The sequence below is a fragment of the Leucopleurus acutus genome (assembly GCF_964270905.1).
Source record: "Leucopleurus acutus genome assembly, chromosome: 4".
NCBI lineage: Eukaryota > Metazoa > Chordata > Mammalia > Artiodactyla > Delphinidae > Leucopleurus > Leucopleurus acutus.
The window spans coordinates 119,210,418-119,315,432 of record NC_139146.1 but is presented as its reverse complement, the minus strand read 5'-3'; the positions used below and the strand labels follow the sequence as shown (position 1 = coordinate 119,315,432).

The 105,015-nt window shown below is 38.9% G+C and overlaps 1 protein-coding gene across 1 annotated transcript; it reads right to left on the bottom strand.

Moving 5' to 3' along the window:
• Positions 1-7,607: 7,607 nt before the first annotated feature.
• On the bottom strand, positions 7,608-73,109 carry CDS1 (CDP-diacylglycerol synthase 1; the record flags this gene model as incomplete). The annotated part of the gene is made up of 13 exons (XM_082838981.1): positions 7,608-7,737; positions 13,223-13,326; positions 15,397-15,516; positions 17,095-17,247; positions 20,006-20,074; positions 22,687-22,774; positions 24,537-24,619; positions 26,307-26,365; positions 36,129-36,268; positions 38,688-38,785; positions 43,698-43,794; positions 49,581-49,708; positions 72,993-73,109. The coding sequence occupies 13 exons, from the start codon at positions 73,107-73,109 to the stop codon at positions 7,608-7,610; spliced, it is 1,386 nt and encodes a 461-aa protein (XP_082695107.1).
• Between the last annotated feature and the right edge of the window lie 31,906 nt (positions 73,110-105,015).

The window sequence follows — 105,015 nt, the reverse complement described above, 5'->3', positions numbered from 1 at the left end:
ACCTCAATCTGTAAAAAAAAAAAAAAAACACAAAATCTGCAAAGTGCAATAAAATGAGGTGTGTCTGTATATGAAATCAAAGAATAAATAAATGGAGAGAGATATTCCATGTTCATGGATAGGAAAACTCAATATTGTCAAGATATCACTTCTTCCCTACTTGATCTGTAGATTCAATGCAATCCCAATCAAAATCCCAAGTTATTTTGTGGCTATCAGTGAACTGATTCTAAAGTTCATATGGAGAGGCAAAAGACCTAGAATACCAGGACAATACTGTAGGAAAACTAACTTAGAGGACCGACACTACCTGACCTCAAGACTTACCATAAAGCTACAATCATCAAGACAGTGTGGTATTGGTGAAAGAACAGAGAAGTAGATCGATGGAACAGAATACAGAGCCCAGAAATGGAAGCACATAAATACAGTCAACAGATCTTTGACAAAGGAACAAAGCCTACACAATGGAGCAAAGATAGTCTTTTAACAAATGGTACTGGAACAACTGGTCATCCACATGCAAAAAAATGAATCTAGTCACAGACCTTACACCTTTTAGAAAAATTAACTCAAGATGGTTCATAAACCTAAATGTAAAATGCAAAATTATAAAACTAGAATTTAACAGAAAACCTAGATAACCTTGGGTATGGCAGTGATTTACAACATTAAAATTGTTGGTACATCATGGTTACAACATCAAAGGCACAATCCATGAAAGAAAGAATTGGTAAAGCAGACTTCATTAAAAGTAAAAACTTTTGTCCTGCAAAACATACTGTCAAGAGAAGGAGAAGACAAGCCACAGATTAGTAGAAAATATTTGCAAAAGACAAATGTGATGAAGGACTGTTATCTAAAATATACCATGAACACTTAAAACTCAACAGTAAGAAAATAACCTGATTTTAAAATGGGCTGAAGACATTAACAGACACCTCACCAAAGAAGATATACGGATAGCAAATAAGCATATGAAAAGATGCTCCACACCATATGTCATCAGGGAAATGCAAGTTAAAACATTACATTATGTATAAAATGACCAAAATCCAGAACACTGACAGAACCAAATGCTGACAAGGGTGTGGAACAATAGGAACCCTCATTCATTGATGGTGAGAATGCAAAATGGTACAGCCACTTTGGAAGACAGTTTGGTGGTTTCTGACAAAACTGAACATATTCTTACCATGTGATCAAGCAACCACAATTCTTGGTATTTACCCAAAGGAGTTGAAAAATTATGTCCGTCAAAAAACCTGCACACTGGTCTTCCCTGGTGGCGCAGTGGTCAAGAGTCTGCCTGCCGATGCAGGGGACACGGGTTCGTGCCCTGGTCCGGGAAGATCCCACATGCCGCGGAGCGGCTGGGCCGTGAGCCATGGCCGCTGAGCCTGCGCGTCCGGAGCCTGTGCTCCGCAACGGGAGAGGCCAAAACAGTGAGAAACACGCGTACCGCAAAAATAAATAAATAAATAAATAAAACCTGCACACTGATGTTGACAGCAGCGTTATTCATTTTTGCCAAAACTTGGAAGCAAGCAAGATTCCTTCAGTAGGTGAATGGGTAAATAACTATGGTACATCCAGACAATGGAATATCATTTAGCACTAAAAAGAAATGAGTTAAAGCCATGAAAAGACATGGAAGAATCTTAAATGCATATTACTAAGTGAAAGAAGCCAATCTGAAAAGGCTGCATACTGTATGATTCTAACTGTATGACATTCTGGAAAAGGCAAAACAATGGAGACGGTAAAAAGATCAGGGGTTGGGGGTGTGTAGGAGGAATGAATAGGGGAAGCACAGAGGATTTTTAGGGCAGTGAAAATCCTCTGTATGGAACGATAGTGATGGGTACATGTCATACATTTCTCCAAATCCAAAGAATGTACACTACGAAGAATGAGCCATAATGTGAACTATGCACTGTGGGTGACTTTGATGTGTCACTGTAGGTTTATCAGTTGTAACAAACGTACCATTCTGGTTGGGGATACTGACAGTGGGAGAGGCTCTGCATGTGGTAGGCAGGGCTGGAGGGTGGGGCAGAGCAGAGGGTATATGGACAATCTCTGTACCTTCCCCCCAGTTTCCCCATGAACCTTAAACTGCTCTAAATTGTCTTAAGAATGAAGGAAAAAAGAAAAAAGCCACAGCCTTGGAGAAAATATTTGTTGTCATATATCTGATAAAGGATTTATATCCAGGATATATAACAATGTCTTACAACTTAAGAAAAAACATCAAATGTAAAAATGTGCAAAGATAGGAACATTTTATCAAAGAAGGTATACAAGTGGCACATGAAAAGATGCTCAATACCAATAGCCATTGGGGAAATGCAAACTAAAACCACCTTGGACACCAGCTAGAAAGGCTATCTTTAAAAAGACAAAGCTGGGCTTCCCTGGTGGCGCAGTGGTTGAGAGTCCGCCTGCCGATGCAGGGGACACGGGTTCGTGCCCCGGTCCGGGAGGATCCCACATGCCGCGGAGCGGCTGGGCCCGTGAGCCATGGCTGCTGAGCCTGCGCGTCGGGAGCCTGTGCTCCGCCACGGGAGAGGCCACAACAGTGAGAGGCCCATGTACCGCAAAAAAAAAAAAAAAAAAAAAAAGACAAAGCTGAGTTTTGGTGAGGATGTAAGGAAACTGGAACCTTGTACACTGCAGTAGGAATGTAAGATTGTATAGCCACTTTGGACAGTTTGGCCATTTCTTTAAAAGTTAAACATAAACTTACTATACGACCCAGGAATTCCACCCTAGAAATCTGACAGAAATGCAGACATGCCCACACGACATGTCCACAAGTATTTACAGCAGCATTTCTCATAAGAACCAAAAATTGGAAATAACCCAAATAATCAACAGGAAAATGGGTCATCAAAATACGGTATTAATAAAAAAGAACAAAGTACTGATACATGCAAAAATATTATGCCAGACACAGAACACTACATAGTGTATGATTCTATTTACACGCAATGTCCAGAAAAGGCAAATTTATAGAGACAGAAAGCAAATCAGTGGTTGCCTAAAGCTGGGGGTTGGAGTGACGATTAACTGCAAATGGGCATCAGGGAATTTTTTGGAGTGATGGAAATATTCTCAAATCAGAGGTGGTAATAGTTGCACAGTGTTATGGTACATAAACTATATCTCAATAAAGCTATTGAAAAAAAACAGAATTGCTAATGATTCAAATGTGTCTATCTTACCTGTACTAGCTGAAGCTTCTGGTTCCTTCACAAAGTTTTGAGATTTATTAAAACTGATCAAAAATATACTTATTACTCAAGAATGTTCTCCAAACTTATCACTTTTCTAGGTCCTGTCTGAAGTTTGACAATGAACCTTCTTGAAAACCACCTGGATCCATTAAACTCAAGCTGGACACACAGTGGAAAAGGAGGGTCTAAGAGCTTAAACCCCAAATCCATAACCTGTCGTCCTGTAAGTTTGACAGAGCAGTTTGACATTTCATTCTCTCCCCAAGAGGACATCTTTGGGCAGGCTGTCCCTCAATGATTTTCTCTCTCTGGGAAACAAGGCTGCTTTACCGCCCATGTCCGTTGTACACATTAGAGGACCAGACTGTATTCTCTCAGCTCATTTTGGAAACTCAATTTGCCATCAACAGATAACATTCCGTTTATCGGCCCTTACTAAATGACTCTCCTTGTTATCTGATGATTCTAAAACCTTCTCCCCTTCTGTGCAGGAAGACAATGGAATTAAGGTAGGACAGGCTTTTGATTTTGGTTAAATTGTCTAGATCTGCTTTTATTTGCAGCCACTACACGCAGATTCCCAAATAGAGCCCCCCTCTGCCCAAGGAGTGAATTATAAGCTCTTAAGTTTCAGGAGCCAGTGGCAAGATCTGGCTGTGGACTTTCTGCAGGACAGACAGCTCCTCCATGGAGGTCAGAATGATGGTGTCCATTCAAGGAACACTTACATTAACACTACCTAAATCAGATGTGACCAGAGACGTGCTTACCTTTCTGTTCGGTCCTATCAAACTGTCTCTTCCCAGTGGAGACGGACAACAGGAAAGGAGCAGATAGGAAGAAGGAAGGAACTCAGGATCAACTCCTCTATGTTGAACACAAAGGCACATTCATATGAGTTTTCACTTAACCCTTAAAACAACCCTAGGAACTAAGAATAATGAAGCCTGTCTTAGAACCACACAAAATTGAAAACTGGGATGAGTGTGGAGGGGCTGTCCGAGAGACACAATGGGAATGTACACAGTTGGGTCTTCAGACCCCAAACCTTTCATTTGTTCAGAAGCTTGAGGGCCTAGGGAGTTGCCGGCATTGAGCCAGAACACAGTGGCCATCAAAACAGACGCCTCTCACTGTCCAAGTAGCTTAAAGCTCTAGTGGTGACTGGATCAAAGATTCACAAAAATAAATACGTAATTATAAACTAAAAAGTACCCTAGAAATTCGGTGCTCTTTCAATTAAGAGGACATCACCTCTAGACAAACACACATGTTCAGTGATCACCAGAACTTATTTATTCCCAGCCCTGAAGATGTCACTGTAGGTATCGGTGATGAAATATACACAGCATACAGTATTTCTGTATTTGTCATTTTGTAAACACTAGTTGAATGAATGTTTCCTCTCCAAAGAGAAAATGGCACAACAGAGTCAAAATGTGATTTGTTTCAGTTTTATTTTCCTATCTCAGTTTCAGTAAAAGGTTCAGCGAACTGATTGACACATATCAAAAGCTATCTCCCACCCATATACAGTATACACTGTTTCCACTTTTTCTTTTCCCCTGAACAAGGTGGTACTATCTTTGTTCAAACCAAATTACAAATGAAGAGATACTATAAAAGAGAATAAAACAGTGGTGTGTGCGTGTGTGGTCTTTTTATTCTCAGACAGTAAAATGTATACCCACCACCACAAGGGGAAAAGCACTGAGGAAACATTTGTACTAAGCAGTTAGTACCATTAGAGTACCTCTCCAAACAGCAAATTTGGAACAATTAGCCATTACTGTAAAGGAAGTTCCTAGTCTTTCATTTTTCTGCCATCACATTGCTACACTGGAATATAAACCCTCTTCAGAGTGCAAATATAAAAATGATCAAAGTCAGGGTTTTATGGCAATCTTAGCTAAAGTATATTTTTTTATTTCCTTTTTTTCTTTTTTTTTTTTTGCGGTACACGGGCCTCTCACTGTTGTGGCCTCTTCCATTGCGGAGCACAGGCTCCAGACGCGCAGGCTCAGCGGCCATGGCTCACGGGCCCAGCCGCTCCGCGGCATGTGGGATCTTCCCGGACCGGGGCACGAACCCGTGTCCCCTGCATCGGCAGGCGGACTCTCAACCACTGCGCCACCAGGGAAGCCCTAAAGTATATTCTTGATAAAATATATTCTATTTTAATATACATGCTATAAAAGTACACTGAAAACGTCAACCTTTAGAGTGTTGTTAAAATTAAGAATTTACTTTTTTACATATAGAATAATATACATCCAACTCTAAATGTATTTGAGGATAGCTATTACTGTGACCCCAAATATTTCTAGCTTCATATTTTGTTTACCATAATATTGATTTTATAATACGTATTCAGTAATGTGCTCATAATTCTGTTTTGCAGTGCCTCACTCATCACTTTAAAGAAAAATGCAGGGGGAACTGCATATCTCCAAGTTCTTACGGTGCAATTCACCATGTTTTCAACATAAGTTCCTATTACAAAATTTTAATTTTATTTTTTAAATTTTGGTAAGTAAATTCTTTTATGATCTACATTTGGAGCTTTTAATGCAGCAAGTAAAAATGAGCAATGTTGAAAATTGACTTAAAGGTAGCCTGATTTTAAAAATAATCACTTCCTTCTGTAATAATACCTCCAATGCCAATTCTAAATTTTTATGGAATAGTGTGAAATAATGCTGACTGCACACATCCAGTGGCGATGAATTGACTGAGTGCATGCCACGCCAAGAAATGAGACTCTTGGGACTGACTTTAACTATATCCACCATAATCCTGTAGTACACATGATGAGGCTGCTAGTTATAGATGACATCTGCGGAACCCAGGCATATCTGCAATTTTTTTTTTGAGTAATAGAACAGAAATATAAAAGAATTAAAATTTGTTTCTGATTTAAACAAAAATATTTACTCTTTTCATTAGCAAAACATTCTTTAAAATATATCTATTTTTCCTCTGAACATTTAGCCAAGGAGCACTAGGCAATTTTTGAAGGTTTCAGTGCTGACTGTACAATACAATAAATACAGCTGTAGAGAGCACACAGCAACAATAGCTTATTTACATCCACTGAGAAGAAATTTATTCTCATCTGGTTACAGTGTCCAGTCCCCCAAAGGAAAGGTTTGGCATTCGTGTGCTTTTTGTTCTTGGTGGGAATCACTTCTGCTTGATTTTCATTGTCGAAAGAAAAAAAAAAAAATCAGCTGATGGCCTCAGATTTTCTGACATGATGTGAAAGAAGAATGTGATAAAAATTAGCTGCTACCATGGAGTTAGTCTGGGAATGGGTTTCCAGGCAGATCTCACTTCTTCCCAGGTGAGGGTCCAGTGGGCTTCACGGGAACCAAGAGGTAGGTGCCTAGGACCCAGGTGTGCTGAGCCGCATCCAGGGACGGGTCACTCTGGCTCAGCTGAGCACCCCCTTCTCTGCCTCATTCACCACCCCTACTCACTACCCTATGTACTGATGCTCGTGGCTACAGAACTTATGGAAACCAGTTCACAGGGAAACAAAAGTGGAGAACTCAACCAAGAGGTGGGCTATGCATGTGTCATCATCCAGTGCTGCCTCCTGAGCTACTGTCTGTTGTGATCATGGGTGGAGGATGGGAACATATGTTCTTCATAGCAGAATTCTCCTGTGTTTCTCTTGAAAGTTTTTGAGAAGGTTATGTTTTTCCAGACAATTCGATCAAAGTAGAGTCTGATGTCTGCTCTTTCTGGCAAACCAATAATGGTAGAAATTTCAGCCTCTCTCTTGAATTTCAAACTCACCTAAAAGTGGAATGTTTTTCGCTGGCAAATGATTACTTACTTCTTTGAAAAGTGAACAGTCTTTCTTTTTTGGATCCAACTCAGCCCTTCAGAAAATACTTCAGACTGAAAGAGGAGGAAGTAGAGGAGAACTAACTTCCTATCGTGCCTTACATAAAACATTTTGCTGAAATGAAGAGCCACTCCGACTACAAAAGTAAATATTTGTGCAAAGGGCACTTTGCCAGGTGCAATCTCAAGACATCCTCAATTTACTCATAGTGTTGTGACTCTTTAAAACACAAGTCTTTTAAGTGATGAAACCTAGCAAGTAATGGGAAGGAAGTTAACATCAGAAAATACACTTAGAAAAAGTACAGGATATTTTGCCTGGCATTTGCTACTTATTTCATAACTTAGATCAAGTAAGTGTTAAATATTCACAGTAATTTCAGAGAAGAAACATTCATGTCTGTAAAACTTCAATCTATTGCATTTTCGACACTTTTCTGTACAATTACAAAATGTCATCTGTCGGTGCTTTCCTGTAGAATTCTTTACTGTCAGTCCTTCCCTCTCCAGATCCAGTTATACCTTCAAGGCGGGTTGTAGGATTCCCTTCTCAATGAGATGAGTCTTCAGCGTTTTGTATATATTTAACTGCTGTTCTGGTTGAAGCACCAACAACTGCTGTAGCACTTTGCTGGGATTTGGACCCCTGATAACAGAGCAGAAAAGACAATGTTCACACTATTATTTTAAGAGAGCTAAAGGAAGCATATACTTGTAATTTAAAATAAACCATGCATTTAAGTGCAGAGGATCAATCTTTACAGAATTGGAACAGCTCTTGATCAGAGCCCACTTTAATGCCCAACGTTAGTGTCAAAGGGAGAAAAAAAAAACCCTAGAACTATCTGCATTGAGAGGCATACAGTCTAGATGTGGGAAGAATGTGCAAACACAGAAGACAGGAACACGAGGCAATTTAGGGAGTGCAGATCTAAGTTCCACAAAAATCTGCAAAAAGGCAAATCCTGAGATTGGACAAGACACGGAAACCATTCTGTAAAAAAAAGGACCATTCCTGATGAGGATAAACCAAAAGAGAACATGAAGACATAATTTAAGTCTTTAGCTTCAAAGAAACGTCAGAGAGGGAAGGTACCCTGTTGAAGAAATACCATCGGGGAACACTTCCCGAGCCCAGCCCTGAAGCCCCCACCTGGGATCTACAATGGGAACAACAGCCTTTTTTCAAAGAAGGTCTTAGGTAAACCCCAATATAGGAAACAAAATAAAAGCGGATCTCCTTTAGCATGTGGAGAGCCCTGCCCGTCTTGCCCAGCATCCCCACTGGGGAGGAAATAAGCCCAGGCAGTGTTAAGTAAAGTATCCACTGGGCAGTGACACTGCTCTCCAACAGGTATCATACCAGCCTGTGCAGGGGCCTCTCCCTGGGCGGCTCCTTCTGGGGAAGCTCCTCCAACATCCCCATGCCAGCCCTTCTCTCTGCACCTTCTGATGGTGCACTCTGGGTCAGAAAAGACCCCAACCAGGATTCCCACCCTCCAGAGACACCATGACAGTAAGGGGATTGCAATTTCCTACCTTTGCACACTAGAACTCAACCCATTTATAAGCTGGAGATCACTTGTGTTTCTGCACTTACACTGCTAAAGTGCTATTTTGTTAAATTCAGAATGAACCTAATTCAGACTGTGATGTAGATGTATTGTTCTTTGCAATTTCTACAATCCACTTGAATAGGAAAAGCAGAGTGGGCTTACTTTTTGTGGAGAGGGATTAGGGAAATCCAATGAGAAAAAGCAAGATGGAGAATGGCACAGAACTCTGAGAAAGACATCTACATGGGTAATTAAATTTATGACTTATTGCACAATAGCACGGATTAGCTGTCCCATGGGTCACCTTTGTACACGTGGCTCAACTCATTTGCCAGAAACTGAAGCCATATGTCTCTCGCAGCTACAGTCTACTCAAGTCAGGACACAACTTGCCTTACGTTTCTTCAAAAGATTCAGCAACTTCCTAACATAAACCCAGAGTAGGGCCCACAGAGAAAAGGAAGGCTATTCTAGCAACTTCAGCTAAATGCAAAATTGTCAGCAGGGGCTTCCAGCTAGTTGCACACTGGCTCTAGCACTGTATTTCTAATCGTCTAAATGTGTACTTTCAAATGGAGAACAACATGGCTCAGCACAACTTTTCCCTACTGAGAGAACAGCAGATCAAAAAAAAAAAAGTATGAGTTAATGCTCTAAAAGCTGCCATCTTCTGCAGATAAAGAGTTCTAAGGATTTAAAGCCACTAATTACTAATACTCAAATATATCAGTAAATAAATCATATGCAAATGGATTAAATACTCCAATTAAAAAGACAAAGATAGTCAGCTGGGTTATAAAAAAAGAAAATCCTTGTGAGAAGAAAAGAGTGAAACACACTTTAAATATAAGGAAAAAGGCACACAAAAAATAAAAGGATAGACAAAGAAATATTATGCAAACACAATTAAGAAGAAGGCTGATGTAGCTATACTTATATTCAACAAAATAAGCTTTAAACAAATAGTATATAAAGATGGGCATTATAGAATGATACTAAGAGTGATTCAACAGTGAGACACGAGTTCTAAATGTGTGGACACCTAATACAACCTCAACGTATATAAAGCAAAAACTGGGAGATTCTGACAAAGCTCTCTTCGTAACTGATACAGAACAAGCAGATGGAAAAACAAACCAAAAAATTCAGTACAGAAGATTTAGCTAAACTTCACCCAGTTGACTTACAACACTAATCCTGAAACTGCACAATGCATATTTGATTCATGTGTACATACAATGTATATGAGTAGACAATGTGCCTGGGCACAAAGGAAGTCATGACAAATATTAATACTGAAGTAATAAAGAGTATGTTTTCTGACCACAGTGGAATTAAAGCAAAAATCAAAAAAGGAAGGAGAATGAGAAAATCTCCATTTCTTTGGAAGCAAATCAATATACTTCTAATATACTTCTAAATAATCCCATGTCAAAGAAGATATAGAACTGGAAATCAGAAAATATTTGTATCTGAAAAATGAAACTACACATATAACATGTGGGATGAGAATACTTGAAAGTACTTAAAAAGAGCACTCAAAAAGCAGTAGTTAAGAGGAAATATATAATGTTAGATAAATATATTACACAAGAAAGCTGAAAATCAGTAATCTAAGCTTTATCTCAAGAAGCTTGAGAAGGAACAGAAAATTGAACCTAAAGAAAGATAAAGGATGCAAAACCAGAAATATAGATCAATGGAACAGGATAGAAAGCCCAGAAGTAAACCCACACACCTATGGTCAATTAATCTGTGACAAAGGAGGCAAGAATATACAATGGAGAAAAGACAGTCTCTTCAATAAGTGGTGCTGGGAAAACTGGACAGCTACATGTAAAAGAATGAAATTAGAACATTCTCTAACACTATACATACACAAAAATAAACTCAAAATGGATCAAAGACCTAAATATAAGGCCGAACACTATAAAACTCTGAGCGGAAAACATAGGGAGAACACTCTTTGACATAAATTGCAGCAATATCTTTTGGGATCCACCTCCTAGTGTAATGAAAATAAAAACAAAAATAAATAAACAAATGAGACCTAATTAAACTTAAAAGCTTTTCCACAGAAAAAGGAAACCACAAACAAAAGGAAAAGACATCCCACAGAATGGGAGAAAATATTTGCAAATGAAGACACTAACAAGGGATTAATCTCCAAAATATACAAACAACTCATGCAGCTCTATGTCAAAAAAACACAACCCAGTCAAAAAATGGGCAGAAGATCTAAATAGACATTTCTCCAAAGAAGACATACAGATGGCCAAGAAGCACATGGAAAGATGCTCAACATCATTAATTATCAGAGAAATGCAAATCAAAACTACAGTGAGGTACAGCCAGAAAAAGGAACAAAACTGGGTCATTTGTAGAGACGTGGATGGATCTAGAGACTGTCATACAGAGTGAAGTAAGTCAGAAAGAGAAAAGCAAATACCGTATATTAATGCATATATGTGGAACCTAGAAAAATGGTACAGATGAACCGGCTTGCAGGGCAGAAACAGAGACACAGATGTAGAGAACAAACGTATGGACACCAAGGGGGGAAACTGGCGGGGTGGTGGTGGTGGTGGTGCGATGAATGGAGAGATTGGGATTGACATGTATACACTAATATGTATAAAATGGATAACTAATAAGAACCTACTGTATAAAAAAATAAAATTAAAAAATTAAAAAACTACAATGAAGTATCACCTCACACCAGTCAGAATGCCCATCATCAAGAAGTCCACAAACAATAAATGCTAAAGAGGGTGGGGAGAAAAGGGAACCCTCCTACACTGTTGGTGGGAATGTAAATTGGTAAACCCACTGTGGAGAACACTACAGAGGTTCCTTAAAAAATTAAAAATAGAACTACCATATGATCCAGCAATCCAACTCCTGGGCATATATTCAGAGAAAACCATAATTCAAAAAGATACATGCAACCCCAATATTCACTGCAGCACTATGGTACAATAGCCAAGACATGGAAGTAACCTACATGTTCATTGACAGAGGAGTAGATAAAGAAGATGTACATATATACAATGGAATATTACTCAGCCATAAAAAAGAACAAAATAATGCCATTTGCAGCAACACGGATGGACCTAGAGATTATCATACTAAGTAAAGTAAGTGAAGTAAGTCAGACAAGGACAAATACCATATGATATCACTCATATATGGAACCTAATTTTTACAAATGAACTTATTTACAAAACAGAAACAGACTCACAGATTTCGAAAACAAACTTATGGTTACCAAAGGCGAAACATGGCGGGGGGGGCCGATAAATTAGGAGCTTGTGATTAACATACACACACTACTATATATAAAATAGATAACCAACAAGGACCTACTGTATAGCACAGGGAACTCTACTCAATATTCTATAATAACCTATATGGGTAAATAGTCTGAAAAAGAATGAATATTTGTAAAACTGAATCACTTTGCTCTACACCTGAAACTAGCACAGCACTGTAAATCAGCTATACGGCAATACAGTTTTTAAAAAAGATAAAGGAATGAAAGATGAGAGTAGACATCAATGAAATAGAAAACAAATACACAACAGAGAAAGGTGAAGTCAGAATTTGATTCTTTGAAAAGATTAATGAAATAGATAAACTCCTAACAAGATGGCTCAAGGAAAATAAAAGTTAATACAAAAATGCTCACACTACTATGGGTATATATTTAAAATGCATATTTAGAGACCTATAAATATGAGTTTCAATCCACATAACTCTAAAGGAAATACAGGTTTTCTAGGCTCAGACACCAGTAGAGGCCATGGCATATAAAGTAAACATGTGGTTGATGTGGTTAGCTTTCACACCTCAAACTGGCATTTCAGGGCAGATCCAAAACATTAAAGTTTAGTAATGAGAATAAAGCACTCCATATAAAACAGCAACACCCTCCACCTACCCCTCCCCGCCTCTCCACCCCCCACCCCCACCACATACACACCCATAATCCTGCGGACTGCTCTGTTTTTCTCCATGGCTCTTATAACCACCAGACAAGCTACATTTGTTTGTTCTCCACTTCTGCCCCTTCTCCCTCCAACTCCCCAGGAAGAAAATAAGCCCTGAGGACAGGAACTTGGTTTGTTTTGTTCTCTGCTATATCCATGCCCAGAACATGCCCCCAACACATAACAGGCACTCAAGCAATAACTGGTGGACTGGATGAATCATTATGTCCTCCTCCTTTTTAAGTAACTCTTAGGGTTCACTGTCACCACAATGTCCACAGTTGAGAAATTAAATCTCCTGCTGTTCCAAATCTAGTACCATTCACCCACTCTAACTGAATCTTAACTCAGCCCTATTAGACTATGACATATACTATTTTTTTAACTTGTTCAAATGTAAGGGAAATAATTATAATTTAATCATACTGCCCAAGGCTACAGTGTGACACGGTTCCAGGAGCCACCGTTCCCTTCGCTATTATAGATTACCAATGACAAAAAAAGTAACGAATTCAAACTAATGCCTATCGAAATGAGAACTCCAAGAAATCATCTAATAAAACATTTTTTAAAAATCTAGAAGTACCTTATAAAACTTGTGATGTACACATGCACAAAAGTTGCCATCAAATACTGACAATCAAATCTGTCCATTATCCCTCCATGTCCAGGAATGGTGTTTGCAAAATCCTTCAGAAAAAAACAAACATATTAGTAACTTTTCAAAAAAATCACCTGCTGTAAAATTCCTACCTGTAAATGTCTCCTTGACATCATGGACTTGAAGGAAAATACTTTACTATTGGATTTTCCCACTAAATACAAACTTATTAGAACATGTCCAACAGATTAAAACTGCATGTTGGAATATGTGCCTATGTTAGAATGACTATTGAATTGACACACAGCTTTCAAATAACACTAATTAAATATTAATTAAATCTAGCACTAACTTTTTTTAGTTAATAAAACTTTTTCTAAATCAAAAATGCTATCAGCTATTACTAATCTAATCTTATAGCTGGCTCTTCTGTTTAATCAGAAACTATTTGGGGAGCTATTTTAGTGTTGTTGACAGATATACAACTGGTTCTAGCTCATGTTTATCCTAATGGTTCTTACTCTGAAATAAATATTTTACTACTGTGATAAATATTTCTTTTTTTTATGTGTTGGGGTAAAAAGGAAATCAAAATAGATAGTTCATTTGGGACATGTTAGTCCATTAAATGGCCAAATTAAGGTAATGGTTAGTAAGCCTCTGCAGATTGACCCTGTATAGATCCATCTACACGTGTCAGGGCCCAGGAAATGTAAATGACTAATTGTCCTTCTCGTTTACTCAAGCAGCCTAAAAACCTCTAAAATGCAACAGCGATTCTACCTTCCTTTCAGACATGAAAAGAAACCTCACCATTCACCAAGAAACCTTGGATTGGAGACCATTAAAGACCATTCTAAACATAACATTTCTCTGTTTAAAACAACTATTGAAAAACTCTTTGGTTAATTTTTGCCAACACATTTCCTTCCTTCTCTTCCCTACTAACCCAAGCACAATAGAGCCGTGGTAACTCCATCCCACTTTGCTGTTTGCAGCCTTTACAGGCTTCTCGTCTTGCATAGCTATTGCTATGATTCTTTGTGGATGTGTATTATCTCCCCTAGTCGGTGGTGAGCATCATGAGAACAGGGACAACATCTTGTACACTTTTGCATATTGCATTCCACCTAAGGTAGTATCTTCCCCATTGCAAGTGCTCGCTGAGTTCGCGTATTTATTTCCCTGGCCTCTGGGATCTGGCCACCACTCTCTGTAGTCTGACCACCTACTCCCTACCATGGCCACAGTGTTCCTCTTCCCCTTCCAGCAGCTGATCTCCTCTACTCCTTTGCACTTGCTGGAACTCCCTTCCTTCAATTTCTCTGCAGGACTCATTCTCTTCCTTTCCTGGTATCCCTTCTTAAACGCCACCTCCTCAGAGAAGCTTGCCCTGAGCACCCCACCTTCAGTAGACACTCTCTAACTCCCAATGGCACACATTCAGTCTTAACTTAGTGAAGCCATGTGAGGAGAGTTGAGATAATAGGCCAAATATATCTCACTTTACGAGAATTTAAGTTAAACAAAACATAGGGCTAATTTTAAGTATCTGGAACAGGGATCAGCAAACTATGTCCCACAGACCAATTCCAGCCCGCTGCCTGTTTCTTGTAAGTAAAGTTTTATTAGAACCCAGCCACACTCATTCATTGATGTATTGTCCATGGGGCTCTCACACTATGGTGGAAGACTTCAGAACTGAGTAGTTTGCGATATTGCTGCTATTAGCGTATGATTTGGCCCTTTACAGAAAGAGTTTGCTGACCCCTGGTCCAGCAGAATGGAGAGTTACATATCCAAAGGCACTCTTGCACTTCCCTTCACTTGAGACTGTGACAGGACACTAAACTTAGACAATTCATAGCTGGATTCTTGGATGAACACTTGAAGGACCAAGATTCTGTGTCTGTCCCAGCATCAAGTGACACATGCCATTTCTAGAAAAAAGGGTGATATACCACTTTAAAATGTATTAACACGGCATGACCAAAACCTAACAAGAAAGAATATATACTCTGTGAGGCTGACACAAATAGGGTGGAAAAGTTTTTGCCCAGGGGCTTAATGCGGGAGACCAAAAGAGAACCAAATTCCAACTATATTACATTCTCTAATTATATTCTGTAACACTGTAACAAAGAATCTAAAACACACACCTTGATTTTGAAAGCTCTTTTGAATCCGCTGGCAAAGAATCCTCCGAATGGGCCAATCAAAGATGCAAATGTGGAAAGAGCAATGCTGTGTATCTGGAAAGGATACAAGCTTATTGTTTCCTAAAGAGGGAAGAAAAAGGAGAGGGGTTGGGGCTAACTGCATGAAAAATGTATTCGAGCACGCCACCTAAACTCAGAGCCATTATATATAAACACTAAGTCAAAGCACATGCCATATTTTTGTTAATTTCACAAACTTTCAAGATCATAGGAAAAAATAAATGTGTAAGCTCTCGTTACCACTCTGCTTATTCAGCCAGCACTCCCTATTCCCTGTGTAAGCGTACTGAAAGCGCCTGGTGTGCTAAAATCTGATAGGCTACTCTTCTAATTTGTCTAGAAACTTCTACATCACTTGGGTCATAGGCTTACCAAGAATCAGTTAATTTCTGACATTGTTTTTTACCAGTAGCACTTTGTTTTTGTAATTATATAATGTATTTTGTACTTGTATTTTATTTCACTTTAATTTTATATGACAAATGATGGGAAAGTTGGTCTTTCTCTTAAAATTAAGTTAAATGCTGTGGAAACACCTGAAAATAAAATGCTTTATTTTCTACCAAAATTAACATCAGCAAGACAATTATGAAAAGTTGAGAAGAATTCTGCAGCCAAATTATTTTGTAAATTCTTAGTTCTTATTCCACTTTAAATAAACTGAAACTACAAATTGTAGAGAGTGCATAATGGGTGTGGTTTAAGAAAGATCACTAAGAACTCCAATCTTTGGACCTGTTCGCAAAGGAACGGCCTTGCCCCAATCAAAGATTAGCAGTATCAAAGAGTTTTACAGCAGATAATAGATGGCTTGGACACTGAAAAATTCTTGGAATCAATGTATTGAGCCCTCAAGTAGAGAAATAATTTGTTGGTTAACCTTCTTCTTAAAAAGTAACTTTAGTTAAAAGTTAAATATTTCAGGGAATTCCCTGGAGGTCCAGTGATTAGGACTTGGTGCTTTCACTGCCAGAGCCCAGGGTTCAATTCCTGGTCAGGGAACTAAGATCTCACAAGCTGTGTAGCACGGCCAAATAAATAAATAAATAATAAATGTTTCAGATGCATTCATGTGTACACACACACAATTATTTGATTCCCCACTTTAACCAACCACCCACTAGTCCTGGTAGCATAGATCAGCAGGGATCTACTGGACAGCATGTCAACATCCTTCAAGGTTACCTTTAAATGGCAGCAGTGTTTTTGGAAGGGAAAGTGATTTTTAGAAACAGCAGCTTTCTGTACTAGTAAAAGTCCCCTAAAAATCAAGTAATTTTTGAGCTGGTGAATTTTAATTAAGTTTTAAATTGAGTCAATTTATACCAGTTACACGTGAAACTCATTATAACTCGTTTGATTTGTAGAAATCTAAGAGACATTTAAAAATGTTTTCAAGATAAATTACCACCGGTATTCAAACCATTAGGCAAGTAAGTTTCTAACAGACAACTGGTTTGTGACAGTAATATTCACTTTATATACAAAAAAGGGAAATCACAAGGGGATAGAATATATGATTGATGTCAAGCAGACAGTGATCTGTATTACAGAGTTAAAAATTCTGCAGAAATCGATCTCTTGCAATAAATGAAGCTTAATTTTTGGGAGGGAGGATCCCCACCATGTTTATCTTACCCGTCTCAACAATGCCTTCAAAAAGGGAGGAAGTGAATAACTCTGAAGCTGGAAAAGTTCTGAGGGTTCACATTCTGTAACGAAGGAGTTTACATCACTTCGGTATTCCACTGGGCAGACAAAGTACTGGTATTTGGATAACACGTAAGCGGCCTAAATAACAAAGCAAGCGTTTGTAAAACATTGCATGAAAATATATGTATGTGTATGTGTGTGTGTGCGTGTGTGTATATATATAAAATTTTTTAAACGTATATATGTTATGTGTCAGAAAGGCCAGAAACAGAATGCCAAATTTTCCTCACATTCACATCCTGCCATGTATTTTCAAAGTTAACTGACCATAACTGATGGAATAAAAAACTTTAAAAAGCCATTAGAAAACAAAACTTTTTGGAAATCCGTATGATTATAATCTCAGTATAGGGAAAGAGGGAAGGGGAAAGTTAGAAAAAGAAGCCGATTTGAACATTTAGACAAGAATTATAGCAAGGTTTTACTTTTTTTAAGAACACATTTAATGTCAGCAGAAGCTAACAATTATAAAGGTATGGGAGAGTACAGGACTAAAGTTTCTTGCATAAAGGTTATATTAATTTCATCAATTAAAAAAATAAACAGTGATTCAAAATTACTAAGAAAACAGCACAGGTGAAAAACACCATTGTTCTTAACAACCCAGACAATGTTGACTAAATTATTCTTTCCCTGGACACATCACTGCAATTTTTAAAACTAGCTGTCCTCAGCCATGGAAGAAGATACATAAAAACAAAATATCTTATTACAAATTTAAATTGCTATACAATAGTTCATTTTCTTTCTTTTACAGACATTCACACCATTATACTGCTCAAAAATGGTTGATAGAAGTGCAAATATGACACTAGAAATGGATATAAGTTGATTTTGCTTCCAAACAACCAGTTTCCTCAAAATTACTTATTAAAAAATATATAAGCTCCCTCCTCCTTATTTCATCATGCATTACATTCTTATAGGATAGCTCTTTATTTTCTTCCAATGATATGGCTGTTCTTGTAGTATTTCTAAATTGTCTTTAATGATACTAGATTCTTGTAGTAGTATTTAACTTAATAATCCCTTCTTCGTAATGTATAATCATTGGACAGGACCAGATCCCTTTTCATTATTCTGTTCATCAGTTATTACCTCATTGATATTCTAACAAATAAACACTGGAATAATTTTTTTAATTCTATCGCAATTTTCATTGAGAATGAACTACACTGATAAACAGGAATTATGGTGGTTTTCCCCTCCAGCCTGGCCCATTTCCATTTATTCGTATATTTGCTCCCTCTCAAAGCTCCATGTTGTTATTAGTCACTCTATATTTGGCTATAGAATATATTCTAGAACTGTTAGGGACAAGACTCTTAAAAAATTAAACTTCCTGACAGTAATTTTTTTTGGTATATTTATCTTATATCCAGCCATTTTTCTGTACCTTTTTTGATTTCTCACAAGACACCTTTGAATAAAAACATAAATTCCATAACTGTACACTAATTTTTAAAACATTAACAATATCCATTATTCATAGCTAAAAGTAAACATCAATTATTTTTAACAAGCTTTTTCTGTAAACTGGACTCACAGCAGTAAGCACCCACTAGGCCAAGCAGCTGGCACGTGTTAAAGAGACAGAACTCTTCAATATCATTTGCATTCTCTGCTTTTATTCAAAGCCACCACCCGTCCCAGCACCTGTGCACCCACAAGGCAGAACAGCTGTTAGAAACTACCAAAACACAACGGCAGGTCTCAAGCCTAGCTTTATATGAGAATCAGCTGAGGGAGTTAATTGACCTGGAAGAGGGCTGGGACATAGGTGTTGTGTAAGCTCCCCAGGTGGTTCTGTTATGAGGCCAGGATGAGAGTTACTGGGCTATAGAATGCAGGCATACCTCATTTTATTGCACTCACTTTATTGTGCTTCACAGGTACTGTGTTTTTCACAAATTGAAGGTCTATGGCAACCCTGCCTCAAACAAGTCTAATGGCACCATTCTTCCAACTGCAAGACTTCAGTGGAGGAAGTAACTACAGATGTGGTAAAATAGCAAGAGAATTAGAAGTGGAGCCTGAAGAGGGGAATGAATTGCTGCAATCTCATTATAAAACGTTCACGGATGAGGAATTACTTATGAATGAGTAAACAAAGTGGTTTCTTGAGATGAACTCTATTCCTGGTGAAGATGCTGTGAAGACTGTTGAAATGACAACAAAGGATTTAGAATATTACATAAACATAGTTGGTAAAGCAGTTGCAGAGTTTGAGAGGGTTGACTCCAATTCTGAAAGAAGTTCTACTGAGCAGGGTAAAGTGCTATCAAACAGCCTTGCATGCTACAGAGAAATCCTTCATGAAAGAAGAGACGATCGATGTGGCAGACCTCCTTGCTGTCTTATTCAAGAGACTGCCTCAGCCACCCACCTTCAGCAACCACCACCCTGATCAGTCAGCAGCATCAACATCCGGGCAAGACCCCCCGCCAGCAAAAAGATTATGACTCAACGAAGGCACAGATGATGCTTAGCATTTTTTAGCCATAAAGTATTTAAAATTAAGGCATATACACTGTTTTTTTAGACTTAATCTAGTACACACTTAATAGACTACAGTATAATGTAACTGTAACTTTTATATGCATTGGGAAACCAAAACATTCACGTGACTTGCGTTATAGCAATACTCGCTTTATTGTGGTGGCCTGGAACTGAAGCTGCAATATCTCTGAGGTATGCCTGTGGATTCCGTCTAGTGGGCTTCAGTTAATACATTATTAGCATTTTCTGATTTAATTCTTTTAGGTTCAGAATAGACTAATAAACTTGCTACCACTTTTCAAAATATAAATAAAATAAAAATCCTAGTGAAACTCACAATGAATCCAAAGATGACTGTGGAAAAGAAACCGCCAATGAATCCTTCCCAAGTCTTTTTAGGAGACAACTGAAAAAGGCCAAATAGAATTAGAAAGAGTTACTGCACTCACAAAACACACAGATACATATGTTCAATAAATTCCCATAATACCTTGTACCTCTCTCCTTCTTTTTGTCATATTGGAAAGGCTTTGCAACCCTTTTTCCTTCAGTCCATGATGGTGATTTATTTGTGCAAATCTCTCTGGTAGAGTCGAACACATATTAGGCCTTCAGACATCCTACATACTGTGAATATGTTTGTTTCTGTAAATAGCCTCAATTTGCTTTTTTCACTCAAAGGACTATAAACTCTATGCTGAAATAATTGTCCCATAATGTTCATGCTTATATAAACCCCCAGAATAATGTAATAAGGATGAGACATATTCATTCATTCTAAGTATACACGGTCTGTGTTGACCTACTACTGATCAAAAATAGAATGAGTATAACAAAACATGGATTCTGCAGCACCCCAGATTTTCATATATTCCCAAATGCCAAGCTTACAACAGTCCTCTTTCTGAAATGGCAAAAAGCTCCATAGCCCTAGGTACAGTATTTGCCTCACAAGTATGCACATATCCTCCCTCCTTTAGTCACTATATATGTCTTTCTCCATGAAGAAACATATTGGGCTTCTGAGAATACTGTTTGTTTCAAATTCCGGCTATTGTTTATTAGTCCATGGAGCATTCAGGGAGAGAAATCTGGAGGAAAGTCTAGAACTTGGTGAAGCAGGGGCAGGAGAAAAAGATTTAGGAGTAGACAGTGCTAACTGGCTGAGGTGCTCTGTAAGATAAGGACTCAGTACGGGGCTATGATCGTCAGGAGATCACTGATGGCCTCTGTGATGTTCCTTTCAGTGGATCAATGGGAACAGAAGCCAAATAAATATCGGAGGGAAGTTTCTGAGATAGAAATGGGTGATATGCTAAACTACATGAGCGCTTGTCCTAAAGTTTATAAAGTACCAAGGCTTTCTTGACCAATCTGACAACAATTCCGCCATAGAGAAGTGACTGATATACAATGTCTCCTAGGATAATTCAATATTATTGTCATGAAGTAGGAGTTGACTCAAATTCAGAAGTGCCTGCTGATTATTTTAAAGATAGCTCATCGAATTAAATTGACCCATATCATATATATATATTTTTTTTTTATTTTAATTTTTTTCTTTTTGTGGTACGTGGGCCTCTCACTGTTGTGGCCTCTCCCATTGCGGAGCACAGGCTCTGGATGCACAGGCTCAGCGGCCATGGCTCATGGGCCTAGCCACTCCGCGGCATGTGGGATCTTCCCGGACCAGGGCACGAACCCGTGTCCCCTGCATCGGCAGGCGGACTCTCAACCACTGCGCCACTAGGGAAGCCCCCCATATCATACTGATTTAGGGGTTAACTTGCTTAATTACATCTGCGTATATTATACAACTAATCCAGCCTGGTAATTCACTAGAAATTGATGTTCAAAATCAGACAGTGAGATTCTTCTACAGCCTCTGAGGGCTCCTAAGCCAACAACTTCTCAGCTGGTATAAAATCCTTGACTACTTCACCACTTGCTCTTGTGCTGAAATAAGCTTTAGAGACTTTAAAAATGTATATAGCTTACTGGCCAGTATCCCCACAGCTCAGCTTAATGCTGTGTGCTGGACTCCTATGTGGGGAAGAATTTAAGGAAGGTGTTTTTGAAGGACAGGCCGTCCACGCACTCCTCTAGGAATGATAAACTATCCTTACATCGCTCTGAACAAAACAGGTTTTCTATCTCAACAATTGTCTCAGTCCCTCCATAAATGCCTTCATGTGATTACATCAAAATAGCCAATTAATGCATTTGTCAGAATGTTATAAAAGACTTTGCCCAATATCTGAACTGAGTGAATCCTCTATGTAGCCCCAGCGTGAAAAGCTTTTTTATTTTTATTTTTAAAAGAAATCAGTTCTAGAAAAAGGTCTGTTTTTCCATGAGGAGTTGGTTTCTTTCTTTCTTTCCCAAGATGGGAACTGTATAAATTACTTCATTTTCTTCTTTGCCTCCACTGACTGTAAACAGAACCAAATCTAAGGCAAAACTACATGGTCTCCTCATGTGTACTTTCCTGTCCCTTATCTTCACTTTTCCTTATCACTTGCATCATTCATCAGTGTTTTATTGTAGGACCTCAAATTTTTTCTTAAAACAAATTTGGGTATAAAAGTCTTTCAAATGGACATGAGTATGTGACAATGGTATAATATACACTTTCAAACAATCTGGTGAAGGAGGAGACAAATGAGATGGCTTGAGAGGAAAGCAGAGTCAAGGACAGGCCTGTTTAGAGGGTTGTTGGGAAGCAGAATAAAGAACCGCACAACAGCCAAGGGAAAGAAACCAGCAAAAAGATGACATGAGCCTTCACGAGAGAGGGGAAATGACCAAGGAGCCAAGAGAGTATCTGATGAAGAACCAGACGGAATCATTGGGAAATACAGATCACTGCCTCTGCACTGTGGCTGCTGAGGGCAACTAAGGAAAATCAAAGCACCTCAGAAATCAAAAATGTGCAACAGCACCAAATGGCTGGGAATTTCTCCAGTGGCTAATCTTTTAAGTTATGGTCAGGGTTTGCTTGTGGTATTTTTCCATTACCTTAATTAGTGGAGTTCTTCCAAAAAAAAATCCAAAAAGGTAAGCAGTTATGTCATTGCAAATAACACTTGATATTGGAACAAGGAACCTTAAAAAAAAAAAAAGTCCGTATGATTAAGTGGCAACTATTTCTACAGCTTATGACTCATAATGAACCAATGCAATAATCCTTTGGATTACATTGCAGCCTAGCCCAGAACACAGCATGTACTAAAAGATTAATTAACAGACACAATAAATACCAACCAAATTTGCCCATTTAGCAATTAAGCAGAGCAAAATCTATAAACATACGAGAAGAATATTGCTAATGAAAATATTAAATAATCAACTTAACTTTAAAATTAAACAATCAATTTCTATAGCTATGGACTTTCAAATTTCAGTTTTATGAGGAATGCCAACTAAAAACTGTCACTCGCCATCTGGCTCTACAAGGATTAGGTCACTAGCCACTGCAGTCGCTGACCTCCAACACACCCTGAAAGGAGTTCAGCACTGAGATCAGGAATGAGGCACTTGTGTGCTCTGGGAAACACTGGCAGAACAGTCCTTCAGAGAGTTAGATATTTTTTAGGAGAAGATTTTATGAGCCCCATTTCTTACATCTTCTCATATCTAGAAAAGCACTAAAATCATTAACGGAGGCATCTGCTCCCCATGACCAGCAGCAACCTTCTGCCAAAATGTGTGCTTGCTGGCACGTGCCCCCTTCACTAAAACCAAGTATTACTGACCTCCCCTCCGACCTCTTCGCAGCAGGTCCTCAGAGCTATCTGAGAGGCTGTTCTCCCAGGCTATAGTCCTCATTTGGCTCCAAATAAAACTTAACTCACAACGTTCACGTTGTGCATTTTTTTCAGCTGACAGGAACAAGTTACAATGGTATAATTTTTTAAAAACAGCCTTTCAAAAGAGAAATGAGTCAATTGTTCAGACAGTATAATCTGATAAACTTACACCAAGCTCTTAATACAAACTCCTTCAGGAAAAATTATTTTAATACTCTCTTAGCCTGTAGTTGCATTAAAACCCTACTAACTGTACAGAACCTACTAATTTCAGTAACTGCCTCCCATCAACTAAAAGTTTGTATATGGAAGACAATCTTAAAATGATTCCAATTGTTTACACACACATACATATCTTGGTTAAAAAAACACAAACCTGTCAAGGGAACAAATTTATCTTGAATAAACCCATCAATTATAGAAGATTTTAATTACTGTATTTTAAAAGAATGTGGAGAAAATATAGTCAGATTTCTTAATATCTTAAGTTTTTCTCCACTCTTATTTTTAATTTATAATAATTGTTATAATTTAAGTTAATTTTTAACTGATAAAAATGCTTTCTGAATCTGCAACCCACTGCTTATATAGCAAGTAACTCCAAATACCCGAAATCTGGACACCAACTCCTATTATAAAGGCAGAGTAGAACTTACCCAACTTTCACACTGTTTGCCGAAAAGCAAACTTTCCCTTTTTTCTTTTTTTTTTTTTGCATCCCACATAAACAATACACTCTTTTGAAACACAATTCTTTGTTTTTTTAAAAAAAGTCATATTAAGGTGTAGTAACACCTGAAAATGTAATTAATTGTTTGGTGCTTTTATGAGGACTTCCTGCATTTTATTTGAAACCTGAATAAGGAAGTTTTCCAGTTGTTAACAAAGCATTTGTCTTCAGTTGTCAAACAGTAAGCAAAACTCAGTAAGCTATTTTAATGGAATAGAGCAACAACAAATAGTACATTTTAGTAGAAATCTGTAAGACATTGTCGAATGTAAAAGAGCTTTAAAAGTGCTATGACTTAAATATAAAGCAGCATAATACTGTCCCCTTACCATATCATGCCTTCAAACAGATTTTGGATGACAAGATGTGACTGAGTAACTGTTATCAGTAAAGTGACATGAGTCCATGCGAACTGTTAATAGCACAACAATACAACAATTAGTGAACACAACGGATCAGTGCAGCCCACGAAGCAATTCTGAAACACAAATTTCTAGCATGACTGTTGGTCACATTTCATAAGATAAGGTCATACAAAATAAATGCCGTTAGTAAATTATATTAATTTTAGTGCCTACTGAGATCTGAAAACCATGAACACATTTAACAAAGTAACCTTAATTTATACACAAATCGAATGCTAATAATATTGAGATACACTACTAAGTTTAAAAAAGACATATTAAAAAAAACATAATCTTGAATCATGAGATTAAAATGATAATGAGAAGTTTATGCTGTTGCTATGGCATTTAGATAGGAGCTAAAACTCTACTCTGGCTGCATTCTCTAGTTATTAGAAGTGCTAAAAACGATTTTTCTCTGAGTTCACTATGGTACCATTTTCCAATAAAGAGTTATTTCTAACTTCAAATGATTCAAACCAGCAGGGATCAATTGCCCTTAAACTCAATCTTTTCATACTTGAAAGTTGATCTTCACAGCTCTGTGCAATGACAGTACTCCATTTCAAATTTCAAAGTCCTCTGTGTTTCATCAATGCCATCTAGCCTGAGAGATGGCCACTTTAACCACTTTTAGCATCATTAGTATGAGCAAATTGTGAACAAAAAGCGCTAAGATTTCTATGTACTAGTCTCATAATTTTTATTGGAAGTTATGACTTTTCAAAATTCTTAGGATTTTGATTTATTCAAAATAAACCTATTTTCCATTTCAGCAAAAAATATATTATATTGGTTGGGTTTTTTTTTTAATTTTCATCTGCTTATACAATCCAATTCTCTTCTACCCTGATTGCTTCCAAATGCATAAATGATTTTTTCCAGTAGGAACCATTTATATTTTCATAGCAGATTCTAGTATTTCTAATTGTCTTGATGGTTTCTAGATTTTCACTGAGAATTCTACTCTTTCCTCTCAAGACCCCCAGAAATTAGAAATGTAAGAAATACTACAATTTCCCAGCTATGGTGCTCAGCAGGATGTCTTAATGGGAAAAAGCACAGCATGAAAAATAGGAAATATACCCCAAATCCAAAACAAGCCTTACTAATACATGAATTCACAGATCTAAATACTACATTTTGCATTTTATAGTCTTATAATTAGCTACCTTTTAAGGAAATAAGAGAAGGTCATCATGTACAATGATAAACTTCATAAAACACTGAACACTGTTCAATGATACATTGAATGAAGTATCTTTGGCCACGAAGAATCATGTGACTGTATAACTAACTATAGCTGCCAAGAAAATGTAAGCTCTGTTCCCCTTATGCCCAGGCTAAGGGCAAGTAAACATAGCTACTTTCCATACAAAAAGATGGTAGATGTTTCCAAGACTTACTAACTGTCCAGGAGACTGTGGAAACACCTCAAATTTCTACAAATTTAGGGAACCCAAATACTTGAATTTAATTTTATAGCCTTTGAAAATATTCAAAGAAAAAGTTTTTAGGAAAACTTTGGAAACAGTTAAAATTTTTAAATCCTCAAAAAATTTTCAACTTCAACTTTTTATATATAATAGTAATCCAAAATTCAAATATCCCTCACATTTAGGCAACTAGAAGATTAGATTATATCTTCTCACCACAGAAAAAAATAAAGAATAAAGAATAATGGTTAATACACACCATATAAAACTGCAGACGATAATGTTTCTTCACCAAGCTCAGCACAAACATGCAGAAACCTGTTCAAGAACAAAAAACATGGCTTATTGTATAATTTGTTACAAAGTTTAAGATTCACTGAGCTCATATAAGCCAAATTTCTATACCACATCTAGCTATGCTTTAGCTACTCACTCATACGCTCTCCTGCTCTTCTATTAAGCATTTTAAGTAAAAGCTTCTAGAGGGAAATGACCCTGTATTCTTCAAAATGCCTAATATAGTCCATGGCATAAATTCAATAAACATCTTCTACATTAATTAAGTGAATTAGTCCCTTGCTAATGTGTGGACATGGAAAAACAGATCCTGAATTTCAGTTCACTAAAATTTATTTGCTAGTCAATCCATCAAATGTCTGTGTAGAATGTTTCAATCTCTATATAATATAAAAATTAATAATAATTATTATGGCAGCTGACATCTACTGAACACTTACTATGTTCCAGGCTCTTGTATAAGCATTTGATAAGCATTAACTCATTTAACCCTTCCAACCTTCCTATGATGTAAGTACCCATTATCATCTCCAATTTACAGATGAAGAAAAATACACAAAGGACTTCATTAATTTACTGGGGATCACAGCGCTAGAAAAGAGTTAAACCCTTAGATCCTAATGACTCTCAAGAGTCTTGTGGTTCCATAAACTATCATCAGCAAGATTCAGGTTAAGAGTGATTTGAAATTTCTCAGACCCATGTTATAATAATTACAGTAAAACATAATACTCTTAATAATTTCATGATGTACAAACAGTATTTGTGTTTCTGTTTATATCCTACAAATTTATCACCATAAAATTTTACTAAATAAAAATTCTACCTAATGAAATGAAATCTAATAGTTATATACTAAGTAATGGGAGGCAATATGAAGCACTTTTTGCCCAATATATCTGTGAAGTTTTAAAGATAATTATTTTTTTACAGAAGTAGATACTGGAAATGCATCAGCCAAGTTTAATTTCAGCTAAACAGCTACTCATGCATTCTATTCTGCAATATCTTTAGAGAGTTCTCTAAGATAGAAAACGAACTGTCACCTAATCTATCCCATATGAAATAAAGTACTAGACTTTGTATATCTAAGTTATACTTACCAAGGCAATTCTACCCACTAGAGTAAGCAAGGTTGATACTACTCTGACCAGAGCAAAGAATCAAACAGCAGCTGCCGGCAGCTATTTTTTGATGACCGATTTGTAATGTCAGTGTAAAGGATAATGATAAAGGAAGAGAATGCACACTGGCTCCCAGATCCTACCTCACCTCCTATTTGTCACCTATAGAATCTAACTGATTGAACTGCAAAAGAAATATGGAAACATTCTCTGAGTAGAGGCAAACTGACAGCCATATGTCACTTTCTTGAGAAAAAGAAAGAAAGCAAGGTGGGGCAGGGGGAGATTAAAACATGGAATTCATGGCACTGAAATCACCAGTAGCATAAAAGACCTCTTTAAAAATCATTGCTTTTAAATTTCTCTTCAATAGCAGGTAGATTTATTTTTTTGCTTAAGGAATAATGAAATTTCTATGCTGCTTTATGCCATTGGTCCATGGTTAAAGGTAGATTGGACTTGGTTCAGAGGCTAATAGGGTAAAAGCAAAGCAGAGGCAAGACAGATGCCTCTGGACCCTCCCCTTCTGTCCAAACGGACCTCTCTGGCTCTCCCTGCACAGCCTCGGGAACCTCTCAACATCATTAACTATGAATTACCTCTTCACAAATACTAGTACAACACGTTTGGTTGGTCTCTTTCTTGAAATTATATAATACCATTCACCCTTAAGCACTTCTTCAAATAAAATTACCAGCAGACTTATTCAGTACTTTCCTAATGATGATTTTTATCCAGGACAGTCTTGGCAACTCACTTTTACCTGATCCAATTTCACTGTTAAATCAACCAGTAGCAATGCAGCTGTTTAGGGTGCTCTAATAAAGGATATAATTATCTGACTCCTAGATACATTAAAATAATACAGTTCTCTGAATGTGGAAGAGGAGGATGTAAAGTGTTTTCCTAGCATATCTAAGGTTAAATATTATTTTCAAAGAAAAAGAATCCAAAAAAGAAACATAAGTTTACTTTTTCATTCACAACCATCTAGCTATGTGTATATTTTATGTTTAACCGTGTAAAAATACATACATGCTATATTTCAATAAATCTATGGAAAGCATAACTTTATACATTTAGATCCATAGTTTTACTTTTTCCCCAATTAACAAAGAACATTTGTACGGTTATATTTCCAATTAAAATCATAGGATTTGTTACAGTATTGTAAACAAAAGTATTCATTGAAAAAGTTTCCTAACATACAGTTCTTGATATATAATTATGTTTAGTTACACTTACTGATCACCATTTATATAAACAGCACTGTGCTGTTCATGCAAAGATGTGTATATCCTGTTGCCCAGTATCAAGGAGTTCCCAGGTGGTTAGGGAGAGCCAGTTACCCAACAGATTACAGACAATTATATTCAAAAAGAACAAAAAAGAATGAGATTTCTAAAGCAGTCAGGAGAAGTGAAGGGAAAAAAAAAGACACTGAAAAGTCCAAAAGATGGAATAGAGGAAATTTCCGAAAAAATGGACAATCAAAAAATATTTATGGAGCACTAGACACAAGATACAAAAAAATGGATAAGATAGTCATTCCACTCAAGGAGCTCATAATCTAGTTGAAGAGACAGGAAAATATAAAGAAATAATCAAGTTATTTTTAAAATTTCTTATTGGTGATTAACCAATTCAGTAAACACATGCAGTCCTTAACTCAAAAAACAAAGATGGACCCAGGATTAAATACTGGAGCTTACTGACTCATCCTTTACTTTCACATGGCTGTATTTTTCATTACACTTCCCTAACTAATCTAACTCCAAAACATTTCAAACATCATGTTCAACAAATTCAGAAGCACACTGCATTATGTGTGCCCATATTCAGCCACTAGAATACAACTGAGTTGTTTTAAAAAAGTTTGAACGTGCACTGTAGAAATTCACACAAACCAACCATTATATTGGCTAAGATAGAGAAAAGTTTTCTCTTAATCTGCACGGTGAGTTTAAGGTATAGAACAAGACTGATATGTGTATAGATTCTAATCATCTGAATTTAAAAACTGTAAGTGGTTTTGAAGATACAGTCCTTTATGAACAGTAGTTTGTGACATCTTTCAAAGATTTCATCACCATCCTTTGAGATAAAACATATTCAGGATATTTGGAAAAACATTCTTAATCATGCATTAATTTTAGCTATAATTTAATCTTATAAGTCCATTGATTTTTCTTGAATTCAAAGTATTATATTCAAGTTATAACTTACCCTTAAGGGTTTTTAAAAAGAAGTCAAAACAGTTAGCCATGCACAAATACAAGCAAAAACAAAACAAAACAAAACAACCAAACCACTAAACTTAATACACCTTTAATATGCCTATCACTGGTTGGATAAAGAGATCTTAAGGTGATGATATTAAGGGTCCAACATCTTAAGCTTATTCACCCATCATTACTAGACATGTAATCACATAGTTGCTCTGGTTTCTAAAGAGCCCCAAATCCAAGGCCCCAAGATCTTTTTAAAATATATCCAGACTCTAGAGAAAATGTTGTTCCTATAATTTTCTTTTTGCTATCACTCAAATTCATTTTACAACAAAATTATCTAAGTGTCAGGATGATTTCCAGGTCCTAGTCAGTGAGTCATCTGGTATAATATTAAACACGTCATTTAATGTGGTGGGCCTTGGTGAGTGGGTCAGACCTGGATATACATACATTTTATTTTAATAAAATTCAACGTCAATGAAAGAGCTTGTGTTGTCTCTGGTTTTTAAATCTGCTAAGACCTATAAAAGTCATTTGACCACTGCAGAACTAAAATTTGGGCAGGACCCTTGGAATGCTGTTTAACGAGAAGAATTCCAGAGATTTTTATCAGCATAATTTGAGAGAAAGGTACAAATCTCTCAACAGAGCACACTTTCTATTTCCTTACTCCTGTTTTAAAGTCTACCTTCATTTGCTAGACTAAGCTCATGAATGTTGCTAATCACTTCAAGAATCACCAGTAAGGCCTCAAGACCCAGCAACCAAAACACTGATGCTGAAAAAAAATCTCTCTAAAAAGCACTGTGTGTGGATGTGCATGTTCTCAGCCTCTGATCATTCATCTAGTAAATGTGTATTGGGAACCTAAATGCCAGACCCTGTGCTAGGCACTGGAAATTAAAAAAACAAGAGAAACACAAAGTGAGTGCTTATGGTCATTTAATAGGACCATATTTAGGACACGTGTAAAATGATAACAGATATAGAATACTATGAATAATTTATATTGGAAGTTTCATCTCTTATCCCAGTAGCTCCTAGCTTACTACAAAGTTGTGTTTTACAGAAACAGACTCACAGACGTAAAAAACAAACTTACAGTTTGTTTTACAGAGGAAAAGGGGTGGGGAAGGGATAAATTAGGATTTGGGGGTTAGCAGATGCAATCTATAAAATATATATAAAATAGATAAACAACAAGGGCCAACTGTATAACACAGGGAACTATATTCAATACCCTATAACAAACCAAAATGGAAAAGAACATGAAAAAGAATTTATATATGAATCACTTTGATGTACACCAGAAACTAACACAACATTGTAAATCAACTATACTTTAAAACAAAAAAAAGTTTTGCTTTAAAAATACTTCTGTAAGACTGTAATAATGTCAATATCCTGGTGTTATCTTACACTGTAATTTTTCAAAATATTACCATTAGTGGAAACTAGGCAAAGTGCATAAAGGACTCTCTATTATTTCTTAAAACTACATGGAAATACATAATTATCTCAACAAAAAGTACATTTCAAGCCAATAATTTGGGATACAAAAGCAATTTTTCATAGACTATCATAAATAGCAGGTGGTTTCTAAGATCAGCCCACAGTATTTTAGGTTTTTTTTTTTAAATTTTTTGGCTGTGCCACACAGCATGTGGGATCTTAGTTCCCCAACCAGGGATTGAACACCCGCGCCCTGCAGTGGGAGCTCGGAGTCTTAACCACTGGACCGCCAGGGAAGTCCCATAATTTTTTAAAATTTATAACCCTCTTACTATTAAATATAAACCTCAGGCCAAGCCTACATTATATTTAGTATGAATTAGAGCAACAGGTTCCTATCTTGTCACTCTATTAACGTTATCCAACTCATCCTTCATTTAATTACAGATCTGGTTATATCATCTCTTAGCTTAAAATCCTCCAGTAGTTTTCCTGGGATAAAGCCCAAACTCTTCCCAGAATACACAAAGCTTCTCAAGACGGGGCTCCTGCTTACCTCTGCAACCTGCACTGCCTCTCACTGGTCCTGAACACGCCACCCTCTCTCGTTCTCAAGACTGTACAGCTGTTCCCTCCTCCTGGAATGCCCTTTCCTTCTGTCCACCTGGCAAACACCTGATTGTTCTTTGCTTCTCACGACACCTGTCATCTCTTCTTCAAGGTGTCCTATGGGCTTCCCACCCCCGCAAAGCAAGGCCCTCCTTCCCCTTCTTTATGCTCTTAGAGGTCCTTGTTCACATTCCAGCAATGAACTAGGGGACATGTGTCTCGGCAGTTGCAATACCCTGGAAGGCATGCTACCAGCCTATTTCCCTTGGTATCCTCAACACCATGTACAGTACTGGCACTTGGAAGGCACTCAAATGTTTGTTGAAGGAACAACACTGATGATTTTCAATAAGCTTCCATAATTCTATAAAAGAGCAAGTGGTAAGCTATGTCCATGGTGGAAATCAGTTAGAAAAAAGAAGAAATACTGATTTTGTTTTATAAAAGTAGAGTCAGAAATTTTAGGGAATGAAGAAACAATGACTGAAAAGGGTTGGTTGGGAGGCTATCATGTATACAATGTTATAAAAAGAAACAAGAAAGAAAATAAATTATATTGTCTTTACCCTCTCAATTGAGAAGTTATTTTCAAGTATAAGTTAGAGCAAATGCAAAGCAAGGAAATAGTAGTTGCCTTATTTTCTGACATGCTACCCATCAAATTTTGCTGTATGCACATCAGATGTAACTGCAGATACGGAAAAAGTGAGATAAGTTTAGATGTGCCAATATAAAACCACAAATAAGCTACATTAAGTGGGAAAAAACAGGTACAGGATGGTCTGCTCTCATTTGTGTACAAAAATGAGGGAAGGAGGATATAAACATATAAGCTTGAATACTCAGATAATGTCTGAATAGTGGTAGGAAGCCCCTGGAAAGAGTAAGTAAGGCTCTGAGCGGGGAGGGAGATATCACGGAATACTCCTTTTCAGCCCGAATTTTTACTGTGGGAACGTATTATGTTTTCATTTTTAAAAACTAGTTTTAAAAAACCATCCTAGGGGGCTTCCCTGGTGGCGCAGTGGTTGAGAGTCCGCCTGCCGATGCAGGGGACACGGATTCGTGCCCCGGTCCGGGAAGATCCCACATGCCGTGGAGCGGCTGGGCCCATAAGCCATGGCCGCTGAGCCTGCGCGTCCGGAGCCTGTGCTCCGCAATGGGAGAGGCCACAACAGTGAGAGGCCCGAGTACCGCAAAAACAAAACAAAACAAAACAAAACATCCTAGGTAAGGACTCTTGAGATGCTTGGCTTTTGGTGCCCTCCCTATTCAGAACTCAGGCGTGGTGCTGAGAGAGCCAAGCCCCATGGAGAGCCCACACTCGGGTGCCCGGGTCACCAGCCAGCACTACGGGTCACCAGCCAGAACTAACCGTGCCCGTGAGAGTGAGCCACCTTGGACGTCTAGCCCACTTAGGACACACATGACCAGCACTACCGCCATCTGACTGCAACTGTAGGGGAGGCCTTAAGTTAGAACTGCCCAGTGAAGCCCAGTCAATCCACAGGACCAGGAGAAAAAAATTAGTTGTTGTTTTAAGCCAAGGGAAAAATAAAATACTAATCAAGGATTTCTGTTTTTAAATGGTCGATTGTTCATGTATTACATTTCTTTCTCTTCCGTCCTGGTAGCCCACTAAATCATGTTAAAAGAAATTAAGGCAAAAACCTACAGAGCAAAGAGAATTGAAGAAATGTCAAGGAAAAAAGAAGAAAAATGGCTACAAAGTTTGGAAGCTGGAAAACCAACTGGATGACTTTCAGCAGATCTGAGAAATCAGGAACAAGTTGAAGTATTTTCTAGAGAAAACTGAACAGGAAAGGCTCACTGGAAGGCAAGGTTAAGGCTTGGGCTTCTAAACTAGAGGACTAAGTACAAGTCTACTACTAGTAAGTGGAACCCTAGCGAAAGCAGTCAATTGTGAGAACAGAACAAAGATATTATTAGAAATGTATGAACATAAAATATTTACCTTCTAAGCACATTTCATAGGAAACTATTAGAGGCTATGCTGCAGCAGAATGAGGGTGTTATCCTAGAAATTGGAAGACACAGGAAAAGCCAAATCATGAGGGGACAGCTGACAGCAGGCCTACAAGCAGCCAGTCCAAACAGGAACAGGAGCCCAGACGTCCCTGGGATAAAGGTCACCAGGAAAAACGGGAACTAATGAACTCTCTGATTTCTGTGAACATCTGAAAAAATGACCAACAGACATGGGACAGACTCAAAAGGAAAATTAAGGATTCCTACACAGAAATTTATGAAGGTGGAAAAGAAAAGGTAAAGAGCAGCTATTAAGGGCAGGAAAAGCAAAAAATCGTAAAAGAATGGAAATGTAATCAAAGATACTATCTGGCTCTATAGAAAGTGATATTTTAGGTACCTATTTAATAATATAAATAATGAGAATAAAAAACTGAGTATGGAGAAGAGACAGAGGTTATTACAGGAAGTCAATAGATAATGCCTAAATAAATTAAGAAATAGGCATATTACTTAGAAAAATGAAAACAATCTGCAAGTGTTGGGGTGCAGGGTTATTGTTTACATTAACAATAACATTATCAGATTCTTCTGACATATCAGATTTTTTAACTAATGCACATATGTTAATGATTTATATTTTAATTAATCACAATTTTACTATTAAGTAATTATAAGAATTATATATGAAATAAAGTTATTGTTATTACAGACACTTTTCTTGCTAATAAGAAGTCTTGCCTGTAAAAATATAGACTAAGAAGGTACAGTATGCTTCTCTCCTGTAATAGTAAAGAATCCATCCCAGAATTTACCTTACATTTAACAAAATGAATCAAACGTGTTTGTTTGATAAGAGAAACTATGCAAAATTTCTTTCTACCATGAAAAAAAAGTCACAGATGATGTTTAATGAACGTAAAATCAGAGTCAAGCATATTATTCTCCAAAATTTTAGCTGTTAGCAGTCATAATTAATCTCTCTAATAATCATGATTCTTCTAAACTGATTAGAATTTAAAATGAAATAGCTACCTTAGAATGAATAACTTCTTTTGCCCTTGAAAGAACAAAAATACTTTTCAATATCTATTTCCAAGAATGAAGATACCTACATTCAATATCTATTTCCAAGAATGTATGTTAGACATATCATTTATAATTTTAAAAAATTAAGTAATGGACTGAGAAAACTGGACTTAACAAAAAACCTGAATATAAAACAGGCAATTTCTTTGGAAAATGTAGGTTCCCCTGCCCCAAAAATGATTCTCTGAAAATTATCATTATCATTTCAGATTGTATTTCATTCTCTGGCTTCCTAGAATCAGAAATAAAATAGAGACCAAGATCTGCAGGGATGTTTATTAAAATTGAACACCATGAAAAAGATCATAATTACTGAATATAAATGACATACTTTTAAAGGACTGGACATTCTTCCCCACATATTCTGTATATTTTTTGTTTAATGAGAAATGGAAGTCATCCATATTGTATTCAGTTTCCAGAATTGTATTAACTGGAGAAGAATTTATTTATGAGAAACTCCTAAGAGCTAAAACAGTAACTATTAAAAGCTAAAGTGAAAACTCACAAATAAATTTCATTTCCTCCTTTAAAAGTGGAAATAATGATAATGATAAATACTTAAATAGTACCAGGTACTGTTCTAAGTGCTTGACAAAGAAACTGAGGCACAGGTAAATTAATTAAATTTCCCAAGGTTTATTCAGCTAGTAAAGGGTAGAACCAGGATTCATACTGGCAATCTGATTTTTAAACGGTACATATCTAAATCAATTTCTTAGAAATTTCTTTTATGATTGGTAAACTTTAATGGAAAACAAATCTATTAATTCTAATGTTATCCTAACTACCTGATTCTTAATCTAAAAACATGTGGCATAGCCTACTATAAACAAATATGTATATTTTATATATATATATATATATATATATATATATAAATGAACATATAATAAACCATGTCAGGAAAACTAAGTACCCCGAATAATTCTATATGAAAACTCTATTTCCTAGGAACAAATAAAGCAATACATATGTGAAAGTTTCTTTGTAAATTATACTTGGTAAATAACCCATATATTTAAAAGTGCCTTTACTATAATTTGTGAAGAAAATTTTCAAATATATGGAGTGACTATTAAGCAAGTACTTTTTTTTTAAACCACCATTAGGGAGTGACTACTGCTTAAGACTGTGATGAAAGAAATAGCTTTATATATGAGACTTTTTACAAAGAGAAGCTGGATTAAAATGTAACAAATAAAGGATGTTATAAATTTAAATAACAAATAAAAAGAAGCATGTAACATATATTGGCTACATATCAATAAAGACTTTTCCTTAACTTACCTGCCAGATAGAGGGCAAATGATATAAATCTGTGGTAGCGAATGAGGAACTGAAGTTGCTCTTCTCTTTGAACAAATGTAGCAAAATAATCAGCTACAGTCTCTCCATAGAAAAAGTAGTTTACACACAGTAGAAAGTACCTATAATTTTAAAACAATTAGCTTCTTTAGATTTGAATTTTTTCCCCCTCACACTCAACAAAACTATTTTCTACAGTTTGATGATAACAAAAAGTTCAGAACCAAGTCGAGAAGACCAGTTCATGATATATTCCACCAAAATGCTTTTTTTCCTGTTTTAAACTTAATTTCAAACTTATCAGTCAATAAAAATTTACTGAATAGTTCATGCCTGTATTTAGCTCAATATCTAAATGCCAGAAACAGATAATTAGGAAACATTGTAGAAAATACTGGACATACACTCACTCTCATACACTCTCAGACACACACACACACAGCATTAAGTTTATAATGAAAATTCACTCCCAGCTACTCACAGGTCTAATGCTTTGTAAAGAGCCTAAGCCAAATTCCCACCTGCCCTAGGGAAGATCAACAGGAAAAGAAGGTAGAGGTAATTTGACCTCTAACCTCACCCTCCTGCCCTGCACATACTGGGGTCTTGCCCCCTCTTCTCAATGCTCCAGATGCACTCTAGTTGAGCAGTGACTCAAAAAGGGTAGCTGTGGGGAACGGAGCTAGCAGCGGGTAAAAATCTCTGGAAAAACTTTAAAAACTTGATAAATGGCCTATCCCTTCTCCCAGTTCTGGTATATCTTTGTACCCGGGGAGAAGTTGAACCCATGAGATTTTGCTGATGGGAGCATGTGTGAGCCAGAAAAAAAGGCTGAGAAACACTGCCTTAGGGTTCCTCCCGGAATCCTCCTTAGAAAGGCAGAGTCCTAGGCAGCCAGGAGGGCAGTAGAAGACGAAAGGGGTGGTTTCCCTCTGGTTCTCATGAATGGAATTATACCCCACTGTTCCCAAAGGGAAGTATTTTAATTTTTATCAGCTGTATTACCATTTTTCTCTCTCCTACAATGGAAACTGTCTGTGTCGCCTCTGTAAGGCTGTCAAAGCCTACTCCAGCCACCAATCCAACTTTCTGGCCACTACTTCCTAATAAATATACACCTTCTGCTCAGGAGGGCCAGGAAGATCTCACCATCTGTGGCACATGCCTCCTCTGTCCCGCATCTGAAACCTGATGGGTGCTGCTTCCCCACCCCAGAACACTCTTCTCTAGCCAAAGCCTGTCTTTATTTCAAGTAACAGTTTCTCTCTCACCTTCTCCAAGAAGCCTCTACAATCACTGGAGCCCATCTTGACCTACCTTTTTCTTCCCCCTACACTTAAAATCAATCCTGCACAGTTTAGCTTTTAATTACTCTCCGACTACTTAATCTACCTAACACTCCCTGTACACACTGCCACTCATGAAGAAACTTTCCAGAAGGAAAAATTAAGTGTTAACAAAACCAAGAAACTGTTTTTGACTACTGTAAACCCAAAAAGTGGTACGTTTGTTATAATAAGACACTGGCCCCTCTGGCTGATACTAATCAAACTATATTCAAAGACATGGCCTGTTAGGTTAATTATGAACTATCATATTATCATGTTTCATGGTCAAGGTCCTGATAACTAAGAAACCTAGAAAGTTTTAAAAATATATAAAGCTTTAAATATTAAAATTATTTGGTGATTTTTATTTACTAATTTTACATGCATCTGTACATATACAATATTTCAGAGGCTGGTAACTGCCCTGAAATATTTAGCAGGGTGCCTTACGCACTGACCCCAGAGTCTTCCTCATCCCTCTGACTACCCTCCTTGTTGCATGTCACAGGGCCCAGGGCCTGGAGGAGACCAAACCAGAAGCAGCAAAGGTGAGGTCATCCCTCCTCTCACTGCCCTGCCCCCCACCCCCCAACGGCATCCTGGGGCCTATGGGGGCTTTGGAGAAGGTGGGCCAGCCTGCAGGGGTGGATGGGAGGGGAGGAGGGAGACAGACATTCAGTTTGGGCTTTCCTGTTCTGAATAAACCACTGATCACTCAAAAAAAAAAAAAAAAAAAAGACAAAACAAAACAAAAAAACCCCAAACTATTTTCATATCTCATCTTCAAGTCTTTGTAGAAATATCAAATTTTGTGTGTGGTCTCATATCAACTGAGGGGAAATAAGGCAAAAGATTACACATATTCATAACATTTTACAAAATGAAACTTTCTGTTAAAATTGTAATTATAAAGGATATAAAAATGTGTTGAATATAATGCTGAGGTTTTTAAAAAGGGCACAAGAATAATGTTTATATTCAATTTAAATCAGGTATCACAAACAGTGAAATATGAGATATGAAAATAGTTGTGTTGAAATGGGAGAGTTAAAGGTAATTTCCTTCTTTCAAAATTCAATTTCATTCTTTTTTATATTTATTTAAAATCAATCTATAAGGTCAACCATGTAGATACTGATTGATCAGGATGCTTCCTTACAAACTTCAGAAAAGAATCAGATTTTCATATCTGAAACAGTTTTAAGTCACTTACCAGCTTAGTGTTCTAAACCAAGGTAGGTCATAAGAACGATAGACTCTGTAACCTATAGTGATAATTTCATGGAAGCATTTCACTTGGATGCCTAGAACCTGAAACCAAGAGAAAACATTAACATACATTTCTCAATATTTACATTTATGGTTAGTTATTTAATAAGTAGCTTGTTGTCACATGTATTTTAAAAATCCTCAGCCTACCCACTTTTAGTTAGTCTAAATATCAGCAGCAAAAATTCAATATTCAACTTCTCTATAATCAAGTGATATCCCAAAGAGGCAAGCAAAACAATGTTTTATTCAAAAAGTTTGAGAGATCCTTCCCGGGGTAGGAGGTGGCATTGTAGTTTAGAGTTTGAGGGGTGTAGTCTGATTGGGATCACAGCTGACTAGGCTTTATCCCTAATTACTGCTTCATTTCTTGTGGTTGTCCATCTCAAGATGGATGGTCTTTCCGTCCATTTGTTTCTTGAGTTATCCTAGGAAAATGATAAGTGAAAGTTTGCTTGTATATATTTTTAACCGTTCAACCTGGTATTCTTGCCAAGGATAAAGATACTATCAGGACAAATGGCTAAAATATCTTTACCCAGTCACCCAGGGGTTTGGGCATGAGCTTTTCATTCTTCCCTCCATGCCAACTCTCCCATAGCCAGCTACACACATCTCTGATCAACCCAAGCAGTGCTTCCTTGACAAATTATAAGCAGCCTTCTACATCTGCAGCCCCACTGGCCAGTCAAGTGAGTCCATGCGGTTCTCTCTGAATAGTGTCCAATACACATGCCTAGTAAATGGGTTTATATTCAAGAATCCCTTTTTGATGGTCTATGTAGCTGTCCTTCAAACTGCTAAATCCACCAATCTGGGTAAAGGTAATTTCTGAGACTGTAGCATCATATCCAGTGTTTGGCTTAAGACAATTCCAAGACTCAAAGAGCAAATGGCAAGCTGAACACTCATCACCGTAAACTAACAGCTTTGTGAATATAGCAGACTTTTTCAACCTCTAAAGAATATACCCAAGGGCTTGTTTTTGTACAACCCTGGAGTTAAGAATGGATTATATATATATATGTATATATATATATATATATATATATTTTTTTTTTTTTTTTTTTTTTTTTGCGGTACGCGGGCCTCTCACTGTTGTGACCTCTTCCGTTGCAGAGCACAGGCTCCGGACGCACAGGCTCAACGGCCATGGCTCATGGGCCCAGCCACTCTGCGGCATGTGGGATCTTCCCGGACCGGGGCACGAACCCGTGTCCCCTGCATCGGCAGGCGGACTCTCAACCACTGTGCCACCAGGGAAGACCCTGGATTTTATATTTTTCAAGAGTTAAAAATAAAAAACAAAGATTATATGACAGACACATATGTGGCTCCTTAAAGCCTAAAATACAACAATCTGGTCCTTTACAGAAAGAGCTAACCAAAGTCTGCCAAAGAATATACTTTGGGATTTCTTTTTGAGATCGCCACAAATCAGCTTTCCCAATCCTACTGCCCAGGATATTCTTAAGCTATTTTTTCCCACTATACCTAGTACATGTCCAATGACATACTTAAAAGAAGTAGTTGTGTCCCCTCAGCCATACAGTAAGAAAATATTATGCCTAACTATTACAAATAGTTCTTTTAAGAAAAACTCATATATGTGTTATATTATAAACACAAGAGGAAATTTAAATACTGTCCTTCAAATAGCCTTTGTGTATAACATCAAGTCATTTTTTTAACAATAATAATCCGAGAATGGGGACAATGCTAGATGTTAAGATAAAATGGCAAAGTCATGTTATTTATAGAACCAAGGGCTTTTAGAATATCAAATGAACTGATGCTACTTCTATGAATACATTTGTTCAAGAGCAACCATTAGCACTATATATGGTGTTTCACTGAAAGAAGAAAAAAAGAATTTTTAATATCACACACATCCATGTATATGGTTGTCACTTATAGCTTACCAGCTACATGGAAACAGCCACATGGATATAAGCACAGGCAGACAAAAAACCTGTGGTAAGGGTGGGCATGGGCCCAGTTGGGGTGAAGGAGAAGGATGTACAGAGTCATGTACATAGGAGAGGAGGAGGATGTTAAGGGAACTACAAGTAGTCCAGAGCTGCTGGAACACAAAGCTGGGGTGAGAAGTAGAGAGAGATGAGTCTGGTCACAGCACCACAGGAAACAGCATGAAAGGCTGCACAAAGGAGTTGGTGCCGATCATGAAAGGACGTGATCAGACGTGAATTTCTGGGGATAACAGAGGTAGAAAGAACTGACTGGAGAAGCAGCAAGAGAAGAGACAGTAAGGCAGGCAAGATACCACCATCCAGATGAGTATGGATAAGTGCCAGAAGAGGGTGGAGTATAAGGAATGAGAGACATCAAGGAGGTAGAACTGACTGGATTTGGTGCTTGAGGAAACTGGGGAGCTAAGGGAGAGAGGGAAACGCAGGACAACACCAGGGAAGGCTTGGAAAAGTAGATAGAGTTATGCAGAATGGCTGGCGATAGAACAGAAGTTCAGATTTAGATATGTTGAGCTGGAACTATGTGTTATCCAATAAAAGTGCCTATTTTCACTCTAGGAATCTATTTGAAGAAAATAATCCTGCATATGAAAAAGCTTTATATTCTAATATGTTTAGGATAATGTTATTCACAATAAATAAAAACCAGACTATAACCTGAATGTCTAAAAATAACACGCTGCTCTAAATAACTTATGATGTACTACATTTCATTGAGTAGATGAAGGTATTAAAGTTGATGGCTATAAAGACCGTGGAGCAACACAAAACATTCAATATTTAGTTTAAAAAGGATACAAAATTTTAGTCACACTATAATTACAATCATGGTTTTTAAAAGAAAAAAAAGATGAAAGGAAATACATCAAATGGCAGTATTAATTGAGTTGTGGTGGTTGATGATAGGGTTGGGGTGATTTTTTTTTTAATTATCTCTTTTCCAAAGTAATTTCAATATACTTTTATAACTCTCACAATGGGAAAAAAACTAATGCACTATTTAAAAATAAGTTAAATAATGTGAATTAAAACAGTTATTATAGGAGTTCCAGGAAGGGGTGGGGGAACCTCTTATATCTTTTATATGTTCACATCTACCTTTAAATCAAAATACGCTTTAGCAACTCCATCACTTAGAAAGCGTGATTCCAAGCTGTGACTGCAACAATTAAAGCACTATAAATAGAAGGTTGGAGGGAAAAAACTCCTTTTATTTTAAGGAATATGAGTATGAGTTCCATCTTAAAATAGTAACCATCATTTGCTAGAAGTAAGTTTTTAATAAAACTCTCTTGAATTCGTCATTTTTGAGTGCTGATATTATAAGGCAAATGCAAGCTAGGTACAAAATGTACTTCTCAAAATATAAATGACCTAGTCAGGGTTGTGAATGTAAATAATACCTTAAAACACATAAAGGTAGTATCAATTGAGCACCAAGTGTGTGTATATCCATTCATGTTCCCTTAACATAAACATCATAAATACAATTGCGATGGATGAAGACAAATAATAAAAAGGATGGACACTGTACATATCCCCGAGAGCAGGCCCTCGCTGTTCACTGCTAAACCATGTTCAGCACCCAGGAAATGCGTGATGTTTGTCATGAATGTATTTCTCCTTCTTACTTCTATCACTTTGGGCTTCAAGTGTTTCATACTTCTTTAGATATAAAGGCTTTTATACACAGGGAATCGTTTGCTGTGAAAATCCTTCCTCCAGGGGCTTCCCTGGTGGCGCAGTGGTTGAGAGTCCGCCTGCCAATGCAGGGGACATGGGTTCGTGCCCCGGTCCGGGAAGATCCCACATGCCACGGAGTGGCTGGGACTGTGAGCCATGGCCGCTGAGCCTGCGCATCCGGAGCCTGTGCTCCACAACGGGAGAGGCCACAACAGTGAGAGGCCCGCGTACCGCAAAAAAACAAAATCCTTCCTCCAAGGTCTCCCTTCACCCCAGTGAATCCTACTCAACTTTCAAGACCGCAGTGCAGATGCTGGGCACTGGATAAAGTCTGGAAAGTCTCCTGGCTCCCCCCCTTTGCTCTCATAGCATCCAATTCTTGTTTTCAAATGTTTACTGCAGTTTATGATTACATATCTGATCAGTTCTTTAATATGTAGACAGTAAGCTCCATGAGGGCAGACACAGGTGCATTTTTCTCAGCATGACTGCATCATTCCCCAGAACTGCCTGGCATGTAGCAGGCATCCTGAAGCATGTGTTAAATGAATGAATTACAAAGCTGAAAAAATGTGTCTGACTTCATAACTTGTTGGGCTTCCCATATACAACAAAATCCAACTCCCAGAATGGCTTTTGCTTGCCTCTCTAGTCTCATCCCTAGACACTCTCCACATGTATAACTCACAAACCCCCCAACGGACCACAATCTCTCCTTACTACACCCCTGCCCCTGATATCCCCAATTTGGAATGCCCTCCCCCATCCAGTGCTTCTTTATGACTCAGCTTTCACATCACCTCCTCTGGAAGTCTTCCCTCATCTCTCTCTCACACTGGATGAGGTCATTTTTTTGCTGTGCTCTTCCAACAAGATCTATCATGGGGTTTATTCCACTCATTTACTACACCATTTATTCATATGGTTACTTACATGTCTCTGCCATTAGAATGAGTCCCCTGAAGTCAGGGATCTAGCTAACAGTCATATACATTGTAGTCGTGTGTGGTGTGTGTGTTTCTGTTCTACCTAATGCTTGGTGCAATGTCTGACACAAAGTTGTGTATCTACTGAATATCAAGTATACTTGATACACACTGAATGGCCAATTTGCAAATGGAAAAGATTAGTCCAGATCATTTCATGAACCAGAAGATGCTTAAAGGAACTAAATTTGCTGCTGTCAAGTCTTGAACCACCTTCTTTTTCATGACATGCTCAAATTTACTTCAATATCAGTGCTGAAAAACAAAGCAAGAGACACTTGGGCAAACACTTACAAGAAGCATCAGCATAAAGGATCCCATATAGATGATCAGGAAAAACAATGAAATCATAGTTAGAGTAAGAATTCCACGAATCCACCAGTTTTTCCACCTAAAAAGGAAATATTTGTAGAGTTAGCATTAACGTGTTCTTAAATTTCTGTGTGTTGTTACAGTAATGAGTTGCCAGACTTACAGGTTTCCCTTAACTATATTTTAGGAATTCCCTATACTTTACCTTATACAATAACAACAATGCAAACCAACCAAACAAACCAATAGCATTCGCTCACTCACTGAGAGCTAAAGGAAATGTAAAAATCCTGTTAGCCGAAGAAAAGAACTAGTTTTTGCTCCATGTGAACAGGATGAATCGCGAGGCTGGGAGGTGAGGTGGCCAACGCAGGTGTGCGCACGTGTCCACCCGGGGGCACTCAGGTGGGAAGGAGGGGCCAGGTGCACAGCCCTCCCAAAGGGTGTCTGTCCTTCCGTGTGGTGGATAAGAAGAGTACGGATTTTAAGGTGGTGTAGAACAGAGAGCACGGCCTTGCAGTGAGAAAAAGTAAAGAAAGGAAAACGCGGAACTGAAACTGGAAAGCACCATGATTTCAAGGAAATGAGGAAGCTGTGGGGAGGTCTGTCATTGAGGGCAAGGCCAGACTGAAGGTCAGTTCTTTCTGTTGCTCAGTTCTTTCTGTTGCTCAGCGTGTGCTGCCTGCTTTCCTGCGAGGACAGAGCCTTTCGTAGAAAAGTATTCTCTTCTCCTTGGGCCTCTGCTGGTGCTTAGAGCACAGCTTCCCTGAGGCACACCTGGCTGGTCCCCGGTAGACTGAGAATTGACCTCCTCGACCCTCTGCTGTCAGTAAGAGCCTGGGGAGCCCATCTCCCTGCCCTCCATCACTGCAGGAGCCTCACACTTCACCCCCAGTGTACCTTACAAATATTTTCACTCTTTATGTGGCTACGTCATAAGAAATGTCAGCAGCCACTGTATGAAACACCTCAGATCGTTCTAACAACACCTATAGAAGCATGATGCTTTCTGAATCTAAAACTGCTGCCCTCTGAGTTTATTCATTCTACACTCATTTTACATTATACTCACAGTAAAGTTTTTAAATAATTTTCTGATTTCTATTAATTCAAATGCTAACATTTAAATTATATCACAAGAGATTTTGACCCAACGTATAGTAACATATATGCACTGTATTCTAAGCACAGGCCCTCGTTCTCCTCTCTGTAACAGAAGTATTAGCTGATTTCATCCATTTATCGAATACTGATTACACTCCCTGCTTTCAATCACTCTGCTATATAGCCTAGATACCCCTAACTACTCTTCCTCAAATATCCCTTTGATCATGTCCACACAAGACCTAAAATGCCAACAGTAAGTCCAAACTCTTTTATATAGTTTCCAAGGTTTTTCACAAGGTGGTCAAATTGTACTTACCCAACTTTATTTCCCTCTACTGTTATAAGTATGTAGACTCATACATTTTTCATGAAACTGTAAGCTTTGGGGCTGAACTGAAATGAATGCAGAATCAAAAATGCTACAGCTGAAAGGTTTTATTTGACTTAATAGAACGAACTCTTTGAGGATGAATGAATGGATTAGGAAACTGGGCTAGGTCGCACAGCTAGTCAGAGGTAAATAAAAGACCATAAGCCAGTCTCCTGATAATAATCCTGTCTTCCTTGCACGAACCTCAGAAATGTACTTAGCCCTCCTTCATAACTGATTCTCAGACTCAGAATTACTGAGAACCTCTTCTAGAGAAGAGGACACTACCCAAGTGTCAGAAATCAGACTTTGGTGGGAGTTGAAAGGGCCAAGTGTACCTCTAATGTTAAAGGGGTGGCTCTGACCAGCAGAGAACGGTAGCTTCTGAGAACCAGAGATTTAAACAAAGACCTACTCTCTTTTATTATACAGATGTTACTCCAGGCAGAAAAATTCCCCTCCCCAACAAGACTTAATTGCCTTATTTTAATTTAAATGACTCCCCAAATCTCCCAAGAATACCTAACACAAAGTTAAGCACATGAAAGCACACACTTAAACTTAATATATATATCCATTGATACAGTAACCCAAAGTTATCTCTCAGGGGAGAAGCACTGAGTTCAAAACAGAGCATTGATATGCAAAAGAATATGTACCATTGTAACTAAAATCCAGAGGAAAGTCTGGTTCCGAATTCAAAATTCTTGATTTCCTTTACCATGCCACCATGATCACATTAGAGTAAGCCTTAATTTTGAGTCCAAGTCATCACCTCACAGATTGTTTTAGGTAAAGGAACTCAGAATCAATAGAGAAATCCATTCAAGTCTCATGTTTCCAGGACCTATATGAGCTAGAAATGAAATTTCTAAAAAGTATATAATTAAGCAGCGTCCTTTAAAGTGATTATCTAAAATGGTTACACATTTATTGCTCAAATCAGTTATGTGATGCACAATGTCTTACTGTTACTACAACTCTTTAGGGGTTTTTATTTCAAAAGTAATAAAAATTTGGGCTTCCCTGGTGGCGCAGTGGTTGAGAGTCCGCCTGCCGATTCAGGGGACACGGGTTCGTGCCCTGGTCCGGGAAGATCCCACATGCCGCAGAGCGGCTGGGCCCTGGCCGCTGAGCCTGCGCGTCCGGAGCCTGTGCTCCGCAACAGGAGAGGCCACAACAGTGAGAGGCCCGCGTACCACAAAAACAAAAAAAGTAATAAAAATTTATTGGCTTTTTTTTGGGGGCCATGCCACACAGCATGTGGGATCCTAGTTCCTCGACGTGGGATCCTAGTTCCTCGACCAGGGATCGAACCCATGCCCCTTGCAGTGGAAATGCGGAGTTTTAACCACTGGACCACTGGGGAAGTCCCAAAAGTAATAAAATTTTTAAAAAAATTTTCCTAGTGGTACAAGCATAATGAGAAAGACCTAGGTTGGCAAGGCAGTTCACCTGAGCCAAGAATTAGGGCACAGAAGCACTCTTCAAGAACAAACAAGAACTTGGTGGGCCATCTAGCAAAGAGCAGGGGTTTTGAGAAAGTCTATCTACCAGCCTTAGAAGGAAGTTAACGGGATGTGTGCAGGTTCCCAGGGACAAAGAAGATGGCATTATAGAGTACAAGAGCACCAGCAAGACTATGCCTGGGTATTTCCACGGTTTCTCAACCTTCACTAGTAACATTTGAGCCAGATCATTCTTTGTTGTGAAGAGTTGTTCTGTGTACTGTAGGATCTTCCCTGGCCTCTACCTACTAAGTGCCAGCAGCACCATCTCTTTTTTTTTTTTTTTTTTGCAGTATGCGGGCCTCTCACTGCTGTGGCCTTTCCCGTTGTGGAGCACAGGCTCCGGACGCACAGGCTCAGCGGCCATGGCTCATGGGCCCAGCCGCTCCATGGCATGTGGGATCTTCCCGGACTGGGGCACGAACCCGTGGTCCCCTGCATCGGCAGGCGGACTCTCAACCACTGCGCTACCAGGGAAGCCCCAGCAGCACCATCTCTTATTGTGACAACCTAAAATGTCTCCAGACACTGCCAAATGTTCACTGGTTGGGGGAAGGTACAAAATTCAAGGCATTGCCCCTTCCAGAGAGAACTACTAAGTTAGACTCATTGCTGAAGAAGCTCTTTACTAAAGGAGACAGCCAGACTTCACTGGCTAATGAATATTCATTTCCACAGACCCATACACGGGTCAAGAAACAGACTGGGACAACTGCCAAGTGACTGAAGACCTTTCACGCTCTTTCCAATTTCAATGGCTTATGCTCTTTTTGGCATTATATATTAGAGCCTTAAAAAATGAACATAAATTTTGACCAAGGAATTTCACTTTTAAAGTTTTATACTAAGAAAATAATTATTGATTCTAAATAAAAGTTAGCTATAAAGAAATATATTTAAAGCAGAGTTGGTTTTGTGAAAATTTAGAAATTGGCTAAATGTCTACCAGTTGCTGTTTAAGTAAGTTGAACTATAGCTCTACAAAGAAATATATCATACAGTCATTAAAATATTTACACATATTTCAGGATGTTGTTCCTAATACCATGGAATGAAAATGAAAATAACAAGGCAGAAAACAGTACAGTGCTATTTTTACATTACACACACAGGCACACACATGCACACAATGTAAAAAACAAAAAAGTTTCAAAGATAAACATCACAGTATTTTAAATATTAATGTCTTGGTAGGAGGATTATAGGGTTTTCTTCGACAAACCATGTACATTCCTTATATAATTAGTATTTTTAATCCTATGCATCTACAATTTCTAAATCTTTGTAAGGCAGACTATTTGGGGTATTAAAAAGAGGCTAAAATGTGTAAAATGTAGATTTTAAAACATTTATTTAATCTTTACAGAGAAGTTTCTCGAAAAGATTGAAACTAGTCATATATTATCTGCTGTTAAAACCAATTCTTTCATAAATAGAGCACAATGCCTAGGTTCAGAATGTGGCTCTATCACTTGCTAGCTACACGACCCTTGATATAAAACATTTCTGTGCTTCAGTTTCTCTATTTATACAGTTACAGGGTTGTTGTGAGAATAAATTAGTCAACACATATAAAGTGCTTGGAGCAGCACCTAGCAAATATACATGCTCAATAAATACCAGCTACTACTACTTGCCATTGTTGCTTTATGCCAGGAAAAAAAAATTATTAAGGAAAATCTTGTTATGAGTGACACAAAGGAATCCAGCATTATTCTTATATAACATCAATATGAAAAAAAATCCAGATCTGAGAAAGACCAGGTGAGATTTTTAAAAAAAGGTACATCTGTGAACTAGGTCATGAAAACAACTGGGAACAAGAACTACTAAAATGATAACCATGCTTTTAATAATGGACAGCAAAAAACTATATATCTATTGGCTAAAAAATATGAAAACTTTGTTTTGAACCAATTTATTCTACTATGATCATCCTCTAGGAAATTAAAAATCAGAAAAGCTCACATTATATTCACTAGATATGACTAAATCAGTATTTTTCAAACTCCAATTTATGACCCATGGGTAGTAAAATCAATTTAGTAATCCAGCGTATTTTTGTTCAATAACATAGAACAGCTATCAAAAATAAAAGAAATCAGAGAGCATCACACATAGCAACGGCAAGAATTGCTTTATAACATTTTTAAAGCAGTTAAAATATACATTTGTGTGTCTCTTGGGGCATGGTGTAAAATGGACCTCTTACTGTGTGTAACAGTATTAAAAACTTGAAAAAAGAGTGTTCTGTACCAATATTTCAGGTTTCATATGTTAATCTGGATATTATATTTATTTTGCTTTTATAAATTTTATAATTCATATTACAAAGAATACAATGAAGGGCAATATAAAATTAGCTGAAATTGGGTGGTTATTAAACATTTAAAAGTATAGCACAAATATAAAGTGGTAAAGGGTTGTAGAGTTTTGGACAATGATTTTAAACTCTGTTAAAAGGAAAAAAAATACCTATTTCCATCTGGCATTTGAAAAACAGGGAAGAGAGAATATAGAATTTTCTTTTTTAGATGTTCCAATACCAGAAAAGGCAACCTGATTTGGTAAATGGGTCACCGGCTTCAGAAACCTGTCAGACAAGGGCAGAAATGCCAGGTCCACAACTTGCTAGCTCTGTAACCTTCACCAGTTAACCTCTCAGACTTGGTTTTCTCACACTTAACAAGATTTTAAGGATGAACGAAAGGATGTACATCAAGCCTCTAATACTGTGCTCATATATGGTGAAAAAGTGTAAAGCCTCCTCTCATAGCTCTAAAACTCACCAAAAGTGAAATTTATTACATTGGACATGGTCCAGGATAACCTCACAGTTTATCTTGTGTACCCATTAGATTCATCTTCAACCAACCATACCTTGAAGACAAACCAGATAGAGCTTTCTTGAGGATCTCAGGGGTTCTATCTGAGGATGGTGGAATTTCTGGAATATCAGAATCTGTTCTGGAATCCAAATCTCCATATCTGTCATCAATATCTGTTTCCTGAAATTAAAGAAAAAAGAAAATCACTTTGCAAAATAAAAGGAAGAAAAAGCACATGCTTGCCAATGCATTTATTTATTGCTCAGTGTGCCAACTCTCATTTACATAACTTAAAACAAAAAAATAACTATAAACTTACCTTGAATATCCAAGCACTGTTGTACATCCTAGTTAGGAAAGTTTGATTATCTTTGCTAAAGTCTATCAATATAAAGGATTAATTTAAACAAAAGACACAAAAAGAAACTCTTATATTATCTAAATCAGAAATTTTCCACAGAATCAAACATTTATTGTTTTTCTACTTAACAAATAATATGATGTTAATGCCACATAGATATTGATCAACTGTACATAGTCTCTTTTTTTATTTGATTACAATCAAAGCATCAACAACAAGAGAAATGTCTTACACTGGCATAGCATTTTAGATAGATAGATAGATAGATAGATAGATAGATAGATAGATAGATAGAGAAGCCGAATCCAGCCTCTGTACCCCGACCCTGAGTTAAATCTCAGACAGTTTTGGGTGAAGTAGAAAAGAATAGCTTTATTGCTTTGCCAGGCGAAGGGGGCCACAGTGGGCTAAGCCCTCAAAACCCATGTGTCCCAACTTGGAGAGGGTAGTGAGAAGTTTTATAGTAATGGAGTGTGATCAGCTTGTGGACATTCTTCTGACTGGTTGGTTGATGAGGTAAGTAGGAGTCAGCATCATCAACCTTAAGGTTCCAACTGGTCTGGGGTCTACGTGCTTGTGGGAAGCATACCATCATTAATTGTTAACTCTTCCCACCTGGAGGGGGTTTCAGTATCTGCAAAACAGCTCAAGATATTGTTGTGTGTATCCATTGATGGGGAACCAGGACCCTGCCCCAAGGCTGCACTATTGTTTCTCTTGACTGTTTCTCCCTTGTCTCACATCCCCTCCATTCCCTAATTAACAGATGCTTGAATCTGCCCATTGGAACTCAGAGAAGGTCATGGAGGCTGAATGAAGGTTATTTTCTGCAATCAGAGAAATGGGGGGACACAGAAAGTCTTTGTGCCCAAGAGCCCCACAGGGCCCTGCTCAGTATCAATCCCCCCTTTTCTTTGATATTCCTCAATCTTGAGAACAGATGTTGGACAAGGAAGGGAATAACTGTTTTGGATAGAGACATTAATCATAAACTCAGCAGAGGAACTTGGTTTCAGGGGACCTGGTTTTAATCTCCCTTTTTTAACTTTCCCTGAATCTTTTAGGGAATAGGGTGACAACCGCTCTGGCTACTTCCAGCTGAAATGGGGCATAGTCCTGCCTCAATTTGGGACACCGAGTTGGAAATATTACTGAGTTCCAAGTCCTGGATCTGAGTTTAATATGATTAAGGTCTCAATCCCCTGGGAATTTAAGCCTGAAACCCAGTCTGGACCTGGCTCTTTAAGGGAGACTTGTAGCCAGGTAGCCAGTTGTCTAATTTTATCTAACTAGGTTTTAACTTCTGATATGGTATTCAGATATATATAACAGGAGCCATTGGCCATTAAATATGTCTCCTCTTTTGTTGTTAATATCTGATCTAAAGCAATTTTATTGTCTAAAAAGTTTAATAGTTACAAGGGGATACCTTGAAACCATAAGGTTGCAGTTACCAGCGGACACTGTTTTGAGATTGGCTGGTGCCATCCCCTAGGTCTGACACAGCTCAGAAAATTCAAGCTCTCAGCAATACAGGAACATGTCTGAAATCACATTCATATGTCTGAACCAACAGCTCCTCCATTTTGACTTCCAATTGCATTTCTCTTCTTAATGGCCAAATCAGATGTCACCGTTAATGATTTCAGTGCTTTTCTAGATATGAGAAGATGCAAGAATTTGGGCTCATAAAATCTTCTGAAAATATCTAACTATCTAAAGCCCTGTTCTGCCAGTTTTTCTCAGAGCAGAGTGACTCATTCCTGATCTCCACCCTGAATTCCTTTCAGGGGGTGTTGAAGGTCAGTGGCCACAGTGGCCATTGGCCTAATCCTTGCAGAGGCAGATGGCAATTTGCAGTTGGCAGAGCCCCTTCAGGATCATAAACTTGACCATGGTTTGGGGGGCATTTCATGACCATTTTGTCCCACAGTGCTAGGAATGCTCATTCCCAGGTCTGGCAAAGATTTTGCTGATAGGCCACTCAATATGCTATTACTTACTGGACTAGGCCTTACTAGTAACCAAAAGTCTCTGGGCCACCTGTCTTACTAGTCTCTTATGGTCCAGGAAACTATTCTCTCTTGTTGCTTCTTCCCATATCTAGTTACACTATTACAATCATTGATCTTATATGGAACTATACATCATCATTTTATCAGAGGCTCAGTCACACATTTGGTTATGCAAGAAACAACAATTCTGCAAAACAGGCAATATAAAAAACAATATAGCTAGCAGATTAGTAAGGTCATAATTCAGAATATAAGTTAAGAACTTCCATTAGGTGCAGCCCAGTATATCCCAGGTCTTCTGACTTAGTCTGTTCTGTACCAATCCTTATCTTTAAGGGAAATTATATATTGGCATTATCCATAAGGCACCCAGCCCAGTTTCCTAGTGTTACTAGTCTGGTTATCCCTAGTATGGGTTTTATTGTCCCCAACATAAGTGACCCTTTAAATTTGAATGAACATAACCTGGTGTTAATCTCCTGGTGTTAATCTCCTAGATCATGGAGCATCTGATCTTTATCCAAAGACTGATTACAAAGTTAGGCTTCAGAAACAAACTTAGAGTGTTCTTCTGACAATTTAATTAAATTTTGGAACAATATAACATAACCACAAGGAACTATCTGGGAAGTAAGTCTTGGTAAGCACAGACATTAATTAACAAAACTAGAATTTAATATTCAGTGAAACATAATTTTTTTCTAAAATTGCCCCCATGTTCAAGTATAGCCAAGACTAATTTGTTTCTAAAATAAGATTGGTCCATTGACCACATAGGTTCTTCCACATTGACTCTGGTGTAATTCCTCAGAAGAAGTCTCAGACTAAATTTCCAAAAGGCCTCTCAAGGCCAAGAAAGCCATATCAAAGGCCTGCCATCAGATTTTGCCTAGGTTGATTTCTCTCTTTTAGAGGTCCCCAAAATATCAAGATTTCTGCACATGCCAGGAGACAGTTTTTCTCATTCGCCTGATAAGGCTGCTCAGAACCCAAGAGTCTCCAATTTTTGAAGGGAACAGGCAGAGGGAAAAGAAAAATATCTCAATTTTACTCACAGAGGTGTAATTTACCAAATTGTTGCAAATCATAACCAACTTGAGGGGAAGTTTTTTCCCTATATCTGGAAAACACAGATCAAAGCCAGTAACATTTCAGACAAAACCCATAAAAATTATAACCATATTCACCAGTTCATTTAGTAACCAATCCTCTTGTTAACTTTTTATGAAACCATCAAGCTTTCCCTTAGGATTTTTTTTTTAATTTCTTACCCAGTTTCCCAGTACACCCTGAGATTTATCAAAATACAAAATAATAACTGTCTACAAATCATAGACTTAAAAAGTCATGGTTAAACATTTGATCACAATGGGATTGACAAAAAGAAACTTAGTTATTGCTGTAACGTGCAACATTTTTAAATAACTAGAATTACGACTGATAACATTTTACAAGGACATACTAGATTTTTAGGAATGCCATGTAATTTAACATACTAATTAAATATTTCTCTCTGAGATGCCTCGGCCTTCTAAAGCATCTTAACGTTAGTTGGAGGTTGAAAGAACTTTTAGAATCTGTCACACAATACTTATTTCATTTAACCAAAGTGAAGAGACTTCAAAAGCAAATATAGATCGCTTAAAGGCAAAGAAACTCACGAGCTGTCCTCAAAAGCAGTATTCTAAGAAAACTTTGAAGGGAGAAACCGAATCTGAATCTGGTCTTACTCTAGCCCACTCCCAACAAAATCCATCTACCTAACTAGATTTAATAATCCAATCTTAGAAAATCCTGACCATGCACAATTCTCAAAACATGTGCTTTCTTATGGAGAATATCCCAGGGTGGCACCAAATACCTTTAGATTCCTAAATACCTTTAGTCTCCTCTCTGCCAAGGGAAGCCAACATTCACTAATTAATGTTTCAGTATCTTAATATTTTATTTGGAAATGACCTACCTATTCAATAAACTTCCATCATTTAACTTAACTCTAAATTATTAAGCTACCAAGCAGCTGAAAAGATTATTCTTAAGTACACATTCCTAAAACAATTATTCCTAAAGAGTTTTACCCAAAAGCTCTTATCTCACTTGCATTACTTAACACTGATAACTCTAAAGAAATGTCTATATTAATCAAACCAACAAGCTTAAGCCACCTTCAATAGCAAATATCAGTTCAGTACTGAATAATCCCCAGATCATGTGGTCCCAAAATTTATCTTGGCCATTTTCTACACATTTAGATTTAATTTGTAAGTGCTCAATTTTAAGTGAATTAAATAGAGCTCATTTACAAGTTAACTTTTACATAAAGACAACCAGAATCTCAGTTTTTCCGCTTGATTTTAAAAAGGCTTCCCCCCTCTGCCCCCCACCTTTTTTTTTTTTTTTCTAGAGATAGTCTAGATAAGATAAGTATTCCTGAGGGTCTGGGCACAGTGGTCTCTCGAAGTTTTGTAACAATACCCTGGGGGGCGGGGGGCGGTTACAAGATGGAACAGAACTCTGGTTACCCATAACAAGGCTTGTCCCAAAGGGAAAATCCCAACCAGCATTCTGCCACAGGCAAAGCCTGACACTACAGGGAAGGATTCCCTGGTATTGTCTCATGTGAGCCCTGTTATTTAGCAAAGACATCTCCGACCAGTCAATATAAGTACTGACACACATACATACAAACAACAAACACGGTCCCACAAACAAAAGATCAGACAAGGTGTAGCCCAAAGATTCCATTTCCACTCCCAGACTGAGAACTCAAAATGGCTTGCAATGATTGGGTAGAATTTTCCCATCCTGTGCAAGCCTGAGTGGCTTACCCCAAAACAATATCCACAAAAACACAAACAACAGATAAACTACGGCCACACAGACAGAATATCAGAGGAGGTATAGTTTAAAAATTCCACTTCCATTCCCAGGGAAAGGCTTGCAAATAGATTGGGTCAGTTCTTGAAAGAGAACAAGCCCAGAGTGGCTAGCCCAGATGGAGTGGAGAGAATTCCCAGCCTTTTCATTCCTGTGACAAAACAATTCTACCTGAAGAATAGTATAATAATTTAGGCCACCATGCAAAGGCCACCTCTCCTCACTTTTAAGAATATACTTTGGCCAAACAGAATTACAATAGAACCTTGTTCTTTTTAGTCATAGATTCATAGTTATAGGTCGACCAATCTGCCAACATTTTCCCGGGGGGCTATCAGATGGAATACAAGAAGAAGTGCTTCCCATGTTGAGTCAAATTAAACAGCCTCGCACACAAAATGGAAAGCAAAACCAGAATCCTCGCCAGCCAAACAGAAGACACACACACACACAAAGAAACAAACAGCCCAAGGCTCAAACTGGCTTCCAACTCCCACTAACCCGGTGGCCTTGGATCTTCCTAATGGAAAAATCCCCAAACGGGAACCAGAGGTTTGCCAAACAGACCAAACCAAGTGGCCTCAGCATGCAAGCTGAGGGGGCTTACCAAAACACTGGCAGAGGTGTCGTAACATCCCAAACGCTACTTTTCTGCTTCCCCAAAACAATTCCTTGGAGTAGGAAGTCCAGGGCAGTGAGGGGGGAGGAAGAGAGGAATGTCCTCAAGGCAGAGATGGCCTTGGCAGCTGCTAGGGTGGTCCCTCTTCTGCCCTACTCCTGCCTTGGAGTTCCAGCTGCCAGGATGGCGGACAGGATAAACTGGGGCTTGGCCTTTCCAGGCAAGAGTCCCAGGCGATCTGGCCTCGAAAGGAATTCTCCAACCTTCAGCTCTCTTGAAAGAGGTTGGCATGGAGAAAACCTCGGACCATCCGATCAAGCCAAGGGACCCCCCACCCCGACCTGGGACTGTCCCTAAGTCAGTCCCACGCTGCACACCAAAATTGAAGCCAAATCCGGCCTCTGTACCCCGACACCGAGTTAAATCTTGGAGACAGAGTTTTGGGTGAAGTAGAAAAGAATAGCTTTATTGCTTTGCCAGGCAAAGGGGGCCACAGCAGGCTAATGCCCTCAAAACCGTGTGTCCCAACTTGGAGAGGGTAGTGAGAAGTTTTACAGTAATGGGGTGTGATCAGCTTGTGGACATCCTTCTGATTGGTTGGTTGGCAGTGAGCTAAGTAGGAGTCAGCATCATCAACCTTCAGGTTCCAACTGGTCTGGGGTCTACATGCTTGTGGGAAGCATATCATCATTACTTGTTAGCACTTCCCACCTGGAGGGGATTTCAGTATCTGCAAAACAGCTCAAAGGTATGGTTGTGTGTATCCCTTGATGGGGAACCAGGACCTTGCCCCAAGCCTGCACTATTGTGTCTCTTGACTGTTTCTCTCTTGTCTCACATCCCCTCCCTTCCCTAATTAACAACTGCTTGAATCTGCTCACTGGAACTCAGGGAAAGTCATGGAGGCTGAATGAAGGCTATTTCCTGTAATCAAAGAAATGGGTGACTCAGAAAGGCTTTGTGCCCAAGAGCCCCACAGGGCCCTGCTCTGTATCAATCGATAGATAGGTATAGATATGTAGATATATAGATATACACACATATATATATGTATGAATATATATATATACACACACATATATAGTTTTTTTAAGTGTTTAAACTTCCATCATTTTATTAGACCCTCAAGAGACAATCACGGCCAAGATGGTGGAGTACAAAAACCTTGAGCTCACCTTTCATGGGCACACCAACTTTACAACTATTAACAGAACAACTACTGATGAGAGTGATAGAATCTACCAGAAAAGATCTTCTACAACTAAAGATCCAAAGAAGGAACCACAGGAGATGGGTAGGAGGGGCAGTGTTGTGGTATAGTCAAGAGCCATACCACTAGGTGGGCAACCCACAAACAGAAGAATAATTACAATTGCAGAGGTTCTCCCCTAGGAGTGAAGGGTCTGAGCCCCACACATTAGGCTCCCCAGCCTGGGGGTTTTACACGGGGAAAACGAGCCCTCAGAACACTTGGCTTTGAAGGCCGGTGGACTTACTTTTGGGAGACCCAGAGGCTGTGGGAAATAGAAACTCCATTCTTAAAGAGTGCACAGAAAACTTCTCACACTCTGGGACCCAGGACAGAGGCAGTAATTTGAAGGGAGCCTGGATCAGATCCATCTGCTAATGTTGGCAAGTCTCAAGTAGAGGCAGGAGACAACTGGATTTCGCCCCAGGGAAACAGACACTGGTGGCAGCCATCTTGGGGAGCTCCTTCTACCATGTAGAAGTGTCCATCTAGAATTCTGATGCTGTCGAGTGATGCTGGATGCTGGCAAATGTCCATCTGGAATTCTCCTTCTAGCTTACTAGCCTTGGGACCCCGTCTGCCACCCCACCCCACCCCCACCCACCAGACTACAGGCACCAGTACTGGGATACGTCAAGCCTAGTAAGTAGCTGAGCATGTTACTTACAGCCCCACCCATCAGAAGGCAGGTTACCTTAAGAACCTCTGAGCCCACAGCCACCCCTGGACACATCCCTGTCCACCAGAGGGCCCAGGACCTGGCGCCATACACCGGTGCCCAGGCACTAGACTCAGAACCCCCATGGCCCTACAGCCAGAGACCCTGGAACCCAGCTCCACACACCAGTGAGCAGGCACTGGCCCCCAAATGCTATGGGTTTAGGCCCTGCCCACCAGTGAGCCACCTCTAGCCTCAGGACAAGCCAGCCACACCCACCAGCAGGACAACACCAGCTCTGAGACACCCCTCAGCCAGTCACTCCTGGATCTGGCCCCACTAACCAGGGGGCTGACACAAGCTTCTGGACACCCTGGGTTCCACACCAGCTATGTCAGGAACCAGTCCCACCCAATAGCAGTCTGACACCAGTTCTGATGCCTAGGCCCCACAACCTCCTACCCCAGAATCTCGCTCTGCTCATCAGTGAGCCAGCACTAGCCCTGGGACCCCCTGGGGTTCTGCACCCAGTGACCTTGTGACCCAGCCCTGCCAAACAGCAGCTGGCAGCCTGTGCACATGGCAGGGTCCAGCAACCAACTGGACGAGGGGCCAGCCATGCCAACCAGACCACCCCCATTAGACAGCCCTCCATGAGAGAAGGTGCCATGCAGTCCACATAGGGGGCATGCTTATAGCATATAGCTCTGATGATCAGAGGGGAATGTGCTGATAGGACATCTCCTACAAAGAGCCACTTCTCCAAGGTCAAATGTAACCAGTCTACCAGATACATAGAAATAATAACAGCAAATTAGGCAAAATGAGGCAACAGAGGAACATGTTCCAAATGAAGAAACAAGATAAAACCCTGGTAGAAGGCTAAGTGAAGTGGAGATAGGCAATCTACCCAAGAAAGAGTTCAGGGTAATGATCATAAGACTATCAGAGAACTTGGAAGAAGAATGGATGAGTGAGAAGTTAGAAGTTCATAACAAAGAGTCAGAAGATATAAAGGAGAACCAAAAAGAGATGAAGAACAAAATAACTGTAATGAAAAATACACTAGAAGGAATCAACAGTAGATTAAATGATACAAGGGAACAGATCAGTGAACTGGAAGACAGAATAGTGGATATCACTGAAGCTGAACAGAAAAAAGAAAAACAAACAAAAAGAAATGAGAACAGTTTAAGAGAGCTCCACTTCAACATCAGGCATACTAATATTTGCATCACAGAGGTCCCAGAAGGAGAAGAGAAATAGAAAGGGGCAGAGAACATACTGGCAGACATAATAGCTGAAAAGTTCCCTAACCTGGAATAGGAAGCAAACATACAGGTCCAGGAAGCACAGGGCATCCCATACAGGATCAACCCAAAGAGGACCACACCAAGACACATCATAATTAAAATGGCAAAAATTAAAGATAAAGAGAGAATATTAAAAGCAGCAAGGTAAAAATCAACAAGTTATATAAAAAGGAACTCCCATAAGTTTATCAACTGACTTTTCAGCACAAACTCTGCAGGCCAGAAGGGAGTGGCACGATATACTTAAAGTGTTGAAAGGGGAAAACCTAGCACCAGGAATACTCTACCTGGGAAGGCTTTCATTCAGATTTGATGAAGAGATGAAAAGTTTTGCAGACAAGCAAAAGCTAGAAGAGTTCAACACCACCAAATCATCTTTACAAGAAAAGTCACAAGGACTTCTCTAAGAGAAAAAGAAAAGGCCACAACTAGAAACATGAAAACTACAAAGGAAAAAGCTCATTGGTAAAGGCAAATATACAGTAAAGGTAGTAAATCAACTACATACAAAGCTAGTAGGAAGGCTAAAAGACAAAACTAGTAAAATCATCTATGTCTGTAATAAGGAGTCAAGGAATACACAAAACAAAAAGATGTAAAATATAATGTTGAAAACAGTCATTGTAAGGGTTGGTGAGAACAAATGCACAGTTGTTAAAATGTATTTGAAATTAAGAAATCTGCAACTTAAGACAATCATGTATGTATACAGATTGCTATGTATAAACCTGATGATAACTAGAAACCAAAAATCAAAAATAGACACACACAAAAAAAGAGGAAATAATCCAAACATAACACTAAAGATAATCATCAAATCATAAGAGACAACAAAAGAAGAAAGGAACAAAAAAGAACTGCAAAAACAATTTAAAAAATGGCACCAAGAACATACATATCAATAACTACTTTCAATGTAAATGGACCAAATGCTCCAATCAAAAGTCACAAAGTGACAGAATGCGTATAAAAACAAGGCCTGTATATATGCTGCCTATAAGAGACTCACTTCAGATCTAAAGACACACACAGACTAAAAGTGAGGAGATGGAAAAAGCTATTCCATGCAAATGGAAATCAAAAGAAAGCCAGGGAAGTAATAATTATATCACACAAAAATAGACTTTAAGACAAAGACTGTTATAAGAGACAAAGAATATTACATAATGATATTATCAAGTGATCAATTCAAGAAGAAGATATAACAATTGCAAATACATATGCACCGAACATAGGAACACCTAAATAAATAAGGCAAATATTAACAGACATAAAGGGAGAAATTGACAGTAACACAAAAATAGTAGGGGACCTTAACACCCCACTTATATTAATGGACAGATCATTCAGACAGAAAGTCAATAAGGAAACACTGGCCTTAAATGACACATTAAGCCAAATGAATTTAATAGATATATATAGAACATACCATCCAAAAGCAGCAGAATACACATTCTTTTCAAGTGCATGTAGAATACATTCTCCAGGATAGATCACAAGCTGCACGTGTTAGGGCACAAAACAAGCCTTGATAAATTTAAGGAAACTGAAATCATATCAAGCATCATTTCTGACTACAACACTATTTCAATTACAAGAAAAAAATGCAAAAAACCACAAACATGTGGCTAAACACAAAAGGCTAAACAATATGCTACTAAACAACCAATGGCTCACTGAAGAAATCAATGCAGCCAAAAATAAATAAATAAATAAATAAATTTATTTTAAAAAAACTCCAACAAAAATGTCCAGGACCAGATGGCTTCACAAGTGAATTCTAACCAAACATTTAGGGAAGAGTTACCATCTATTTTTCTCAAACTATTCCGAAAATTTGCAGAGGAAGGAATGCTTCCAAACTCATTCTATGGTACCAGCATCACCCTGATACCAAATCCAGAGAAAGATATCACAAAAAATGAAAATTACAGGTCAATATCACTGATAAACATAGATGCAGAAATCCTCAACAAAATACTAGCAAACTGAATCCAACAATATATTTAAAAGATCATACACCATGATCAAGTGGGATCTGTCTCAGATGCAAGGATTTTTCAATATCCACAAATCAATCAACATGATACAACAACAAATTAATAGACTGAATAATAAAAATCATATGATTGTCTCAATAGATGCAGAAAAAGTTTTTGACAAAAATTTTTATGTAAAACACCCATTTATGACAAAAACTGTCAACAAAGTAACTATACAGGGAGCATACCTCAACATAATACAGGCCATATATGATAAGCCCACAGCTAACATCATACCTAACAGTGAAAAGCTGAAAGCGTTTCCTCTAAGATCAGGAACAGGGTGAGGATGCCCACTCTTGCCACTTTTATTCAACACAGTATTGGAAGTCCTAGCCATAGCAATCAAACAAGAAAAAGAAATAAAAGGAATCCAAACTGGAAAGGAAGAAGTAAAACTGTTACTGTTTGCAGTTGACATATTATACACAGAAAACCCTAAGGATGCCACTAAAAAACTACTAGGGCTCATCAATGATGATAAAGTTGGAGAATACAAAATTAATATACAAAAACCTATTGCATTTCTGTACACTAACAGTGAACTACCAGAAAGAGAAATTGAGGAAACTATCCCATTTACAATCACATCAAAAAGAATAAAATACCTAGAAATAAACCTTCCTAAGGAAATAAAAGACCTGTACTCAGGAAACCATAAGACACTGATGAAAGAAATTGAAGACGACACAAACAGATGGAAAGATATACCATGTTCATGAATTTGGAAGACTAATATTGTTAAAATGACCATACTACCCAAGGCAATCTACAGATTCAATGCAATCCCTAACAAAATACCAATGGCATTTTTCACAAAACTAGAACAAATAATTTTAAAATTTGTATGGAATCACAAAAGACTCCAAATAGTCAAAACAATCTTGAGAAAGAAGAATGGAGCTGGAAGCATCACATTCCCTGACTTCATACTATACTACAAAGCCACAGTCATCAAAACAGTATAGTACTGGCACAAGAACAGACACATAGATCAATGGAACAGAATAGAGAGCCTAGAAGTAAACCCAGGCACTTATGGTCAATTAATCTATGACAAAGGAGGCAAGAATATACAATGGAGAAAAAACAGTCTCTTCAATACTGGTGCTGGAAACTGGGCAGCTACATGTGAAAGAGTGCAATTATAACGTTTTCTCATACCATATACAAAAATAAACTCAAAATGGATTAAAGACCTAAATGTAAGACTGGAAATCATAAAAATCCTATAAGAAAACACTGGCAGAACACTCTTTGACATAAATTGTAGCAGTATTTTTTTGGATCAGTTTCCTAAAGCAAGGAAATAAAAGCAAAAATAAATAAATGAGACCTAATTAAACTTAAAGACTTTTGCACAGCAGTGAAAACCATCAACAAAACAAAAAGACAACCTACTGAATGAGAGAAAATATATGCAAATGTTGTGACTGATAAGGGATTAATATCCAAAATATATAAACAGCTCATACAACTCAATATCAAAAAATCTAAACAACTCAATCAAAAAATAGGCAGAAGACCTGTATAGACATTTTTCCAAAGAAGAGATAGGAATGGCCAAAAGGCACATGAAAAGGTGCTCAACATTACTAATTATCATAGAAATGCAAATCAAAACCACAATGATATATCATCTCACACCTGTCATAATGACTATCGTCAAAAAGACCACAAATAACAAATGTTGTCAAGGATATGGAGAAAAAGGAACTCTGTGCACTGTTGGTGGGATTGTAAATCGGTGTAGGCACTGTGGAAACAGTACAGAGGTTTCTGAAAAAACTAAAAATAGAACTACCATATGATCCAGCAATTCCACTTCTGGGTATATATCTGAAAAAATCAAAAACACTAATTAAAAAAGATACATGCATCCCAATGTTCAAAGCAGCATTATTTACAATAGCCAACATATGGAAGCAAGCTAGGTGTCATCAACAAATGAATGGATAAAGAAGATGTGGTGTATATATATATATATATATATATACAATGGAATGCTACTCAACCATAAAAAAGAATAAATTTTGCCATTTGTAACAACGTGGATGGACCTGGAGTGTATTATGCTTAGTGAAATAAGTCAAACAGAGAAAGACAAACAGTGCATCTTATCAATTACTTGCGGACTCTAAAACAAACAAACAAAAACAAAACAAAACAAAAAACACGAAGCTAACAAAACAGAAACAGACTCACAGATATAGAGAACAGACTACTGGTTACCAGGGGGGAGAGGGAAGGGGAGACAGGCGTGATAGGGGTAGCGGATAAAAGGACCAATTACTGTGTATAAAGTAAATAACTACAAGGATATAAGGTACAGAAAAAAAAATATGTTTTTTCAAAAAAGGAGACAATCCTAATGAAACAGGTCAAACAGACACTATCATTGCTGTTTTACTTATAGGTAAACTATGATCAAAAGCATTTGCTCTGGTGGTGTGATTTTTTATAAAGTTATTTAAAACCCAAACTGACTTCTAAGAGTGCATGGACAAGAACTATGTGTGTATGCTGGGGCCGTTACACACAGATGGTCACTGTAGAACCTCCAGGGATAGAGTGGCTAAGGAATTTTAAGAAAAGAGTTGCCTCATGCTCAGTTTTGAAGTTGTTCATTCTGCTGTAAGGAACAGCCTCCACTCCTATGTCCTCCCGTCTCCTATACCCACCCCTAGCAGCAACCTTCATTAAAGAGTGCTACACACACAAATGCTTTGGGAGAGTGGTTTACTGAGGGGGGAACTGGGGGAAGGGGACTGAACTGGGTCAGAGGGAAGAGAATATTCACAGGAGGTGAATACAGGCAGAAGGAACATTGAGCAGAATCTTGGGCCAGAAGTGATACTAGGAATGAAAGCGCCTAGGGATTCAAACCAAACTCAGTCTTTATTAGCACCAAAGTTTGGCAAATTTCATCACCCCTTCTAACTGATCCTTTATCCATAAAATGGAAACATTTAATATAATGCCAAGGACTCAGTTAAGTCAATGAAATAGTAAGCTATTATTACTATTGAATCCGATTCCTCATTAAGTGGCTTAACAAATAAAATGTTAGCCTTGAGGGAGTATTATCAGTTTTCATAAAGCAATAATAAACTTTTGTTTACTAACTACAACTTTCTTACTAAACAATTATAAAATTAAATGTGACATTATACCAAAAATGACAAATGAAACAAATGTCACATTTCCACTGTGACACTGAGTCAGTTGGCCCCACAGCAACTTAAACAGAGATGTTGACTAGTAAACCACCAGACAGGACATCTCCTGAAAACACCAGGGAACCTGCTGTTAGTCGGATGTGCCAGCAGGTTTTTGACATCTAGAATGATGGAACACATCACATTTTTTTCTTTGCTTTGCTCTCTTTTTTTTCACCTTCAGTAACCCAGAGCGTTGCAGACTTAGTGTGAGTGGTAGTCGAGACAGTGACTAATGGAAATGGCTCCATAAGGGCACATGACCAGGTTGCAGAAAGAGCACCAGACTAGGAGTCAGGAGTTGCAAGTACAGTGATCACTCAGTACCTGGTGGGAGTAGGGGAAGGGGGGTGGGGAATAGTTCATGGACACCCTCAGATACAAAAATCAGAGAATATAACCTACACAATCCTCTCATACAATTTAAATCATCTCTAGATTACTTATAAAACCCAATACAATGTAAATAGTTGTAAGTACAATGTAAACAGTTGTGAGTATGCAGAAAATTCAAGTTTTGCTTGTTGGAACCGTCTAGGATTTTTTTTTTTTCAAATATCTTGATCCACAGTTGGTTGAATCCACGGATTTGCAACCCACGGATATGAGGGCTGACAGTACTGATTCCACCTCTAACTAGCACTATGACAAAAGGCAAAACACTTAACCCTAAAGAAACTCAGCCCTTGGTTTCCTTAAAAAATAAAACCATTGGACTTTCAGCACACCACCTCAAAGTCCACTTGGCAATAATGGTGATGTGCCACAACCCTCCCCAGTAGTTCATAAGCTTTGTGAGAAGAAGAAATACTATTGGCCTCACTTTTGACTCACAAGAGGCTGGCAGACGACCTTGCACAGTGGCTGGCATTTATTAGGCACTATGTAAATATGTGTTGAATGAACTGAGTCTGTCAGCTCATGCTAACATTTAAGATTAAAATAGTTCTCAACTGTTCTTGCTAGGTAATTTTGGCCAAGTCACCTTGCTTGGGAGCTCAGTAGCACTTACATAAAATGAGGGCTTCTGACTATGAAAGACTACTCTTTTCCAAATGTAAAATGATAATGAAAGTATTTCTGGTAAATGGTGGATGAAAGTTGAAAAAATTAAATTTTCTTTATTACCCTGTAAATCTAATTCCTACAGTGAAATGTACTTAGAAAATAAGAGCAAAAGTACTTTACAAATATTGATTTATTTATACCTCACATTACCTTACAGATAAGTAATCACATCCTTTTTGTAACTGAAAAAATTTAGGCTCAGAAAGGTTAAGTAAAGTGCCCAAGTTTACACAGCTCTAAGCAATGTAGCCAGGATGCAGAAAGGAAATTAAAATGACAATTTTCCTCCAAAGTGATCTACAAATTCAATGCAATCGCAATCATCTCATTAGGCTTTTTTTTGTGTGTGGAAATGTACAGACTGATTCTAAAATTTATATGAAAATGCAAAGGACCTAGAAGAGCGAAAACCACCTGGGGAAAAGAACTAAAACTGAAGGACTTACACTACCTGTTTTCAAAAGTTATTATAAAGTTGTTACTGCGGTACTGGCATAAAAGAAAAAAAAATGTCAATGGAACAGAAGACAGAGTCCAGAAATAAATCCACACTTCTATGGCCAACTGATTTCAACAAAGTTGAAAGGTAAATTCAATACATGATGCTGGAATAATTAAATATCCATATGTGAAAGGAAGGAAGGAAGAAGAAAAAACTTTGATCTGTACTTCACACCATTTACAAAAATTAATTCAAAACAAATCATAGACATTTACATAAAGATATAAAAATTCCATAAAATCTTTGGGACCTAGGGTTAGGCAAAGATTTCTTAAATATGACAACAAGTATGATTTATATAAGAAAAACTGATAAATAAAAGTACTTCAAAATTTTCTGCTTTTCAAAAGAAAGTGTTGGGCTTCCCTGGTGGCACAGTGGTTAAGAATCCACCTGCCAACACGGGGGACACGGGTTCGAGCCCTGGTCCGGGAAGATCCCACATGCTGCAGACCAACTAGGCCCGTGTGCCACAACTACTGAGCCTGTGCTCTAGAGCCCGCAAGCCACAACTACTGAAGCCTGCACGCCTAGAGCCCGTGCTCCACAACAAGAGAAGCCACCGCAATGAGAAGCCCGTGCACTGCAACGAAGAGTAGCCCCCCGCTCTCCGCAACTAGAGAAAGCCCGCATGCAGCAATGAAGACCCAACACAGCCAAAAATAAGTAAATAAAATTTTAAAAATAAATAAATAGTAAATCCTAGAAGATTTCCAAAATCATTATTAAAAAAAAAAAAGACAGTGTTAAGAGAATGAAAAAACAGCTATAGACTGGGAAAAGATATTTGCAAATCACATGTCAAATAAAGGTCTTGTGTCCAGAACACATAAAGAATTCTCAAAATTCAATAAGGAAACAATCAACTCAATTAAAATACATGGGCAAAATATTTGAACAGACATCTCACCAAAGGCAATACACAGATGGCAAATTAGCATATGAAGAAATGTTCAACATCTTAGTTACTAGGGAAATGCAAATCAAAACCGCAGTAAGATACTATGACACATCTTCTAGCATAGCTAAAATTTAAAACTGAACATACCAAGTCTCAGAGAAGATGTGTTGAAACTGGACCTCTCACACACTGCTGGTGGAAGTGTGAAATGGTACAACCACTTTGGAAAGCAGTTTGGCAGTTTCTTAAAAAGTTAAGTAATACATCCACCCTATGACATAGTCATTTCATTCCTAGGTATCTGCACCAAATAAATGAAAGTATATATCCACACAAAGACTGTACACAATGTTCATGGCAGCTATATTTGTAATAGCTCCAAACTGGAAACAACTCAAATGTTGAAAAAAACGAATTGGGCTACATCCATACAGTGGAATACTACTCGGCAACAAAAATGAACTATTGAAGTATGCAACAATATGGATGAATTTCAAAATTATGCTCAGTGAAAAGAAGCCAGACATGGACTTACCTGGTGGGGCAGTGGTTAAGAATCCGCCTGCCAACGCGGGGGACACAGGTTCGAGCCCTGGTCCGGGAAGATCCCACATGCCACGGAGCAGCAAAGCCCGTGCACCACAACTACTGAGCCTGTGCTCTAGAGCTCACGAGTCACAACTACTGAGCCCACAAGCCACAACTACTGAAGCCCATGCGCCTAGAGCTCGTGCTCCACAACAAGAGAAGCCACCGCAATGAGAAGCCCCCGCACTGCAATGAAGAGTAGCCCCTGCTCACTGCAACTAGAGAAAGCCTGCGCACAGCAATGAAGACCCAATGCAGCCAAAAAATAAATTAAAAATAAACAAATAAAAGAAGCCAGACAAAATGTACATATAGTACGTATATGTATACATACATATGCATATGCGTATATGCATACACGTATGTTTAGAATTCCACTTATATAAAATTCTAGAAAATACATACTCATCTATAGTGCCAGAAAGCAGATCAGTGGTTATCAAGGTGTAGAAGGGGAATTACAGAAGGGCAGGAGCAGACTTTTAGCGGTGACAGGGTTTGTTCATCATCTTTACTGCAGTGATGAACTCATCAGTGTTGCACATGTCCAACTGCACAGTGTAAGTATGGTCACTTTAGTGTATGTCACTTGTAGCTATGGTGACTCCTGAAGAGTGCGCAGGAGCCAGCGGACAAGGAAAGAGGACTGAGGTGCTTCTCAATACTGGAGAATGGAAAGCAGGAAGAACAAGGGCATAGGATTCCAGACCATTCAAGATGATGGCTCCAAAGTCTCTAAACTAATGAAGGTAAGCAGCAGTTTAGAATGAAACAAAGGATAACGTACTAAATCAATCACAATTTCCACCCCTTTTACACCTGGTCCCATAAAAAGTGAGTCAATCAGGGTCAGCTTCTCCACTATAGGTCCCTTGAGGTTCACACTGATCCCATGCTGTACCTAGTACAGCATTAAAATTACAAACAAGCAAAAGGAAACCCTCAAATGACACAGAGCTCTGTGCCTAAAAGGAGGGGGCCTTTTAAAAATCTTGAAGCTAAACAGGTCTTACTTGAAAGAATAGTAGGTTATACTACTCATTTCAGCATTTTCTCTCAGTCTCTTCATTGTTTCCATGTATTTTAAAGATGTGAGAAAGAAACTACATGCCTTCACCCCACAAAGCTTACTGCCTCCATGAACATGACTTTAGAATCCAATCATCTTCATTACCATAGCTTTACTATTCCCAGATGCTTGCTCTGGAGCTAACTGTTCATCACAAGAACTTCTGAAAAACATCAATCCTTTAATAGGAAGCACCAACGAACAAGTTTCCTCCTAAAACTCTTTGATCCCTTGCCTCAAAATCCTTGCCTGGCAATTGCCACCAATCCCAAACTGTTACATTGTGATCCTTACCCAGTCCTGATCAAGACCCTGCATTGAAAGACCTGCCTTAAACCAAACTTCCAATTCTCAATAAAATCCAACCTTGCCTTTCCCCCTCCAAGCTCTGCCAAAGCTTAGTATTGAGGTGGTGTTTTTCCTCACCACAGGAAGCAATAAACTCAACTTTGTCTTATCAGCTGGGGGGTTGGCGATATCTGGGGAGCCAGCATTCAAAAACTGTTGTTAAATAAAATGAATATGCTGCAAATGACAACATGGAAACTTATTTGGGTGATAACAGTGACTAACAATTGATGAACAATTGGGGAATACCAAGTTACATTTTATTCTGGACATCTAGATCTACATATTCATATTTTATTAATGGCCTATATTTAGATGGAAAAAATATAGAAAATGTTTAGTACACCTTCAAGTGACACCAAGACAACTCACAGTGAAGTGTACCAAAGTGAAGAATTTATGGAAATACAAGTTCCAAAATTAAAAATTTATTTTTTAAATATTAGAATATTTTTGAAAGAAACTACACCCATCTCAAATGAGGAAGGACAGAAGTTAACTGACCTCCAGACTGTTTCACCCTCAACTTCGCAAACCCAAATCTGTATCAGAGTAGCAACCCCACATATGAGTACATGGGGTCCTCGTCTGACCAGTGCACTATTCCACCTGTGCTCCCTGTGCTGGCCACGGATTCCCTGTGCACCCCCTTCTCTCCCACTTCCGGTCCAGTCAGTTAGATCTTAGCTTCACTTCAATTGCTCAATCTCTCTCAATCCATCCAGGGCTTCAACAGCCCTCTTTGAGCTTCCGTCCACTTTCTTGCCTACCCTAACTGTGTTCAATCCTGGCCCCCCTGGCTCACTCACTCCTCTCTGGCATCCTTGTCCTGGCATTCCGGACCACAATCACTCCCAGTGCCTTTCTTATTCTCAGTTACTAAATGGGAAATATTCCTAACCCATATAGCTGAGGAACAAAAAAAGAAAGATGTGAAATTACTGTTTTCTCTAAATCACTCTACAAGCATCAACTATTATGACTACTACTGCTACTGAGTTAAGAACCATGCTAATTCAATACATAACAAATTTGTGTTATTTTAGTTCAACTGAAGCTTCACTGAGTTTGATAATTCTGCCAGTTGCCTCTTGGTCATCTTACATCACACTCTCTAAAATGACATTCCAAAGGTGTCCCAGTCAGAGATGAGCTCTAGTTCCAGCTCTGCTACCCACTTAAGGTCATTTCGGGCAATAACAAACACAGTCTAGGGCAAGTTTATTATTTAAAAATACACACACACACATATATATGTATATATGTATGGTTGAACTAAATTGTTTCTAAGATCTCTTGAAGCTCTGTGTTTCTCAGACCCTACTTTACTGGGAAAATTTAAAGCATCAAACACTGATCTTTCCTCTTCTGCTTTTCAAAATGTTTCTGTATCTAACCTCGATTCCTTCTTTCCTTTCCTTGAATACTCCAACCACCTGTACTCTCCACACCATGTCTACTTTCTTTTTCCTAGGGACTGCCCACCCTCATATCAGCATCTGCACTCCCACTTCTTTCCTCCTTCCTTCCTTCCTTCCTTCCTTCCTCCTTTCTTCCTCCCTCCCTCCCTCTCTCTCTTTCTTTCTTTCTTTATCTTTGGCTGCATTGGGTCTTCTTTGCTGCACACGGGCCTTCTCTAGTTGAGGTGCACGAGCTTCTCATTGCGGTGGCTTGCCTATGTTGTGGGGCACAGGCTCTAGACACGTGGGCTTCAGTAGTTGCAGCACGCAGGCTTCAGTAGTTGTGGCTTGCAGGCTCTAGAGCGCAGGCTCAGTAGTTGTGGCGCGCGGGCTTAGATGCTCTGGGGCATGTGGGTTCTTCCCGGACCAGGGCTTGAACCCGTATCCCCTGCATCGGCAGGCAGATTCTTAACCACTGCACCACCAGAAGTCCACTGACTTCTTTATAGGAATACCTATCTTCCCTTCTTTGAAAAAGGAAATCTTCACTTGATCCTCCAAGTCCTCTCTAGCTGCTATCCTGTACTCCCTTCCACCGGCACTTCCTACAATTACTACCAATATTTTACATCTCACATTCCTCGGCCTAAAACGTGGCTTCTCTTAAGATCTTTTGCTGGGACTTCACTGATGGCACAGTGGTTAAGAATCCGTCTGCCAATGCAGGGGACACGGGTTCGAGCCCTGGTCCGGGAAGACCCCACATGCCACAGAGCAACTAAGCCCGTGTACCACAACTACTGAGCCTGTGTGCTGCAACTACTGAAGCCCACGCACCTAGAGCCCATGCTCAGCAACAAAAGAAGCCACTGCAATGAGAACCTCGTGCACCACAACGAAGAGTAGCCCCCACTTGCCGCAACTAGAGAAAGCCTGTGCACAGCAACGGACCCAATGCAGCCATAAATAAAAATAAAGAAAGAAATTGAGAGGGAAATTAAATGAATGAGTATTATAAAAATATAAAAGATCTTTTGCTAAATTCCATGTTCTCTGCCCCTTCCTCATTTCTAAATACTAGTGAGAATATCCTCTAAGCAATTCTCTGGACCACAGAACTTTCTCTCAGTATGCCTCCAGGTCCTAAACAATGAGAAGGTCATGTTAATAATGCCGTTATAAGAAAAGACTACAAAATGGCACAGGAGTATACCATAACAGCAGAATATAACACACTTCCTGCGCTTCTTTCATTAATTCCATAAGAGTTTTGCCTTTACTGCAACTTGAATGGAGAAGGCACTTAAAAGAATTTCAATGGACCAAATATTAACCAGCCTCCGATGTGCAAACTGATTTTATAATGGTCCTTGACCTGGAAATACAGGTGCATTCAAATATACACCCTGATAAGAAAGGACATACAGAGGATAGAGTTCAGTGACACAAAGCTTGCCAAGTCAAAAGTTCCTTGCAATAAACTCTAAAAGTATGCAATATTTTAGATATGGTTTAGAAAATGCTCATCCTTGTCTAAGAAATCTTAACAGAACAGGTTACACATGGCAACACCTACTCTCAGGAAAAAAATCCCGCTGGGTATGTATTAATGAAAACCAATAGTGTGGCATTTATAAATAAATAAATAAATATGCAGTGAGGTAACCCACTCACAGATAGCTAGAGACAACAGTTCTAATGAGTCAAATCAAACCAGAGAAGTAGTTTCCATTTTAAATATATTAGGGTGTTAAGAAACTAACTAATTCAAAAGCTATTTTATGGATGGCTTCCTTGAACATGTTTTTTCTTATTAAAAGCTTGTTCCAGTTAAGGAAGTGAACATGGGGAAGCTGGTATTTCCTTGATTCTAAACTGTATCAGTGCTAAAACAAAACAAACCCCAACCTAATTAATTCTATTTTTGGTCTAGTTTCCAAGGCAGTTTTCACAAAAACTATTCTTTGCCCACTCTTTTTAGCTTTGTAACATCAACCTTCAGAAGCTAGAAACTGTTACACTTTGTATAATTCCTTGATACATATGTTCTATCACAGACTCATTGTATTCCACCTGCCTATCAAGGGTAGGGGGAAAAAAAGGATCTGTCTTCCCATTGATTCTAAAGTTTCATGCCTAAAATCACTGTTAAATTTATTATTTCATGATATTGTGGGATATGTTCCTGCCAGAGCTTTATAAGGGGTGACCTCAAGTTCATCAACAGCAAGTTCCAGGTGGAACCTCCCCCAAATCAGAACTTCTGAGTTCTGATGAGTGAGTGAGTCTCAGCAACAGTGCAAACCAGAAAAAAGGGAATCAGGAAACAGTTTCTAGTTCCAAAAGGCCACTGACTTGACCTTGAGCAATCTACTTGACTTCTGTAATTCAAACTGCAATACCTGCTTCCAAAAAAGAATGCTTCTAGGAATAGCTTAAGTGCTTTGAGTTTCTAAGATAAAACGGAATTTTATAAACAGAAGATTTCATAAAACAATCTATTGCCTGGCCCAATTTCCTAAACTTATTACCAGATAAGGTGCACTTTGACTTTCTTCTACCTTTAAAAAGAATAGTGGCATTACATCTACTTACAAAGGCAATCTACAGAAATGGGAATTTTAAAAGTCCTCATGAATTAACGTGTCAGGTAAAATGAAATCTACTGCTGCACTGTCGGCCGTGGAGGGTCACAACTGGGTCACGTGTAGGAGCCTCTCAAACGTCCAAAATCTATTATACTGAAAAAGGATAGAGGAAACGAAAGTGCTGATGGGGGAGCCCGAGAAGCCAAGCCTCCAGCGTCAGGATCCAATGACATGTTAGAAGCGAAAGGTGCATGACTTAAGTTTAGTTCTTACTGTGTTCCTCTCCCGAGAAGAGGTGTGAAGTGGCAGCTACTAGAAAGCTGCAGCTCTCAGGGTGGCAGGCTCCATCCCAATTCTAGCGTCGGCCCCAGATCCCGGGAAGGGGGACTGGAATGGGCAGAAACTAAATTAGAGTCAAGTTGAATCATCCAGCTACCCTGGCAGCGGTCGAGGTCATCCTGGGAAACGCACCATCGCTGGGGTCCGGGTCCCACTTGAGGGAGAAGGAAACAAAGCCAGGCCGGGAGGGCGGCGCAGCCCGCAACTTCACCTGACATTCAGTGGGGCCCCACCCTCCCTCCCAGGTGTCCCGGCCCCAGCCAGGACCCAGCCGGGGCGCGGGTGTGCGCCTCTCGCGGCTCTACTTACTTTGTCACTGGTGCTCTCGGTTTCGTGGTCGCCGCCGGCCGCCTCTCCCTCGCGGGGTGGCGGCGCCACCGCTCCCCCGGGGCCGGGGCAGCCTCCCCGGTGCCTGAGCTCCCACATGTCCCGCTCCCGCGCGGCCGTGGCGCTCTCCTCCAGCGTCCCGAAACCCGAGCTGCACGCGCGGTCTCGCCGGCTGGCCGCCCTGCCACCCCGCAGCTACACACCCGACGTCCCGCAAAGCCACGGCCACTAACACGCCCCCACCGTGGAGGCGCCGCCGCCGCCTCCCGCCGCGCCGGGTCACCCCCAAAACGGCATCAACGAGCGAGGGCTCGAGGCCGCCCCCTGCGAGCGCGGGGCCCGTAGAGAGAAGAGGGGCGGGAGCCGGGGGCGAGCTCGGAGTGCGGGGCAGGCTCGGGGCGCCCGGCCCGAGCGGAGAAGGTGGGGGCGCGGCGGAGCGCGGCCGCTGGTTGCCAGGTGCGCGTCCCCACGCAGAGGCCCAGGTGGGAGGAGAAGAAAGGACGGGGAGGGAAGGAGGAAGCGTGACCCGTTTTAGCGCTTCACCGGGCTCCGGCCGCCCGGACCCTGCCACTCCCCGCCCCGCCCCCAGACTCAGGAGTCGGCAGGTCCCGGCCCCCCTACACCTTTCTCCGGGTTGCTGCCTCCCGCAGCCAGGTCACGCGCCGCAAGCCCCGCCCCGCCCCGCCCCTCTGCGCTGCACTGCGGTTCCCACAACCCCGCCTCCATCGCGGAGGGGTGACGTCATGGGTCCGGACCGAGGCTCCGCCCGGGTCTCTGCGAGCACACAGGTGGCGGCGCCGAGAAAATGTGCGGGCTAGAACAAAGGTGAGGAGCAGGGAGGTGGAGGAGGGATGAGCAGCTTGCTTAGAAGTGAGGCGTGAGAACTTGTGGACTCGTCGCGGAGCAACTGGGCTGAAAGAACTACTCGAAGACGCCTGGTCAATACTGACAGCACTCAGCACTACCCCTTCGAACGGCTCCGCGGCCGCCGCAGCTTGATACACCGCGGAGTGTCGGAGGTTCAGAGGCGACCAGAAGCAGAAACTTGTCTGGCAGGAGGAACTCGATGACTTCGCGGCATTGTGACCCAGTGGCATCGCTTGCAAAATAGGAGATGCCTTTGCCTCACTGGGCGTCCCGGGTTGGCCAGTTTCAACCACATACCCAAACTCTGTCTCCAAGGAACTCGAGTTTTGAATCTCTCAAAATTCACTGCCTAGGGCCTGAAGAGAGAACCAAGACCCTGAGGTGCCAGGGGATGCAGTTGCCAACCAGCTAATCTCTAAGCAGTCATAGACCTTGGGCTGCTAAAGTTGGAACAGGAAGGGCACAAGATCCGCATTAATTCCGTTCCAAATCCTGTTAGAAGGTGATTAGTTTCCTTGACATGTATGTACCACCTGGTCATTACTGACAAGCTGACAAATGGGAGGCGGGGGGAGGAGACAGGCCGTCATACAAACAGGACAACGTTCAGGAAAGCACCCTTATAGAAATAAATCAACAATAGAAATTTCTTCAGGTCATTACTGACACCCTGAAAATAAGTAAGGTTGTTCCGAAAATTGAATAACAAGCAAAAACAGAAAGTCAAAGTAGGAGGCATTGAAAAGCAGAGCACAAAGACATTATTTTACTTCATCAAACAAATCTTTAAAGCTCTGAGCTCAGATTAGGTCACCATATTATCAAAGGGATAGAGAGAAGAATCAGTCAGTCTTATGGGAAGAGTAACAAAAATGACAAAAGATATGCAAATAAGTCCTTTGAGTCACAGTCATGGTGCGGTTTTCCTTAAGGAACAGAAGACTATGGGGTGACTAGTTTAATCAATTGTTCTTCATTTCTTTGGAGGACCAGAGATGAAACGCTGCCTGATGGTCAGGAACATAAGGTTGAAGAGACTGCTGAAGGCAGTGGTGGAGTTTCCCACCTGAGTCCTAGTTCCACCAATGCCACTAACTGGGTGTGGCCTTGGATAAGTCATTAAGCCTCAATGTCCCCAACTATGAAGTGGATAGTAAGGAGGATGGCCTCTGTGGTCCCTTCCAGCCCAGACCTTCCTTTCTCCCATGCCTCAAGAAAAGGGGACCTAGCATTGCACCTGAATGATTTCCTCCTTCCCCTTCCCCTAGTAAGCCCAATAGCTCCTTTGACTTTCTCCGCCCTTTGCTGCAGGAGAAAAAGTGGTAATGAGAAAAGTGGCAGTAGGGAACAACAGAGGACAGGAATGCACACCACGAGAAATAGTATTCCCTGACCCAGGAAATGTGGGACCAGGGCAGAGACTGCCAGACTAGAGTGGTTTACTACTTTATCTCACCCTTCTTTAAGCTCTGTATTTCAGCGGAAATGGTCATTTCTTTCTGCCTTCATTATAGTTATTGCCACTCGTTGAGTGATTACACTGAACCCAGAGAGAAGGAACCACTGTTTATTCATCTTCACAGCCCAATCCCTTGCCACAGGGCTGGCCCCCACTCTCATACAGTCAACACTTTCGTTGAAAAAATGAACGAAGGAATGAATGAATGGCAGAGGTATAGCATAACCAGGGAAAGATATATAGTATTTGTATTTTTTTTAACTAAAAAGGTCTATATTAGTCTTAGAAAGGTACTCACGTATCTTTGTTTTTCACTTTATGTGAAAAGGAGAAAGATTGATTTTAAGATGTATTAAACCGGGGTTACAGTAATGACTGGTGCAGTTTACTTAAGGTATATTATGATATAGTCAACCAGAACTGGCCTTACTGAGCCCTATAGTCTCAAACTTTTTTAACGTCTTCTTTTCTTTTTCATTTTTATCTTTCATTTTTCTTCATTCAGAGAGCTTACGTTCTCAAAGTTTATTACATTTATGTTCGATGACACAAAATCTGGCACATAATGGTTTCTAAGGCCTCACCTGTTAGGTTTATAAGAATTTAATCTGCTAAAGGGCACCATGTAAACTCAAAGCACATGCATAGACTAATCACAGGAGACACTCGGCCAACATTTCTTGGTTGATTTATAGATTTTCTACTTTAGTGATATTGAAATGATTTATAACTCTTAGCAAGGCATTTGCTAAAGAGGAAAGAGAAAGTCCTAACTATTTATATGATTTTTATTAGATTTTTTTTTTTTTACCTCCGCTTTTGCCCAAAGATGGAGGGACCTTGCCCGAAGTAGTAAGCTTATGAGTTGGAGAGACCCCTTATCACCCTCTTCCCTGAGTACCCTCAAAATGTTCCCAGAGTGATAAACATTCCCCTCTTGTGTGGGGATTTGAGCTGCTTTCCACATCAGAGGCTCAAAGGCGCTCAACTGGAATGTCCCCAGCCTGCCAGGGAAAGAAGAAATCTTCCTCAGCCAAGCATTTCTGGTTGCTTGGACACCCGCATTATAGTTTTTGTCGCTTGACCTATCTTCCTCTGTTACCCTCCGTCAGTTCCATCTGTAAGTCAGAGATAGAAATTTATGATTTAGGCCAACCAGAGAAACATTTTGTGGTAAATTATTGAAGGACAATTTATGTTTACATTCTTATTTTCAATGAAACTGCACAGGAAAACAACAGTGTACCATCAATTACATCTGACTATCAGAGAAGCAAGTACAGTGATATAGTAAGAAGCACGGTTTTATATACGGGCGACCCTGGTTTCAAGTCATAGCTCCGCCATCTTCTAGCTGTGACCCAATTAACTTTATAGAACATTTGATCACACACAGCTGAAGGTACATCCTAACTGACGTGCCCAAAGTTTAAGTAATAACTCTTTATGTAACACTTTAAAAAGCATTTTCACATGATTTTATTTATTCTAGTCAACAACCTATGAAGTAGGCAAGACAAATTTTTTTTTTTTTTTTTTTTTTTTTTTTTTGCGGTACGTGGGCCTCTCACTGCTGTGGCCTCTCCCATTGCAGAGCACAGGCTCCGGACGCACAGGCTCAGCGGCCATGGCTCACGGGCCCAGCCGCTCCGCGGCATGTGGGATCCTCCCGGACCGGGGCACGAACCCGTGTTCCCTGCATCGGCAGGCGGACTCTCAACCACTGCGCCACCAGGGAAGCCCTATTCTTATTTTACATGGAAAAAAATATGAGGTTCAGCCTGTAAACTACCCAGGTTTGCCAAGGAAATTTGGAATTGAAACCCAGGTTTTTTGTATTTTAAATTCTGTCAGGTTCACTATGTACTGCAAGTAAGTAGTAGCAAAAACAAGTAAATTCTAAGAGAAGGCAACTTGTTATAACAATTAAGCACAGGAATTCATCAGCAAACCTGCCTGAATTCAAGTCCCAGCTCTGCCACCTACTGGCCCGTGTCACCAGTCAGGTAATTTAACCCCTCTGTGCCTCAGTGTCCTCATGCATAAAAAGGCTTCCCTGGTGGCGCAGTGGTTGCGGGTCTGCCTGCCGATGCGGGGGAGGGATGTGGGTTCGTGCCCCGGTACGGGAGGGTCCCGCATGCCGCAGAGCGGCAGGAGGGGCCGTGGCAGTGGGAGGCCCGCGTACCGCAAAAAAAAAAAAAAAATGAGGATAAGGGAGATACTATTTTCCTCCCAGAATTCTTATGAAGATTGAATTGGTTAATATACGTAAAGTACTTAGAACAATGCTTGGGCCAAATGAAGCACTATACAGGTGTTACCTATTATTACCATTTATCAATATATTATTAAAAGCTGCATGTCTCAAGGAGAGCAATATTCAGCTTCTAAACTCACTAAAGCTGCAACACCCCAGAAGACTTTGAAGAAAAAGGGACATGCTGACATTGCTTTGGTAAAGTGCATAGAAATTATGAAATGAGGTAGGGAAACTTTGCAAATAATTGCAAAGAAATCATCAGCCTATCAAATTAATTAATTTTTGCTTTATCCTTCAGCAGTAGTAAGAACTAGAATCAGTTTACTACCATGTAGTTTGCATATTTATGATGACTGCAGAATTCCTTCCATTTCTAGCTTCTCCACTGAATCATAGTAAATCTGAGCAAATTATATTTTGGTGATTTAATTCCTTTGTAAAATAGGTAGTATATTCCTTATTTATTTATTTATTTATTTTTGGCTGCATTGGGTCTTTGTTGCTGCGTGCGGGCTTTCTCTAGTTGCGGTGAGCGGGGGCTACTCTTCGTTGCGGTGTGTGGGCTTCTCATTGCGGTGGCTTCTCTTGTTGCAGAGCACAGTCTCTAGGCATGCAGACTCAGTAGTTGTGGCTTCTGGGCTCTAGAGCACAGGCTCAGTAGTTGTGGACTTAGTTGGGCTTAGCTGCTCTGCGGCATGTGGGATCTTCCCAGACCAGGGCTTGAACCCGTGTCCCCTGCATTGGCAGGTGGTTTCTTAACCACTGCACCACCAGGGAAGTCCCTATTCCTTCTAGGACTTTGTAAGTTATATTCTAAAAGAATGGGTGTATGTGTGCTTTTGATACTGCATGGTTCAACTATTTTTTAAATGTTGAATATAGCTGGATTTATATCTTTTTTGGAGATGGTCATTTAGAGAAGTGGAAGAGATTGGTAACTGTCCTTAGAAGAGTAAATCACTGATTTGCTTCAAATTATATCAATTATCTCTGTTCAACAAATGGCTGAAATTCAGAAGTATCAGTCAAGGTCCTTAGATGCAAGTCTGGCTGACTTCGGCAAAGAATTTATTGAAAGGTTAATAAGAAGCTCACAGAACTCTTTGGAAAGCTGGAGGACCCAGCATAGAAAACTGGCAGAAACAAAGGATGCCCAGCAGCAGCAAGGACCATAGTCAAAGCCATACCCATACCAGCCAACTAGGGCCCACATTGCTAGACCCACTGGCACAGACCACCACAGCTTGCACCATCACTGTGAGGGCGCCAGCCACTGGGTGCCACCGTTGCCATAGCTCACCTTTCCCACTTATGTTTTATTTTACAAACTCTTGTATACTTATACTTTTACAATGGAATCATTTCCTTATAAGATGCAATAATAGCCATAAGATCTCTTTGTGAAAAAAGTCTTACTGATCAGAAAATAAAAGCTAAACGATTCATGTCTGTTGAAGCCATATCAAATACCATATCTCTTCTAAGACACCCTTTTTAATTTACATTTTAACCTCTCTGAAACCATAGTGTGTCTTACAGTTGATAAGAATAATAAGTAATAAGAAAACATTGTTTTATATTTTAATTGGCCATTTTATTTTTCTTAGCAGTACATAAAATAATGGTGAGTTTTTTGGATGATGGTTTAATTGAGTCAATGAAGTACAGCAGTTTAAAGATTGACTATTGTTGGTCAGGAAGATTACACATCTTGGATTTTTCCAGATCGTCCCAATTATATGTATTTTTTTCAGTAAGTGTATTTATTAAATATATAACCATGTATGACAATGGTTTTAAAAAATCTACAAAACTTTCCCATGTCTTTATATTCTCATAGCAAAAAACAAAAACAAAAGATACATTTTGCTAGACTTTATGAAGCCTAATTTTTGGTTTGGAAAATATCGTCAGCAAGCATGCTTAAAGGATTATTTCAGGGCTTCCCTGGTGGCACAGTGGTTGAGAGTCCGCCTGCTGATGCAGGGGACACAGGTTCGTGCCCCGGTCCGGGAAGATCCCACATGCCGCGGAGCGGCTAGGCCTGTGAGCCATGGCTGGTGAGCCTGCGCGTCCAGAGCCTGTGCTCTGCGACGGGAGAGGCCACAACAGTGAGAGGCCCGCGTACCCCACCCCAAAAAAAAGATTATTTCAGTAGTGAATCTATTTTATTCCTGCATATTACAAAAGGCTTTTAAAATTAGATGTATTTCTAGTAATGCCTATTGTCTGTTGCTCCTCTTTTCTCACAGTTTGATTTAGAAAAAATATATTTATCATATATTAAGAGATTTAATTGATTTGCTCCCCGAATTAATATTAATATCCTAAATTATTATGGACATAAATCAATCTCATCCATCTTCTTAACAACAATAATTTGTGCCTTGATCATTTAGTATCTGATGCATTTTCTGCATTTAACTGGTATGGGTTGATGTATGGGAGTGGGAAGGGGCTGTGGCCTTCACTGTGCCCCCCAGGAAGTTGGGAAGACCCTAAAGCAGGAAATCGATTAGAGTATCTTTGGGTGGACCAGAAGAGGTTGTTAACCTAATATGCTTAAGAAGGACCTAATACTGCAGTGTGTGTTTTTTTCTCAACAAACCTGGCTTCAGCAACATACCACTCAGACGGTAAATACTGTACTGCTGTGTTCAGGGAACAAATGCCAAAATGACTTACTAACTGGTTCTGCCAAGTTATTTCCAGTATGTTTGAGGAGGAATTAGTGGTGCAATGAAAACATTGATTTAAAAATCCAGTGCAAGGACACTGAGTTTTTTATAAGGCAAGACTTTCAATTAGCTTACTTGCGGAGCAAATTTAGACAACCTTGTCATTTGGCAATCCAGTCAAGAGAATGCATGAATAGTATCACTCTGCATAAATATAGATTAAAGAAATTACTCAAAACTATGCAATCATTGACATATACTAGAAAAGAGGTTTATAAGTGCTTCAAAACACCAAGAAAATTGTTAATATAGCAATGTCAGGAAAAATTGACAAAGCTTCAGTAATGAGCAAAAGGGTCCCTGGCTGTCCTTGCAGTAGGCGTTAGGCATTACCTAGCAGTCCTGCTGAGGATTATCTGATATTAAAGAGGGATGCACCTTTGTTGTCTTAGTCAGATCAGGCCACCATGACAAAAATACCATAGACCAGGTGACTTATAAACAACAGAAGTTTACTTCTTGTAGTTTTGGAGGCTGGACGTCCAAGATCAGGGTGCCAGCATGGTTGAGTTCTTGTGAGGGCCCTCTTTCATGTTGTAGACTGCTGACTTCTCCTTGTATTCTCACATAATAGAGAGCAGAGAGAGAAAACCAGCTCTCACATGACTCTTGTAATGTCACTAATCCAATTCATAAAGACTCCACCCTCATCTCATCCTAATTACCTCCCAAAGGCCCCACTGCCTAATACCATCACATGGGAGGTAGGGGTTCAGTATTTGAATTTGTTGGGTGGTGGGGGGGGGACACAAACATTCAGTCTATAGCAATTGCCTTTGATCTAATTAGGCTATTTTACAACTCTGTAAGGATGAAAGTTAATCTGTGGAAAACTGATAACCATGCATATGGTTCTTGTTCATGGCAATGTAAGTGAATTTTGTCTGATAGAGAAGTCCTACTGTCTATTTGCTGTCTGCAAGCTGGAAGCTTAGGGAAGCTGGGTGATGTAGTTCCAGTACAAACCCAAAGGCCTGAGAACCAGGGAAGCCAATGGTGTAAATCCCCATCTGAGTCTGAAGGCCCAAGAACCAGGAGTGTGGATGTCCAAGGGTAGGAGAAGATGGATGCCCTAGCTCAAGCAAGAGAACAAATTCACTCATCCTCCACTACTTCTTTCTATTAGGCCTTCAAAGGATTGAATGATGCTACCCACATTGGTGAGGGCAACCTTTACTCAGTCTACAGATTCAAATGCTAATCTCTTCTGGAAACACCCTCACAAACACACCAAGAAATAATGTTTTACCAGCTGTCTGGGCATTCCTTATCCCAGTCAAGCTGACACATAAAATTAACCATCACAGTGGTACAGCCGGGACCAAGCCAGGTCCCACGCTTAATGGAAGAGTTTGTCAGCACTACTTCTGTTTTCTCCTGCAGTTCATCTTCAGCTACGTGCTGCTGAAGTGGTCTCCTTAGCCTTCCCTTGCAGCGCCTCTACCTCCCCATCATCACCTTCTTGACCCCCTCATCTCTCCTCCTTTTCATACAGTACAACTTAGCTCTGTCCCAGCTGTCTCAGTTGTCCTTCCTACTCCTACTATTTCAAATATGCAAAAGCATTTATCCTGAAGATGACAAGCAAAAGATATTTCAATTACCAACCAATATTCATCCTCCTGGGAAGGGTGGTTGGAAGTGTGTGTATGGAGCAGGAGGGTAATTTTAAATAATAACTAATTTTGTTTTCCTATAAGATGTGTCTTTGTAAGTTAGTTTTGTTTTTGTTTTTCAAGGATTTTTACTTCTCTTTTCCTGGTATTTGGGAGGTTGCTTAGTGCTTTGGTGATTGACTGGATATGGAGGATGATAGGAATGGATGTGTCAAGGATGACTACAAGGTCTTGACATTGGGGACGACAAGAGAATGGTCATGTTCACCAAAAACAGGGAAATTGGAAAAAGCTGCTACTTCCTCCCTAATCCCAATGGAAATTAGCGGTGGGTGGGAACTGAGAATTTTATTTTGGACATGCACATTTTGAGATGATAGTAATACTCTGAAGTAAAACATTAGGGTAGTAGAAATTGTATATGAGTGTGGTATAAGTGGAGGGAAAAAGATTGAAGATAAAAGACTTAGGAATTGACAGCATATAGGTGTGGGCTGGAGCAGAGAGACTGGAAAGACTCCCTCAGAGAATACATGCAAAATGATTGAGTGAGGCAGGGCAAAGAGAAAGAATCCAAGACAACAACAAGCAAAGAAAGGACGGAGAGGTAAGAAGAGAATCAGAATGTTACAGCAATATGGAAGCCAAACAAGAAAAACATTCAACAAAAACAGTAGCTAACATTTATGAGCTTTTAATAATAGCATGCATTATTTCAGTTGAAATTCTCAATAACTATATGATTGAAGTACTGTTATTATACCTCTTCTCACTAATGAGGAAACTGACTTAGGAAGCTTACATAATTTTTCTGAAGTCATAGAGCTGGTAGTCAAATCAAGACTACTAGGACCCTAAAAATCCAAGTTCCTTCACACTACTCTACAGGATGCATTTGAGAATCCAGAGTTTCTGTGCAATTATTTAATCTTCATTGCATACCAGGCTCTGTTACGTGTCTTTTATATACTTACTGAATTTTCCACACTCTGAAGGTCTACTATCCCCAAATAAAATATAGAGAAGTGTTATGTAACTCACCCAAAACTACATGGTTAAGTAATGGAGCTGAGATTTGAACTCTGTCAGTCTGTTCCAGAGTTTATATAAAAAAAGGTTAAGGGGGTGGGGGGAAGCCATTATTCCATTTCAACAGTTAAGAAACATCAAGCCCTTTCTCACTCTGCAATATATTCCACGGGATGAAACTTTGAAAGCCAACGTCTTAACCTGTGTCAGCTGTCTCCTTACACTGTGTCCACCTTGCAGGCTCAGCCTCTCAGAAAATCCTAACATCTTATCCATTCCATGGTCTCCTGCTGCCTTTTCTCATTTTTGTTCTTCTCAACCATTGCAGGGAAGTTGAAGTTTCTGAAGGGCCCAATAGTCTTCGTTGAGCAGATTTTACTTAATATTAGAAAATAGCTGACTGTCCTAATGTGGCAAAACTGTCAGTCATGTAGGTATTCTTTACTTTTATCCTTCTCTATTTCTTTTCTCTTTGCTCAAAGCCAGGACAAATAGTAAATATTTTCCATCACCTCTTAAACTAGTATTCTCTCCTCCCCTCACCCATGAATGGATACGGGAGCAGTGGTTAAAGGGAAATTTTATGTTTTTATTATGAGCAGAAGGTAGGGTGGCCAGATTTAGCAAATAAAAATAAAGGATGCCCATTTGAATTTCAGTTAAAAAATAATTTTTTTTAGTATAAGTATGTCCCATGCAGTATTTGGAACATACTTATACTAAAAATAAATATTCACTGTTTATCTGAAATTGAAATTTAACTAGGCATCCTGTATTTTATCTGGCAACTATACCAGACTATGAATTCAGGTCATTTTTTTTGGAGTTGGCAATTCAAATTAATACAACCCAGTAATTCATGGTACAAAATGAGAAATGGTGCAAAATGGTGCATCTGAGAGGCTGTTCCATTTGAACTCACCTAGAGATATTTATAAACCACATTTCCTGAGTACTCTGATGCTGTGTGCAAGGACGCCCACATTCCCCAGGCAAAGGAGCATGGAGATGCAGCTAACATAGAATGAAATTTTATTTGTGCTGTAATTTGAATCTGGGTGACTTGCAGCTGTCTGGTTTCATAGTGAATTTGAGTATTCACTGGCTAAATCTATCTAATTGAAAATTAGGGTCATTTCTGACATTTTCAAATTTATTTAAATCAAGTAAATAACTATTTGAAGTCCCTCCAGAGCCTTTCGTTTTTAGTTTTAAGCATCCGGTTTAAGTCTTGAGGTAACCTAATTGTCTACTGGGTTACCCACTTTCTCACTCTCTATATACTATACTAATTTCAGACCCTTTTCCTTATCTATAAAACTATTTTAAAAATCTAATCAGAAAGAAATGTGATTGCAGAGGATCAGCCAAGATGGCAGCATAGAAAGACCCTAAGTGCACCTCTTCTCATGGGCACAGCAAAATTACAACTATTCACAGAACAATCATCAGTGAAGAAGATTGGAACCTGCCAGAAAAGACTGTCTACAACTAAAGATATAAAGAAGGAACCCCAGGGCTTCCCTGGTGGCACAGTGGTTGAGAGTCCGCCTGCCGATGCAGGGGACACGGGTTCGTGCCCCGGTCTGGGAAGATCCCACATGCCGTGGAGTGGCTGGGCCCGTGAGCCATGGCCGCTAAGCCTGCGCATCCGGAGCCTGTGCTCCACGACGGGAGAGACCACAGCAGTGAGAGGCCCGCGTACTGCAAAAAAAAAAAAAAAAAAGAAGGAACCCCAAGACAGGTGGGATGGGCAGAGTTGAGGTATAGTCAAGTCCCATACTGCCAGGTGGGTGACCCACAAACAGGAGAATGACTACAACTGCAGAGGTTCTCTCTAAGGAGTGATGGGTCTAACTCCACATCAGGTTACCGAGCCCAAGGGTCCTGCGCCAAGAAGATGAACCTCAGAACGCTTGGCTTTGAAGGCCAGCGGGGCTTACTTTTGAAAGACCCAGAGGGCTGTGGGACATAGAAACTCCACTCTTAAGGGCACGCACAAAATCTCATGCCCTGGGACCCAGGGCAGAAGCAGTAATTTGATAACAGCCTGGGTCAGACCTACGTGCTAATCTTGGTGAGTCTCTAAGAGCAGCAGGAGGCAACTGGATCTTAACCTGGGGACACAGACACTGGTAGAAGCCATTATTGGGAGTTTGTTCTACCACATGGACACTGGGGCTGGCAAGCACCATTCTGGAATCCTCCCTTTAGTGTACTGACCTTGGGACCCAGCCCCACTCCCCTGCCTACCACCTGTAGGCACCAGTACTGGGGCACCTCAGGCCAAGCAACTAACTGGGCAGGCACACAGCCCCATCCACCAGAAGAGAGCCTGCCTTAAAACTCCCTCAGCCCACAGCTTCCCCTGGGCACAGCCCTGCCCACCAGAGAGTCTAGGACCTGGTCCCACACACTAGTGTGCAGGCACTAGACTCCGGACCCCTACGGCCCTGCAACCAGAAACCCTATGACCCAGCTCCATCCACCAGTGGGCAGGTATCAACCCCAAAATACCAAGCCCCAACCACCATGAAGCATGCCTAGCCTTGGGACCAGCCTAACCCACCAGCAGGCAGACACCAGCTCCAGGACAACAACAGCCCCACAGCCCACAGACCCAGCCCACCAGTCAGCAGGCCAACACCTGCCCCGGGACTGGCTGGGCCCTGACCCCACCTACAAGAAGGCCAAAACAAGTTTCAGGATACCCTGGACCCTACAGCCAGCTGCATCAGGAGCTGACACCCCCCATCAGTGGTCCAACACCAGCTCTGGGACCCCTGGGCCCTGCAACCAGACCCCAGGACCTGGCTCTGCCAGTGGGCTGGCACTAGACGCAGGTCTGGTTTTACATTCTGGTGGGCAGACACCAGCCCTGGGATCTCCTGGACCCCAAATTGGCACATCAGCCAGCAGCTGGAAGGCTCCACATGAGGCATGCCCTGGCAACCAACCAGACCAGGGGCCAACCAAGCCTACCAAACCAAACACAATTGTCAGTCCACCACAACAGAAGGATCCACACAGCCCAAAGAGGGGGCACCTATAACATATAACTCTGATGACCAGAGGGCAGTGCACTGCTGAGATGCACAGGACATCTCCTACAAAAGGCCACTTCTCCAAGGCAGGACAATGTAACCAACCTACCACATATATAGAAAAGAAAATAACAGTAAGTTAGGCAAAATGAGTCAACAAAGGAATATTCCAAATGAAGGGAACTAATTGAAGTGGAGATAGACAATCTACCCAAGAAGGAGTTCAGGGTAATGATCAAAAAGATGATCAAAGAACTCCAGAGGATACACAGAGCAAGAAGTTAGAAGTTTTAAACAAATAGTTGGAAAATATAAAGAAGAACCAAACAGAGATGAAGAATACAGTAATTGAAATGAAAAATACACTAGAAGCAATCAACAGTAGATTAAATGATACAGAGGAATGGATCCGCAAGCTGGAAGACAGTGGAAATCACTGAAGGTGAACAGAAAAACGAAAAAAGAATAAAAACAAATGAGGACAGTTTAAGAGACCTCTGCGACAACATCAAGCGTACTAACATTCACATTATAAGAGTCCCAGAAGGAAGAGAGAAAGGGGCAGAGAACATATTAGACATAAGGGCTGAAAACTTCCCAAACCTGGGAAAGGAAACAGATTTCCAAGTTCAGAAAGTACAGAGTCCCATACAGGATCAACCCAAAGAGGAACATGCCAAGATACATTGCAACTAAAATGGCAAAAATTAAAGATGAAGAGAGACTATTAAAAACAACAAGGAGAAGCAGTAAGTTGTATAAAAAGGCTATTAGCTGACTTTTCGGCAGAAACTCTGAAGTCCAGAAGGGAGTGTCACAATATACATAAAGTGATGGAAGAGAAAAACCTACAACAAAGAATATTCTACACAGCAAGTCTCTTGTTCAGATTTCATGGAGAGAGCAACAAACAAATGAAATCTAAAAGAGTTTGGCACCACCAAATGAGTTTATGAGCAATGTTAAAGGGATTTCTCTAAGCAAAAAGTAAAGGCCATGAGAAACATGAAAATTACAAATGAAAAAGCTCATCAGTAAAGGCAAATATACAGTAAAGTTAGAAAATCAACCACATACAAAGGTAGTAGGAAGGTTAGCAGACAAAAGTAGTAAAATCATCTATATCCAGGATAAGCAGATAAGGGATACACAAAACAATTAGATGTAAAATATATTGTCAAAAACAGTAATTGTGAGGAGAGGAGAGTACAAACACAGTTTTCATAAAATGTGTTTGAAATTAAAAGTTTATCAACTTAAAAAAATTACAGAGCTGTATATAGATATGATTGTTATAACAATCATACATATGTAGATAGATAGCTAGATGGATAGATAGACAGATAGATATAAATATCTGTGATTTTTTATATCTGTGTATAAATCTCATGGTAAACACAAGCCAAAAATCAATAATAGATACACACACAAAAACAAGAAAAGAATCCAGGCATAACACTAAAGATAGTCATCAAATCATACAAGAACAGAAGAAAAAGGGAACAAAAACGAACTACAAAAACAACCCCCAAACAACTAACAAAATAGCAATAAGAACATATGTATCAATAGGTACTTTCAGTGTAAATAGACTAAATGTTCCAACCAAAAGACATAGAGTGACTGAATGGATACAAAAACAAGGCCTGTATATATGCTGCTTATAAGAGACTCACTTTAAATCTAAAGACACACACAGACTGAAAGTGAAGGGATGGAAAAGGTATTCAATGCAAATGGAAATCAAAAGAAAGCCAGGGTAGCAATACTTGAATCAGACAAAATAGACTTTAAGACCATTACAAGAGAAAAAGTGTGGCATTACATAATGATATAATCAAGGGATCAATCCAAGAAGAAGATATAACAATTGTAAATACATATGCACCCAACATAGAAACACCTAAATACACAAAGCAAATATTAACAGACATAAAGGGAGAAACTGACAGTAACACAATAATAGTAGTGTGTTAATAATAATAACCCAACTTACATCAATGGACAGATCACCCAGACAGAAAATCAATAAGAATACATTGGTCTTAAATGACACATTAGGCTAAATGGATTAATAGATATATATATATATATATATAGAACATTCCATCCAAAAGCAGCAGAATATACATTCTTCTCAAGTGCACATGGATCATTCACCAGGATAGATCACATGCTATACATGCTATGCCACAAAACAAACCTCAGTAAATGTAAGAAACTTGAAATCATATCAAGCATTTTTTCCAAACACAACACTATGAGACCAGAAATCAATTAGAAGAAAAAATTCAGAAAATACAAACACATGAAAGCTAAACAATATGCCACTAAACAACCAATGGATCACTGAAAAAATCAAAAAGGAAGTAAATAAATACCTGGAGACAAATGAAACTGAAAACACAATGATGCAAAAGCTACGTGACACAGAAAAAGCAATTCTAAGAGGGAAGTTTAGAGCAGTACAAGCTGACTTCAGGAAACAAGAAAAATCTCAAACAACCTAACTTTACACCTAAAGGAACTAGAAAAAGGAGAACAAAGCCCAAAGTTAGTAGAAGGAAAGAAATCATAAAGGTCAGAGCAGAAACAAATGAAATAGAGACTAAAAAATCAACAGAAAAGATCAATGAAACTAAGAGCTGGTTCTTTGAAAAGATAAACAAAATTGATAAACCTTTAGCCAGACTCATCAAGAAACAAAAGAGAGAGGATCCAAGTCAATAAAATCAGACATGAAAAAGAAGTTACACCGATACCACAGAAATACAAAAGATCATAAGAGACTACTATGAACTACTCTATGCCAATAAAGTGGACAACTTAGAAATGGACAAATTCCTAAAAGTGTACAAACTCCCAAGACTGAACCAGGAAGAAATATAAAATATGAACAGCCCAATTACCAGTAATGAAATTGAATCAGTAGTTTTAAAAAACTCCTGATGAACCAAAGTCCAGGACCAGGTGGTGTCACAGGTGATTTCTACCAAACAATTGGAGAAGAATTAACACTTATCCTTCCCAAACTATTCCAAAAAATTGCAGAGGAAGGAACACTTCCAAACTCATTTCACAAGGCCAGCATCACTGGGATACCAAAATCAGACAAAGGTATCACACAAAAAAGAAAATCATAGACCAATATCAGTGATGAACATAGATGCAAAAATCCTCAATAAAGTATCAGCAAACTGAATTCAACCATACATTAAAAGGATCATACACCATGATCAAGTGGGATTTATCCCAGGGATTCAAGGATGATTAAATATCCACAAATCAATCAATGTGATACATCACATTAACAAATTAAAGAATAACAATCATATGATCATCTCAATAGATGCAGAAAAAGCTTCTGACAACATTCAACATCCATTTATGATAAAAATTCTCCACAAAGTGAGTATAGAGAGAATATATCTCAACACAATACAGGCCATATATGATAAGCTGCAGCTAACAACATACTCAACAGTGAAAAGCTGAAAGCATTTCATCTAAGATCAGGAATAAGACAAGATGTCCTTCCTTGCCACTTTTATTCAACACAGTATTGGAAGTCCTAGCCATAGACATCAGAAAAGAAAAAAATAAATAAAAGGAATCCAAATTGGAAAGGCAGAAGTAAAATTGTCACTGTTTGCAGATGACCTGATATTTTACATAGACAATTCTGAAGATGCTAATAAAAGCTACTTGAGCTTATCAATGAATTCGGTAAAGTTGCAGGATACAAAATTAATAAAGAGGAATCCGTTGCATGTCTACACATTTGCAATGAACTACCAGAAAGAGAAATTAAGAAAATTATCCCATTTACAACTGCATCAAATAGAATAAAATACCTAGGAATAAACTTTCCTAAGGAGGTAAAAGACCTGTACCTGAGAAACTATAAGGCACTGATGAAAGAAATTGAAGATGACATAAGCAAATGGAAAAATATACCATGTTCATTGATTGGAAGAATTAATATTGATTAATATTGTTAAAGTGGTCATACTATCCAAGGCAATCTACAGTCAATGCAATCCCTATTAAAATACCAATAGCATTTTTCACAGAACTAGAACAAATAATTTAAAATTTTTTATGGAAACTGAAAAAAAAAAACAACCAAATAGCCAAAACAACCTTGAGAAAAAGAACAGAGCCGGAGGTGTAATGCTCCCAGACTTCAGACTATACTACAACACTACAGTCATCAAAACAGTATGGTACTAGCACAGAAACAGGCACATAGATTAATGGAACATAATAGAGGGCCCAGAAATACACCCATACACTCATGGTCAATTAATCTATGACAAAGGAGGCAAGAATATACAATGGAGAAAAGACAGCCTCTTCAATAAGTGGTGCTGGGAAAACTGGACAGCTACATGTAATGTTAGAACATTTTCTCACACTATACACAAAACTAAACTCAAGATGGATTAAAAATCTAAATGTGAGACTGGAAATCATAATCCTAGAAGAAAACATTGGCAGAGCACTCTTTGCCATAAACCATAGCGATATTTTTTCGATCTGTTTCCTAAGGCAAAAGAAACAAAAGCAAAAATAAACAAATGGGACCTAATTAAACTTAAAAGCTTTTGCACAGCAATGGAAACCACTGACAAAATGAAAAGACAACTTACTGAATGGGAGAAAATATTTGCAAATGTTATGACCAATAAGGGATTCATATCCAAAATATATAAACAGCTCATACAGCTCAATATATATAAAAGAAAACCTGATTAAAAAATGGGCAGAAGACCTGAGTAGACATTTTTCCAAAGAAGACATATTAATGGCCAGCAGACACATGAAAATGTGCTCAACATCAGTAATTATCACAGAAATGCAAATCAAAACCACAGTGATATATCACTTCACACCTGTCAGATGGCTATCATCAAAAAGACCTCAAATAACAAATGTTGACAAGGATGTGGAGAAGAGGGAACCCTTGTAACTGTTGGTAGGAATATAAATTGGTGTAGGCACTGTGGAAACAGTATGGAGTGTCCTCAAAAAACTAAAAATAGAACTACCATAAGATCCAGCAATTCCACTCCTGGGTATATATCTGAAGAAAATAAAAACATTAATGTAAAAAGATATATTCCCATGCTCTTGGATTGGAAGAATTAATATTGTTAGAATGGCCATACTACCAAAGCAATCTACAGATTTAATGTGATCCTTATCAAATTACCCATGGCATTTTTCACAGAACTAGAACAAATAATCCTAAAATTTATATGGAACCATAAAAGACTCAGAATTGCCAAAGCAATCCTTAGGAAAAAGAAGGAAGAAAGCAGGAGGAATAACCCTCCCAGACTTCAGATAATACTACAAAGCTACAGTAATCAAAACAGCATATATCAGCACAAAAACAGACATATGGATCAATGGAACAGAATAGAGAGCCCAGAATTAAACCCACACACCTATGGACAATTAATCTTCAACAAAGGAGGCAAGAATATACAAAAGGGAAAAGACAGTCTCTTCAACAAGTGGTGTTGGAAAAGTTGAACAGCCACATGTAAACCAATGAAGTTAGAGCACACCCTCACACCATACACAAAAATAAACTCAAAATGGCTTAAAGACTTAAATATAAGACATAACACCATAAAGCTCATAGAAGAGAACATAGGCAAAACATTCTCTGACATAAATTGAACGAATGTTTTATTAGGTCAGTCTCCCAAGGAAATACAAATAAAAGCAAAAATAAACAAAGGGGACCTAATCACACTTACAAGCTTCTGTATAGCAAAGGAAACCATAAACAAAATGAAAAGACAACCTACAGACTGGGAGAAAATATTTGCAAATGATGCAACTGACAGGGCTTAATTTCCAAAATACAGCTCATTCAACTCAATAGAAAAAAAAAACAAACAACCCAATCAAAAAATGGGCAGATGATCTAAATAGACATTTCTCCAAAGAAGACATACAGATGGCCGATAGGCACATGAAAAGATGCTCATCATCATAGGGGTGAATGAATGTTTTGAATTATAGTTTTGTCTGTGAAACAGACCTGCATTGATGTCTGCCCTGATGGAGCTGAAAATACTCTCAGATGCTATTTCCTTTAATATATAAAATATGTGCAAACCCCAACACTGATTAATAAAAGGCAAATGTAGTTGCTCCTTGAACAACGCAGGAGTTAGGGACGCCCACCCTCCACAGAGTCAAAATCCAAGCATAATTTATAGTTGGCCCTCCATATACGCAGTTGGGTTCCTCAGTATCTACTTACTCTTTTTAAATAAAATGACCTCTATTTCATAATAAATCCAATATGGTTCTTTAATCTTGTTTTCATTCTATGTTTCCTGACTGCTCAATTCTGAAATGTATTTTGTAGGTGTGTTCTACCTACACATCCGAACTGAATATCAAGAAATCCAAATTTGGGGTTTCCCTGGTGGCGCAGTGGTTGAGAGTCCACAGGGGACACGGGTTCGTGCCCCGGTCCGGGAGGATCCCACATGCCATGGAGCGGCTGGGCCCATGAGCCATGGCCGCTGAGCCTGCGCATCCGGAGCCTGTGCTCCGCAACGGGAGAGGCCACAACAGTGAGAGGCCTGCGTACAGCACAAAAAAAAAAAAAAAAAGAAATCCAAATTTGGGACTTCCCTGGTGGCGCAGTGGTTAAGAATCCACCTGCCAATGCAGGGGACATGGGTTTGATCCCTGGTCCACGAAGATCCCCCATACCACAGAGCAGCTAAGTCCAGGTGCCACAACTACTGAGCCTATGCTCTAGAGCCTGCGCACCTCAACAAAGAGTAGCCCCCACTTACTGCAACTAGACAAAGCCCACGGGCAGCAAAGAAGACCCAACACAGAGAAAAATAATTAATTTAAAAAAAAAGAAATCCAAATTTGCCCAAATAAACATGCATATGCATGCATGCACACACACAAAAAAACACACACAAACACAACTATTGCCTTGGAAATGATTTATTTATGGTATTACTTTAAAGAGCAAGTTCTTCCTGGCTTGTTTAAAATCTTGTTCTAAAATACACATTCTTTCTGACCTCAGTCCTTCTGACCTCAGGAGAGTCAAACTTTTCAATAGTTCTAGATTTGCCCTGGCAAATCAGTGTCAGTGTGTAGTAGGCAGTAGTGGAGACAGTGGAGGGAGGGGATTGGGAGACTGAGAGTTGGGAAGGAGAGGTGACCTGACACTTTAAGCCATTTTGGGTGGTTGGCTGTAGCAAGGCCATGTCATCCATTGGGTAAGAGCCTGGGCTTCCCAGGCAGGCTGCCCTAATTTGTCATTCTGGCTCTTTTACTTCCTGACATGTGAATAGCTTTAGGCAAGCTATTTAATCTCCATAAGCCTGTTTCCTCATCTGTAAAACTGAACAAATGATACTATAAACCTCATAGGGTTGACGTGAAATTTATAAAACAAGAAATACTTTCTACTTACATTAGTTTTTAAGACTTGTTATCATTCTAATTAGCAGTTTTATTCAGGCATTCCAGTTATTGAAAACCATTGGCTCAGCTGGGCAAGGAAAAAAGAGGTTGTTTTTGTTTTTGTTTGGCCATGCAGCATAACTTGTGGGATTTTAGTTCCCCTACCAGGGATTGAACCCGGAACCACAGCAGTGAAAGCACTGAGTCCTAACCACTGGACCACCAGGGAACTCCCACAAAAAGAGTGTCGTTTTATTTTATATTTTGCTCAAGAAGTGTTATTTTAATTATAGCTAGTAGGATGTTACCGCTTAAAGATGTTATTCCTGTTTCCACACGCTGCTTATAACACTGAAAATTATTTGCTGCTCTGAAATATCCTTAAGCACAAACAGTATCTCTTTCCAGGAGGAAGTTAAAAGCAGATAATGACAGCCTAACTTCTCCAAGTGTATTTCAATATGTTAATCAGGAAAAGATTTCTTTGTTTTCTTCTACTTGAGCCCTGCAACTCAAAGGAAAAGACTGAACCCAGAGTATCAGGTTTCTGTGCAAAGGAGAAACTAAAATAAGAATTGCAGGGCTGTGGAGTTCCAGCTTTCACTACCCTGCTGGCTTCTTCGGCCACACCCAGAAACAATCTTAAAGATCATTATCTAAACAAAGAACCAAAGCCCACAAATCAGCATGCCTCTAGAGCAAGGAGATGAAAAGAACACTAACAGCCTAAGGGTTATTTATTTCATGTTAATAGGATGATCACTTTGATTTTTTTTTTTTCTGGCCAAAACTGAAGTGAATTATATGAGGTTTGGGTTGGTTTGTTTATTAACTCTTACCCTTTAAAATGGTTATATTGTTTTTCCAGGATTTGGATTTCTCTGAAATCTTCCTTTAAACTGTAAATTATTGCTGACGTTTTGGTATAGTCCCTTCTAGTCTTCTTTAGTTACAGACACAAACACACACACACAGTCAGTTCTCCTTATCTGCAGGTTTTATATACACAGATTCCAACAACCGTCGATTGAAAATATTTTTTAAAATTCCAGAAAGTTCCAAAAAGCAAAACTTGAATTTGCTGCATGCCTGACAACTATTTATATAGCATTTACAACATACTACATATTATAAGAAATCTAGAGATGATTTAAAGTATACAGGAGGATGTGCATAGGTATAGCAAATACTACATCATCCTATAGAAGGAATTTGAGCTTCTGTGGACTTTGGTATCCACAGAGGGTCTTGGAATCCATCCCCCAGGGATACTGAGGGATGGCCATATACACACATACACACACACAAGCATCTCCACACGCTGCATTTTAGTCTTTTTTTTTTTTCCCCTTCGCTTAATAGTATAAAGCATTTTCCCAAGCACAACTTTTAAGGCCTGGATTTCCCAGGAATTTTTCCTCCTAATTCTACCTCTCTGTGAAGTAGAGCCTCAAACAGTTGGCTTGATGTGGCAGTGCTACACCTGTGACGGGGCTGGGAGGGGTTTGGTGGTGCCTACTTCTTGCTGGTTTCCCAGCGTATCCACTACATTGCCATCCTAAGTGGCACCTAGCCCTTCACAACCTCAAGCCTTGATGGCTTAGCTATTCAGTCCTCATTCTCCCAGTCACACATGCCTACCCACTCCACTGGTTAGGGTGTCCATTTCTAGAGCCAGACCTTGGGGATGAGGGAAATGGGAGAAAAGGGATGCCAGCCAAGTTTCTTTTCTTATAATGCTAAGATTCCTCAGCCCAAAGTGTAATTGCCAATGATCCACACTCTGCTTTAATGCAGGATAGACAACCAGTCCGTTGTCTGTTCCAGCCTTCCTCCACTTCCCTCGGACACCCCACGATGTGAACCAAAGCAGGGTTTAGGGTTTCCCATCCACGTGGTAAGCTGGGGGGAGCATCACTAAGTAAGTGGGTACCACTTATTAAGAGCCTGAAAGTGGCCAGGCACTATACTCAGAGCTTTACCACAATCTTTTTAAATTTTTACAATGATGGCACCAGATATTGCCATTATTTTACATGTTTCTAAACTGAGGTTCAGAGAAGGTAAGGATAGAGATTTGTCAAAGACCTAATGGTCATTCACTGCCAAAACTAGGGTTTGAACATAGGTCTGCTTTATATTAAGGTTTTGTTCGTTCCACAATGACGATCTGACTACCCATATATGGCGATATTTCAGCATTCTATCAAGTTAATATATTTCAGTGACCCTAAGGGCCCTTCTTATATTTATTTATTTTGAATACTGCACATTGTTCTGCATCTTTTCTTTTTTGTTGTTTAACAATATACCTTGGAACTCTTTGTATATGAGGACACATCAGTGAACTTCATAATTTTAATGTCTGGGTAGCATTCTATTTTTCATTGTATGGTAATTTTCATGATTCTTAGTCGTGCACACCAGAATTTCCTCTGGATGATTTAAACAGACGAGAGCAGTTTAAGAAATCTCAGGGACAATCAGAGAGCAATTGTCTGGAGCTCTGCAGCCAGCAACAGGACCCCTAAAAAGCTGCTAGGAATTCCTGTGTATTGTAAGCCTTGCCAACTGGTGGTCTTCATCACTTCATGATCAAGTGGAGGCCCCTGAATATCAATATTATTTTTCTCTTTTTTTCTTGATTTAGTCAGTTTCCTCAGAGAGAAATTCTCTGGTCTTCTGCCTATGGATTTATCACTCATGTTTTGGAAGCCGTATGGAGGTTAGTGGTGGACAGGTGTAGATTTAGAAGTCTCACTTTTGAGAATGTAGATTTCTATACTTGCCTTCAATTCAGTCCCGTACCACCACTTTCAGCTGTATGTAATGTTGTTACTGGATCCCAGCTCATACTGCTCGCTGCATGACAGGTCAATAAATTGAAACACAAATGTTGGGGCAAGGAAGAGCAACTTTATTTGAAAAGCGAGTAGACTGCGCAGATGGTTGACTAGTGTCCCAAAGAACAATCTTATCCATGTTAGAATTCAGCCTCCTTTTATACTAAAAGGTAAGGGGGTGTGGCTGGTTGTTGCACAGAGCAGATGTGATAATCCTTTATTCTTGCAGCTGCCCAGGTAGGTCTGGTCACCGTGTTCCTGTAAACCTCAAATTTTCTATTCTGCAACTTTTTAGCTTTAAAGTGTTATACTTTTAAGGGTCAAGCATGGGAGGCAGAGCCTTGAGAAAGGGCTATTATGTACATTTCAGGCTACAGGCAACACTCTTTTACAGAGGTGCAGAGTTAGCTGACTAAGCATAGGCAACAGAGCACAAAGGTTAGAGCTAAAGGAATAGATTCAATATGGAGTCAGGTTTGCTCTTCTCTGTTACAATGTCTCTAGCTCCATGGACTGCATGGTCCCAAGCGAATCAACTGTCTTCTGCCAGAGTGAGGAACTAGCCTGGCTACATAGGGTGTGCATGGGTATCTTGAACTCTTCATAATTAGTATATTTGTTCCTTATATCAAATTTCAGTCAATCCTCCAGTTTTTAGCCCTGCTCCTAACATCCACCTGCAGGTGGGCCTGGTGCTTCCACAACTTTTCAGTGGCAGCAGTAAGAGGAGGAGGTGCACTGTAGTGCTACATAGGGTGTGCATGGGTATCTTGAACTCTTCATAATTAGTATATTTGTTCCTTATATCAAATTTCAGTCAATCCTCCAGTTTTTAGCCCTGCTCCTAACATCCACCTGCAGGTGGGCCTGGTGCTTCCACAACTTTTCAGTGGCAGCAGTAAGAGGAGGAGGTGCACTGTAGTAGGAAATACCTTACTTTTTATTGGCTTTTCTCCTGGTAACAATTCAAGTTCAGCTTTATACATCAGTTATTATTCATCTGTCTACTTTCTAGTTTCCAAAATGTTGACATTTTACCTGCTTTTTTCTCATTTCCTCTTTCTTTTCTTTTTCTTATCTCCATTTTTCTTTATTCTTCTGGCTTCATATCTTTTAAATTTCCTTACTCTAGCTTTAGTGAGTCTTGGTAGATAGTAGAGATAAACATGGTATTAAATACACCATGTTTAAATGGAGATCCTTATTGCAATATGACCTACAGTAATACTTATCAAAGTATTATCAGCCCTGTCCTGATTTATCAAGTAATATTGTTGTTAGCGTTTCTAGGCATATCATATGAAGTTACTTAACTAGTCCCTCAGGAAGCTCGGGTCACTGACTTCAGCATTCTAGGACTTTTGACCAAGCTGTGCCTCATAATAGCTTACTTAAGTGATAAATGAGAACCCTGCCCATAAAGAGACATCCTGGTACCAAAGAAAATATGATAATAAAAGCATGGGTTTTACTTACTTCTTAAAACATATTTAAGGGTCATAAGAAGACACTATTTTATAGAGTTTTTTTCTTTTTTAGAATTTTTGTAAATTATTCACTTTGTCATTACTATGGTCATGACATTTCCCAATTTTTACAGAGAGATTTTGTTTTGAGAGTATAGAAAAAATTAAATTTGGAGGTTGGGAAAGATGGAGATACTGTCGATTTAGGGAAGAACTATCCAAAAATTTTAGACATAAAAGAAAGAAATCTAAAGTACTGAAACAAAAACAAACAAGTAGATAAATGAAATATAATAGAGAGCCCAGAAATAAACCCATGCACTTATGGTCAGTTAATCTATGACAAAGAAGGCAAGAATATACAATGGAGAAAAGAGTTTCTTCAACAAGTACTGCTGGGAAAACTGGATAGCTACATGTAAAAGAATGAAATTAGAACACTCCCTCACATCATATACAAAAATAAACTCAAAATGGATTAAAGACCTAAATGTAAGGCCAAACACTATAAAACTCTTAGAGGGAAACATAGGAAGAACACTCTTTGACATAAAACACAGAAAGATCCTTTTTTGACCCACCTCCTAGAGAAATGGAAATAAAAAAAATAAACAAATGATACCTAATGAAACTTAAAAGCTTTTGCACAGCAAAGGAAACCATAAACAAGATGAAAAGACAACCCTCAGAATGGGAGAAAAGACTTGCAAACAAAGCAACTGACAAAGACTAATCTCCAAAATATACAAGCAGCTCATGCAGCTCAATATCAACAAAATAAACAACCCAATCCAAAAATGGGCAGAAGACCCAAATACACATTTCTCCAAAGAAGATATATAGACTGCCAACAAACACATGAAAGGATGCTCAACATCACTAATCATTAGAGAAATGCAAATCAAAACTACAATGAGGTATCACCTCACACCGGTCAGAATGGCCATCATTAAAAAATCTATAAACAATAAATGCTGGAGAGGGTGTGGAGAAAAGGGAACCCTCTTGCACTGTTGGTGGGAATGTAAATTGATACAGCCACTATGGAGAACAGTATGGAGATTCCTTAAAAAACTAAAAATAGAACTACCATATGACCCAGAAATTCCACTACTGGGCATATACCCTGAGAAAGCCATAATTCAAAAAGAGTCATGTCCCACAATGTTCATTGAAGCACTATTTACAATAACCAGGACATGGAACCAACCTAGGTGTCCATCATTAGATGAATGTATAAAGAAGATGTGGCACATATATACAATGGAATATTACTCAGCCATAAAAAGAAATGAAATTGAGTTGTTTGTAGTGAGGTGGATGGACCCAGAATCTGTCATACAGAGTGAAGTAAGTCAGAAAGAGAAAAACAAATAAAAACAAATACCATATGCTAACACATATATATGGAATCTAAAAAAAAAAAAGAAAAAGAAAAAAATGGTTCTGATAAACCTACAGGCAGGACGGGAATAAAGACACAGACGTAGAGAATGGACTTGAGGACATAGGGAGAGGGAAGGGTAAGCTGGGACGAAGTGAGAGAGAGTAGCATTACATATATACACTACCAAATGTAAAACAGATAGCTAGTGGGAAGCAGCTGCATAGCACAGGGAGATCAGCTCAGTGCTTTGTGGCCACCTAGTGGGGTGGGATAGGGAGGGTTGGAGGGAGATGCAAGAGGGAGGGGATATGGGGATATATGTATACATATAGCTGATTCACTTTGTTATACAGCAGAAACTAACACAATATTGTAAAGCAGTTATACTCCAATAAAGGTGTTACATAAAAAAATAAATAAATAAAGCACTGGCAGAAAAACAGTCAAGTAGATAAATGAAACATAATAGAGAGACCAGAAGTAAACCCACGCACTTATGGTCAATTAATCCATGACAAAGAAGGCAAGAATATACAATGGAGAAAAGAGTTTCTTCAACAAGTACTGCTGGGAAAACTGGATAGCTACATGTAAAAGAATGAAATTAGAACACTCCCTCACATCATATACAAAAATAAACTCAAAATGGTTTAAAGACCTAAATGTAAGACCTGAAACCATAAAACTCCTAGAAGAGAATATAGGTAGAACACCTCTTGACATAAGTTGTATCAATATTTTTTTTTGGATCTGTCTCCTAAGGCAAAAGAAATAAATAAAGCAAAAATAAACAAAAAGGACTTAATGAAACTTAAAATATTTTGCACAGCGAAGGAAACGATTGACAAAAAAAAAAACCTACTGGATGAGAGAAAATATTTGCAAATGATATGACCAATATGGGATTAATATCCAAAATCTATAAATAAATAGCTCATACAACTCAATATAAAAAAAAACAACCAAAACCAAAAAAATCAAACTCAATCAAAAAATGGCAGAAGACCTGTACAGACATTTTTCTGAAGAAGACATATGGATGGCTAATAGGCACATGATGTTCAGTTCAACATCACTAATTATTAGAAAAATGCAAATCAAAAAAATGAGATATCACCTCACACCTGTCAGAATGGCTATTGTCAAAAAGCCTACAAAATAACAAATGTTGGTGATGGTGTGGAGAAAAGGGAACCCTTGTACACTGTTGGTGGGAATGTTAATTGGTACAGCCACTGTGGAAACAGTATGGAGGTTTCAAACTAAGAGTAGAATTACCATATGATTCAGCAATTCCACTCCTGGATATATACTGGAAGAAAACAAAAACACTAATTCAAAAAGATACATCACCCCAATGTTCATAGTGACACTATTTGTAATAGCCAAGACATGGAAGCAACCCAAGTGCCCATCAACAGGTGAATGGATAAAGAAGATGTGGTGTGTATATATATATATATATATATATATATATATATATATATATATATAAAATGGAATAGTACTCAGCTGTAAAAAAAAAAAAAAAGAGTAAAATTCTGCCGTTTGCAGTGATGTCGATAGACCTAAGGAATATTATGCTTAGTGAAATAAGTCAAATACTGTATGGTAACACTTATATGTGGAATCTAAAAAATAATAATAAAATATAATAATAAATAATAATACAAATGAATGTATATGCAAAACAGAAGAACACTCACAGATACAGAAAACAAACTTGTGGTTCCCAAAGCAGAAAGGGAAGAAGGGAGGGACAAATTCAGACTTTGGGATTAACATATACAAATTACTATCTAACATAGATAAACAACAAGAATACACTGTATAGCACAGGGAATTATAGCCATTGTTTTGTAATAAGTTATAATGGAGTATAATCTATAAAAATATTGAGTCACTATGCTGTATACTTGAAAATAATATAATATTGTAAATCAACTGTATACTTTAATTTTTAAAAAGGCAAAATATAAGAAAATAATTCATGTCAAACTAATTCACATGATTAGCTTACATGACTGAATATGAAGTTATTCTGAAATTTCCATTTTTAGCTATTATTGCATAATGAGGAAAATGGTGAGGACTTTTGAAATTTTATGTTACAGTGAGTCTCTGCTATGTTTGGTTAAGTCTTTCTCAGCTCCTTGTAATTAACCTGGCTTGATGAGATGGTTTGATGTCTGGGATTTGTTTCAAAATAACCCAGTGGAGTGAGTGGAGGGAAATGAATGGGTGTATAGATTAAACAAGATTGGCTGTGTGTTGGTAATTACTGAAGCTGGCTTGATGCGTTCATTCTATTCTTTCTACTTTTGTATTTTTGAAAAAATTTATAAAACCTTAAAAGGAGAAAAATCACTTAAAAATAAACCTAATTTTTTAGAGCATCTTTGAAGCACAATAAAATTGAGCAGAAAGTACAGAGAGTTTTCATATACCCCTTGTCCACCCCTCCCCCAGCCTCCCCCACAATCAACATCCCACATCAGAGTGGTTGCAATCAATGAACCCACATTGACAGATCATTATCGTCCAAAGTTCATAGCTTAGATTAGGGTTCACCCTTGATGTACATTCTACAAATTTGAACAAATGTATAACACCACATACCCACAATTATAACATACAGAATAATTTCACTGTTCTAAAAATCCTCTGTGCTCTGACAATTCATGCCTCTCTCTCCACTAACCTCTGACAATCACTTTTACCATCTTTGTACTTTTGCTGTTTCCAGAAAGTCATATAGGCAAAATCAGAAATCACTTTTTCAAATCATGACTCAAAATTAAAATCAATATCTTGCCACATAACATTTATTTATGTAAAAATAAAAAGAATTCAAATAGAATAAACATTAAAAAAATTTTAAAACCTGGCTTTCCCACAAAAGCATGAATGAGGAACATGCAACAACCATCCCAGAGAGTAATACCCCACCTCAGGGACAAATAAAAATCGATCTTGTATTTGCCCACTTGAATCTGCTTCTCTTCTCTTCATCTCCCAGGATGCCCCCTGATATTCTCTTTGTCTCCTTTCAACTGGAGACTTGCATTGGACTTGCTTTTCTGGCTTGACCTAACCCTCTTCTTAAGCCTCCACTCGACGTGACTGACCCAGGTAAGGTCCTTGCTCAGCTGTCCCTACAGAGGAGCAAATACCAGGCTTAGAAATAAGCCAGGCCACAAAAAATAAATGCTGGAGAGGGTGTGGAGAAAAGGGAACCCTCCTACACTGTTGGTGGGAATGTAAATTGGTACAACCACTATGGAGAACAGTATGGAAGTTCCTTAAAAAACTAAAAATAGAACTACCATATTACCCAGCAATCCCACTACTGGGCATATATTGGGAGAAAACCATAGTTCATAAAGATACATGCAACCCCAATATTCATTGCAGCTCTACTACAATAGCCAAGACATGGAAGCAACCTAAATGTCCATTGACAGAGGAATGGATAAAGAAGGTGTGGTACACATATACAATGGAATATCACTCAGCCATAAAAAAGAATGAAATAATGCCATTTGCAGCAACATGGATGGACCTAGAGATTATCATACTAAGGGAAGAAGTCAGATAGAGAAAAACAAATGTCATATAATATCACTCATTTGTGGAATCTAATTTTAAAAAATAATACAAATGAACTTATTTACAAAACAGAAACAAACTCACAGATTTCGAAAACAAATGCACGGTTACCAAAGGAGAAACTTGGGCAGGGAGGAATAAATTAGGAGCTTGGGATTAAAATGCACACACCACTATATATAAAATAGGTGACCAACAAGGACCTACTGTATAGCACAGGGAACTCTACTCAATAATCTGCAATAGCCTATATGGGTAAAGAATCTGAAAAAGAATTAACATATGTATATGTATAACTGAATCGCTTTGCTGTACATCTGAAACTAATACAACATTCTAAATCAACTATAAAATTAAAAAAAAAGTAAAGAAAGAAGCCAGGTCATATACTTCCTTGTTAAAGAAGGACCTTGTTTGCTCTTTTTTTGCATTTGCAATGGTGGATAATATAATAAGAAGTATCATTTTTTAAAATGTTAACTTATATGACTTGACTATTTTTATCCTCAGAACAGCCTTAACAAGATAGGTTTTAATATTATCTCCATTTTATAGATACAGACAGTGATGCAACAGAAAGTAAGTGGGTCAAGTTTGCCCTGTTGGTAAGAGGTGTGTAAACTCTGGGCTGGGAATTAGGAGATGATGTTCTCCTGCCTCTGCTATAAACCAGTTATGTAACTTGAAATAGCCTCATAAACTCGGTCTGTAGGAATGGGGTTGGACTAGCACTAGATTATCTTCTGGATCCTGTTCAGATTTGTGATTCTCTGTGTGGTGTTCACACAAAAAGAGGCACCTCAAAAGGAGACATGTCCAGCCTTCAATAAATCTCTTCTGGAGTATTGAGTGTTGTCAACTTTTCAGCTAAATGGAATGTGTCCAAGTAGTACATATTGCTTCACCTCTTCTTTCATTCTTGCATCCCCAAATGGTTCCTCAAAGTATGATTCATAATTGAGTGGCATGGGCAGTTTGTTCTCATGTAATGTCTTCTTTCTCTAGGATTTCAAAAGCTTAATGTAATTCATCAGGACTCTGTTCTTTTTCTCTTTTTCTTTTTTTAATATTTATTTATTTATTTGTTTGCATCGGGTCTTAGTTGTGGCTTGCGGGCTCCTTAGTTGCAGCACGTGGGCTCCTTATTTGTGGCTCCAGGGATCCTTAGCTGCGGCTCACCTGCTCCTTAGTTGCGGTTGCAAACTCTTAGTTGCAGCATACATGTGGGATCTAGTTCCCTGACCAGGGATCAAACCCAGGCCCCCTGCATTGGGAGCATGGAGTCTTATCCACTGTGCCACCAGGGAAGTCCCCAGGACTCTTTGTTCTTAATGCAAATCTTTACCTAGAATCCTCTTGTCAACTATTTGGTAATTCCCCTGCTTTTGTTATACTTTTGAGGTGAAACAAAAGCCCAAACAAAACAATTTGCACCTGTGGTAGCCATCCACCAAGGTGGCCCCCATCCTTGCCTCTTGGTATTCACACACATATGGTTCCCTTCCACATTGTGCCAGTTGGTCTGTGTGACCAAAGGTAGATGGCAGAAGTCGTATTTATCACTTCCAAGATTGGATTATAAAAGCCACAGTGGCTTCTATCTTGGTGGCTCCCTCTGTTTTTCTCTTGGATCATTTGTTCTGGGGGAAGCCAGCTGCCATGTCAGGAGTAACTGTACTGAGAGGCTCAGGGAGGGAAGAACTGAAGGCTCCTGGTTGAAGGAGATCCTCCAGCCCAGCCAAGCTTGAGATGACTGCAGCAGCTAACACCTTGACTGCAACCTCATGAGAGACCCTGAGCCTCAGGTCTGCCCAGTTAAACTGCATCTAAGTTTTAGGGTAATTTGTTATGCAGCAATAGGAAATTAATTTTACAGATGAGGAAACTGATGCACTGAAAAGTTGAGTGTGTTATCCAAAAACACTCAGCCAGCAAGTGGTATTGCTGAGTAAAGGTCATAATTGTGTTTCCTTCTCATTTTAACATCATTTATCAGGGGCACATTTTCTTGGTCACTTTATGAAGGAACTTTTTTGGGGGTATATGATATAAAAATGTTATAAAAAAGACTTGTTATACCTTTAACTTATAAAGTTACATTGTTTGTTGAACAATGAAGGACTGATATGTTTTCAATTTTCTTACAGCCTTTATTCTAAAAGAATAATTACATAAAAACTGCAAAACATTAAGGTAAATTTAAAATGAATTTTGTGTACTTATACC